General features: G+C 53.0%; 7 protein-coding genes and 1 non-coding gene across 17 annotated transcripts; 2 read left to right on the top strand and 6 right to left on the bottom strand.

Moving 5' to 3' along the window:
* Positions 1 to 8,298: 8,298 nt before the first annotated feature.
* On the top strand, positions 8,299 to 17,745 carry CALM3 (calmodulin 3). Of its 3 annotated transcripts, none has more exons than XM_038528500.1 (6): positions 8,299 to 8,523; positions 12,908 to 12,938; positions 15,161 to 15,304; positions 15,473 to 15,579; positions 15,798 to 15,933; positions 16,050 to 17,745. In XM_038528500.1, exons 1-6 carry the CDS (start codon positions 8,521 to 8,523, stop codon positions 16,076 to 16,078), a joined length of 450 nt encoding a protein of 149 aa, XP_038384428.1. In that variant the 5' UTR covers positions 8,299 to 8,520; the 3' UTR covers positions 16,079 to 17,745. The 3 variants fall into 3 exon arrangements, with proteins under 3 accessions (XP_038384428.1, XP_038384430.1, XP_038384429.1); XM_038528502.1 differs by lacking the exon at positions 8,299 to 8,523 and adding an exon at positions 8,644 to 8,748 and having other exon boundaries at positions 16,050 to 16,227; XM_038528501.1 differs by lacking the exon at positions 8,299 to 8,523 and adding an exon at positions 10,011 to 10,034 and having other exon boundaries at positions 16,050 to 16,227.
* A 5,277-nt stretch (positions 17,746 to 23,022) lies between these two features.
* On the bottom strand, positions 23,023 to 27,285 carry PTGIR (prostaglandin I2 receptor). The gene is made up of 2 exons (XM_038528499.1): positions 26,275 to 27,285; positions 23,023 to 25,274 (listed from the first exon to the last, which is right to left on the bottom strand). Exons 1-2 carry the CDS (start codon positions 27,040 to 27,042, stop codon positions 24,888 to 24,890), a joined length of 1,155 nt encoding a protein of 384 aa, XP_038384427.1. The 5' UTR covers positions 27,043 to 27,285; the 3' UTR covers positions 23,023 to 24,887.
* Positions 27,286 to 33,960: 6,675 nt separating this feature from the next.
* GNG8 (G protein subunit gamma 8) lies at positions 33,961 to 37,419 on the bottom strand. Of its 2 annotated transcripts, none has more exons than XM_038525651.1 (3): positions 35,942 to 37,419; positions 34,337 to 34,422; positions 33,961 to 34,151 (listed from the first exon to the last, which is right to left on the bottom strand). In XM_038525651.1, the coding sequence occupies exons 2-3, from the start codon at positions 34,418 to 34,420 to the stop codon at positions 34,023 to 34,025; spliced, it is 213 nt and encodes a 70-aa protein (XP_038381579.1). In that variant the 5' UTR covers positions 34,421 to 34,422; positions 35,942 to 37,419; the 3' UTR covers positions 33,961 to 34,022. The 2 variants fall into 2 exon arrangements, with proteins under 2 accessions (XP_038381579.1, XP_038381578.1); XM_038525650.1 differs by lacking the exon at positions 35,942 to 37,419 and adding an exon at positions 35,541 to 35,624 and having other exon boundaries at positions 34,337 to 34,439.
* Positions 37,420 to 44,005: 6,586 nt separating this feature from the next.
* Positions 44,006 to 54,777, bottom strand: DACT3 (dishevelled binding antagonist of beta catenin 3). Its single transcript, XM_038528498.1, is given in 5 exon segments — positions 44,006 to 45,427; positions 45,429 to 46,282; positions 47,448 to 47,600; positions 47,751 to 47,847; positions 53,229 to 54,777. Coding segments are annotated over 5 exon segments (2,061 nt in total). The 5' UTR covers positions 53,643 to 54,777; the 3' UTR covers positions 44,006 to 44,884.
* Positions 54,778 to 60,673: 5,896 nt separating this feature from the next.
* On the bottom strand, positions 60,674 to 95,600 carry PRKD2 (protein kinase D2). Of its 2 annotated transcripts, XM_038528489.1 has the most exons (18): positions 94,701 to 95,600; positions 92,241 to 92,379; positions 86,813 to 86,944; positions 83,693 to 83,847; positions 83,368 to 83,590; positions 81,923 to 82,000; positions 81,688 to 81,841; positions 78,291 to 78,408; positions 77,516 to 77,593; positions 75,826 to 76,084; positions 74,211 to 74,263; positions 74,009 to 74,081; positions 73,396 to 73,502; positions 72,408 to 72,569; positions 68,265 to 68,363; positions 63,891 to 64,158; positions 61,479 to 61,564; positions 60,674 to 61,141 (listed from the first exon to the last, which is right to left on the bottom strand). In XM_038528489.1, the coding sequence occupies exons 1-18, from the start codon at positions 94,938 to 94,940 to the stop codon at positions 60,929 to 60,931; spliced, it is 2,637 nt and encodes an 878-aa protein (XP_038384417.1). In that variant the 5' UTR covers positions 94,941 to 95,600; the 3' UTR covers positions 60,674 to 60,928. The 2 variants fall into 2 exon arrangements, with proteins under 2 accessions (XP_038384417.1, XP_038384418.1); XM_038528490.1 differs by lacking the exon at positions 83,693 to 83,847 and having other exon boundaries at positions 94,701 to 94,840.
* LOC119869963 lies at positions 89,445 to 89,551 on the bottom strand. Its single transcript, XR_005354843.1, has one exon. It is a non-coding gene; the product is annotated as a U6 spliceosomal RNA (small nuclear RNA).
* A 2,535-nt stretch (positions 95,601 to 98,135) lies between the features above and the next one.
* On the bottom strand, positions 98,136 to 125,031 carry STRN4 (striatin 4). 3 transcript variants are annotated; one of them, XM_038528491.1, is made up of 18 exons: positions 124,750 to 125,031; positions 116,640 to 116,743; positions 116,050 to 116,123; positions 114,913 to 114,991; positions 112,392 to 112,589; positions 110,169 to 110,310; positions 106,765 to 106,924; positions 106,075 to 106,188; positions 105,604 to 105,719; positions 103,914 to 104,089; positions 103,780 to 103,827; positions 103,322 to 103,443; positions 101,955 to 102,122; positions 101,653 to 101,793; positions 101,144 to 101,242; positions 100,884 to 100,970; positions 99,354 to 99,589; positions 98,136 to 99,108 (listed from the first exon to the last, which is right to left on the bottom strand). In XM_038528491.1, exons 1-17 carry the CDS (start codon positions 125,029 to 125,031, stop codon positions 99,420 to 99,422), a joined length of 2,280 nt encoding a protein of 759 aa, XP_038384419.1. In that variant the 3' UTR covers positions 98,136 to 99,108; positions 99,354 to 99,419. The 3 variants fall into 3 exon arrangements, with proteins under 3 accessions (XP_038384419.1, XP_038384420.1, XP_038384421.1); XM_038528492.1 differs by having other exon boundaries at positions 105,604 to 105,698; XM_038528493.1 differs by lacking the exon at positions 124,750 to 125,031 and adding an exon at positions 117,575 to 117,692.
* On the top strand, positions 124,659 to 135,620 carry FKRP (fukutin related protein). 4 transcript variants are annotated; one of them, XM_038528496.1, is made up of 4 exons: positions 124,662 to 124,696; positions 126,237 to 126,294; positions 131,029 to 131,061; positions 131,860 to 135,620. In XM_038528496.1, exon 4 carries the CDS (start codon positions 131,899 to 131,901, stop codon positions 133,384 to 133,386), a length of 1,488 nt encoding a protein of 495 aa, XP_038384424.1. In that variant the 5' UTR covers positions 124,662 to 124,696; positions 126,237 to 126,294; positions 131,029 to 131,061; positions 131,860 to 131,898; the 3' UTR covers positions 133,387 to 135,620. The 4 variants fall into 4 exon arrangements, with proteins under 4 accessions (XP_038384422.1, XP_038384424.1, XP_038384425.1 ...); XM_038528497.1 differs by lacking the exon at positions 124,662 to 124,696 and adding an exon at positions 125,205 to 125,460; XM_038528494.1 differs by lacking the exon at positions 131,029 to 131,061 and having other exon boundaries at positions 124,659 to 124,696.
* The last annotated feature ends 2,705 nt before the right edge of the window (positions 135,621 to 138,325 follow it).

Raw genomic sequence — 138,325 nt, 5'->3', positions numbered from 1 at the left:
GTGAACCTCATTCAAAAAAAGCCTGAAAATGGGGATCCCTGGGTGGCTCAGTGGTTTAGCATCTGCCTTCGGCCCAGGGTGTGGTCCTGGAGTCCTGGGATCGAGTCCCATATCAGGCTCCCTGCATGGAGTCTGCATCTCCCTCTGCCTGTGTCTCTGCCTCTCTCTCTCTGTGTGTCTCTCATGAATAAATAAATAAAATCTTAAAAAAAAAAAGCCTGAAAGTGACTGATCAAGATACATTTAAGAGTAGAATTACTAGGTTTTAGCAAATGTACATGTTTGGCTTCCCTGGAGAAATTGCCAAATGGTTCTGTGACCAAGACCATGGTATGGTCATCAAATTCTATTTCCTGTGCCTTCTTCTGGGGCACATGAGAAAATATACTTTCCTATCCCCCAACAGTGACATAGGAACATGTAGCTGGTTCTGGACAATGACATGTGAGCTGAAATGAGAGGTGTCACTTCCAGACCAAATGCATGAAAACTCCCTGGGAAATTCTTTGATCCCTTTCTTCCCCAACTGTGGCAACCTCAGAAACCTTGGGATGAGACAAAAGAGCCCATTCTACTGAGTCACCACATGGAGGACCCACAGTAGAGTGGGTGAGTGAAAAAGAAACTTTAATTGTGTTAACTGAGATTTTTGCAGTTCTTGCTGCACTGTAACCTGGTTACACTGTAACCTAGTCTAACCTATAGGTTAGAATCACTAAAGTGATTCTATCAACCTATACTCCCACCAACAGTGTAGGAGAGTTTCCATCTCCTCCTTTTTTATTTATTCAAAACATATTTCTTGAGCATCTAATACTTCCTGGCTTTAGTTTGGACACTGCAGATAACAAGAGTGAACACAAAAGACAGCAAGAGGGCAGACTGGGTGGCTCAGTGGTTTAGCGCCACCTTCAGCCAGGGCGTGATCCCAGGTCTCTGGGATCCAGTCCCATGTCGGGCTCCCTGCAGGGAGCCTGCTTCTCCCTCTGCCTGTGTCTCTACCTCTCTTTGTGTGTCTCTCAAGAATAAATAAATAAAATCTTAAAAAAAAAAAAGACAGGAAGATCTAACCTCATGGAGCTTATATTCCAGTGGAAGATTCAAACTATAAAAATAATAACATTATATCATATTTGAGAAGGTGGTCCCTCCTGTGTGAAGGCCATAAAGCCAGGTAAAAGGGATTGGGAGCATTGGGTTACAGTATTAAATGGGACTACCAGGAGCATGTCATTTGGAACACCTAGGTGGCTCAGTGGTTGAGTGTCTGCCTTGGCCTCGGGTCATGATCTCGGGGTCCTGGGATCTTGTCCCGCATTAGGCTTCCTGCACGGAGCCTGCTTCTCCCTCTGCCTATGTCTCTGCCTCTCTGTGTCATAAATAAATAAATAAATAAATAAATAAATAAATAAATAATTATTAAATAAATAAATAAATAAAATCTTTTTTAAAAAAGAACACGTCATTTACTAGAAAAAAAAAAATTTAAATAGTCTCCATGCCCGGGGCGTGGGGTTTGGACTCAAGATCCTGAGATTAAGTGTCACATGCTCTACTGATGGAGCCAGCCAGGAGCCCTGAGAATGTGTCAAAGACTTGAACAAAGGAAGACTTTGAACAAAGACTTGAAGCTAAGGAAGAGTTAATACCCTGTGGCTATTGTGAGATGAACAGCTGAAGAAGAGGAAATAATACAAAAGCCCTGAGGGAGAAGCCAGACACAAGTGTTCAAAGAACAGCAAAGAGGCTAGTGTGGCTAGAACTGAGAGAGTGAGGGGGAGAGCCCAGGGAGGTGAAGTCAAAGAAATCACAATCGCCAGCTTGTGGCGTGGGTCCACTGGACTCAGTGTGAAAATCATTTTTTTTTAAAGATTTTATTTATCCATTCATGGGAGACACAGAGAGAGATACAGAGAGAGAGAGAGAGAGAGGCAGAGACACAGGCAGAGGGAGAAGCAGGCTCCATGCAGGGATCCCGACGTGGAACTCCATCCCAGGTTTCCAGGATCAGGCCCCGGGCCGAAGGTGGCGCTAAATGGCTGAGCCACCCGGGCTGCCCCTCAGTGTGAAAATCATTAAAAGGAAACCACACTTGATAGGATGAGCACTGGGTGTAATGCTATATGTTGGCAAATTGAATTTAAATAAAATATTAAATAAATTAAAAATGAAATGAAATGAAATAAAAAATAAAATTAATAAAATAAAATAAAATAAAATAAAATAAAATAAAATAAAATAAAATAAAATGAGGTCCAGAGGCCAGAAGGGGGGAGATCCTACTCCCTACCACTCGAATTGGGGACCTCATCAGGAAGTGAGTACTTTGCATTCCCAGCAGCCAGAAAAGCTTGTCTCACAACAGCAACCAGGAGAGGAAGAAAGATTCTCTCCTGCCCAGCAACAGCCCAGCCAATGAGAGTGCTCACACTCAGCTCATGAATAGCCTCTACACTTCAAACTCCCAGATTACTCCAATGGACTTTGAGGTTATAACAACCCCCCTCCCTCTGTAAAAGAGTAGTCCTCTCTTTTGTTCACAGGATGTGCCAAAACTATTTTGCTGAAGCTCCTACCTGGTAGCAATGCTGTGTTATTCCCAAAGAAACCCATTTTTGCTGTTAAAATAGCTGACAGTTTTAAGGTTAACATGGCATTTGCCTAGATGATGGATGTGAACTGGTGTGTTTTGATTTTAATTTGACTTCCCCTGATAATAATGAGGTTGACCCTTGGTTTACTGATCATTACTTTTTTTTTTTATCATTACTTTTTTATTTTTTTTATTTATTTTTTTATTTTTTTACTTTTTATTTATTTATGATAGTCACACAGAGAGAGAGAGAGAGAGAGGCAGAGACATAGGCAGAGGGAGAAGCAGGCTCCATGCACTGGGAGCCCGACGTGGGATTCGATCCCGGGTCTCCAGGATCACGCCCTGGGCCAAAGGCAGGTGCTAAACCACTGCGCCACCCAGGGATCCCCTCATTACTTTTTTAAAAGATTTTATCCGTTTGTTTATATGAGAGAGTGAGAGGTGAGAGAGCACAAGCAGGGGGAGGGGCAGAGGGAGACTGAGAGGCAGGCTCTTCGCAGAGCAGGGAGCCCAATGCAGGCTTGATCCCAGGACTCCAGGACCATGACCTAAGCCAAAGGCAGATGCTTAACCACCTGAGCCACCAGGCACCCCTACTGATCATTCCTAAAGCTCAGAAGATTTGAAGCCATGACCCAGACAGTGTCTAGCCTGGCTGTAGCATAAGACAACCTGAGGCCTGGAAGCCAGGAAAATTCACTAAGATCATTTACCAAGCCTGGAAAGGAGATGCTTTGAGACTAGGACCACCAAACTTATCAAACAGAAATACAGGATCCTTGGATGGATTTGAATTTCAAGTAAATAATAAAAAATATGCATTTTAGCCTAAGTATCTCCCATGCAACTTTTTTTTTAAAGATTTTGTTTATTTATTCATGAGAGACACACATGGAGAGAGACAGAGACACAGGCAGAGGGAGAAGCAGGCTCCATGCAGGGAGCCTGAAATGGGACTCCATTCCAGGTCTCCAGGATCACACCCTGGGCTGAAGGTGGTGCTAAACCGCTGAGCCACCCGGGCTGCCCTCCCATGCAACTTTTGCTCGAAAACATTGCATTGAGCAAAAGAAGCCCAAGATTAATTTTTTTTTTAATTTTTATTTATATTTGTGATAGTCACAGAGAGAGAGAGAATGAGGCAGAGACACAGGCAGAGGAGAAGCAGGCTCCATGCACCGGGAGCCCGACGTGGGATTCGATCCCGGGTCTCCAGGATCGTGCCCTGGGCCAAAGGCAGGCGCCAGACCGCTGCGCCACCCAGGGATCCCGAAGCCCAAGATTAAAAAAAAAAAAAATTACATGCTATATGATTCCATTTCTATAAAACTCTAGAAAAGGCAAAATTAATCTGTAATGACAGGAGCCAGAACAGTGGTTGCTTGAAGGGGACAGGGATTGACTGGGAAGGTCCACAAGGGAGCTAACTTCTGGGGTGATGGAAATGTTCTATAGTTTGTCTTGAGTAGTGGTTACTCATGTGTATGCAATTGTCAGAACTCATTGAACTAGTTCTTAAGATCTGTGGCATTTTATTGAACATAAATTATGCCATATATGAAAAAAAAAAGGTCACACAATCAGAGCTATCTGATTGGTTCAGAGGCAGGACAGTAGGACCCCCTGAGTGGCTTATGCCTGAATCACACTGTGGGCTAAGAGTCAGCTTCCACCAAAGCAAGGACAGTCACCTGGTGGGGGCGGAGGGGGCGCTGTAAGCAAGGGAGCATGGAGATGTGAGGCAACTGTGTGTTTGGCTGCTGTAACAAAGTGACCCAAAATAACAGTGGTTTAAGTGATACAGAAGCTTATTTCTGGTTTTTTTTTTTTTAAGATTTATTTATTTATCTATTTTATGATAGACACAGAGAGAGAGAAAGAGGCAGAGACATAGGAGGAGGGAGAAGCAGGCTCCATGTCGGGACTCCAGGATCGCGCCCTGGGCGGAAGGCAGGTGCCAAACTGCTGAGCCACCCAGGGATCCCCTTATTTCTGTTTTAAATAAAAGTCTGGCAGTGGGAAAGGAAGGATGAGCTCTGTTCCAGGAAATTATCAAGATCCCAGCTCACCATTGGTCTTGAGTTAAGGACAAAAGGGCTAGGTAGGGAGAGATAGGTAGGGGGCCAGGAAATCAGGCTCACAAAGATCCCAGAAATGCTGAGGTGTAAGGAAACCAGAGATAAGGGGTCAAGCCAGACCACCCTGCCCTAGGTGTGGGCGGGGAGGGTGTCTTTTTTAGGATAGTCGTCTGTGACCAACAAAGAATAACCAGAATCCCAAAGAAGAAGTAAGCCATTGAAGGTGTTATCACTAGTCCTTACTCAATGGTGATATCAATAGATAATGTTAAAAGGATTTTGGTTCTCTGGCTAGCTTTCAATAAAAGACCAACCCTACAAGCCCCTAGTGGCAACCCTGTTCGGACCCCTCTACTCCTGAGAGCTTTCTCTGTATCTTTGCTTAATAAACTTCCATCACTTTACTCACTCTCCTTTGTCCCCGAGATTTTTTTTTTAATTTTTTTTTATTATTCATTTATGATAGGCACACAGTGAGAGAGAGAGGCAGAGACACAGGCAGAGGGAGAAGCAGGCTCCATGCACCGGGAGCCCGACGTGGGACTCGATCCTGGGTCCCCAGGATCGCGCCCTGGGCCAAAGGCAGGCGCCAAACCACTGCGCCACCCAGGGATCCCTGTCCCCAAGATTCATTCTTCGACTCTGTGAGACAAGAACCAAGCTGTCCCTTATCAGTATCTCATCTAACACCCACAATGGCTGCTCCACCAGAAGGCAAGAGAGAAGGAGGGCATGTGCCCTCCCTTTAAGAGTATACTCCAAAGTTGCATGCCTCATTTCTGCTCACAATCCTTTTTGGTCTTAATTCAATCAGATGACCGCCCCTAAACGCAAGGAAGATTGGGAAATGCAGTTTTTATTTGGGGTGACAATGTGCCCAGCTAAGCTTCTATTACTCTGGAAGAGAGGAAGCATGGATAATCGAAGACAAATACAATCTCTCCCACTGGTAGTGTAATAGTGTTTAAGAGTGTGGGCTTTTCAGCCAAATTGCTTGGGTTCAAATCCTGATTCTACATCCTCCTATGTGGCCACGGGCAAGCTACTTTAGTTCTGTTCTTGGTCAAGCCTTCATATTTCTCTGGCTTCTCATTTAATTTCTGTGGTAATAAAACAGTTTCATCAAGTCAAAAAATGGAAGTAACAAATCCATAGAGAGACTGAGAATTAAATGAGCTAATGCACACAAAGTGCTTGGAATGGTGCGTGGAACAGAGTTAAGTGCTCAAGGTGTTAGTAGTGGTTACTATATCATAACCCCAGGCAATTCAGGAGCTAAGATCTACCTGGTAGAAATCCAGCATCAAGAGAAAGAGAGTCAGAGAAAAGGAGGAGAGAGCATGAACCTGCTTTCATTTTGCTTATTTGTTCAGTAAATGTGGACTGAGGTCCTTGGCCTTCTGTTTCAGGGCCAGTGCTGATGACCAAGACAGAGTTTAGCCCAGCTCATATCCATCTGGAATTCTTTGGATGCGAGTGATAAAAATTGAACTCAAACTCATTTGGGATAAGGGGGAATTTTTAATAGCTCATGTACTCGAAATCCTGACATGATGGTGTGCAGCTGGCCTCAAGAGTACTGGAACCAGGGAAGTAAATGTCAGCAGGACTCTCACCCCATCCATCACTTATTTGCTTCTCCCTGGTGTCAGTTTTATTCTCTCCTCCAGGAATGGCAAAATAGCCACAGATAGCTCTGGACCTATTCCTTCAAAGCGTCACAACCTATAAAGAAAGACTTTTTTTTTTTAAGATTTTATTTTTTTAAGATCTTATTTATTTGAGAGAGAGAATATGAACTGGGAGGAGGCGCAGAGGGAGAGGAAGCAGACTTCCTGCTGAGCAGGGAGCTCTACATTGGGCTGGATCCCAGGACCCCAGGATCATGACCTGAGCCGAAGGCAAATGCTTAATCAACTGAGCCACCCAGGCACCCCTAAGATTTTGTTTTTAAGATTTTATTTATTTATTCATGAGAGACACAGAGAGAGAGAGAGAGAGAGACAGAGAGAGAGGCAGAGACACAGGCAAAGGGAAAAGCAGGCGCCATGCAGGGAGCCGGAGGTGGGACTCGATCCCGGGTCTCCAGGATCACGCCCTGGGCAGAAGGCGGCCTAAAGCTGCCCTAAAATTTTAATTTTAAGTAATCTCTACACACAACGTGGGGCTTGAACTCACAATCCCAAGATCAAGAGTCACATGCTCTCCCAACTGAACTAGCCAGATGCCCCCATAAGGAAAAGACTTCTTGCCCCAGACTCCAGATCCAAAAAACCCAGGGAAAGACTCTCATTGATTCAACCTACATTCTGTTCCAGATGGGACATAAGGACTGGCTCAGCTTGACTCACTTGCTCATTCCTCAGCGCACCGTAGCGGGATGAGGGGCCGGCACCTAAAGGAATGGCAGCTCCTATTCTTTTTATTTATTTATGATAGTCACACAGAGAGAGAGAGAGAGAGAGAGGCAGAGACAGAAGCAGGCTCCATGCACCGGGAACCCGACGTGGGATTCGATCCCGGGTCTCCAGGATCGCGCCCTGGGCCAAAGGCAGGTGCTAAACCACTGCGCCACCCAGGGTTCCCAGCAGCTCCTATTCTAAACAAAAGAAGCTTGTTTCTGAGCTCCAGTAAACAATTTTCACCTAACCTTCCTATTCTTTTTCTTCCCATGGCTGGAACCTGGGAACAAGAAGTGCAAGAATCAGGTGGGTCTAGGAGATACTAGGAGAATGGTTGGGAAGTATGGCCTCCGGAGCCCAGGCTAGTCCAGCCCAATACAGGTCCCTGCATACAGCAGGCGCCCCATTCATGCTTTTTGAATGAATGAGTGAATGAATGAATGAGTGCCCTGTTCCCAGAGGCTGTCCGGTGACGGCCACAATTGCACAGACTCTGAGCTGATCGAGAGTGAAGCGGGGACAGGGGTCCCGCACACCTGCGGAGTCTCTCAGGGCGCAGACACCCGCCTGGACAGGTGGAAACCTCCCTGGAGGAGCAGAACCTTGAAGACCCCGCCACCTCCTAGGGCCCAGTTGGGGGCGGGGCTTCCAGACCCCAGCATTTTGGATTGCACCATCTTCCATCTGTTAGAGGGGAGAGCCCGGATAGTCCTCCTGCATCTTCCGCCAGCCCTTTTACCACCCCCCGGCCGCCGAGACGATATATTTGCATCTCTAACAGCCACAAAGCGTCTCCCTTCGCCTCGTTACACCTCACGGCTTCTCGCAGCCACACACCTCGGACTTCCCCACCACCACCACGCAGTGGCTCGCCCCAGTTTGACGCATTGCAGGGAAGGCCGGACCAATCGGCGCCGCGCTCTCATTTCCTCCGCGGAGCGGACCCAATAGCGGCGCGGCTCACACAGGGACGCGTCACGAGGCCGCCGAGCGGTGCCCCTCCGCCGGGGAGGCGAGTGGAGGGGACGCAGGGGGCGGGGCGCGCGGCGACGGAAAGTAGTCCCGCGGCGGGGACGCGCGCGCGCGGGAGGGAGGGACGGAGTGGGGGAGGGAAGGGGGGGTGCGCGCGCGGCCGGAGGCAAAGCCCAGCCCCGCGTGGAGCGGGCGCGAGAGATCCGCAGGCCCGCCGGTGCGCAGCGGGGCGCGGAGGGATCCGCGGGACCGCAGTGCGGCGGCACGCGGGCAGGGCGGGGCGGGGCCGGGCGAGGCGGGGCGCGCGCGCGGCGGCCGTTGAAGGACCGTTGGGGCGGGCGGCGGCGGCGGCGGCGCGCGCTGCGGGTAGTGAGTGTGGAGGCGCGGACGCGCGGCGGAGCTCGAGCTGCTGCAGCTGCTGCCGCCGCCGGAGGAACCTTGATCCCCGCGCTCCGGACACCCCGGCCTCGCCATGGTGAGTGAGGCTGGGGGCCACCCAGGCTGGGGGCTCTGAGGCGGGCACGGCGGGGCAGGACTCCCGAGAGGGCGAGCGGACCCGGCGTGGGGGTGTCGCGGCCCCGGCGAGCGCCCCCGGACCCCTCGCGGCCCCCCAGTCGGAGGGCAAGGCGTTCGAACCCAGAGCGGGACGTTTGGATCCCAGAAGAGGGTTAGGGGCTTCAAAAGCGACTTTTACTACCAGGTGGGGTGTCCAGACCCCAAAATGGGCACGCGAGCTCTCAGAGGGGGCATCTGAAGCCAGGATGGGGCATCGGGACCCTCAGAAAGGGCTTTTGGACACAGGGTGGGGCGTTCGGTCTCTGAGGTGCGGTGTTTGCACCCCTTGAGAGGCGAGATTGGAAGCACTGGCCGGGGAAGGGGGTATTCGAGCCCTAATGAAGACTTTGGGTCCTAAAAGGATGCGGGGAATGGGGATCCGAGGGAGGCCAGGCTGCCGGGGAGCTCCCCAGAGGGCGCCGCGTGTAGCTGGACCTGGGTGGGGAGAGGGGCAGGGATGGGGGCGACTTCTGCAGATCAGACCCTGGAGAGGAGGGGGGGTGGTTCTCAGAAAGACCAGCATTGCAGAGGAAGGAGGAGGAGGGTGAGGTGCAAGCTCTGGGAGGAAAAGCCCGGGGTGGGTGGCAGTGGAGGTTAGAAGATGCTCTGGAAGCCTGCAGGGACTGAAAAGGATTGGGGTCGGGGAGGTGGTTAAGAGGGAAGGGCGAGACTGGTGTTCGCCAGTGGTGGGGGAACAGGAGGCCTCGTGGTTGATTTGGGGGGCAGCCAGAAAAGGTTCTGAGGTTACTAGTAGGGTTGAGGCTGTTGAACTAGGGAGGTTGGTTTTCGTGGGAGAGGGCTGGGACTGAGTGTGGTGTTGGGTCCTTGAGAAGGTAGGGGTAGGAGAGGACTCACTGGCTTGGGTGGTGGGAGGTGAAGTGGAAGGAGGGGGGGTGGTTGTTGGAGAAAATGAATGGCAGCCAAGGTGGGCCTACATTTGGAGGTGGATGTGGGCAGCTCCCTGGAAGTCTCCAGGGAAAGGCTAGGACAAAGACTGTTCAGTCTAGATGGGGAGTGGGCTGCAGAGGCCGAAGGGAGTGGCCATATGGTCCCCCTTCCCCATAGAATGGGGCTGGGCAGGAGGCACCCCAGCAGTGGGAGCAGGTGGGCGGAGTTGTCGAGGCCCCTATTGCGCACTGAAGCCGCATGAAATGGGGGGTGGGGGGATCAAAGTTTGGGATGCATCAAATGAGCCAGCCTTTTAAGCCTTGAATCTCACTCCCTTGCTGCCCCATTTCAGACCAAGAGAGCGGCTTTTTCCAAACAGGAGTGCTGCTTTTCTTGTGGTTTCCAGCCCCGTGCAGTGTTCTGCATCTCCTCACTTGTGCCAAATGACAGTGCAGTACAGTGTGGCGTCGGTGACAATCGGACGCCTGTTCCTGTGGCCTCAGGGTGGGGGCTGCAGAGCTTGAACAGAGAGGACCTCCAAAGGTACCCCTTCATCTGCCTGAGGGCCACTTGTTCTGTTCAGGGCCCTCACTGAGTGCTTCTGTTAATTCACACAGCTGGAGCTTTGAGAGAAAACCAGCAGCCTAGTTCTTTCCTGCTCCCTGCCACCCACAACACCCACAGCCCCCCCAGGCTCAGCTTCGGAACCGTGCGCAGCCATCCTCCCTGGCAAGGCTGGGGAGAACAAGCAGCCGCTGCTGTGTATCAGATCTCATACTTGCTGACACAGACCTGGTGGCTCCTCTTGCCGCTACCCCATTTTCCCCCAGCAGAATCTCACTCAGGGGGCCCTGAAGTCCTGGCAGGGGCCAGGTGACCCCCCCTCCCCCACTTCACAAATAGGACCTGAGCTTTGGCCCCAGTTAGTTTCTCTTCCCATTTGTAATCAGCAAGGTATGGGTGGGACAAGTCACTGCGAACCGGACTTGGACTTTGGCCCTGAGCTCTGTGGCTCCTCCTTGGCCCGGGTGAGGGGCCCTGGCCTTGGTTTCTGATCTCATCTAACACTGCTCTCTGGCATTGGCTGGGGGCTGGGTCAGGGCCGAGAAATAATACCCTCTTCCCTCCCCCACCCCAGGGTTTTTTTTTCTTGTCCGGCCCCTTGCTGGAGCCTAAGATGAGGGATAAGGAAGCAGTAGCCCAGCTGGGTTATTTTGGAGACAATTTTTATGAAAGCTGAAAAATCTTCAGATTTGGAAAGAGAAGAAATCCTGAGAAGGGGTCCCCAGTGATGGTAGTTCCTGGGGTGATCAGTTCTGTGAGCAGCAGCCATGCCTTGAGATCTGTAGCTTGGAGCTGGGACCTTTCCTGCACCACGCCAGGGGAGAGGGTCTCCTAACCGGCAGGGAGAGTGTCTGACGGGCTCCCTAGGCAGAGCCACGCCTATTTGCAGCAGCCCTGTAACTCAGCGTGGCAGACCGCATCTGTGCCTGTCGGCGGGGAATGGCAGACACAGACCTTCAGAGCCACTCCTGGACATGTGGGCCGGCTTGTCCAGCCCCTAACGTGCTGCCCAGAGGTGGGAAGCAGTGGGCTTCTTTCGGAGTGGTGTGGTAGGGGTGGGCAGGCCCCTGATTGGGCTAGCCTCTTCCATTCTAGGCCAGGGGAAGAGAATGAGAAAGAAGCAGATGGAATGGCAGCCCTTCTCCCCAGACCGTTACTCTGGGTCTCTCTTCCCTCTCCCCTGGCATGATGGCCTGGCCTTGGTAACCAGAAGCCCATCCCATCTTCTCACTTTCCCCCCAGCAGCTTCCTCGGGTGTCAGGAGCAGGCCGCCCTGTCCATGGGAGCCAAGGGAAGTGGCCAGAGCAGGGGGCTCCCCGGCTGAAGCCGACGGATTGGCATTTAGAACCCAGCAGCCCCAAGTCTTTTTTGAAGGCAGTGCAGAAGTGTCTTCATTTGGCCTCCTCACCTTCCCTTTAGACTTTGGACTTTTCCAGAATATGTGTGTGTGGTGTTTTTCCTTCTCTACTTTCCTTCTTCCCTCCTCCCTTATCCGTCTCTCTGTCATCATCACTGATTTCCCCTCCCATTCTGCCTTTCTGGGGCTTGGGCTCAAGTTCCTTTTTCCTTAGATTAAAAAAAGGGGGGGTAAAGGACATTTTATATCAGTTTTTATGTGACCAGTTCTTAGTATTTGGGATGGAGTGGGGGTGGGAGGGTCATTGCTAGCTTCCATGGAAGCTCTGGAACCACTATGCAGATAGTTTGCACTAGTTATGAGGGCTCCCAGCCTCAAGGCAAGAGCCTTTCCCCTGACTGTAGAAGGAAGTAAAGGAGGAGGCGGTCATCTGGGCACCAGGCAGGGTGGTGCCTTCTTGGCAGCATCCACCAAAACCTAGGAAAATTCATGTACTTGCTGCCTAATGCTAAACGTTGGGACTCAGCCCCCCCCCCCCCCCACCCAGCTCCTCCAAAGGATCCCTATACCTGGCTGATTCCCAGCACACCGGTGCAGAAAAAGCTAGTCTTTGCCTCTCCTCTACCCTACCCCCAAACCCCGCATGCAGCAACGGCTGCCTGCCACCGACTGGCCAGTCCCCGGAGTGGCCAGGGCTGTACAGGGTTAAAAACTGCAGCGGCACCCAGGGAACCTCACTTAAGTCCTACAGCCTTTGCAGCCACTGGGCCATGGGCCATTGCTGCTGCCTGCTGCAGCCCTCTCCCCAACATTGGCCCTTCCAGCCCAAAAGAAACAGAAGAGTACCCCATGGCTGCCTCTGGCCTGACCAGGGTTCTTTGAATTGGAGCATTCAGAGCTGCTGGTTAGGAGAATTTTTGCCAGTTGCATCCACTGTTGCCTGGACCTGGTGCCTCCAAATAGATGACACAGAAACTAGCAAAGAGCCCCAGACATCTTCCCTCTGTCCTACCCAAGGACTGGCCTGTTTCAGTTTGGAGCCTTCTAGAGCTGCTCGATTAGGCCTCTAGGGCAACTGCTCCCTTCACTCAGCCTCTGGGGCTCCTGGTGGCAGCGTTGACACTGAGACGCGAACCCGTGCTGTGCCAGCACAGCTGGTTTGGGACTGGAGCAGGATGTCTCCCCACCCACTGTGGCTCCAAAGTACTGGGTTGGGATTGGAAGCCCTTGGGTCTGGGCAACTGAATCACCCTCGTGTCAGGCAAGCCTGGGTTGCCAGCCCATTTTAGTTCCCAAGCTTCCTGAATCACCAGACTTTATCCCAGAACCTGGCTCTCCTTCAGACCCTGACTCTGGCCTGCACCTCCTTTGCCCAGGTGCATGGGATGCTATGTGAAACTGGCCTTACCAGCAGGGGGGCTGGGCTGAGCCTGCAGGATGTACTGACCACGGCTGGCTAGCCCAGTGACTGACTCTCTCCTTCTTGCTTTTCCAGGCTGACCAGCTGACTGAGGAGCAGATTGCAGGTGAGCCTGCCTATCCTACTCCTCTCCGCCCTGCTTGGGAAGGCCTCTGCATCCCCAGGCAAATCTTAACTCCGGCCGGGAGTAGCAGCTGACAGATGAGCACGTGTGCCCCCTCCACCACTTAATGCTGTGCCCTGTGCTTAGAATGTTGGGAACTGTGGATAAGAACACATTGCACCCCACTCACACCAAAAACCCCCATGGTCCTAAGACAGGCATTTCCCAGATGCCAGAACTCTGTTCCTCTCCTGGCCGTGGGTTATCTGGGGGCCTTTTATGAATCAGTGGCTGCAGGGTGAACGCAGCTCTGTCCCAGCTTCTGCCAGCTGGGCTCTGAAGGTGAGCCTCCCTGTGGGGCTGCTGAGCTCCTGTCCCACTTTCAGAGCCACCCAGGAGATGGCTTGTCACTACCACCTCTGCACTTGCCTGTGCTTTGCACTCCCCTTTGCACGTGCTTACAGTCACTTTTCTCTGCCAGCAGTGACTCTCCCCAGCTCCTCCTCATCCTCTGGGCCTCCAGTCAGATATCACCTTGAAGAGGCCTTTCCTGACTCCCAGGCTCTGTCCCGTCACTCTGTATCTCCTTTGTAGCCTTTCTCACTCTCTGGAATGATTTTGTGTCTTCACATGCTGTCTTGAGCTCCTTGAGTCAGGGCTTGGTTTTTGCTGGTCCCTGCTGTATCTTCAGTGCCCAGAATGTATAGTAGGCACCCTGTAAATTTTTGTTGGTCAAACACAGGAATTGTTCTGTATCCCCCAGTAAACTAAAAAAATCCTGAACTTGCACCTAGGTCATTTTTGTAGCCACCTGGCCCCTTAGCCCCAGAAAGGCCAACTGTGTGACTGAATGGGCTTTCTCGGTATTCCTCTCTCAAGATTTGGAGCTGCTGAGGATAGAACCCAGATCTTGGGGTATCTCCAGATCCACGGGCCAGCGTAAAACAAACAGGAGAGAGGACTCGCAGATGGGGCCCTGGGTCCTAGCAGCTACCCCAACCCCAGCTTTGCTGTCAGGTCTGACAGGCTCCACGATGAGTATCAAATGCCCCGTATCAGGGAGGAGGCAGGAGGGGACTTGCCTTCTCTCCTTTCCTCCACCGCCCCCCGCCCCCCGCCCCCCCCCCCCCAGTCACACTTTAAATTTCTAAACTTTGGCCCCCAGTGACTGTGGAAACCCACCAAGGAAAGCGGAGAACTGCCTCATTTTCAGTGATCATGAGCTCGGTATCCCTGTGACCCATGCCCTGCCCGCCACGAGAACAACAGGGCCTCAGCCCAGGGAGTTGCTAGCATCCCCAAGGAGACTTGTCTCCCCATCTCCCCATGGCCCAGAGGCTCGGGGACATAGCTTCTCGGCTGTGTGTGTGTCTCCTGCTGCACCTGCCACCCACGCCCCAACTCTGCCCTTATGTGACACAAACACACACTACGCTCTCCACCCCGTCCCCATTAGCAAACTGTCCACCACCTCACCCCCAGCCCACACTCTCTGGGAATAGGCTGCCAGGCATCTGTTCTCTGAGGGTTTTGGGGGGGAGGGAGCACCAGGTGCCAAAATGGGCCCAGTGGGAGGGCCACAGCCACGTGCTTCTCCTCCCCGCTCCTGATGCGTCCCCAGCTGTGGTCTGCCCACTCAGCGCCACTAGCTCTTCATCCTGGCCTGGCAGCCGTCCCCTCTCCCTCCATCCCCCCCACCTACCCCAGGCTCTGCTATCTCCCACCCCTACGCCCCACCACACACTGGCCGCTCAGCTCCTCTCTTCTGGAAGCCAGTGGCTTGGGCTCTCAGGGAACTGGGCTAGTAGTAGCAGCCAGGAGGGACATGGCCCCCGCCGAAGGCATTGTGCAGCCTCCTCTTAACCCTTCCCAGCCAGTTGACCTGGGCTAGCATACTGCAGGTAGAGATTTCTCTTGGCTGTTGTCCACATCGTGACATAAATGCCAGGGATCAACAAAAAATGTAGAATTATCTGAGGACAGCTGTCAGCCTGCTTCCCCTCGGTCCTCACCGAGCAAGGTTGGCTGAACAGGTAGCTTTACTTGACACAAAGTAGGTGCTTAATAAGTGTTGACAGAAGAAGGAGTCTGTCCCGAGCACCGATGTGAGGGGCTAGGACTGGGGAGTCTTGTTCTGGCTTCTTCAGGAAGGACTCTGTCTGCCTTCTTGCACAGGGCTTTCCCTGTGGCCCTTGACCTCTGCATCATTTTCTCTCTTACTCCAGAGTTCAAGGAGGCCTTCTCCCTCTTTGACAAGGACGGAGATGGCACTATCACCACCAAGGAGTTGGGGACAGTGATGAGATCCCTGGGACAGAACCCCACTGAAGCAGAGCTCCAGGACATGATCAATGAGGTGGATGCAGATGGTGAGCCCCACGGAGTGGGTGGGCAACCTCATTCTCCGTCGCTCCTCGCAGCCACTGGGAGCCCCCCTTGGGGCGATGGATGAGCCCAGATCTCCTGTGCCAGGGCTCCAGGGTGATCTCCCAGGGCCCAGGCTTCAAGCATTCCCAACTCCCTTCCCCGCCTTCTAGGAAATGGGACCATTGACTTCCCGGAGTTCCTGACCATGATGGCCAGAAAGATGAAGGATACAGACAGTGAGGAGGAGATCCGAGAGGCCTTCCGTGTCTTCGACAAGGTAAGCAGTCCTTTGCCAGACTGGCTCTGAGGCTCCAGCGAGGGATGGGACAGCTGCGGTCCCAGGTGCCCAGCATGACCAGAGCCGCTGAGTCACCACTTCCCACGAGGCCCAGGTCCCTGTGCCAGCTCCACTGCCAACTTGCCCCACAACCTCAGGAGGTCCCCTCCTCCGGACAGAGCCTCAGGCTCAGAGTCTTCCTCTGTCCCCGCACCCAGGATGGCAACGGCTACATCAGCGCTGCTGAACTGCGTCATGTAATGACGAACCTGGGTGAGAAGCTGACCGATGAGGAGGTGGATGAGATGATCAGAGAGGCTGACATCGATGGAGACGGCCAGGTCAATTATGAAGGTGAGCAGCCCCCAGGCCCCGTCTCCGGTGAGAGCCCCAGGTCCCTCGTGTCAGGGGCGCTGCTGGCTCGGCCTGCCTGCCCCGCTGACCTGCTCTTCTCTCGTTTCGCTTCACAGAGTTTGTACAGATGATGACTGCCAAGTGAAGGCCCCTGGGCAGCTGGTGATGCCCATTCTCGTGATCTCTCTTCTCGCGCGCGCGCTCTCTCTTCAACACTCCCCTGCGTTCCCCGGTTCTAGCAAACACCAGTTGATTGACTGAGAATCTGATAAAGCAACAAAAGATTTGTCCCAAGCTGCATGATTGCTCTTTCTCCCTCCTAAGTCTCCTCCCATGCCCCTCATCTCTTCCTTTTGCCCTCGCCCCTTCCATTCACATCTTCCAAGGCCTGATGCATTCATAAGATGAAGCCCCATTCCCCTTAGGGGAGCCTCTGCCCTCCTCCAGCCCGGGTGGCTCTCCTGTTTTGATTTGTTTCCTTTCGTGTGTCATCTTATTTTGGGTGCTGGGGTGGCTGCCAGCCCTGTCCCAGGACCTGCTAGGGAGGGGATGAGGCCTCGCCCAGGCAGAAGAGCATGCCTTCTGCTGTTGCATGCAACCAGCCCTGTGATTCTGTGTGCATATCCCAGCAGCCTCTTGGGGCAAGGGTGCCGAGAGAGGCATTCCAGAAGGACTGGGGGGTGGGGGGGATTGAGGAGTTGTGGTGTTGACTGGATATGGTCCAGGACTGGGTCGAGGGGCAAGGGAGTCTTAGAAGTTGGCATTCTTTCTACCACTTGAGGGGGCTGACTCACAGAAGGGGACAGATAGAGTGAACAACACTCCTATCCCATTGGCTGCTATTCTGAAACCATTCGATTGACTTCCTGAGGTTGGGCTGGGTGGGGGCTGCTCAGCTGGCCACTGCAAATTATACCTGCCCATGTTTCTAAAAGCGATTTCCAGCTGTTCTGTAAATACCTGGTGCTAACGTCCCATGCCGCTCCGCCGTGATGCACCTGCCCACCCGCACGAAGGTCCCCTGTTGGAACAGATGTGGGGATGTTGCTTTGTCATGTACAGGTTACCCTTTGGTTATTTTTTTCTTTATGCCCCTTGAAACTAATCCTGTCAAGAAACCATACCGGGCTAGCTGAAGGGTGGGGAGAGGGCAGATGAGCCCCACCATGCTCTGGAGAGAACATAACCTGCAATAAAACAGTCTAGAGGGCTAGCTGCCCGGGGGGTGGCGGCCAAGGACAGCTCTGCTCCCTGGTCAGCTGGCCCCTCCTGCTTCTCCGTGGTGATTTGGTTGGCTCCTTAACACCTGTGCTGTCTCTGTGCCCTCTCTCCCCGCGCCCACCTGCCTGCCCCCCACACTCCCCCAGCGGAGAGCATGATCCGTGACCTTGCTTCTGGTTTTCGCCTCTGGGACAAGTAAGTCAATGTGGGCAGTTCGGTCGTCTGGATTTTTCTTTTCCTTTTTCTGTTCATTTCATCTTGCCCTCCCCACCCCCGAACCCAGGTTGTGCAAGTGGCTTTTCCTGAGACTTGCCCAGCTTTGAGAATCTCCTCATCCGCCCTCTGGCACCCAGCCTATGGGGGAAGGGAGGGGAGGGACGGGCGTAGTGGGAGACCTAGCTAAGAGCTGAGGGTAAGGGCAGGTAGGTGTGAGGCTGTGGACATTATCGGAGTGTTTCGGTTTTGGTTTTGGTTTTTTGGTTTTTTGGTTTTCTTTTTTTTTTTTTTTAAACCGGGCAATATTGTGTTCAGTTCAAGCTGTGAAGAAAAATATATATCAATGTTTTCCAATAAAATACAGTGACTACCTGACATGGGTCTTCCCTCTTGTCTCTGTTTCTGGGCCTGCTCCCTGCATGGGCCCTTCAGCCCTGCCCTGGATGAGCCTGTCCTCCATGCTCACTCAAGAGCCTTTTCCTTGCCATGGCAGCCGAGAGGACTTGTGACCCCAGCCAGGTTTCATGGTCACTGAGGGCATGGTACTGATTGGCGATGCAGCCAATCAGTTTTGGTGCTTGCCGTAGTTAAGAGGGGGTGCCCCTGGAAGACCAGTCCCAGCCCAGGTGCCAGTCACTTGAATGAGTGCATAATGAGGACTGGCCAGGCCTGGGGCCAGTCCAGGGCCACGAGAGCAGCCCATTGTGCCAAGACCTGAAGGCCGAGCACTCCTATAGTTGAGGGGAGAAGGAGTCACCCAAGGGAACAGCAAAGAAGCAGCTCCTGGGGGTGAGACCAGGTGGGGGATTCTCAGGGTGCTCTGGGGAAGGGGTGACATTCACTGAATGAGTCAGTGTCAGTCAAGCGGCCCACACGCCAGACGGTCCCAAGCTCACAGAGCTTTAGTCAACTCCCTATGAGGGCACGAGACAAGGAGATTTGAAACAAAAAGCCCCTTAACTTCCTTGCCACAAGTGAGGTGGTGAAGAAGAAAGACCTGGGGTCCAGTGGTTCTGTAGTGGAGGCATTAAACAGAATCCTTAGGGGCTTTCCCCAAAATATAGGCGCCCTGCCCCCAACTGCACATCCCACCTGCTTGCTGTTCAGGGGTGCAGTGAACGAACAGTTAACGGACACCATCTAACTTGTGACCTGTACCCCGACCACCACAGGGGCTAGGCAGGAGGGAATCAGAGCCCAAATCCAGTGGAATAAAAATAACAACCTTGCTTTGACTCATCTTCACCTGGCCTTAGAAGGGCTGAGAAGCCCATCCCCAGGGCTCTTCCTTGAGGTGGAGACCTAGGCCCAGGCTGGATCTTCCTGGTGTGGGCCAGTTGCTGAGTCCAGTTCTGTGGGTGGGGAAGTCCGGAGCAGCAGACCATTTTTCCGGAACCCCAGCTCCTCTGTCCCCTTTTTCTGCCAGCTGATTGTGGCTCACCTCTCAGTTGGTATAGCAGAAGTAGAGCGTAGGGACGAGAGCTGTGGGCCTGGCATGCCTGGCTGCCTCCGTGACCTCAGGCAGATGACCCTGTCCATAAAATGGGAGTGGTAGCACCGGGGCTAGCTGAGGCCTGAGGGAGCCCACAGGAACTAGGCCTGGGGTCCAGCAAGTGCCGGCCATTTACTCCGCAGACTCTCTTCTCAGCTCTGCCTCCATCTGGGGGAATCCTGCAGGAAACCATTTGGGCTGGAGGCGTGAATCCAGACTAGGAAACAGAGGCCTGGAAGAGTGAAGAGATTATTCCAAGGCTATTGAGGCAAGCCTCAAATGGCAGAGCTGGAGTTTGAACCCAAGTAAACCCATGCTCTCAGCTTCCTGCCTTCAGAGTAGTTGTATTTTTTTTTTAAGATTTTATTTATTCATGAGAGACACGGAGAGAGAGGCGGAGACATAGGCAGAGAGAGAAGCAGGCTCCATGCAGGGAGTTTGATGCGGTACTCAATCCCAGAACCCTGGGATTATCACCTGAGCCAAAGGCAGACGCTCAACCACTGAGCCCCCCAGGTGCTCCTAAATAGTCCTTTTATTTTTTTATTTTATTTTATTTTTTAAATAGTAATTTTAAAACTGACTTCAGGCAAGCCAGAGCCAGCAGGAAGCCTAGGCTGAGTCTGGGGTCACAGTGGTAAAGTATAAGATGGGAGCTGCCCTCCTGGCTGCCAGGACACCTGTGGAAAATTCTAGTCTCACAGTTGAGAGAAACAAGTCTCGGTGACCCACAGAATTGGGCTCCAAGCCCAATGTGAGCACTTGCTCCAGCGAGTCTGTGCACTCCCTAAACTTCAAGGTCTGCTTCTGCCACTTCCTACTTTGACCTTGGGGTGGTGACTTTACTTCTTTGGGCCTCAGTTTGCCCGTCTGCAAAATGGGGAATAATAATGACACTGTTAGAGGAAGATCATAAAAATACCCACTTTGGAGGCTTGTGCCAACCACTTTCTAGACCTACTGCATTTGACTGGCACGCAGGCCAGATTGAATCCTAACAGGATGCAACCCCCATGGAGGGTGCTCATAGGCATGGAGTAATGATCAAGATCTGACACTAAAGAACTGGAAGCCCCGGGCAAATAAAGCCTCTTGCACCACACTTCTTGGAAGTGGCTGAGCTGAGTCTCAAAACCCCAGATCATTTGGATCCCAAACACCCATGCTTTCAACTGCTGCCTCACATTGCCTGCACTGCTCTACCACCTATCATTATTTCCCCCCCTTGGGCCCTATGTTTTGAAAGACTTTTACTCCCAGATAGGCTGCTTTATTAAATAATCATGACTTCTCTTTCCCGTTCTTTATTAATCAAAGATGCATAGATGGCACTCTGAGCTTTTAATGGACATGGGGCAGGCCCTGAGAGGGCTGACTCCAGCCCAGGGCAGGAGGCTGAGAGTGGGAATCACATCCAGTTCTGGCTCTCGGGTCCAATAGACCAGCTCACACCTCTCCTTAGCGGGTGACTAGCCCAGGGGCACAGCGGGAGGTGCACACCCAGGGCCCCTCACTTTCCCCAGAGTAGGGACCACTTCTAAATGCCACTCCCAGTGTGGCCAGCAGGTGGGGCAATGAGTACAGAAGGCCCGGAGAGCTGCCACTCCTGGGAATGCGCCAGAGACACAGAGAGAGTGTGTGTGTGTGTGTGTGTGTGTGTGTGTGTGCCCGTGCTGGAGTCCCATCTGTGGGCCAGGCCCAGTTCTAGGAAGTCCAAAATGAATAGAATGAAGTTATAAATGAACAGGGGCTTCCTGATGCTCCGCCACACCGGGCAGGCCCCCTGGGCTATGCTCTCTCAGCGCTCATCCTGGCTCACAAATCTGTCTTTTTTTCTGCTTACTGGAATATTTAGTTCTGTGATTATTAAGTTGTCATCCCGTTGGAATGTGAGTGAGATAGGGCCAAGGCAGTGTCAATCACCGCTGTATCCCCAGCAGGCACAGAGCAGCCCAGGGCCCCGAGCAGATTCCAGGGACTCTGTGGAGTTAATGAAATGAACAAGAGGCTAAGAGGCCGGAGGCAGAACTGTGAGCACACAGGAGCACCCCTCCGTCCTCAGGTCCAGCTCAGCCATCCCCTTCTCCAAGAAGCTCTCCCCTTTCAGGTGTCCCCTCTCAGCTCTGCCCATTCTGGACTGTGAAACCCAGGAGAGCAGGGCCAGGGCTGTGTGTGTCACCGCCATGTCCCCAGCGTCAATAAGAGCCTGCTGAGTGAGCAAATGTCTGTGCCAGGGCAGGCTGCAGGGAGCACCACCATGGAGCTCCAAAGTGCCTGAGATAAGTGAATAAGTCTTTAAGGAGAAGGAATAGGGGCACCCAGCTGGCTCAATCAGTGGGTCAGGCGCCTTGATCTCAGGGTTGTGAGTTCGAGCCCCACGTTGGGCATAGCAATTACCTAAAAATATAATCTTTAAAGGAAAACTAGGGATCCCTGGGTGGCGCAGCGGTTTGGCGCCTGCCTTTGGCCCGGGGCGCGGTCCTGGAGACCCGGGATCGAATCCCACGTCGGGCTCCCGGTGCATGGAGCCTGCTTCTCCCTCTGCCTACTATCATAAATAACAAATAAATAAATAAATTTAAAAAAAGGAAAACTAAAGGAGAAGGAATAGTTTAAGTGGGACCTGAAAAGCTAGGGCACGCTTTTGACAAAAGAAGGGGAAACACTGCTCCAAGAGGGATGGGCTCAATGACCAAAGAGGTGGAAGCCCGACAGGTCATGCACAGGCCCTGAGAGAGCCCTCGGCTGTCTGCTGTGGCTGAGCAGAGAGCGAGGGAGCTGGCCTCGGCCTCCAGGCGGTGGGGCAGCTCCCAGTTTGGCAAGCAGGGGAGTGACCACTTGGATCAGGCTCCGGAAGCGAGCAGGGAAGACAGTCAGGGGTCAGGACACCAGCTAGGAGAGGAGTTTCTAAATCCTCCCGGAGGGGCTGCAGGCAGATAGATGGGGCAGGAAACGCTTGAGAGCCTCTGACCTGGAAGATAGTGTACACATCCAGGCCAGAGGTGGTGAGAGTCTGCGATGATACAGCGGGATGCAGAGGGTGGACGGATTCTTGAGATGTCAGGCCTGGTGGGTCACAGCCAGCGGAAAACCAGCTTGTGGGGCGCCTCTGAGTGGCTCAGTGGGTTAAGCATCTGCCTTCGACCCAGGTCATGATCCCAGGGTCCTGGGATCCAGCCCCACATCGGGCTCCCTGCTCAGTGGAGAGTCAGCTTCTTCCTCTCCCTCTGTACTTGCTTGCTCTCTCTCCCTCAAATAAATAAATAAAAATCTTGAAGGAAGGAAAGAAAAAGAAGAAAGAAAGAAGAAAGAAAAAAAAAAAGAAAGAAGAAAGAAAGAAAGAAAGAAAAAAGAAAGAAAGAAAGAAAGAAAGAAGGAAAGAAAGAAAAGAAAGAAAGAAAGAAAAAAGAAAAAGGGCAGCCCCAGTGGCGCAGCGGTTTAGCACCTCCTTCAGCCCAGGGCGTGATCCTGGAGGCCCTGGATCGAGTCCCACATCAGGCTCCCTGCATGGAGCCTGCTTCTCCCTCTGCCTGTGTCTCTGCCTCTCCCTCCCTCTCTCTCTCTCTCTCTCTCTCTCTCTGTCTCTATGAATAAATAAAATAAAAATTTTAAAAAGAAAGAAAGAAAGAAGGAAAGAAAAGAAAGAAAGGAAGAAAGAGCAAGCTTCCATACTGAATCCTCACTTCCCCTTCATCCAAATCTGCAAAATGGGAATGATAATAGCACCCACCCCAGGCTTGGATGGGGTGGGCTGGAATGCCCAGCCCTGTGCTGCCATAATTTAGCGAGCCCTAAGAGGCGAGATAGACAGACTGACCCACTTGCTGGGACAGCACAAACGGCGGAGGAGAGCGCCCCCTTGGGGGTCCTGCCTGGACAGGCAGGCAGGCTCCCTTTCTCATGCCTCCCACCCAAAAGGTCCCTCTGGGATCCCTCCGCCCACCCATCCTTTTCCACTACCCTTGGGGCTGGGGGAGAGTCCCTCTGGATGGATTCCCACTGAGGCCGGACCAGGTTTGCTGACAAAGGCCAGACTCCACTTGCCCTGTTTGTTTTTTGTACAGGTCAGCTTATTTTTTATTACTAAATTCAACCAATATGTCACCCTGGCAAGAGTCATAAATGTCAAAAATGTCAAAAAAATTCTAAACACCCTTAAATTTTTTTAGGGTTACATATTTTTTTATTGTGGCAAAATACCCATAACATAAAATTAACCATTTAAACGTGTATAATTCAGAGATATTTAGTATATCCATAATGTGATACAACACTGAGCACTATCGAGTTCCAGAACATTTGCATTACCCCAAAAGGAAACCAGTACCAACTAACTCAATCATCTTGACTATTTTTGACTCTCCCAGACACCCTCTTGTGCTGTAATATGATTTGATCATAGTGGTTGAAAAAACAAGGTAGCAAAATGTCGCTTTTTTTTCTCCAGCCCACCTTCGCCCAGCTAGCCACAGATAACAATAGCAAAGACAGGATGGCAGTAACAGTAACATTTCTTGTGATATTTATTCCAGGCAGGCCCTCTACTCAGCTGCTTATCAGAGGGAATCAGTTAATAACCCCACACAACCCTATAAACTGAATTCTAGATTATGATCGCCACTCTGCACAAAAGGAAGCCAAGGCACAAAGAGCCAAAGCCACTAGCCAAACAAGTGAGCAGGCTTCTGGAGACAGAACGTTCAGCTTCACCTACAGACTGCTGTGTGACTGAGGGCTGGCGATTACCCTCTCTGGACCTTGATTCTAGTTTCTGTGGAAAGTCTCCATACGAGCAGGGCGGAGGACTCACTGATGTTAGCTGCTGTCATCTCTACAGAGGCCTCCCTACCCTGCCTGTTCCAGGGTGTACATTTACCCTTTTAACACTGGATCCCGTGCTTTTAACCCTAGAGCAAGTGTGAAGGGGAACTAGGTGGGGCTGGGGGTGGAGAGGATGGGCTTTCCCGTATCCCCTAAACACCACTTCCTTTCCTGCCAGTCAGCTCACTCTCAGAGCACTGCTAATCCTAGGCCTCTCTGAGGGCAGAGGATGGCACCCAGAGTCCCCAAGGCTGGAAATCACCTCTGCGGAGTCCAGGAGGGTGGGGCAGAGACTGGTCTGTGTCTCCAGCACCTGCAGAGTCAGTGCCTACCAGCTGTTGAATAAATAAATGAAATTTTTGTGAGGGCTCGGACAACATAGGTGGTTGAGGTCAGGCTTTGTAACCAAGCGACAGCTACTCATCCAGGGACAGGCTCAGGACTTAGGGCTGTGTTCCCAGGTGGTCCCTGGGATCCGTAACTCCCATGCCTTTGGGAGGCCTGGACGCGGCCACTCCATCTCCCCCCACACCTGGGTCCCCACGGTCCACATCTTGCCGCCCACCGAGCTATGCAGATTCCCCGGCACATGTCCAGCAGTGCCACCTACAACGTAGCAGTCTCTCCTTCATCTGCCCTCCCCCTGGGGGGCCAGGGCTTCCAAGTCTGATGGGAAATCAGAAGTGAAGGGAGTCAGGGAGCTTGTCCAAGAATCTCTGGCTCCCAGGAGGCCACTTTCGGAGTGGCCTGGGAGAGGTCAGGGCTGTCCCCTGGGGGCTTGGGGTAGGCAGCCAGGCACCCTGAATGAGTGCGGGTCAGAGCCAGAACCCGGACTAGAGCAGACCTGAGTGCACAGAAGCTTCTGGGAACTTTTCTGCCTTCTAAATATTTAGACAGTGAGATGGATGGGCAAGCGAGGGCCAGACTGGGCCGGCCGGGGCCCTGGTTATTTTGAGAGAACCGTTCTTTTTGGGATCCAGGATAAACGTTCCCTCTGTCCCGCCCTCTTCTCCCAGAGCCTGTCCTGAAAGAGGTGAAATAAGGAAATAGCAGCTGATCGCCCCCTGGCCCCTCATTCAGGGGGTAAAGATCCTGGCAGGCAAGGACTCCGGGACTCATCTCCGTTCGTCCTCCACCAGCCATGCCCCTGAGCATCTGGCTCCTGCACCCAGAAGACAGGACAGGAGATGATGGGCAGCCGATGTCAGCAGAGGGAGCAGGCTGCTGCAGACCCCACCTTGGATGATGCTCCCACAGTGCTGACCGATCGCTGTGCCTGGGGCAAGGGTGCCCCCTGCCCCTCGCCCCAGACTGACAAAGGTACCCAGCTCCCCTCCGTCCCCCCGAGAGCAGCGGGAGGCCTTGAGTCCTTCCTGCCCGAGGCAAGCCTGGAGAGGGTTGTCTGCGAGTCACCGAGGGTAGGCCTGGGGCCCAGGCAGCAGAGCCAGAGCCGGAGCTTCTGGAAGACAGCCTTGCGGAAGAGGATGAAGACCCAGGGGTCCAGGATGGGGTTGAAGGCGTTGAATCGGAAGGCAAGGAGGTCCCCCATCTCACTGCTGTCCGGGGAGATGGCCTGCGTGAAGCCTCGGATCTGGGGGCAGGGTGGGCATATCCAGGGGTTCCCTTGAGTCCTCTGCCCCCACCCCACATACACCCCAACCCTCGCTCCCCTCCTTGCACTTGATTACTGGCAGGAATGAGGGAGGGTGCCGTTCAAAAGGGGAAGGAAATAAAGATGAGATGAAAAGTAAGAGATGCGTCCGGGGAGCAGAGGGAGAGAAAGCCCCAGGAAACCACCAGCCTGGAGGGACGGAGCAGAGGTCATGTGGGTAAGTCCTGGGGCTACGGCTGGGTGTCTCTCCACATTTCCAGTCTGTGAGTCATCTCTAATGCCCCCCAAAGCTTTGAGGAGCAGCCCTTGCATTTTACAAAAAGAGAAGCTGAGGCCCAAAATACAGGGCGGGGGTTGGGGGTGGGGATGACCAGGTAGGTGCCACAGTACCGGGGACCAGGCGACCAACCCACTCCAGTTCCTGGGAGGCAGGCAGGAGCTCTGCAGGCAAGGGGCAAGGCCAGGCGAGTCCCAGGCAGAGGCGGGGTGGGGCTGGGGTGGGAAGTGATGGGGAAATCAGACTCTAGAGCCAGAGAAGCCTTTGGACCAGGCCTGGCTCAGTAAGACCCATCACCCTTCATCTGTGAAAATAGCGACAGGACAGGAACTTCGTTCCATTCCTTGCTGGTGCTTGCAGAATGGGTGCCTAAGGTCATTTAAAGATCACGTGAGAGAGAATTTGTAAAACCGCAGGGCAGAGGGTGGACACACAACAAGCGCTCAATGAATGGTGGATCTTATCATGGTTACAGGGGTAGGGGAAGGCTGGGGCGTGTTGCTGGGGTAGCGAGAGGTAGAAAAGGTGGGGAGACCCAGGGGTCAGGAGGAGTCAGATGGGCCAGAAGCAAATGGGGAGAGACTTGCCCAGAAAGTCGGGGGCTGTCTGATGGTGGACAGAGCCTCTGACCTCTTCAGGCCTCAGCGTCCCCATCCGGGAGATAGGCGCGGCCCCCACCCGCCGCAGCCGCAGGGGACTCACCGTGAGCGGCAGGGAGCACACGGCCATGATGCCCGTCATGAGGGCCAGCAGGATCAGATGGTCCACCTCGTCCTCTCCTGCCCGGGGGCCCGGGACCAGCGAACCCTGGTGGCGCCTCTGCTGGCGGTACATGCGGCAGAGGCTCAGGGTGACGGAGCTGTTGCACAGGACGATGGCGGCCACCAGCAGGGCCACGAGGCTGGCGTAGGCCAGCGAGAAGGCGCAGGCGGCCGGCTCGGCGGAGCGCATGCGGATGAAGCACCAGCTGCCCGGGCAGTACTGCTGGTGCTGGCCCAGGCCCAGCAGGGGCAGCGAGCAGAAGAGGGTGCAGAAGGCGTAGACGGCAGGCAGGGCCAGGCGGGCGCAGCGCGGCCCGTCCAGCTGGGCGTACAGGTAGGGGTGGCTGAGCGCCAGGCAGCGCTCCACGGCCATGGCAAAGAGGATGAGCGTGGAGGCCAGGCCGAAGAAGGTCATGGCGAAGGCGAAGGCGTCGCACAAGGCGGGCCGGCCCCGGGCCAGGCCCAGCAGCGAGCTGTTGCGGGCGTAGGCCACGAACACGGCCGGGCTCAGGAAGCAAGTGCCCAGCAGGTCGGTGACCGCCAGCCCGGTGACCAGCACGGCGAAGGCCGAGGGGCGTGACCGGCGCCGCGCCCCCAGGATGCCCAGTGCCAGCCCGTTGCCCACCACGCCCGCCACGAACATCAGGGTGCTGGTGGCCGGGCCTACCGAGTCCCGCACGTAGGTCAGGTTCCTGCAAGAGTCCGCCATCCGCACCCCCTGCCTCCGGGTGGGGTGCCCGCTGGACTAGAGGGGCCCCGGGGTGGGGGGGGCGAGCGGGGGGTGGGAGCCGGGAGCCGGGCTGCCCCTGAGGCCCACTCAGACGCCCACCGCCCTCCCCATGGTCACACCCCCTCCAGTTCTCCGGCCTGCTGTCCGGCTGTCTGTCTCCTCTCTCTCCCTCTCTCCCTCTCTCCTTCGTCCTTCCCTCGCCCTAGTTCCCTAGTTCTGCACTTCTCCCCTCCTTGTCCACCCCGTCTCCCCCTCTGCCTCGCCCTCTCACTCCCCAGCACCCCTCCACCCCCTCCTCACCGCACCTCTGCCTTCTGTCCCGTCCCCTGCTCTGTCCCCTGCTCTCCGCTCTGCTGGCCGAGCTGCTCTCCGCGCTGTGTCAGCCTCTCAGCCTCCTTCCCTCCCCCCGCCCTCCCTCCTTCTCATCTAGCCCGCTCGCCCCGGCTTTTTCATTTCCTCCGGCTGCCCCGCCTTCCCTCCCCCTGCCAGCTCCAGAGCTGCCCCCCTCCCCCGGGGCTCCCTCCCCACTTCCCTGGCCTGCTCACTCCCTCCAGCTCCCCAGCCCAGTGCAGCCCAGTCTCGCCTCTGCCTCCCCTCCCTGCTTCCTCTCACAGTCCCATCCCTGAGCCACCTGCCACTTCCCCACATGTAGGTCTCTCCCAGTGGCCCCACATGGGGATCACTGAGTCATCCCGCTCTGGAGCACACCAGGATGAGACCTGAGGGGCACGGCTGACCAGTCCGAGAAGCTGTCTGGGGATGGCCTGTGAGATCTATTCCGGGCTCCAGGCCCCGGGGTTAGGACATTGCCCAGGGATTGAGAAATGACCAGGAAATTCCTCCCGGATGGAGTGTTTTACAAGCACTACTGAGATTTCTGTTCCCCCCAACACAATTCAGTCCTTCCAGAAGGCTGGGGCAGGAGGTGGCCAAGCTAGAGGGAAAAAATGCCTGTCCTTGTGTGCAAGCCCATCCACCCAGTGGGAGTGTTGGGAGGAGAGATTCCAGGGAGGATGGACTTGGTGTCCAAGAGTCTGTTGGGGACAGGCCCCAGGACTTCCAAGAGCATCAAAGGGGACTGCCCTCCCACCCTCCTGCTTCTCACTCTGACAGTCCCAGGCCCCAGGCCAAGCTCTGAAGACCTTGACTTCCAGGAATAATATTTTGGCCACGGACAGCAGTTCAAGACTCTAAGATCGCTGTCACATCCATCTCTCCCACACCTCCCCAGACACACCCCCGGCCACCACCCTGGGGGCCAGTGCGGTCAGCCCACACGTCCCAGCTGCCGGCACAGCGGTCACCAGCCCTGGTTCCCACTGAGTCAGTGGCTTTCCATACAGCCTCCCTTCACCCATAAGGGCCAGATGCCCTCTCAGCCACCTCTTATTTTTGAGGGAGGCAGTTTAAGCAGAGAAATTACAAACTCCGGGGCTCGCTCATTTGACTCGAGTCCCTGTGCCCCCCCATCTTTGTGGCACGACAACCTGGGTGAGAATGAGAAGCTAGTGTGCCTCAGTTTCTTCATCTGTACAATGGGGTACTCCCGGCCTCCTGGGCCTGGTGGCCATCCATGGCAACATGTTGTATCATGTTCCCGGTCCCAAGGGCTGGACAACACTGGGTAGCTGCAGACTTCCCCTCTCTGGACCCATGCCCCTCGGTGACCACAACTCCCTCACCCCTTCCCCCCTCTCCCTATCACCCAAGCTCAGCTGGCATCCCCAGCTTCCGGCCTCAGCTCCAGCCATACCGGGAGCTTAGAGAGGTGCCTGCAGCCGCGTGGGTCTCAGGCCTCCTGGCTGAGTGGTTCCCCCACCGCCCTGCTCTGCAGTCCCCAGGCTGCAGAGGGAACTCAGGCCAGAGGGAACTCAGGAAGTTATATCATATTAATGAAGGATGATGCCTGGCGGGCTTATGTCCTGTGGCAGCATCAGGGGAGTTGTAGGGTGGGGTGGGTGGGTGGGATAGCTCTGGTTCCTGGAGCCTCCTTCCTCTTGCCAGCCCCCCCACTCAGGCTTCCTGTCCCCACCAGGGACTGACTGTTGAGCATTCAGGAAGTCCACTCTGCTCCCAGGCCCAGTGTGGCCTTAGGCATCCTGCCCCCCTTCCAGGCCTCAGTTTGCCCACCTATGCCACTGGGAGCCGGGAGCCCTTGCAACCCTGGCTTCAGCTGTAGGCTCCGCAGAAGGCACAATAATGGGAGGTCCCTGGAGCTGGGTCAGTGACCCACACCCTTCACCCCACTTTCTGAGAACCCTGTCATCCTGCCCAGCTGTGGCCACACCCACAGCCAGGGCCAGAAAGGGTTCCTCTTCCTTCAGGTGCCTTGGGTTGAGAGGTTGCCCCAGCTGGCCTATGAGGGGGTGGCCTCCAGGGTGGCAGAAGTTGGGAGAGGAATTGTTCCAGGTGGGGGCATCAGTCTTCCTCCTTTCCCACTGCTTGGACAGGACTCAGGTGTCCTCAGAAGGACCAGGGACTGGGGCAGAAGAGGGAGGACAGCTCAGAGATGATAGAAGCAGCCAGCCCATACCTGGGAGGAGAGGGACATGGGCTCCTGGGGGACTGGTGCGCAAGGCGCTGTGCTGACGTATGAACTTCATGTGTGGGTCTCTGTGATATTGTGGGACCTGTGTCACCGAAGAGAGCATTGTTTTTTATTTTTATTTATGTATTTGTTTATTCGAGGCAGGGGAGGCGCAGAGGGAGAGGAACAAGCAGACTCCCTGCTGAGGCTGACTGCAGACCCCGAGATCGTGACCCGAGTGAGCCAAAACCAAGATCAGATGCCCAACAGACTGAGCCACCCAGGCGCCCCAGAAGTAAGTGTGTTACCGTGAGGGGGTGCGTGCGCACTGTGGCAGCAGGTGGGCATTATTTGCTCTCCAGCCTGTTTGTACATCTGTGTCTATTCACGCATCTTGTGTGTCTGTGCATGTCTGTTTATTGTGGGCTCATGTGCTTCTTTATGGCTGTGTCTACCCGTGGGTGTCCACTCGCGGACAGGCTGCCCAGCGCCGTGGGAAGAGAGCGGAACCTCCCCTCCAGCCCCCTGCCAGTCGCTCACCCACTGTGTGACCCTAGAAAATGACTTCTCCTAGCTCAGCCTTGATATCCTTCATCAAGTGGCTGCCATGCCCGTACTGGGGTGTGGTGTGCGGATCAGACACAGAAGCCCCCCTGCCTGCCCTCCAGGAAGCCCTCAAATACTGTTGGCGTTATTATTCGTTCAACAAACTGTCACCCCCTTACTGTGTGCCGGGGGCGAGGGGCACAGAGGGGCTCGGAGGGCACCATCCGATGGAGGCATGTCCCCAAGTGGCATGTCACAGCGATGGGAGAGGAAGGTCAGGGCGGGAGCCTGGGCAGCCAGGTCGTCGGCTGAGTCATCCGCAGCGCTGGGTCTGTCCCACGCCCGCCGGCTGGCCTGCGTCTCCAGCTGCCTGCCCGGGCCTGCATCTGACATCTGACGTGCTGTTGAGTGAAGGCCTCACTTTGCCCGGGTCCCGACCCTCTCCTGACTCCCTGCTGTCCATCCTCCTGACCCTGCCCTGGGAAGAGGCTGGCCCCACCTTGTACACACACACTGGCCCCTCCCCATACACACACACACACACACACACACACACACTGGCACACACCCCATCAGCAGCTCATACCCGCTGAGCCTATCTGTCCACCCATGCCCTCCTGCTGCTGCAAGAAGTTGCTGTGTATCCATCCTGACCTGTCCCTCATTGGCAGGTGCCAATGCCTTCAATCAGGGGCCATTTTTGTGGTGCCTACCGCCCTTTCCTGAACCCCAAATGGGCTCTTGCCTACCTCCCTTTCTGCTTCTCTTCCCTGCTCACAAGGGCTTGGCCCTGCCATCCCTCCCCTGCCTTTGGGCCTGTGCTTGTCACCTAGGATACCCTCACTTCTGTCCTTCCAGCCCCCCCAACACCTCCAGCCCCCCACAACACTCATCCATTGGCCCACTCCAACCTCAAGCCCCAGCTGGCCAGGTGATGTCATTTCCCTGTACCTGATTCTTTTTTTTTTTTCCTGTACCTGATTCTATGTCTGTAAAATGGGGATAAACAGAGTCCTTTTGGGGGTTATCTGAAAATTAAGCGAGGTGGGGCTTCAGAAAGACTCCAATAAGTGATAGTCATAGCTGTGGCTGGGGGGGGGGGGCTGCCCCTCCCCCAGGCCCCCTGGGCAGAGCCAAGCACTGCTAGGAGCAGGTGGGGTCCAGAGGGAAGACAGAATGGGAGGGCCAGCTAACGGGCCCTCAGCATTTGGGGATGCTGTGAGGGGACTGCTAGCAGCAAACACTTCCTCAGGCGGTCACCCCTTTGCCTCTTGGCCTGGCTCTGACCCCAGAGCTGACCTCACAGCTGAGGCTGGCCGGAAGGAATAGCAGGTAACCAGAAGCTGGTGCACTACAGAGTCATACCCACTAACAAGATTATCCAGGTTTGCATGCATGGATGCTGGCCACCCAGGACCTGCCCTGTCTAGCTCATCTAGCACTGCCCTTCCCCACCTCCCTGCCCAACCTCCTCCAGGTGGACCTCCTTCCTGCCCACCCTCCCTTCCCCACACAGGGTCAGCCAGTCCCCTTCCTTCTCCTGACTTCCATCCCCCAAGACCAGGAATGTGAAGGAAGTTGGATCTACACTACACAGCCCAAAGATTTCAGGGCTAAAAGGACATCCCAACAATTGAGGCTCAAGAAATCCTTACACTCTCGAAGTGCAGAGCTCTGGATCCTCACCGGACAAAAGAACAGGATTCTGGCCCCACAAAGCTGAAAGACTCCAGAATTCCAGCCTTCTGAGGTCCTGCAATTCTAGATTGATGCCTATGCATTTCAGGTTCTAAGATGCAAGGATGCTGGGTCTGAGAATTCCAGAATCCTCTGGCAACTTCCCTCCCAGCATCCATCCTCCCCAGCCCCCCCAGCTCATCCTTGGCTCTCTCTGTCCCCAGTCTCCCCCGGGGCTCCCACAGACATGATGCAACTAGGCTGGAGCCGGCTGAGAGGGGTGGGAGGCAGGAGGGAGATGTAATTACAGCTGCTCCTGCCTCAACCCAACAGGAAGCTCAGAGTTGGGGCCCAGGGGACCCTAATCCAATGTGAATAATGGAGCACTCGCCAGAAGCACACATGGCCCGGTGAGCCGGCTCCATCCAGATCCAGGGGTCCAGCCCCTGCTAGCCCCAAGCTGGGGAGCACAGGTTTTAGTCTGGAGGAAAGAGGAATTTGGGGTGAGGAGATGGGAGGGGGGTCTCTAACTTGGTGGCCCTCCAGCCAACCAGGTAAGATGATTGACCAAACCCACAGCTCACCCAGTCTGCATCTCTCTCTCTCTCATTCCCTCTCTCTCTCTTTTTTTTTTTTTTTTTTTAGATTCTATTCATTCATTTATGAGAGACACAGCGAGGCAGAGATGTAGGCAGAGGGAGAAGCAGGCTCCATGCAGGGAGCCCGATGCGGGATTCGATCTCAGGACCCTGGGATCACTACACAAGCCAAAGGCAGACGCTCAACCACATAGCCACCCAGGCGTCCCTGCATCTCATTTTCAACAAACATTCAAGAACATTACACGTTCCACTGTAAGAAGCCCCTGACACAACCTCCATGATAAATAACAACTGGCACCCAGTCTTCTTAGCCAGGAGACAATAGGGCACGGTGGAGACTTTAGTGAGCTAGAAAGCCCAGATCCCATCTCCCAGCCTATGGTCACCCAGAGGGATAGATGGGCTTGAGGTCACCCAAACTTCCAATTTGGGAGAAGCTGCAAATAAAGACTTTTAAATGAAGTACTCCTGTTTTTCCATTTGGGAGCCAAGTCAAGAATATTTTTAAACATTATGTAGGCCAAAAGTAGAGAACCCAAAAAAATAAATAAATAAAAGACAAAATAAAATAAATAGAACTGCAGGCTATAAATGTCCTGCGGGGCACCAATGTGTGAAGTGAGAAACATAGGGCAGGAGCCAGAGCTGTCACAGTCACCCCTGTGTCCCCAGAACAAAGAAATTACTATTGAAGGAAAGAACGGTGCACATTAATCTGTCTCCTCTCTCTAGCCACATTTCTCTCTCCTCCTGGTCCCCAAATTTTATTACCATTCTGTCCCAGCTCAGATGTACCCTCCTCCAGGAAGCCCTCCCTGACCCCCTAGGCTGAGTCAAGAGCATCCTCTGAACTCCCACACCCCAGCCCAGCCCACTCTGTGTCATCATTATCTGGGGATAGGTCTGTCTCTCCTACTGGATACTGAGCCCCAAGAGGGCAAGGTCAGGGCTGTCTCCGTGACAATTATGTGCCCAGCTTCACTCAGCAGGGGGCTGGTCAAGAGCAACCAGAACAACAGAGATCAGTGCTAAGGACAGAGGTAAGCAAGCCTGTGGCAGGGCGTGGAGTCATTCAGGGGGTGAGAAAGGCAGGATGAGCACAGAGGCTCCTAAAAATCGACAACCCAAGGGAGGAGAGAGGCTAGTTCAGGGGTTTCGGGGTTCCAGTGCTGGATGCCAGTCTTCACCCCATTCCCTCCTAGCTGTGTGGCTTGGAGTAAGGGAACTCCTTTGGCTGTTTCCTCATTTGCAAAATGGATACTATACTAGCAGCCCAGCTGCGGAGCTACTGGAATAATTAAACAAATTCAAGATCGTGGAGGGCTCAGTGGAGGTCGGAGCCCAGAGGGCTCATTTCCCCTCCCTCGCCCCCTCTGCATCCACACCGCACACCCTACACACTCCTGCACACCCTCACCTCCCAGCACGCTCCACACACACACACACACACACACACACTCAGAAGGGATGAGAAGGGACACAGGTTCCCCCACGATGCCCCAAGCTCCGGGCGTGCCTCAGTTTCCCAGAAAGCACAGGCACTACCACAGTCACCACGTTTATTGGATTCATACTTTGGCCCCGGGAGGGTAAGCTGTCGGGAAGACTCAGAGCAGGACGCAAAAGAGGCGCTTGTCGCGGAAGGGGTTCTCCGCGGCCGGCACCGGCGTCACCAGCGGGTCGTCTTTGGCGTGCGTCTCGCAGAAGGCCAGGAGCTCGGCCGCCGCCTGCGACACCTGCGGGCGCCCGCGCGGAGTCCGTCCTCGCCCGAGGCCCCGCCCCGACCACGCCCCCACCGAGCCCCGCCCCCGGGTCCACCCCAGCGGGGAAAGGAATCATCCCGCGGGCCCCACCCCCAGCAGCGCGGGGTGCGGTCCCCCGCCCCGGAGCCCCCGCCTTCCACCCCAGCGCGTCCCCGCACCTTCATGCGGTCGAGGTTCACCTCCAGCTTCAGCTGTTCCACCGTCTTGCGGGCCTCCGCGATCTTGGCCATGTTGTTGGACATGGCTAAGGGTGGGAAGAGCCTAGAGGCCGGCGGGAGTGGGGGGCTGAGAGCGTTAGGCTCGGGCAAGCCTGGGGCCCCAGGTGAGGGTGGCTGCGGTAGTGGGGCCCGCGACGGGGTTGGGGATGCCAGAGCGTACGGAGGGGGTGCCCAGAGGTGGAGGGAGGGACAGGAAAACGGGGGGGGGGGCGGAGGAGGAATGAAGAGACACGCACAGACGGGGGTGGGGTGGCAGAGGCAGGCCAAAGCAGGACGTGTGGGAGGAGAGGGGTAAGAGCGGAGGGTGGAGGGTGCCTAGGATGGGGTACCCAGGGCCAGGTGCAGGGAGGGACAGGAGGGGCCAGGGGAGGCAGGAGGGAAGCACGGATGCGAGGCCGCCCCGCAGGTGGAGGGAGGGACCCAACGAGGCCACAGGTGCTGGATCAGGATCCAGGTGTCCTGGGCCCCCCGGGGACCGAGCAGGAGCCAGGAGGGGGGCCTCCCCAGGCCAATTAGCGGTGGCTCCGGGGAGAACAAGGAATTAAGATCGCGGCGGGAAAGGCGCAGAGGGGGCCTCATTAGGGCCTTGGCAGCAGCTGCCCCCTCCGGCCCCCTCGGGGCGCTCCCCCACCCCAGCCCTGGCCACCTCAAAGGCTCCTCTGCTCATTAGCAGCCGGAGAGAGGGCTGGGGGGTGGGGGGCGGGTAACCCAGCCAGGACCGGGGAGACGGGCAGGGAGGATGGATGGATGAAGCAATGGAAGGAGTAGAGGGAGGGGAGGACAAATTGAGGCATAAAGAAAGGGATGGAGTGATCCAGGGGGACGGAGGCACAGAGGGGACGGTGGGGGGACAGAGAAGGGGAGGTGGGGGGTCCGGGAGGGATGGAGTGAGGGGGTGGGAAAGGAGAGAGGGACGATCGGAGCGGCAGAGAGAGGCACCGCGGGGATAGGGGACAGAGGAGAGGAGGGCTGGGGGGACAGGGAGAGGGAGGTGGAGGGGCGGGGGCAGAGACTGGCTGATGGAGACGCGAAGTAGAAAGTCATTCATTCGCTCACTCATTCATTCATTCCCAGGCGGACAGACCATGGCTGCAATCTGGGGCAGAGGGATTAACTGCGCGGTGGGGAGACCCGAGCCTCCTACCTGTTGCAGCTCCGGCCGGGCTGGCGGGCAGGTGGCGGCTGGGAGACCGCGTCTGGGTGTCCCCCGCTCCCAGGCCCGCCCCGCCCCCTCCCCCGGGGCGCAGCCCCTGAGGCCCGCCTCCTCCCGCTGCCACCGCGCCGGTCCCGCACCCTGGCCCCCTCCCGATGTCCTTCCCCTTTGTCTTTCTGTGTCTCTGTCTCTCCCTTTCTCTCTTTGTCTCTGTCCCTCCGGAACACGCACGCACACTCACTCACAGGTGTGCCCCACACCCCACACTTACGCCAGGTCACACACACCCCTCCTGTGAGGCCCGTGCAGCTTGTCCCCCCCCATCACACGTGCTCTCCCACCCTGTCACAGCTGCCCCCCGGGGTCACCCCACCACAGACGGCCCCCCTCACATGCAGGTGCCCGCCACCTCACTGTCTCACAACACCCTGGTGTTCCCCACAGAGTGTCCTACAGTGCCACAGTCACGCGGCCCCTCAAAATGTCACGCAATGTCTCACAATGTGTCAGATGTCACGTCATCCCCAGTGCCACCTGGCACAAGCACAGATACACTATCTTAGAGTATCAAAGGTGCAAACGGAGGTTCGCCCCGTGTCACACACAGTCTCTCAATGTGTGTCCATCACACACATTCACTGTGTCAGGGTCTCACACTGGGACATGGAATTACACGACATCTTTGTTGAGCACTGTCACTCAACAGCACATGGTGTTACACGGTGACACGCAGTCCCACGTCCAGGGATCCCCACATACACACTCATGCTCACTTTTGCACAGTCTACTGGTGTCACACACAATCTTACACCATCCCTCACAGAGTGTCCCCCCACACACACCCCATCATGCAAACGAGCTCCTGCTGAGCCCCTCACAGTCCCCGTTACCCTCAGCTGTCACCACCCTCACCCAGCAGTCTCGTGTATTGCACACTTACACGGGCACAAGGTCTCTCACTCATGTTCTCATCTGCTTGTGCCCTGCACGGTCACACAACCCCTGGAGGGCTGTCACAACGCCTTGTGTGTCTCACTATCCCACATGATCTGTGTCACACAGAGTCACACGGCTTCTCACAGTTCACCAGTGTGGTTGACATATGCTGTCACACTCACACGGTCCCTCTGTCACACCTATTCCCCCTTGGGCCTGTCACACCGACTTCCCACGCCCCTTCTGGGTGTGTCATACTCATTCTGTCTCACCCTCTGTCACACACGTTTGCCCGCATGACACACACAGGCCCTCATGTCTCCCCACGTTGCACACTGTGCCACACAATCTCTCGTTCCTTCATAGTCTCAATGTCACCACCAGCCCCACGAATAGTGTCTCAGGCAGAGCCAGCCTCTCAGGGTCCCACGCAGTCACCTGCATGTGATCTTTCCCATCTCACAGGCACAGCCGCACACAACCTTTCGGCGTAACACGTGGTTTCACAGTCACACCCTGTGTCTGGTGGTCACAAAATCTCCCCAGGTCACACAGCCACACAACAACCTCTAGCGTCACGCACAATCCCAAGGTAGTACACGCTCATACTATCTCTCGGCGTCTCACGCCATTCCCCGGTGTCACCCAGGGACACTCAGTGTCTCTCCTTGCCCTCGCACACCCCTGTGGGCGCCCACACTCAACCCTCCGGGCCTTCTTGCGACAGCCCCCGGATGACCACACGGGGGCGCTCGCGGCCCGCCGCGCCAGAGCCGTAGGCGGAGGGATATTAGGGCGGGCGGGAGAAGCACCCCCGGGAGGGAGACCCGGACGCTGCAGGGCGCAGGGGGCTGGAGGCCAGGGCGAGAGACTGAAGCTGAGAAATTCAAAGAGAGGTGGGGAGAGGCAGAGAGAGTGGCAGAGAGAGACGCAGAGACAGAAATGTGGAGAGATTGAGACCTAGGGACTAGGTGAGAAAGAGACAGGGGGTTGCAGAGACAGAGACGTGCCGGGTATAGGAGAGACACAGGAACGTAGAGAGCCAGAGACAGCCAGAGACACCGAGGCGGACAGTCCGGCTCGCACACCGAGCAGCCCACAGGGGCTGGTGGCGGAGGCGGGGCCGGGGCGGCCGGGGGCGGGGCCTCGGGGCGGGGGCGGGGCGGCCGGGGCGGGGCCGCGGGGGCGGGGGCGGGGTTCCGAAGGGGCGCGTCCGGGGCGTACCATTGGGGGCGTGGGCCGGAGGAGGCGTGCCCCGAGGGGCGGGGTTGGGGAGAGCCGGAGGTGCTGCAAGGAGCGTCTCCACGCAGTCAGCCGGTCCCAATTCGCTTTTTATCGCCTAGACGGGGAAGCGAGAAGGGCGGGGAGGGGACAGCGGGCCGGGTGCCTGGTGGCGATTCCATCTGAGAGTATCGGACCCTGACTCCCCCGCCGCCAACCCCGCAGGAGACACGGGGCCAGGTGGGGGAAGGGAACCGGGCTCACATCTGGAAAGCATCAGGCGCGCCGGACGTGCCAGGGCCCCGGGCCCGGCTGCGGAAGGGGGGGAGGGGAGCTGGGGCGCCCTCGTCCCCCCCCTTAGCGGGGTCTGCCGGCGCCGGGGAGGGGCCTGGGCTTGCGCCGAGCCTCTGCGCCTCCCGCAGCTGGTTTCCATCAGCAGTTTTTTGGCCCGGGCCGCCCCCAAGGAGGAAACCCAGCTTAGAGTGGGGGAAGACAGGGTGACGACCCAGGCTCCTATTCCCCTCCCAGACGGCAGCCAGACGCTGGGGGACGGGGGAGACGGACCGACGGACGCTGCTTGAAGCGTACACAACCTGCATTTCTCGCCCGAGCTGCAGACCCCAGCCGTCTCTCCACCCCACGCATGACTTTAGTTTCCAGGTGTGCAGTGTGGTGTTGTGCTGCAAAGGAATCGCCCCAGCCTCGTGACAGCCTAGGATCAGTGGTATTATTGTGACCATTTTTTAGAGGGGGAGACTGGGACCCTGGATTCGGCTTCAGTTCTGGCTTGAATTATTCAAGAAATGTGCAGTGAACGCCAACAGTAGGGTCAACTACCCAATCGCCTGCTGTATATTCCCAACTGGAGGTCTGGTGGGTCTCACACGGCACTGACACTGAGCTCCATCGGTTGCACCCGCCAAACCCTCTTCTGCAGCCTCAGCCATCTGAGAGTAAATCTTTGGGGTCATTCTTGACTTCCCTCCCTCCCTGGCACCCCAACTGACATAGTAACAAATGCCATTAACTCCAGCTTGGGACTGTCCTGGGTGCCCAGTCACTTCTCACCTCCTCTGCTGCTCGCACTCTGGTCCAGCCACATTCCTCACTGGCTTCCCTCATCCTGGTCCCCACAAAGCAACCAGAGGGACCCTGCTTGAAATAATCTCCCCAGATAATAGCAAGTGTTAGCAAGGAGGTGAAGTTGGAACCCTCACATACCGATGGTGGGAAGTAAAATGGTGCAGCCACTGTGGCAAGCTGCCTGGCAGTTCCTCAAAAGGTTAAGCTCACCATGTGGCCCAGCAATTCCTTCCCAAGGTATCTACCTAAAAGAAACGAAAACATACGTCCACCCAAAAACTTGTACGTGAACGTTCATAGCAGCATTATTCATAACAGCTCCCAAGAGGAAAAAGCCCAAATATCTATCAACTAATGAGTGGAAAGATTAAATGTGGTCTGTCCAGACCATGGGATAGCTTTGGCAATAAAAAGAAACGAAGCACTGAGACGTGCTGCCTCAGAATAAACTTGGAAAACATCATGCTAAGTGAAAGAAGGCGGTCACAAAAGGCCACATATTGCATGATTCCATTGATATGAAATGTCCAGAATGGGCCAATATATAAGGACAGGGAGTCAGACTAGTGGTTTCCAGGGCCAGGGGATAGTGGAGGATTCATCATGGTGAGAGTTGCACAACTCTGTGAATCTACTAAAAGCCACTGAACTCTATATTTTTTAAAAAAAGATTTCATTTATTTATTCATGAAAGACAGAAAGAGAGGCAGAGACATAGGCAGAGGGAGAAGCAGGCTCCCTGTGGGGAGCCCAATGTGGGACTGGATCCCAGGACCCTGGGATCACCCCCTGAGCCAAAAGCAGATGCTCAATCACTGAGTCACCTGAAGCGTCCCCGAACTCTATATGGGTGAAGTCTGTGGTAGATGAATTATATCTCAGTAGAGCTGTTAACCTTTTCACCTCCCTCCCTGCCCACCCCCCAAACCTAAGTCCCTCTTGTGCTCAGCATTCTCCCTCAAAGTAAAAACCGAAATCCTCGCCAAGGCCCATGCGGCCCCACACAATGTGATGGACCCGACCATTCTCGGGCCCCCACTCTAGCTATTCCCACCACTGTTGTCCGACCCCCAAGACCTTCACAAGCTTCGTTCCCCACATCCTTCAGATCTCTTTTCAAATGACACTTTCTTAATTAGACCATCCCAATCACTCTATGTAAAATCACAGACTCCTCTGCTCCCCCATCCCACCCAATTCCCTCATATCTCTGCTCAGTATTTCCCCATAGTCCTTACCACCTTCAATAAATCATAGAATTTATGTATTTATGTCAACACCCCTACCCCCCTCCCCAGCTCCCATCCCTGTAAGCAGTTCCTTTTGCACCCTTCTAGGGATAATCCGTGTAGTGAATAGGCTATGCAGGTCAGTGCTTAAGAACATGGATGGACTCTTAGGCAGCCTGAACTTAAATCTGGCTTTGCTACTTACTGATTTACTTCAGGCAAGTTACCTACCACCTCTGTGCCTCAGTTTCTCCATCTGTAAAATGGGCATAATAGTATCTATATATCTATCTAATATGCTGTCCACGTTGTGAGGATTAAATGAGTCACTGAGATTAGACTCTGGCATGCAATAAATGCTCAATTTATTGGGACGCCAGGGTGGCTCAGTGGCTGAACATCTGCCTCTGGCTCAGGTCGTGATCCTGGGGTCCTGGGATGGAATCCCACATCGGGCTTCCTTCAGGGAGCCTGCTCCTCCCTCTGCCTCTGTCTCTACCTCTCTCTCTCTGTCTCTCATGAATAAATAAATAAAACCTTTTTTTTTAAATGCTCAGCTCAATTTATTGTTAGCTTTTTTGTTTTATTTATTTATTTATTTTTAAAGATTTATTTATTTATGATAGACACACAGAGAGAGAGAGAGAGAGGCAGAGACACAGGCAGAGGGAGAAGCAGGCTCCAGGCAAGGAGCCCGATGCGGGACTCGATCCCTGGACCCCAGGATCATGCCCTGGGCCAAAGGGAGGCACTCAACTGCTGAGGCACTCAGTCGTCCCTGTTTTATTATTTATTTTTTTAATTTATTTTAAGATTTTATTTATTTATTCAAGACAGACACAGAGAGAAAGAGAGACAGAGACACAGGCAGAGGGAGAAGCAGGCTCCATGCAGGGAGCCTAATGTAGGACTCGATCCCGGGTCTCCAGGATCACACCCTGGGTCGAAGGTGGCACCAAACCGCTGGGCCATCGTTGCTGCCCCAACTGTTTTATTTTGTTTTGTTTTGTTTTATTTTTAAAAGTAGGCTCCATGTCCAACGTAGGACTTGAACTCCCCACCCTGAGATTGAGTCACATGCTTTACCGACTGAGCCAGCCAGGTGTCCCGCTGCTACCTTTTTTTTTTTTTTTTTAATGAGTAAGCACTAAAATCTTAAAAGAGAAGGAAGATCATCCTTTTGTACTTCAACTATTTTGGCTACTGAGTGGTCCAGTAGCCTTACACAAGTCCCTCCCCCTTTCTGAGTACAGTTGCCTCCCTTATGGAACGGAGATGGGGCAAATATTCCCAAAGGCCTGACAAGCAATCACTTTTCCTGGCAAACGTTCAAAACTGACTTCTATTGATTGGTACTCTACAGGAACTTTTTTTTTTTTTTTCTGTTTTGTTCCTTGCTATTTCCCCACTGCCTCCGTGGGCACTAGACATGCAGGTGAGCATAGCAGGTCTGCTCTCTGTTCTCTGAGTTCAAAGCTACAGAGAGGTGGACCCACCCGTGTAGACACAAAAGTCAAAGAAGCACAAATACCATTCTTCAGACTGTAGTGTCAGGAGGAGTTTGGGTCCTAGCCTTAGCTCCCTCCTCCTTGCTGTATGATCAGGGTTCTAATGGACCCTCCCCAAACTTCTACTTACCCATCCATGAAATCGGCATGATTACTGAACTTATCCAATAGAAATATGGGCAAAGGGTGTGAACAGGCAATTCATAGAATTAAAAGTGGTTCAATAAACATACAAAAGTATGTGTTGCCTCAAGAAAACGGGGAGTGAAGGGCACCTGGGCGGCTCAGTGTTAAGTGTCTGCCTTTGGCTCAGGTCGGATCCTGGGATGGAGTCCCACATAGGGCTCCCCTCAAGGAGCCCACTTCTCCTTCTGCCTGTGTCTCTGCCTCTGTGTGTCTCTCATGAATAAATAAATAAAATCTTAAAAAAAAACAGAGGAGACATGCTAATTAAAACAACACAGTTTTCCCCCATAAGATTGGCACAAATGTTTGGTAAACAGGTGGGAAAATGGGCATCGCAGGGGCGCCTGGGTGGTTCAGTCTGATTAAGCGTCTGCCTTCAACTCAGGTCCTGATCTCAGGGTCCTGGGATTAAGCCCCACATTGGGCTCCCTGTTCAGTTGGGAGCCTGCTTCTCCTTCTCCCTTTCCTGCTCCCCCTGCTTATCCTTGTACTCTGTCAAATAAATAAAATCTTCAAAAGAAGAAAGAAAGAAAGAAAGAAAGAAAGAAAGAAAGAAAGAAAGAAAGAAAGAAGAAAGAAAGAAAATGGGCATTTCAGAAATTGCTGTTGTAAATGTCAATTGAGGGCACTCTTAGTGGAAGGAAGTGTGGCAGTGTCAATTAAATGTTCTTAAATAGGGGCACCTGGGTGGCTCAGTCAATTAAGCATCTGCCTTCAGCTCAGGTCATGATCCCAGGGTCCTAGGATCGAGTCCCACATCAAGCTGCCTGCTTCTTCCCCTCCCTCTGTTGCTCTTCTTGCTTGTGCTCTCTCTCTCTCTGTCAAATAAATAAACAAGATATTTTTAAAAAATAAAAGTTTTTAGGGGATCCCTGGGTGGCGCAGTGGTTTAGCGCCTGCCTTTGGCCCAGGACGCGATCCTGGAGACCCAGGATCGAATCCCACGTCGGGCTCCCGGTGCATGGAGCCTGTTTCTCCCTCTGCCTGTGTCTCTGCCTCTCTCTCTCTCTCTCTCTCTCTGGGCTCCCGGTGCATGGAGCCTGTTTCTCCCTCTGCCTGTGTCTCTGCCTCTCTCTCTCTCTCTCTCTCTCTCTCTCTCTCTGTGTGTGTGTGTGTGACTATCATAAATAAATAAAAAATTAAAAATTTAAAAAATAAATAAATAAAAGTTTTTAAATGAGCATACTCTAATGACCAAGCAATTCTATTTCTAGGAGTGGAGCCTCTGGAAATGCATACATGTATACACAGAAGTATGTACAAGGACATTATTGCAGCAAAATCCTTAACAGCAAAAGAATTGGGAGAGCTGACATTCTCACAGTGGATTCCTATGGAGCTATTGATAATACAGTGATGGGAGCACCTGGCTGGCTCTATTGGTAGAGTACATGACTCTTAATCTCAGAGTTATGAGTTTAGGCCCCACGATGGGGGCAGAGATTACTTAAAAATAAAATTTTTTAAAAAGTGGCAGGAAAATATGTCATCTAAATTTAGATGAAATGGACAAATTCCTAGACGAATATAACTTAGTAAAAACTGACACAGGAAGAAACAGAAAAGCTAAATAGTGCTATAACCATCAAAGAACTCCATTTTTTTTTCTTTTGAGAGAGAGAGAGAGATAGAACAGGAGTGGGGGTGGAGGGGAGGCAGAGGGAGAGAGAGAGAGAGAGAGAATCTTAAGCAGGCTCCATGCCCAGTGTGGAGCCCAACTCCAGGCTCAATCTCACAACACTGAGACCATGATCTGAGCTGAAATCAAGAGTCAGACAGTTAACCAACTGAGCCACCTAGGTGCCCCTAAAAAATCCAATTCTTAATCAAAATCCTTCCCATTAAGAAATCTCTGGACACAGATGACTTAATCCCACCAAAAACAGTGATAAACAATGTAAATATATAACTCAATTTATATAAATATATATGGTAGAACTATACACATAAGTATTTAATGGTTAAATATTCATAGAGTTATTCAGATTCATATATGTAGGCAAACAGATAAACATAATCAACCTGATGATGAGGACTTTGAGAGGAGTTTGGGGTTGTCCCTTCACCTATATTTTTATGAAACCATGTTTATACTCAAACACAACTGAATCAAAGGTCAGATTCATTGTAGTAAAATAGCCGGTGGTAGGAAAATGAGGTTGAGACCCACCCTGAGATTTCCCATCTGGTTTTGGACACTACTATATTCAAAGCAAACAGGAGTCACTCACTTAATGTTAGTCCAAAGGAAAACCACATCTCTCATTTTACCACAGAAGAAGAGCCCACCACATATGTAACACTGTGCATTTATTTACAAAGAGGTTAGAGAAACACACAGAGTCTGGCCCCCCTGTGCACTGGGGAGTCACCATCGTCATAATAAATACAGTAATTTTAAAAAAGAAAAAAAATACTGGATTGGAACAGCTGAGGGTCTTCCTGGGCTCCCCCACTCCCTCTCAGCAGGGGAGAAAGGGGGGGCACCGAGATAGAAGCCATCTTCCTTCCCCTCTCTTACCTCCTAATCCCCTACAACTGTCCAGGGATAGAGGTGAAAGAGTCTTTCTTTCCAGGTGTTACCACCTCCTAATTGACCCTCAAAACCCCAAAGTCAGTGCTCCTTCCTTTTCCAGGGCACTCTGCAGGCACCACCCGGGTCAGACACGGAGTCTCTGACCATGGTGCCAAGGGGATATCCCAAGAATCCAGGGACGTGGACGGGGGCACTTTGTGAATGGGGGGTTGGGGGGAGACACCGCATCTGGGCATGGAAAGGAGGAATAAGAGGGTTCAGTGACAGAAGTGAACGGGAACAAACGGACTAAGCGTCTAAACTAAAACGGGGAAATTCAAACTGAATTGCCCCTTCTGCATACCATAGTACACCCATTGTACAGATGAGGAAAGTGAGGCCCAGACAAAGGGAACTTTCTTGCCCAAGGGCTGCAGAGCCAGCAGCTGACTGTGTCAAACAGGGCTCCTCCCCCATTCCTCCCTATGGTGGAGGGGGAGCCTTTTCAACCAAGACTGCAGTGGATGGGGGGCAGTGAGGAAGGGTCTTTGGAAGCAGAGAAGATGGTGGTCTTTGGAAGGGAGGTATGGAAGGGCCAGTGACTGGGAGCGTGGTGGTGCAGAGGCCATGAAGGCGGAGCCCAAGCAATTCCCAAACTCACACCGTAGTCATGACCTTAAGAGAACCCGAACGGAAACGCAGTATCTTTTTCTTGAGTGCGTGAGAAGCCTTGATCTTCACGAAGACTTTGGCGGGGCCCGCGGGCGCCCCTCCACCTGCGCCACCCCCGGGCCCGGAGGCGGCGGTGGCCGCCACCAGCTGTTGCGGCCACACCAGGCCACCGCTGCCGTCCGAGTCGCTGGACGCGGAGCTGAAGGCCGGCGACTCCCCCTCGCTGGCGCTCGACTCGCTCTCCCCGTAGCCGCCGCCAACGCCGCCCGCGGGCCCCCGGCGTCCCAGGGGCCCCACGCGCCCCGCGGAGCACTCGGAGTCGCTGCCCGCGCAGCCGTAGAGGAGGCGGCGCGGAGGGGCTGACGGCGACGGGCCGGGCCCCGGGCCGCGGGCCGCGGGGGCTCGGGGCCGGCCGCGGCGCCCGTCCGCCGCGTCGATCTCGGCCGTGGAGCGCCAGCGGCGGCAGGACCCCGCGGCCTGAGCCGCGAGCGTGGGCGCGGGGCCGCGGCGGGGCCTCGGCGGCCGGGGGCTCTTCCCGTTCGGCCGTGGGGTACTTGGGGGGCCCCGGGGGCGCCGCGGCCGCGCGGCCCAGCAGACTGGTCTCGGACTGAGAGCGCGCGGCCTTGCGCGCCCTGGGCGAGCCCCTGCGGCCGGAGGCCTCCGTCACGCGTCCGCGGCGGCCGGCGGCCCGGGGACGCTCCCGGGGCGGGGACTGCTCCACGCTGCGGCCGCGGGTCAGTGGCGGCGCTTTGCGGCGCGCCGCGCGCCCGGGGAGGCCGCGGGTGGCGGCCTGCGCGCCCGGGATGTACTGCGCCTTCACCAGGCGACCCTCGGCCGGGCTGTCGGGGGGCGACGGAGCGGCGGGCGGCGCGGCGGGCTCGGGCGCCGGCTCCGACTCCCACGGCGGGGCCCAGCCGCGGCCCAGGGCGGCCGGGCTGGCGGGGCGGCCCCCCGCGCGCTCCACCGGGGGCTCGGGCGCGGGCCGCGCGCCTCCGGGGGGCGGGGACACGTCGGGCGGCCTCTGGCGCACGCTGTTCTGGCGCCGCGGGCCCCCGTCCGCGCCCCCGGGACTGGTCCGGGGCTGGCCCGCCCCCCGGCGGCGGCGCCTGCGCAGGAGCGCCGAGATGTAGCCGTCCAGGGGCCGCCCCGCGCCCGACGGGTCCGGAGAGTCCGCCGGGGGCCGGGCGCAGGGCCGCGGGCTGCGCAGCGCCACGGCGTGCAGGGGGCTGGGCGTCAGGAAGGGCCCCGCGCGGGCCCGCCGCTCCGCGGAGGAGCAGGCCTCGGGGCCCGCGGAGCCCGCTGCCGTCGGGTAGGGCGCCGAGTACGATCGCGGCACGGCGGCCCGAGCGCTCACCGCCTCCGGAGCGCTGGGGCTGGCGTCTCCTGGGGAAGGAGGCAAAAAAAAAAAAAAAAAAAAAAAAAAGAAGGAAGAGAGTGGAGGGACTCGAAGCCCTTGCTCCATGAGCCTAGGAGGGTCAAGTGGCCAACCCCCGTCCTCTTCTGCTGTCAACCAAACCTCTGCTCTCCCCCCGCCCCCTTATACCAGGTTCATGACAGAATCTTCCCGAGGCCCTGAGTGGTGTGTCCTGCCTCTGCCGCTTGCCCTCCATCTCTAACCCCTCTTTTCCATAATTATGGGCCTTCAGCTCCACTGACCTCCTGGAAGCACCTGCCAGTCACGTTCCAGCCTCACGGACCTTTGCACTTGCTGTGTCCGCTCCCTGAACACTCTTCCCCGAGGGTCTCTGTTTGGCCCCCTCCCTCACGTACTTTAGGGCGCCACTCAGGTGTCACACTCTCAGTGACGCCCTCGCTAGCCATGTCTCCTAAAATTGCATCTTCGTCCCCAGCTCAAAAGGGGACCCCCAGTTGCCTGGGAGGCTCAGCGGTTGAGCGTCTGCCTTCGGCTCAGGTCGTGATCCCAGGGTCGTGGGATCGAGTCCTCCATCAGGCTCCCCATGGGGAACCTGCTTCTCCCTTTGCCTGTGTCTGTATCTCTCATGAATAAATAAAATCTTTTTTTTTTTAATGAGGGGTGCCCTCCCTAGCCCCCTTCCCTAACTTTCCTCTCATCCTACACATCTATATCTTATTTATCTTGTAGATTATCTGTTTCTCCCACTGGGAAGTCAGGTTTATGAGGACAAGGGTGTTTTTTTTGTTTGTTTGTTTGTTTTCCTTTTCCACTGTCGTATCCCTCACGGTGCTAAGCTGGCACAGAGTGGGAACTCAGAAACTTACTTGCACACATGAACAACAGCAGTTTCTGCTTACCGAGGGGCTACCATGTGCCAAGTCCAATGGCAATAAGGGCTGAGGCTCCCTGAATATGTAAAACTTCCCTCTGAGGTAGGTGCTGTTATTAATCCCATTTTAACAGATGGAGAAACAGAGGCCCAGAAAGATGCAACATGCTCAAAATCACACGGAGAGGGAATGTCACAGCCAGAATTTGAATCCAGGTCAGCCTGACTCAGAAGCGTGTGCTCAGAACCATTCTCTTACTGTCCATTCCCTGGCTCTCGGGGCCCAACCCCACCCACCTTACCTAGGGACTTGGGCCTCTCGCTGGCATAGATGCCCCGGGGTTCAGAGGGACCCAGGCGTCCATAGGAGCCAGATCCAGAGAAGCCACTGTCCCCACAGAAGGTTGAGGGTGGTGAGTCTGGACCTCCTGTGGAGCTGGGGTCTTCATAGAAGCCTGGATTCCAAGGAGAGGAGGAGAGAGAATCAGGGGCCTGGGTGGGGAAGCCAGTGGTGTAGAAAGAGGCAGAGACAGGAGCCTAGGTCCGGGACAGTAGGAAGGGTGGGGGTGTCCCAGGCAGACCCTGCTCCCTCTGCACCTGCTCACCTGAGCTGCGCCCGCTCTCCTGTTCCAGTCCCCCAGACTCCAGGCTCAGGTCTCCAAGCTGCTGGCCCAGGTCCCAGATGAGCCCGGGCAAGGCCTCCTGAGGGCACGAGGAGAGCAGGATGATCACAATGCCCCCCATCCTCTGCCGACTGGTCCCCCACATCTCCCCACCTATGGGCAGAGCTTCACTTTGACAAATGAGGCTCTGATTTCCAAAGTGTAAAAGGAACACTACCCGAGTCCCAGGACCCCCTCAAGATCTCTGTCCCTTCATCCCGTAAGAAGTCCTTCTGACTGTCTAACTCGAGCCCTTCGTGCTGCAGCAGCTACATCCTCCTTTCTTAGGCGTGATAAGCTTCCGAAGGCCCCACCCCTTGCCCCCTCTCTGTCAGGTGTTCCCTCTATGGCCCCTTAACTCCTATGAGCCTAAGTTCCAAAGGTCTTGCAGTAAGGGCTTTTTGCTGCTAAAAGTCGGTATCCAGGACCTAGCAGATCCCTTAGCCATTGGCCTGCGTCCTCCCAGTCCTTGGCCTTCTCCTCTCAGATGTTCCCATCTTCTCCCACTGCCCCTTATCATCAGCAAGTCCTTCTGCAAGTCTTCCTTGAGTCCTTCCTGCTGCAGACCGATCCTTTCCCTCACGAGGATATAGTAGGCTGACCACGACTCATATTAACTCTTTGCTCCTGCCCTCAGGAAGAAACCACTGCCCCCTCCCATGCCTATTGGAAAGTCCTACTGCGAGTCTAGCCTGTCTTGGTACTACACCAACGAGCACAGCAGGTTGTTTTGCCCCAGGAACCACATCTTCCTCTTGCCTTTGCTTCTTTCCCACCCCGAGGCCCCCAGCGTCTGCCCTCTGCATCCCCATGAGAAATTTCTATTGAGTCTATCCTGGATCCTTCTTGCTGCAGGGAATGACCATTTCTTATCAAGTGAGAATAAATGAAGGTGAAAACCCTTTGAGGGGAGCAGCAGTGACTAGGGATGGGGGGTGGTGCGGCTAGGAGCTAGAATAACACCGGTGGGGCCTCCCAGACCCTAGGATTTGGAAAACCCCGTTTTGGAAAACAGGGCCAGATCCAGGAAGAGTCTCACATGGGTCTGGGTGAGGCCAGAGGTGGCAGCAGCCACAGGCTGACGGTTGACCCTCAGACAAAAGCGGTTTGTCTGGACGGCAGGAGGGAGGAGGGAGGGAGGGAGGAGGGGCTGAGGGGCCAGGCGCCCAGCCCTGCCTATTTAGGGCAGAAAGACTGGCCGGCTCCCCCGCAGACGCCCCCCCTCCCCCGGCTTCCTACTCTGTGGCTGCTCTGCCCATGCTCACCCCTCCCCCCCCAGAACAGAAGCCCCCATCTGGGCTTGTTTATGGGAGGAAAGTCAACAAATCATTCCACTTTGGGCTCCTGCCCTGGGTGTGCAGAGATGCTCAGGGTCGCGTCATCTTTGAGCAGAACCCAGGAAAGCTGGAGAAATGTGCAGTCTCGGGGTGGCCAAAAAAATTCACAGACCGCCCATATGCCCCGTGTCAGGTTCCCCACTAATTCGTCCCCTGGCCCACTCTGCTCTAGCCCCGCTGGGCTCCGTGCTGTTCCCCGGAACACTGCCTGGCCTGCTCCTGGCCCAGTCTGGACGAGCCGCCCCTGCATTTCTTCCTGGCTCACTCCCTGGCTTCATTCAGATCTTTGCTTACCCGAGCCCTCCTCTGACCAGACTTTCCAAAATAGCTCCCCTGTCACTTGGCACCCGTTGACCTGCTTTGTCTCCGCCTCTGCCACACAGCGGTAATGACCTCCCAGCTCAAAACGATGCATCAGGTTGTCATTTGGTTATGGTCTGTCTCACTAAATGTCATCCCTGGAAGGCTGAGATTTTTGTCTGCTTTGTTCACTGCAGTTTCCTTCTCTCAACCCCACCCCACCCCACTCCCAGGGTGCATAGCACAGTGCCTGGCACAAGGCAGGTGCTCATGCAAAGTTTGATGAAAATGAATGTAGACGGCAGAATACTATACAGTTGTCAAAAAGGAAGGAGGCAATTTCTATCATCACTAAGAGGGACACCTGGGTGGCTCAGTGGTTGAGCATCTGCCTTTGGTTCAGGTGTGATCCTGGGATCCTGGGATCGAGTCCCGCATCAGGTTCCCTGTAGGGAGTCCTGCTTCTCCCTCTGCCTACGTCTCTCCCTCTCTGTGTGTCTCTCATGAATAAATAAATAAAGAAAAATCTTAAAAAAAAAAGAATCATCACTAAGATACAGCATTGAGCAGAAAAAGAAAAAAGTGCATAGTTCGAGCAGGAGTCAGAATTACCTGAAGGGCCTGGGGTCCACCTCCAGAGCTTCCGATTCCTGTCTGAAGCTCATGTTTTATAAATTCTCATGTGATGCTGCTTAGTCCAGCAGCTGCATTTGGAGAAACCACTGGCATTATCGCTGAGATCTCACCCAAGCAACTGGAATTTGCAAAAAGCAAAGCCAAACTCTACATTTCTTGGTATGTAAACTGCATTGGTAGAGGTAGATGCATCGGTAGAGGTCTGGAAGGATTTACACCAAGGTGACGGCGGCAGTGATCTCTGACGAGACCCCTGTCCCTGTGTGACCTTGAGCAGGTTACCCCAGCTCTCTGGGCCCTGGTTTCCTCATCTGTAACATGGCATCATTCAACTCTCTCTCTTACAGGGCGTTGTGAGGATTCTATGATTTAAAACAGCAGATCCTTTTAAGCTCTTAATAAATGCTAGGTTCTATCATTACATGAAAACTATGACTTTCTAACAAGGAAAATATAAAGTCATGTTTCACTTGTGTAAATAAAAATAAATATAAAAGGATAGATGGGGGTTCCGGTGTCTCAGCGGTTAGGGTCTCCCTCTGGCTCAAGGCCTGACTGATCCTGATCAGTCCCCGGATCGATTCTCACATCAGGCTTCCTGCATGGAGCCTGCTTCTCCCTCTGCCTGTGTCTCTGCCTCTCTCTCTCTGTGTCTCTCATGAATAAATAAATAAATAAAATCTTTAAAAAAGGGGAGGGGATAGATTGTGGGGGGTAAGTTCTGCAGGTCTAATTTCAGTCCTTGTTCTGTAAGGGAAGAGCAAGGGTGAAAGGAACAAACAGAAGAGGCCTCCTCTTCCCCCATGCCTGGACCATCCAACACGGCCCCAGTCTACACACTCCCATTGTGTGTAAGTTTGACCCCGTCCCTTCCAGGTGCAAAGCAATGACTCTTCAAAAGACCAGAAGGACCTTGGCCTGAATCTGGCTCCCTGTGTACCCACAATGCCCCTCATCCCTTTCTTTTCTTTCCTTTCCTTTTCTTTTTTTCTTTTCTTTTCTCTCTTTCTCTCTCTTTCTTTCGCAAGCCCTTCTGCTGGTGGCCACCCAGTTCAGGCAGGTTTAACATCCATGTGGTCAGGACCCCTGGAGACCCCTTTGCCCAAACTTTTCCAGACCTCTCTTCCTCCCCTGCTCACATGCCCCTAGTCTGTGTCCAATTCCCTTTATCTCTATTAGGAAGTCCTTCTGCCAGTCTAACTGAAGTCCTTCTTGCTGGAAGGGGACTCTTTTCCTTGGTGAGAGAGAAAAGAACTCCTACCCCTAACCAGGATTCTTACCTCATTTCTCTGAGATATCCCTGGTCTTTCCCTGCCTCTCCACCATTCCTATTAGAAACTAATCAAGTCTGGCTTCAATCTTTCTTGCTTCAAAGGGAGTGTATTCCTGGGCAGGGTCTTTGGGGTGGGAGGGGTAAGCACCGTAAGACAGAGGCTCAGGGATCCAAGGAGGTGCCCGCACCCTCTTCAGAAGGACCCAGGAACCCCCCAACAGCAGTGGAGTTTATATTTAGCGCTTCTCTATTCCTCCTTCGGTATCGCTGTCTCCCTCCCGCTGCCTGCCACCGCCTCCTCCCTGACGCTGGGACGGAGCTTTGCCTGGAGAGTGTGGGGGGAAGAGGCCTCTCCACTACCACCTCCTGGGGGGTGGGGTAGACAGAGGGGCATATATGGGGGGGAGACTCAGCAGCAGGGATGAGGAAGCTGAAGGGCAGAGAGGGGAAACTGAGGCAGACAGAGGGAGAGCCTGAGGGACAGAAGGAAGGACACAGCTCGCCCATCCCCATGCTCTCTCCCTCTCCTCGTGCGTAGGGTGGGAGGTGCCTTCCCAAGCCCGGCAAGCCTGGGGTGGGGTGGGGTGGGGTGGGGGAGCTGGTGAAGGCCCCCACATCGCGTCTCTAACTTTGGGAGGGGGTGGGGCCTCCCACAGCTGTTTCTGTTTCCCGAGAAGAATGTGCAGGGTCCCACTCCCGGTCGGGGGAGGGGCTGTGCGTGCAGCCCCGGAGTCTGGCGGCAGCCCCCCCTCCCCATTCCCCATGTGGGGAGGGGGCAGTGGAGGTCAGCAGCAGGGAGAGCCCCCTCCCCCGCCGCCCGGGGTCAGGTTTCCCCAAACGGGAAGCTCTGACCACACACAGGCTTGGGGATGGGATCTGCAAGGGGAGCCAGGGTCTGGGGCCTGGCAGGCTGGGGGGAGGGGAAGAGAGAGATAGGGACAGGGACGTGGGGCGGGAAGAGGGAGAGAGATGCCGAAATGCCAAAGGAGGCCAGGGAGACCGAGATGGAGAGACAGAGAGAGAGATTAAGAAACAGGCACTGAAAGTCACAGAGATGTGGCAGTAGGGAGAGAGTGAGAGAAATCCAGGAAGAGCCGGGGAGAAGCAGAGAATGACAGAGGAGAGAGGGGTGGTGCTCTTGAAGTCGTTCTGGAGACCTCTGCCTCCTTCTCTACCATTAGAGCACTCGGGGAGTTGAGAAGCCAGCCCCCCACGCCGCCTCGACCTGCCTCATCTTGGGTTAACCGAGGCCGGGACCCGCTAGGGAAGGAGGGAAAGTGTCACTGGGGAGTAAAGATCACCGCGGGGTCCTCAAGGACTGCAAGCTTCCTCTCAGCAGGGATCCCTCCCTCCGGAGGCCCGAGGATCCCCTCCCCCCACCCCGCCCCCTCCAGAGATCTCCAAGCACACCGGGACTTAGGGAAGATGGAGCCCTGCTGGCGGGGCCGGAGGGGGGCATGTTTGGATCCCGGCTGTGTGACCTTGGGTGAGTCGCTTGCCGTCTCTGAGCCTCAGCTTCTTTCTCTGTAAAATGGGGACTATCACCCCCCCCCCTTTCCTCCAGGCTGCAAGAAGACAACGCATGCCGAATCCTCGGCCCAGGCTTGACACACACTTAGCACCCAGAGGAATTTTCTTTGGGGAAGGGGCCTGTGCATTTCACGAGGCTCCGGCGGAGGCGATGCAGTCCCCCTTCCCCAGTTTGGGGGCGAGGAGGCCAGATCCCGCCCGCCCGCCGCCCGTACTCCTGGGTCTCCAGCCCCACCCCCTGTCCTCTCCCCCTCCCCCACCGGAACGGGTGTCTGAGCATCCGACCGAGACAGACAGACAGATAGACACAGACGGGGGCGGAGGGATGGACGGACAGCCCCTCACCAGCTGCTCCTCCAGGGCCGCTGCGGCCCGGCGCGCCGCCGCCGCATCTTCGTCCTCCTCGGCGTCCTCCTCGTCCTCGGCCTCGGCGCCCCCCATTCCGGGCTGGGCCAGCCGCAGCGCCTGCTGCACGCGGTACTCCTGCCTCTCCCGGAGCCAGTGCAACTCGCAGAGCCCGGCCAGGCTGCCCTCCAGCCAGCCCCGCAGCCGGCCCCGCTCGGGGCTCACCGGGAACGAGAAGGCCCGGATCATGGCTGCGGCCCCCCACCCCAGCCCGGCCGGGCCCCACGGCCACCCCTCTCCGGGTCCCACCTCCCCGCCCCAACAGCCCGCCTGCCCGCCCGCTGGCCCGGCTGTCACCGTCTCATCTGCATAGGCGCCCGCCCATTGGGCCGCCCACCCGCGCCTTATCTGCATGGCCACGCCCCCGGCGACAGAGCAACCGTCGCCTATTGGCTGCTACCTCCCTGACGAAGATGCCCGGCGGTGCATCCGCGCCCCCCAGCGCGACGCATGCTCGCAGCTTCCTACTCGCTCCGCTTGGGGCGGCCTCGCCACGCCCCACCGCTTGCCTGCCTTTGGGGCCTAGTCACGCCCCCTCTCGCGTCACAATGAAACAAGTCCGCCCTTGCTCCAATGTCATTGGTTCGCGCCCCGCCGGTCCCGCGGCTGGTTCCGCCCCCTTGCGGGCGAGCTCCGGCTACCATTGGACTGTCCGGCGAAAGGGGCAGGGGTGATCTATAAATAGAGAATGGGTCCACGTGACAGGTTGGCAGCCTTTCCTCTCCCCCCACCCCTAGCGACGCTAAGCCGCTGAGGCTGAGCAGGGGGCGGAACGGGTTATTGAGTCGAGCCCTGATTTTGCCTCCTCTTCCACGAAGCCTTCCCAGACACTCCGCTGTAAAACTAGAGGCCAGCTGAGACCGACATCCTCCCCTAAAAAAATGCTTCTAAACGGGACCGGCTTCACCGGCATGTGACCAGCTTAGGAGGGCCCCGCGCCTGGTTTAATATTCTTCTGTCACCGTCTTGAAATTCTTATTTTTTTGAACAAGGGGCCTCGCATATTCATTTTGCACCAGGCTTCACAAATTCTGCAGCCAGTCTTGCTTCTAAGAGTCGGAGATCGGTTATATCCCAAATTCTGGAATTATGAGACCTTCCTGGGTTGAAGATTCTCCGATTCGACCAAAACAGAATCTAAGCGTCTTTTGTCTCCCAGATCGTGTGGGGCATAGCGTCCATCATTCGACGATTCCAGGAGCCTTTGTTCGACGTTCTAAGAGGCTTTGTTCTCAGCGTTCTAAGATGCTCTGTTCTCAACGTTCTGTGGTCCTAAGAGTCTGAGCCTGACTTTGGTTTCCAAGGTTCCCTTCTGGCTCCCCTGGCTCCGCAAGCCGGGCTGGCGCCCCCTCAGGTGGCCAGCCCGTGTCACTACGCCGAGTGTGTGTCCCTACAACCTTCAAGATCTAGCTCCGACATTCATACCCATTTCTCAGACAGATCTTGACTCCCTACAAGCCAGGGCTCACAGAAGATCATGTGAGAACTTCCCTCTTTTATGATCTCCTCTTTTATGGCACCAGAGACATTCTGGTGGTAAGCTGGAGAAACAGGGATAGCCCTTGAGAACAAACACTGGACTAGACTACCTGGGGGTGGGGGGCTGGGGGGTGAGCCCCAGCTCTGCCACTTTCTACCTGTGTGACCTTGGAAAACTTGCTTAACCTCTGTGCCTCAGTTTCCTTATCTGTATGATGGGAGTCAATGCTGTCTACCTTCTGCAGTCATTCTTAGGACTGAGATACTTGTCCAGCACCTTCCGTGTATAAAGAGCCACAGAAGGGTCTGATAAATAAGTACACAATAATCCTAAGCCCCCTCTTGTTTAAGACAGACCAGTGGCTCAGTGGTTGAGCGTCTGCCCTCAGCTCAGGGCGTGATCCTGGGGTCCCAGGATTGAGTCTCACATCAGGCTCTTCACAGGGAGCCTGCTTCTCCCTCTGCCTCTCTATGTCTCTCGTGAATAAATAAAATATTAAAAAAAAGACACACCTAGACTGTCCTTAAATAGCCTTAATTTTCCAACAGTGGGTAGATGATCGGGATTTATGATAGGTGGATTTGGGGAGCTTGCTCTCAAACGAGATTTTCTCAGTAGTTAGTGTCTGGGATGATGTCAGGGTTGGTTTTTCATCTCTGTTCTTTGTGCAAAGCCAGTTGAACCATTTCTTGCGTGGAATGTTGGATCTGGAACGGACTTAGGTTCTGATCACTGGACATTCGAAGACAAGTATTCCTAGGAAGATAAATTAAAAGATTATTATTAATGGTTGAATAAGGGAGTAAAACCAAGATTTGAGACCCGAGCGCAGCCAGTTGAGAGGGTTCCCAGAAGGAGGTACAGAGAGATCCTTGGTTGATGGAGTAAGAACAGCAGTCACAGTTCTGCAGATTTCCTCGGTGGCCTCTTGTTCTTACCGATGACAATGACATATGAGGGGTCCCTGGAAATGAACCAGCAGTAGCTTCCAACCTTAACACACAAGTCCTTCCCTTGGAAGTCCCTAACCAGGGTATAAAAGTTGCCTAAACATTGGGCACCTGCATCGCTCAGTGGTTGATCATCTGCCTTCAACTCAGGTCATGATCCCCGGGGCCTTGGGATCGAGTCCCGCATCTGGCTCCTTGCAGGGAGGCTGCTTCTCCCTCTGCCTGTGTCTTTGCCTCTCTCTCTGTGTTTCTCATGAGTAAATAAATAAAATCTTTTTTAAAAAGTTGTTCAAACATGGTTGGAAGCCATATGAAATCCTCAGAGCTTACTGCTAAGCATTTGGCTTCCTGTTCCAAGCCTCCTTTGGATGCTAATGAAGGAGGAGGTCACAGTCATCCTGGATCTTGCGTCTGCACGGCGACTTTCAGCCTTTACAGAATGTGGCAGATGTCTTATATTTGTGGGGGATTTGGTGGAGGTTTGGAAGAAGATAGAGTGAAGTTTAGACATCCATAGAATGAAGGGGAATCAAAACTGATAAAGGACTTACAGGATTGGCAAGATACCAGAAGCCAGTCCAGCCTCTGACAGGTGGATACTAGTCTGCAAAATCTTTACACATAGAATACACATCACTGGGCAGCCCAGGTGGCTCAGCGGTTTAGCGCCACCTTCAGCCCAGGGCGTGATCCTGGAGTCCCGGGATGGAGTCCTGCATCGGGCTCCCTGCATGGAGCCTGCTTCTCCTTCTGCCTGTGTCTCTGCCTCTCTCTCTCTCTTTGTCTCTCATAAATAAATAAATGAATTCTTAAAAAAATACACGTCACTGGGGGCAATCCCAAGACTCATGTGAATAATTGCCTTATTTATTTGAGGGGTCAGAAAATAAACATTGTGGGGTTTTTTTCTTGTTGTTGTTTTTAAAAATATTGATTAAAGTAGAAAACCAAGGAGAAGATGCAGGGACAGGACTGGGACCATAAAATGAGTCATCAGAGGGGTGATACAATTGATACCAAGAGAAATTGTGAGCGGCACCAGTTGACTTGAGATCAGCAATATTTTGATAGCTGGAAAATCTGGGTGAATTCAGTGAGGAGGTGGTTCTTGCCATTAGGGTTGTTACTGTGTCATCTACCACGTGAAAGGTTCAGTGATTCTAGAGACTGAGTCCCCTGAAGGGGCTGTTGGGGAAGTTGGGGAAGCAGCGCAGAAATCCTGACTCATAGATGTCAGGGAGAGGGCAAGTTTTGCTGTGACAGGCATTGAGGGGCGCCTGGGCAGCAGCTCATTCAGTTAAGCATCTGTCTTTAGCTCAGATCATGATCCCAAGATCCTGGGATGGAGTCCTGGATTGAGCTTCCTGCTCAGTGGAGAGCCTACTTCTCCCTCTCCCTCTGCTGCTCCCCCTGCTTGTGCTTTTTCTCTCTCAGTCAAATAAATAAATTATTTTGAAAATCAAGCGGTGAGTTGGGAGGGGTCTTTGAGGGGTATGTGAGATAATGCTCAATCCATTCGTAACCATCCTATTTCCAAATCAGATCACATGCTAAGGTATTGGGCAATAAGACTTCAACATATCTTTTGGGGATGTGGGGGGACATAATTCAACCCCTAACAGGCCTAGAAATCACTGGAGTTGCATTTTAGTCTTCGGGAAAGATGATATTAACAATGAGATATTAAAAAACAACAACAATGAGATAAATTCATTCTGTGGATGGGGCACCTGGGTGGCTCAGTGGTTGAGCATCTGCCTTTGGCTCAGATCATGATCTTAAGGCCCTGGGATTGAGTCCTGCATTGGCTCCCCACAGGGAGCCCGCTTCTCCCTCTGCCTGTGTCTCTGCTTCTCTTTCTGTGTCTCTCATAAATAAATAAAATCTTTAAAAAATTCATTTTGTGGATAAGGATAGCCTTTGGGGGTGATGTCATGTCCTAGATGGTGTACCTGTGACTCACATGGCTGGAATCTGTCCCTAGATACCTTGTGTCCCTGTGAGCAAGGGCCTGGGGTAGGTATTGTCAGTGAGTGAGCTGAGTGAGGGATCATCCACATGTGGGATTCCAGGGGTATTGCAAGGGAAAACCACATGGGGCAAATCAGCCTTCAGAGTCCCCGAAAAGTAAGGAGGGGCTTTAGTGAACTCTTGAGGCCCACCCATCCCCAGGTATTGTTGACTTTCCCAGGTGAAAAGAAAAAGATTGTGAATCAGGCACAGAGGGACATGAAAGAATGTGTAGAGGAGGTGATAATACAGTAAAATGGGGGAGAGTTTGCTGGGCTTGTTTGTGGCAGGGGGCTGGGGAGTGAGGAAGGATAGTGGGCTGAGATGGACAGGAGCACTCCAGGACTGTGAGACATAAACATGAAATCATAACATTCCGGATGGAAGGAAAATCCCTTCCCGAAAGATTTCTTAGAATCGTTTGGGAATAAACCGTCCTGGGTAGTCAGGGGGCCTAATGAGTCACAGAGTGACTTAGACAAACATAAACACATGGCGGACTGTGGGATTCATCGTAATCATTGACTGTGTACGGAGGGAGGGGGAGAGGGGAGCCGGGAGATATTTAAGAGGAGGGCGTGGCCCCTGTGTCCCAAACCGGGTAGGATACCCACTAATGGGGATAGTCATTTCCCCTGTGGCTTGAGGGGTTATTTATAGACACAGAGGAGAAAGCCTGCCAGGAGAGAATCCCTGGGGAGATGAAATTTTACCCCTCAACTTTAGTGTCCCATTTTCTTTACAGTCCCTGCAAGTTTGGGGTTGGTGGTATCCGATGGCTCTGATAGGATGGGGTTTCTCATCTCTGATTGTTTAAGTTGTGGGGCCTTACATGACATCATGTGGCTTTGATTTGAACTGCCGTGGCCTCCTCATGATGTTACACGGCCTCATGGAATTCTGTGATCAAGGCATTTTCCCAGCTAACATTATGGGTTTTTAATTTTTTAATTTCTATTTTTTAAAGATTTATGTGAGAGAGAGCGAGAGAGAGAGAGAGAGAGAGAGAGCAGGAGCACGAGCAGGGATGGGGGGGGAAGGGAAGAGGGAGAGGGAGAAGCAGACTCCAGGATCATGACGTGAGCCGAAGGCAGGTGCTCAATTGACCGAGCCACCCAGGCGTCCCACATTGTGAGTTTTTTAAAAAGTTTTTATTTATTTATTAATTTAAGTCATCTCTGTACCCAATGTGGGACTTGAACTCACAACCCAGAGATCAAGAGCCCCTCGCTTTTCTGACAGAGACAGCCAGGTGCCCCTAACATTATATTTATGATCATATTTCTAATTTCAGATCTCAGGGCGTTAACAAAACTGGTGGCTAAGATAGGAGCAATGTGGGGGCACCTGGGTGGTTCAGTTAAGTGCCTTCGGCTCAGGCCATGATCTCAGGGTCCTGGGATCCAGCCCCACACACCCAGCTCCCTGCTGAGAGGGGAGTCTGCTTCTCCCTCTGCCTCTGCCCCTCCCCCTACTTGTGCACTCTCCCTCTCTCTCAAATAAATAAATAAATAAATTAGGGGGGAAAAAAAACAGAAGCAGTAAGATCATTCAGGATGAGGCCTGAGTGCATTCCATGCATTTGCTAGCATGGCTCTATCATGAGATGGAGTTGCCTTTCTTGGATCTTAGACCAATCAGTTTTAGAGGGAGAGCCATTCAGGATGGAGTCCAAGAGACTCCAGTATTTCCCAGTTATTATTAGCTCGAATTATGCCTCAAAGGCATTCTTGTTCATTTGGAGATCCTCACTGACTGAGGTTCATCTGGCCTTCTTCAAATCGGAGCTGTAGCTCTGAAACTAGCCAGCAGATGGACTAGACGACATACACCAGGAAGCCTCAGAGAGTGAGCTCTCAGTATTAGCCTGTTTTTCCAGGGTTCGGGAAAGTCTTTATGGCACGAAAATCTGAATGTTTAGAGATAACTTGTTTAGGTGCCTGTTTCAATCGTTTGCCCTCAGCTGTAGAGTCAAAAGTCTGGGTGAGGGATGCCTGGATGGCTCAGTGGTTGAGTGTCTGCCTTTGGCTCAGGGCATCCCTGTGTCCTGGGATCGAGTCCTGCATCGGGCTCCCCCCAGGGAGCCTGCTTCTCCCTCGGCCCAGGTCTCTGCCTCTCTCATGAAGAAATAAAATATTTTTTTTAAAAGTCTGGGTGACAATGAGGAGCTGGGGGACCAGAGGGCGGGGGTTAAAGGTGCAGTGATGTTCCCTCTGCCTACAACCTCCGGGCTGAGATGAAGCTTGAGAAGTCGTCTCAGAAGACTGGTCTGGACCCTCAGGGTCGCTCAAGGCTGCCCCACCCTCCTGGACTCCCCCAGCCCGGCCCTGCTCATTCTGGTCATTACTATCCCCAGACAGGTCTGTCTCTCCACTGGATGGTGAACCCACTGAGGGTAGGACCTGGGATGCCTCAGTCACTACTGTGTCCCCAGCATCACCCAGCACCCAGTGTATGAACACATTCAGTGTGTCGAGAAGTCATTGCATCAATTTAAAAGAAAATACTAAATATTGTGGATCAAGTTTCCACCATGGACCAGACCTGTGCTAATTGCATTGTAGTTATTAGTAGTTATGATTAGCAGTAACACCACTGACCACAAAAGTGCCTCAAACAAGCCATTGGATGCCTTGGCTCTAAACCCTCTATCCCTCTAGCCACGTTCCTCCATCCATCCTCCCCTTCTGGCATATTCCCTCCAACTAGAACTCTTCTTTTTTCTTCCCTGCCCTCCTTATGCTACCCTCTGTACCTTCCCCCTTGTAGTCTTCCATCCTGGCAGTCCTCCCTCCAGATTGCCTAACCCAGTTAGTCCTTCCAAAACTCCTCCACCTTCAGTCCCCTCTCCCCCACCCTCATCCTCCCCTCCCTCCAGCCTCCTTTTCAGACAGTCCTCTTTCCAGGTGAACTCCATCTCGGTTAGCAACAGATTCATGATAGAGTGCGGTGTGGCCAGAGACCGAAGCCATGGGGCCAGAGATGAGTCCTTTTTAATTGCTGGGGAATTCGGGTTGGAAATAACTATCGCTGACCCGCCACTGACCCCCGCCCTGCTCCTCTCCCGGGGCGTGTCCCATCCATTCGGGGCAGGAAGCCCCTTCTGTGTAGAACAGTTCCTTGCTGAGATGGTGTGGAGGGCCGCTCTCCGGGGACCAGAGGACAGCATCACCGGGCAGCCGAGGCGGGAGGACGGGGCCTCAGAGGACGCTGATGCGCTCGGCCAGCCCCTGCATCTCATGGTCCTGCGGCGGGAGGGCCCCACCCAAGTCCCCATCGGCGGGCAGCCCAGGTCCGGGCAGCGGGTGTTCTGCCACGAACTGCTCCCAGCGCGCGTCGTCACTCTCGTGGGTGATGTACCTCTCGCCCATCTTCCCCTCCAGCTCTCGGAGGTCCAACCACGTCTGGTACTCCTGGGCCCGGGAGAACAGGTGTTAGCAGGAAGAGCACAGCCCATAGCGGCTGAGCGGCGCCCGCGCATCACCTGCCCTGCGGGTGACAGGCCGGGTACCGACGAAAGTGAAGCCACACCCTTCGCAGCCTGCCCAGCCAATAGAAATTCATTCAGCTCCGCCTCCTCCTGCCTCCCAGCCAAATGGGAAGCTCAGCCACGTTCCGGATCCACGGAAAATGCACCTGCATCCTTCACCACCTACACAGCCAATAAGCCGTCGGGCTCCACCCCTTCTCCCAACCCAGCCAATGGGACCTCTCCTCCCCCTTCGCTCTCAGCCCCGCCCCCCGCATCACCTGTAACCAGGGGTGGCTGAGAGACTTGTCCACACTGTAGCGCTTGCGCATCTTCACCTGCAGCAGGTTGTTGATGAGGTCAATGGCTGCATGGGAAGGAGACAGACAGTTCAAGGCCTGAGCGGTCAGGGGCCGCCCCTCCTCCAACAGGCCACTCCAGCCGACCTGCTACCATCCCGGCCTGCCTTCTGCACTGGCCCAGGTGGCTTGGAATCGCACCAATCGCTCACTCACCTATGTCCACATTAAATTACCATTTTGTCAAATAAATAAATAAATAAATAAATAAATAAATAAATAAATAAAATACCATTTTGTCCACCCCTCCCCCCACATTGCACACACACTAGCTCCCACATCTTTTCACCAAGCCTCTCCCTCAGTTTTCCCATTCCTATGTCACCTTCATTAAGTTTTGTCATACACATGACTGGACTATTCTTCACTGAACATTTTTCTTTAAGCCAGGGGAGCCTATGTGGCTCAGTCAGTTGGGCAACGGACTCTTGATTTCGGCTCAGGTCATAATCTTGGGGTCGTGGGGTGGAGCCCCAAGTGGGGATCTGCAGTCAGCGCAAAGTCTGTTTGAAATTCTCTCTCCCTCAACCTCTCCCTCCACACCCACCCACCCATGCACCCGCTCTCTCTAAAATAGAGAAATAAAATCTTTAAAAATATTTTTTTTCTTGAAGCTAAACCATTTGCCCTAGATGTACTGTGAAGAGGACAATGCAAGTTGAAAAGCAGCATGTATAGTACTCTGCCACCTGTATAAAAGGGGGAACTAAAAGAATACATGTCTACATATTTGCTCATACATATTTGTAAGACTTGTAATAGCCATTGCCTTTGGGAAGAATGGCAGACAAAGGACTGAGAGAGTATTTTAACTGTAGGCCCTTCTGTATATTTAAAAGTCTGAGCCACGTCAGTATTTGATCAAAGAAAAAATCGATAACATTTGGCTTTAAATCATTTCGCTTTTTAAAAATTCATTTTCCCCTTGAAGGACTTTCAAGGGGAAAGTGAATTTATTTATAACAGAAATATTCTATCAATGAAATGAAAACCCAAAGTTTATTGGCCATGCCCACAAAAATAAAATGAACAGAAAACAATATTATTAGATGATAGTCAGTGGTTTCCTGCAGAAGGCTCAAAGAGAGGCCCGTTCTTTAAGAAAAGGAGAATTAGCAAGTGTCAGGCATTCGAGACAAGCTGGCACTTGTCCGAGGCTGTCTCCTTGATCAGAAGCTTTGAAGGACAAGGCCTCACTGTGTGAACCCCTGTGAGTCTAGGCCTTGTTCACACGGCCTCCCTCACACATATCCATCCACACCAAATTCACTTTCGCATACCTGATGCGCTTTTACAAAGATTTCTGAGTGGGTCCCAAAACACAATGTTGAGGACCTCCAGTATTACCCCAGTACTCATGAAAAGTACCCACCTTTTTTTTTTTAAGATTTTATTTATTCATTAGAGAGAGAAAGAGAGAGCACAAGCGGGGGGAGGAGCAGAGGGAGAGAGAGAAGCAGGCTCTCCGCTGAGCAGGGAGCCCGATGTGGGACTCCATCCCAGGACCCTGAGATCATAACCTGAGCTGAAGGCAGATGCTTAACGGACTGAGCCACCCAGGTGTCCCTCCTGAATCCATTCTTATCACTTACTATTTTATTTACCTCTCTCAAGCCCACTGCTGCCACCTTTTCCTGTACTAAGCCCCATGTCACCCCCTCTCTGCCTGCTCCATGAGGCTATATCCCTCTAGAGCCCTTCCGTCCTCGACAACCTTCTCCCTACATGACCTCTTCTTTCCAACTCATCTCAGAATTCCCAGCACCTAGGACAGTCAGTGCCCGGCACACAGTAGACACGCACATGCTTGTTGAATAAACTGTTCCGAATAGTGATTGTCTTAACCTCCCTCCCATCCTGTGTTTTCCTGAGCTCCCTGACTCCAAGACCTGCCCCTCCATCTTGGGCTTTCTAACATTCCTCAGGATCTTAGCACCGCTGTAAGCCCACCCTCCACATTTGGCTCAGGCTCCATTGTTACAGGTCTTCCCAGAGAACTTTCAGGGGCTCAACTCACAGGCCCCAATGCCACTACCTGGCCACAGGCCAAAGCCCCTGGATCTCAGTGTCCCCCTAGGGCCTGGCTCCCCTCTCCTTGCACCCCTCACTTGCACCTGGAGCACTTTGTTTCCTGTGAACTAAGAACTAGGCCTGACTAGCTCCACACACACCCTTTAGCCCCTGCCACAAGGTTCCAGGTCCTGGGTACTTCCCCATAGCCCCACCCACCTCCAGGCTCCACCCCCACAGGACCAGATGTTCCAGGGCCCACCTCTCCTATGGCCCCGCCCACTCCCCCACTTCCGGTTGCCCCCCTTGCCCGCCTCCACCCACCTCCGGAGGAGATGCGGCTCCAGGGGCAGGCTGGGTACATGAAGGCAGCGTTCTGGATCTGGTCTTTGATGTCCTCGTCCTCGTTGAAAGGGAACGTGCCACTGAGGCTGACGTACATGATCACGCCCACCGACCACATGTCCAGCGAGCGGTTGTAGCCCTGGTTGAGCAGCACCTCGGGCGCCAGGTAGGCAGGCGTGCCCACCACCGAACGCCGGAAGGACTTCTCGCCGATGATGCGCGCGAATCCGAAGTCACACAGCTTCACCTGCGGAGGGCGTGGGGTGGAGGGTCCGAAGGAGCGTTAAGGCTGCACCCTGCCCAGTGACCCACCACCACGCCCACCACTGCGTTCCAGACAAAACTGCATGCTGGTTGGAATCCAAGCTTTTCCTCTCACTGGTCAAGCGACCTTGGCCAAGTGACTCCCTATGCCTCAGTTTCCTCATCTGTACGGGGAGGAGAATGGAAACAGCGCCTACCTCAAAGAGTCCATCATGAAGATCACATGAGTTAATCCATCTAAGGCACATAGGACAAGAAATGCCATCTGCCCCTATACTTCCGCCACATCGGACAGGTGTCTTAACCACCCCGTGCCTCTATTTCCTCTTTTGCACAACGGAGATCCTAAAAATCCCTACCTTAAAAAAAAAAAAAAAAAAAAAAAAAATCCCTACCTTAAAGGGTGGTTGTATGGAGTGAAAGAACAAATAAAGTGGTGGGCACAGTGTCTGGCTCACAGTGAGGACCCCTGATCTCAGGGGCAGGCCTTAACTTCTGCTAGCCCCAGCGTCATCTGTATCAGGGATGTTGAAGCAGCTTCCTCTCAGCCTTCCCTGGGGATTAAGTGTGACCCTGCATGTAAACTGCTGACCGCGATGGCCAGCAGTCAGTAACAGGTGTTCGCCCACATTTCCCTTGATGGTGGAGCAGCCGAGGGTCATGGACAAGCTTTGGAACCAGCAACACTCAGGCTCAAGGTCCTGCTCTCCTTCCTACCAAGTCCATAGGTGGCACCACCTCTGTGCTGCCATCTCTGTTCGTGTATCGTTCGTCCCCTGTTCAAAACCCTTCTGTGGCTCACGAAGACTCTCCAGAGTCCAAAACCCTTGAAGCCCCAAGCCTCTGTTGCCTACCCTCAAAAAGAGCCACAGCCCAAACTCTTGACTCCATGTGACAGCCACACCACCCTGTCCTAAGATCCTTTACCTTTTCAAAGATTCACCCTTTTCTACAGATGTTACAAGGGAATACAACTTAGCTGTTAAGAAATGGAAGTACTGATCCATGCTACAACATAAATGAATTCTTAAAACATGAACTGAGTGAAAGAAGCCAGTCACAAAGGGCCACATATTCTATTACTGAATGTTCTGTTTATTATTTTTTTTAATGTTCTGTTTAAACGAAACACCCAGAATAGGCAAATCTACAGAAAGTAGATTCATGGTTGAGATGAGGGGTGGTGGGATTGCAGGATGTCTGGGGGGTCAAGGATTTGGTTGGGGGGCCTCTCTCTAAATGTTCTAAAATTGATTGTGGTGATGGTTGCACAATTCTGAATACACTAAAAACCACTGAGTTGTATACTTTTTTTTTTTTTTAAGTAGGCACCATGCCCAGCATGGAGCACAGTGTGGAGCCCAACATGGGACTTGAACTCAGGACCCTGAGATCAAGACCTGAGTTTAGATCAAGAGTCAGACACTTAATCAACAGAGTCACCCAGGTGTCTCTGAATTGTATACTTTGAATCAGTGAATTATATAGTATGTGAATTATATCTCAATAAAGCTGTTAAAAAAAAATACAGGGTCTTTTCCCAGGCTGTTCCTACTGCCTAGAATACTTGTCCATCCAAAAAATGGACTTACTCTTTCTACAGAGCGGCTTTTTTCTCTTACCCTCTAAATGGGCTATACAGTTATGTGAGCTCAGAGAACCATATCACAGAACTCATTAGAGATATACTAGTATTTTTGTGACAACATGATTGACATTTGCTCTTCCCTCTGTGATCTGTACTGACCAATATGGTGGCCTTTGGCCACTTGTGACTACTGAGCACTCAAATGTGGCAAAAGCAACTGACAAACTAGTTTTTATTTTATTTAATTTTCATTAATTTAAATAACTGATCCTATGTTATATCCAAGAGTGCCACTAACAACTGAACGATTTCCAGAAGTGGAAAGAAACCATGAGGTTGATGTGATCTGTTTCCACTGGGAGTCAAAATCTTTTACCCTTCCACAATAAATGTTAATGAGAATAATATATTTTACTATTAAAAACAACAACAACAACGACCACGACGACAACGAAAACAGAGGCACCTGCATGGCTCAGTCGGTTAAGTGTCTGCCTTCAGCTCAGGTCATGATCTTTGAGTTCTGGGATCAAGCCCTGTGTCAAGCTTCCCACTCAGCAGAGAGTCTGCTTCTTTCTCTCTCCCCCCGTCCCTCCCCACCCTGCTCATTCTCTCTCTCTCTCCCAAATAAATTAAATCTTTAAAAAACAAAAACCCATCTTAGACTTAGTTATTGGAGAACTTTTTAAAATATGCTTGGAACAACTTGGATATGTTAATCTACTTTTCCAACTGCTAATTTTATGAAATCTAAGCAAAAAATCAAGTATTTCTGATAAAAATTTCACATCTGAATGGAGATGTTCCCTAGGTGTTAAATACATATCAGATTCTGAAGGCTTGGTATAGGAATAAAGAATGTTTCATTAATAACTAATATGTTGATTACATATTGAAATAACACTTCCATATACTGGGGTAAAGTATATTATTAAAGCTAATATCATTAGAGGCTCCTGGCTGGCTCAGTCGATAGAGCCTACAACTTTTTTTTTTTAATTTTTTTTTTATTATTTATTTATGATAGTCACACAGAGAGGTAGAGAGAGAAGCAGGCTCCATGCACCGGGAGCCCGACGTGGGATTCGATCCCGGGTCTCCAGGATCGCGCCCTGGGCCAAAGGCAGGCGCTAAATCACTGTGCCACCCAGGGATCCCCAAGCCTACAACTCTTGATCTCAAAGTTGTGGGTCTGAGTCCCACACTGGGGGTAGAGATTACTTAGAAACAAATTTTTAAAAATCCAGTTAATGTCACCAGTTTCTTTTGACTTTTTAAAGTGTGGCTACTAAACTGTAGTATATGGTATCTCTAGATACCAGCAGCACCCATCCTCACCCCACCTGCCCAACAGCTGTGACAACCCAAAATGTCTCCAACATTGTCACATGTCCCCTAGGGGGCAAAACTGCCCTAGCTGTAAACCACTGCTAGAGATGGACATTCGTTGGCCTTAGAGAGGAGATATCTTTGCTCACCACAGTTTCTGATGCCCCTACATGGAGCTGGGCACATAGTAAGCACACAGCAATTCCTAGTTGACTAAAATGAACCTCTGGCTTTTGAAGTGAAATGAACTCAAAGTTTGCGAAACACAGATCATAAAGCAAAAAAAATACACAGGATGTGGAAGGGCTACATGAGAATCTGTAACTAAGGCCCTTAAACATAGTAGGCACTCAAAAAACTCCCATCTGTTAATAATCATCACCCCTATACAATCTGGCTCTGCCCCTGAGGGGCATTCTCACCGCCCAGTCCAAGGTTCCTTAGGGCTGTTTTCCTAGCAGACCCACAGAAGAAATTGCCCTCCGCTTCCCCCATTAATAATAAAAACTTGAGGGCAGCCCCCGTGGCGGAGCGGTTTAGCGCCTCCTGCAGCCCAGGGCGTGATCCTGGAGACACGGGATGGAGTCCCACATCGGGCTCCCTGCATGGTGCCTGCTTCTCCCTCTGCCTGTGTCTCTGCCCCTCTCTGTAACTGTGTCTCTATGAATAAATAAATAAAATCTTTAAAAATAATAATAATAAAAACTCGAATGGGCCACAGGGCCATGGAGAATAAAGACTACATTTCCCAGCCCCCCTTGCGGCCAGCCAGGACCACGTGAGCTACTCGTGGCCAATGGGATGCTGGAAGAGGTGCCTTGTAAACCTCCACACCGCCGTTCTGGAGGAAGGAGGTGTGTTCATTCCCTCCACCTTGTTTCTTTCCTCTTCTCCCTCCTATTATGTCACATGATGGAGACCATCATGAACCACGGAGATGAGGCAACATCATAGAGAGCTGAAAACAAGACAGCCGGAGCCGAGTACCTAAGAAACCGCTTTTTCAGCCTCAAAATGCTTATGCTGGACCCTACATGAGTGCGAAATAAGCCTCTATTTTATTTAAGCCGTTGTTATCCCGAGTCTCTGTCTCCAGTTATCCTGATTCATTCAATCCCCACCCACCTCCAATATTTGCTGGGCTCCCCAAATCAAGCTGGGACATAACTGACCTGAGGAAACGGGTCAGCTGACGCCAGCAACACGTTCTCCGGTTTCAAGTCACAGTGGACGATGTTCTTGAAGTGAAGGTGTCTCAGAGCCACCAGGATCTGAGGGGAGGGGGTGGGGTGGGTAAGAAAGTCAGAAAGGTATTAGTCCCACACTCCGCCTGCAGCTGCCAGCCCTCCAAACCCCATCCACGCCCCTCTCGGCACCCCTAAAAATACCCCCCCAGGGGCAAGGGAGGCATTGGAGCCCCAAATAAGAATCTCAGGACCCCAAAACCATGACACCTGGGTTAAGAGTTGAAGACTCCAGAAAGGCTCGACTGTAGCACTGGGGTTTGGGAAGAGTCTGAGGTCCTCTAGCACGTGGTAAGCTCTTGACAAAAAAGAACTATTAGTAAAGCTGGCTCGTCTGCAGAGCTGGCAACTTGTGATCTCCTGGAACGTGAGTTCGAGCCCTACCTTGAGCCTAGGGTTTATTTTAAAAAGAGGGTGGAGGGCAGGATGCCTGGGTGGCTCAGTGGTTGAGCGTCTGCCTTTGGTTCAGGGTGTGATCCCTGGGGTCCTGGGATTGAGTCCCATGTAGGGCTCCCCGAGGGAGCCTGCTTCTCCCTCTACCTATGTCTCTGCCTCTCTCTCATGAATAAATAAAATCTTTTAAAAAGGGGCAGCTATTAGTAAAGTAGTGGCCTTTAAGATGGTACTACTCTGTGACTCCATTTTCTAGGAAGTATTTTTCATCCATTAAAAAACTTTAATATGAAATAGTCCAAATACCAAAATGATCTACATTATATATCAAATGCAACATTCTAAAGAGGCGGGGCGAGGGGTGGATTCTTGAGCCAGCCTCCGCAGGTGGAAAACCCGGCTCTACACTTCATAACTAGCTTGTAGCCTTCGGCAAGCCATTTTAACCCTCCGGGTCTCAGTGTTCTCGCCTGTAAAATGCGGGTAATAAAAGTACCCAACCTCAGGGTTTGCTATGAGGTTTATTTTTTTTTTAAGATTTATTTATTTATTCATGATAGACATAGAGAGGGAGAGAGAGAGGCAGAGACACAGGCAGAGGGAGAAGCAAGCTCCATGCGGGGAGCCCTGATGTGGGACTCGATCCCCGGTCTCCAGGATCGCGCCCTGAGCGGAAGGCAGACGCTTAACCGCTGAGCTACTACCCAGGCATCCCTGCTGTGAGGTTTAAATGAGTAGAGGCATAGAGAGTGCCTAGGACAGCGTCTGGCACAGAGCAAGCACTACGTTAACTACTACTATCATTGGTACTGGCTACTCTTTTTGTGATGGCCTGCGGGTGAACATATTTCTGTGTGTGTTTCAAATAGACCTTTTCCTACTCTATCTGCTAATTCAAAAATATCTTATGATGGCGAGGTGAGCTGATTTACAAAACAAAATGCAAAAAACAGATACAGGGATGCCTGGGTGGTTCAGCAGTTGGGCCACTTGGCCACTTTCTCTGTCTCTCATGAATAAATAAATAAAATCTTAAAAAAAAAAAAAAAGAGAGAGAAACCATACAATTTACAACCACTTTATCTGCGGACACTATGACCATCTTGATTCTGTGTAATCCTTGTACTACAGCCAGGGAGATTGAGATCCCCAGTGTGTATGTACCTCTTTTCCAGATTTCCTGTTTGTTGACCACCTCCTCCCTTACTAGTAAATGAGGAGAACAAAGAGGGCAGGTTGGAAGCTGACAGATCCAGGTTCTAATCTCGGCCACCTAGCTGTGTGACCTTGGGCAGGACAAAGACCCTCCCTCCACCTCAGTCTCCTCATCTGTAAAATGGGGGTGATAGTAATACCTACCTCAGAGGGCAGTTGTGAAGCATAAACAAGCCCATGAGATAAAGGGCCTAGCACAGGACTTGGGGTAGGGCAGAGAAGAGGCGGAAGACAGAAATCTGCAGGGAGACAGAAAGGAGCACAGGCCAAAAAGAGAGGGAGAGATGGAAGACTAGAAAGAGAAACTAACCAGTTGCTGAAGGCAGGCAGTTCCCTCTCCCCACCCGAAGTCTGGATGAGCCTGCCTAAGTGGGCTTCTCTCCCCACCCCACAAGCCAACCTGATGAAGGCATAGAGCTGGGGAGAATGAGGGTGCTGGGCCTGCATAAAGGAAGCATAGCACAAGGGACTTTGCAACCAAAAGAACAAGTCCCAAATCAGGTGAGGGGCCAGCCAGATGGGAAGGCCTTTCCAGGAAAGCTGTAAAACCCAGAAGCCACAAAAGGCAATGTTTAACATAAAAACTTTTTTGCCATAAAAAGTTAAACTCTTTATGGCAAACAAAAGCCATGAATGAAATGAAAAAGAAAAGAAATACTGGGATAGAAAAAAATTGGGCAGCCAGGATGGGTCAGCGGTTTAGTGCTGCCTTCAGCCCAGGGCGTGATCCTAGAGACCCTCTTTGGGAATCAGGTCCCACGTTGGGTTCCCTGCCTGGAGCCTGCTTCTCCCTCTGCCTGTGTCTCTGCCTCTCTCTCTCTCTCTCTGTCTCTCATGAATAAATAAATAAAATCTTAGAAAAAAAAATTGAACACAATTGACAAGGATCCAGGGTCCCTCATATACAAAGAGCTCTCAAAATTCAATTATAATAATCCAATTGAAAAATGGGCAAAGGGTATAAAAAAGCACAAGCTAATAAACATAGGAAAATATGGCTCAACCTTACCCATAATTTTTAAACTGCCAAATAGAGCCACATGAAGTATTATTTTTCCACCTATAAGACTGGTGATTGGGGATCCCTGGGTGGCGCAGTGGTTTGGCGCCTGCCTTTGGCCCAGGGCGCGATCCTGGAGACCCAGGATCGAATCCCACGTCAGGCTCCCGGTGCATGGAGCCTGCTTCTCCCTCTGCCTGTGTCTCTGCCTCTCTCTCTCTCTCTCTCTCTCTCTCTCTCTCTCTCTCTGTATGACTATCATAAATAAAAAATAAAAAAAAAAAAAAAAAAAAAAGACTGGTGATTATTTTATCCAGAGTTAGTAAGGAGTGAGGAAGTAGATAGCCTCAACCTGTTGTTGAGAGCAAAGACTGAAAGGGATTTTAGAGAATAACTTGGCAGCATGTTTAAAAAATTTCTAAAGCACATTCCTCTGGACTCAGGAGTCTATTAATCTGAAACATGTTCTACAGAAATTCTCCCACCAGAACCCAGCAATATGTGTAGACAGATATTCACAGGATGTTGTTTGTAATGGTGGAGAAATGAAAACAACCTCCATACTCAGCAATTACAGGATTTGATGATATCCATCATGGGATACAATTCGGAAAAAGAGGCAGCTCTACTAACTACATACCAAAATAGAATAGCCTTCCAGAAGTACTATTAAAGTGAAGAAAGTAAGAGGCAGGGCGACATATGGATGACACCAATTAGTTTGATATTACTAGTTAAAAGCATGGATCCTAGGTTCAAATCCCACTAGCTGTGTGACTCTGGGCAAGTTACTTAAAGTCTCTGAGCCTTGGTTTCTTTCCTCTCAAAAAATGGGAGCAATCGTGGCCACTACCACATAGGTTGCTTTGCAGAAAAAATGAGTTAAAATGGTGCCTGGCACACAGTATGTAAAAATGAGTGGCTGAATTACTTATCACATTAGCATTCCCCATCCCTGCCCTGCCCACTCTGGGTGATTGCTGTCCAGGGCTGGGGCTATCTTGGTCACAGCTGTGTCCCCTGCACTCTCTGGCATGGGGCCAGGAACAAAGCACGGGTACAGGGAGAGCTTGGTGAACCATCTAATACATGGCTGAATGAGCTCCCTACAGAAAGGCCTCTCTCCCCTTCCCTTTTCCTACACGAATATAGTCAGGCCTAGGGAATCTCATTATCTTAAGTAATAAAAATATAAAATAATAATTTCTTATTTTTCTATACTAATAACTATGATTTTTCACTACTGCTCTATTATTTGTATTGTTCTATTGTTATTATTCTCTTATTATTCTCCAGTCTGTTCTATTATTACTCTACTATTTTGAAATTACCATTCTATTATTCTTTCTATTATTATTATTACTATTTTTTATTGTCCACTACTAGGACTCCCACCAGTGTCTGCCTGACCTGGGCATAGGGCAGGTGGTGAGCCAGGCAGAGGGGGGCAGGGACAGGTGTACCTGGGTGATGAGGAACTTGGTGAGGCGTTCGGGCAGCCGGCCCTTCTCGCTGGAGAGGATCATCTCCAGCATGTCCCCATGCAGCTTCTCCATCACCACAAACACCTTCTCCGGTGTCTCAAACATGCAGTCCAGGTTCACGATCCCTGGGTGCCGCAGACTCTGGGGTGGGTAGGGTGGCAGTCAGGGTCCAGGTTGCGCATGAACTTGGGACCCCCGAGGCAAGCCATGGGACCAGATGGACAACAAATAAGAAGGATGGCCCCGGGGGGTCGGCAGATCCTTCCCTGGGGGTAGCACTGGGGGAAGGGGGAGGGGCTTCCCACAGGCCAGACAGAATCACATCCCCACACCACTGTATCTAGAAGGATCTTTATGGTATGAAGCTCTGCTGAAGGCCCAGGATTGTAGGAGGGAAGGGGGGAGGGAGAGAACAGAAGTATGGAACAATGGGAACGACCTCTGTGCATCTCTGTTTTAAATCCTCTTCCCTCCCCCCAGCCGTGCCTGGCCTAACCCCATTTCTCCCACCCAGGTCCCCACCCAGCCTCCTCCCTGGGGTCCAGGCTCCAGTCCCACCACTCTCCACCCACCTACCAGGGCAGCCTGAGATCTTCCTAAAGTACACACACTCAACCCTGTCCCTTCATTGCTCAAAATCTTTCCATGGCTCCCCAGTACCCTGAGGAGAAAATCAATGGGGTGTCCTCACCTCCCACCACCTCCCCACACATAAACCATCTGGTATCTTTGAATTTCAAATTCCTAGAGGACTTCATGTCCCTCTCACCTCTAGATCTTTGCACAGGCTGGTCCCTCTGTTCAGAATACCTTTCCACCCCTCAGTCCCAACATGCATATTCCCTCCTCCAGGAAGCCTTCCCTGACCACCCTCAGCCTGGGTCAGTTGGCCCCTGAAAGGAGGAAGTGGGAAGGGAAGATCCTTCCTAGGTGGGAACTGAGCTGGGCTCCAGAGCCTGATGTTCACCTGCAGAATGGCCACTTCATTCCGGAGCTGGCTTTCCTGCTTGGTGGGGAAACGTAGCTTGTCAATGACCTTTACTGCCACGTCCCGGCCTGTCTTCCGGTGCTTTCCTGGGCAGAGGATAGGGGAGGTAGGGGATGAAGGGAGCAAGACCTTCCAGTTCTGGCAAGAGGCACATCCCTCCCACCACCACCACCACCACAGAGACACAGGCATAGTTGAACAAATATGGGCAGAAGGCCATTAAGGTGGCTCTGAGGGGTCTCCAGGAGAGATGTAACAAGTGTGGGGCCTTGGGAATAAAGGTGGAATGAAGAAGGTGGAAAACAGCTCTGAGAAGGGAAATCTATAACATGGTAAACTAGATTTATAACCAATTGGAATCTAGGAACTAGCTCTGTGGCCAATCAGAGTGCAGAATTCGTTCTCCTATTAATGGGTGAAAGTCCATTGGCTTTTCCCAGAGAGAAAAGAAGCGCCTGCAACCATCTGGCTGGAGGATCTAGCTTTCTAAGTCACCCAGAATAGGAAGTGAGCATGTAGCCAATCAGATTGGAAGATCTGGAGCCCAGAAACCCCCAGGATCCCCTCTGGATTAGCTCAGAAGCATTCATACCTCCATAGACCACTCCAAACTGTCCGGAGCCCAACACCTCATCCGGGAAGATCTGGTAGACAGTGGCGATGTCCTGCATGGCAGGGAGGGGAGGGTCAAGGGTGCAAATGGAGATGGGGCGTTGAGGAGACTAGGGAGGGTGGGAGGCTGTGTGGGAGGTAGAGGACATCCTTGGGACCATGGGTTGTGGGCAGGGTCTCACCACATTCTCTTGGATCTGGCTGTTGGACACGGAGATGCTCAGAGAAGCTTGTCCTGGAGAGAGGGGAGAGGTGGAGGTGAGGGGACCCCAGGCTCAGGATTATCTTCACCCATAGCTTCAGAGGCAGCCTCTGAAGCCACACCACCCAGGTTCAAATCCAAGGGATCCAGTGCAGCTCCGGGCCACTGACTTGTCCATTATGAATCTGTTTCCACATCTAAAGAATAGGGGTAATAAGAAGAGCTCCCTCATAGGGCCAGGGGAAAAGTAAATGAGATAGGCTGAGGGGGCTCAAGAAACGATATCATGAATGATTTCACTGACCATTGCACCCCAAGTAGTGCCGAGGGAAGCCATGCTGATCCCATTTTATAGAGGAGGACACTGAAGCTCAATGGGAAAGTCCACACTGAGTCCAACATCTCCCCCTTGAACTTACCACCCTACCACCCAACCAGAGCCAGAGTTCTGATCCTTCTGCCATTTGAACATCTGCCCCCTCGCCATTCTGGGTCTGGCCCCTCCTCTTCCTCCCTGGTCTCTCTTCCCCTGTTCTGCTCTTATTCACCATCCATGGGGAAGCACAAACCTGAGCCTGTCCTTCCTCTGCTCCAAACCTGCCGTGGCTCCCCAGCACCCTCAGGAGGAAGCCTAAGCCCCTTCAATGACCTCACAGGCATTGGTCCCTCATTTACCTCTTTGACTTCAACCCCCATCAAGCAACATGTTGGGTCCTCCTGACACCCTGGCCTCCTTGCTGGGCCTCAGATACAGCAAGTCCCTTCCTATCTCCTGCCTTTGCACTTGCTGTTCCCTCTGCCATGAATGTGCTTCCCTAACTCTGGACTTAGTTAAATCATCCTCATCACTCAGTCTCAGCTCAAATGTCACTCCTGGGGCCACGTCATGTTACCCATGCACACGTTCTGTAGTGTACACTTGTTCATACAGGATGATCTGATAAGTGTCTGTCACTCACACTAGATTACGAGCTCCAGAAGGCAGGAACCTGGGACTTTCTGATCATCTTCTGCCTCTGCTTGAAATATTTCCCATTTGCTTTCCCCTCTCTCCACCCTCCTCAGCTTCAAGGTCTCAGCACAGATGTTGCCATGTCCTGGAAGCCCTTCTGGATACCCAGGCTGGATCAGTTATCCCTTCTGAGCTCCCACAGTCCTCTGGCTCCCCTGTCCCGCCCTGCCAACTCTGGGTCATCACTGTTGGAGACAGGTCAGTTTCCTTTACTGGACTGTGAGCCCTGTGAGGGCAGCTCCTAGGCTATCTTGGTCATTGCTATGTCTCCAGAACTCTCTAACACAGGATGAGCACAGAGAAGACACTCAGTAAATACCTGAATGAAACAGACTGAGCTCACAATCTGGAGGAATTGTCAAAACCTGGGACAAGACTCAGAAAAGGGAAGTGACAGGCCCAAGGCTACACAGCAGGTCTGGGACTTAATAGAGATTTGAACCCAGGCCAGCTGAGTCCAGAAGCCACATTCTAAACTGTGCTATTCCCTGCCTTCTCCCTGGCTCTTCCCTTCCCTGGGACCCTCCCCACCACCACAAGCCCTCCCAGACCCATCCTCTCAGGGCCCAGGGTGGGGACTTACTGTGGGGTGTGTGGCCTGGTGTGCTGGGTGCGTCCTGGAGGATGACTGGCATCAGGGCCTGGCGGATGGCGGTTTCCCAGCCCCGGGCAGCCTCAGCTCCCTGCCCACTGGGCCCCCCTGGGGCCCCCCCAGGCGTCTCGCCCACAAAGTAGGTGACATTAGCAGTGACAATCTCAAAGCAGTGGGGGTTGGTGCCTGGTGGCACAAGGCTGAAGTTCTGGGCGGGCTCCACGGTGAGGATTTCTGACAGTGGAATTTCCTGGCAGGAAAAGAACCAGCACCAATGAAGATGCCAGGCAGACCCTGGGGCTTCCCACTTACTCAGAAGTGCATATAGAATCCAGTATCAGTGGGAAAGGGCCTGCTTTGCATAGAGTAGTCAGAAAAGGCCTCCTGGAAGAAAGTATGTGAAGCAAGAGATCAGAAAGGTAAAAAGAGGCCAGCTGGTGGAGGATGGTGGAAACAGCATGTGCCAAAGCCCTGAGGTGGGAAAGGCTTCTGTTCAACCTGTTCTCTTCCCATTACATGGATGGTGCCTAGCACACAGGAGGTATGCCAGGTTTGGTGAACAAATAAAGTTAGGTCATGAGAGGGGGCCACGGGCTTTTCTTCAGGGCCCTGGGAGCCATGGAAGGGTTTTTTGTTTTTTAAAAAAAGATGTTATTTATTTATTCATGAGAGACACACAGAGAGAGGCAGAGACACAGGCAGAAGGAGAAGCAGGCTCCCTACGGGGAGCCCGATGCGGGACTCAATCCCAGGACTCCAGGATCACACCCTGGGCTGAAGGCAGGCACCAAAACACTGAGCCAACCCAGGCATCCCATGGAAGGGTTTAGAACAAGGCAGGGGGAGGTTTCTGGCTGTATGCAGAGGGTGGATGGGAAAGGATGGGACTAAGATAGGAGATCAGGAAGGAGGCTGAGGGGGCCAGATGGAGGGGAGGGGACAGAAAAGAAGGTGCAGGGTAGGTAGGTGCAGAGGGAAAGAGCATGTTTTGAAAAGTTTTGGAAGAGAAAGCGGGGGTGGGGGAGTGTTGCATTAGGGGGAGAAAAGAATTTTAAAAACAAAAAAATGAAACAGGGACAGACACAGCTAATAAAAACAAGAGATAGAGACGTGGTGGGGATGGCATCTCAGTGTGGCAGAGCATACAGGAAAGATGAGAAGGCACCCCCCACCCCCATCCCCGTGGGAAGCCGCTCCAGAGCAGGTAACCCCGAGGCATCCAAGTTTTATTTTAAGAGCAACGGGAGGGTTCTGGCGGTTTTATCGGCTCTTCTGGCTGCTATGTGGGACAAGAGTGTGGGGCAGTGCAGAACCAAGGACCCAGGAGGAAACTGCCCGGCGCACAGGCTACCAGGGCAGGTGGTGGGGAAGACTGAAAAATGACCCAATACTTCATTATAAAGTGAAAACGGGACAGGGAGCTCCGCACGTTAGCTTCACGGAGGTTAACTTGGAATGAGGGCAGCAGCCCCACGGCGACGACTAGTCTATGAGGCCTTTTACAGGTGCCAGACTTGAGGTGCGGGCAGGTGAGGTAAGCCGCCCGGGTTCCCCAGCTGGGAAGTGGCGGAGCCAGGTGGGGCCATGTGGGCCCTTTTGCTGGTGACAGGCAAGCAGGGCAAGCAACTGGAAGAGGAGTGGGAGGAGGCGGTCTGGGGGAGCCAGGGGCCAGAAGGCCCACCTTGTAGTATCTGTTGGTCGTGTTGTTCTGGAAGAGCGTGATGCACTTGCAGTCCAGGCGCCAATAGTGCCGCTTCCTCTGTAGGGAAAGGTGCCCCAGGTGAGATGGTCTGCCCTTGGCGCGCTTCGCAGAGCCAAACCCCGCCCCCAGACCTAGCCCCGCCCCCAGAAGGCCCCACCCTTTCGTCTCTTATCTCCCACCCCTCTACCCTAGCTCCGCCCCGCAGTGGGCCCCGCCCTTTCCTAACTCCAGCCCCACCTCCATCTCGTCCCCTTCTCGAGTTGATCACGCCCCTCCCGCCTTAGCCCCGGCTCCACCCCACCTTGCCCCGTCCCATGACCTCTCTCCAACTTTAGGTCAGCCTCCACCAGGCTCCTCCGCCCCTATCTCCTGCCCCACCCCTATCTCCTGCCTGCCCAGAACTGGCCCCGCCACTATAAACCCTCCCCACCCCACCCTCCCGACTTGACCCTACTTGCCTGGCCCCACCCTATATCACACCCCTACTTAATTACCTCCAGTTATACCTCTAGCCCGCCCCAGCACCCGCTGATCCCATCCCCTATAACCTAACCTCAGGTCCTTCTCGCCCCTGCCCCTAACTCTAGCTTCCTAGTTGCGGGTCCCACTCCTCCCCTGACCCTGTCCTTAGTTCCGCCCCCTTAAGAGCCCACCCCTCTATTTGTAGCTCCGCCTCCAGCTCGGCCCCGCCCATCCAGCCTCCTCAGGCGGACCTTGCCCCGCCCCTAACTCTGGCCCCGCCCCGCCCACTCACCAGCGTGTCCTTGTTGCTGTAATGAACCACCCAACCCTCGCGCAGGGTGGTGCTAGATTTCCGTGTCGTGTGTCGCACCGACTGCACCACCCTCATTAGGGGGATGTACCCCAAGGAGCTGAGGGAGAGGGGGAGGGGAAGAGGATAGAGGTTACAAGTGGAAAATACGCATAAGCACCTGGGGCCGCAGGGCACATCTCTGGGCAGCGAGGAGTGGGGTTTTTTTGGCCACACTTCTGTGGTTTCCACATTTCCCATAATGGGGAAGGGGACTCTTGAGAGGGGCACATTACAAGACTGGATTGTGAAGTCAGGCAAATCACCTAACCTCTATATACCTCAGTTTCTCCACCCAAAGGGGTAGCTGTGAGGAGTGAAATCTTTCTGAGGAGTTTACCACAATGCTCGGTACCCAGTGGTCCTCTGATAAGTGCTAATCTGTACTGAGCCCAGTGATTGTGCGGCCAGCTGTGTGATACTGGGCAAGTGACTCAACCTCTCTGCCTCATTGCCCTTATCTGGCCACATGCTATTGTTACAGAGAGGAAATGAAGCCTGAGAGAGTCACAGACTTGCTCAACTCCAGAACCAGCCACCTCTTGATCCCTGCACTAAACCAGGACTCAGGTGGCCTTGGCACTTCTCTTTGCCTCTCTGAGATTTGGTTTCCTCATTGGTGAAATAGGCTGCCTTTCCCAATACCCCCACCCAAGTCCATCAAGATCCAACTCTGACAGCTTCTTACTCCGTTACTAAACACTCCAGGAAAGACCTGGCAGAAAGGGAATTTGAACCTCCAGGCAGCTTGGTCAGGTAACACCAATAAGAAACTCTCTGACATCATCATGACCTGCATATTCATCTCCCCTCTGGCCTGGTCTCCCATCCCCTTCCCCTTGCCCTCCTTGCTCCAGTCACACCAAGCTCTGTGCTGTTCCTGGAACAAGCTTGGCCCTACCACAGGGCCTTTTCACTTGCTGTTCTTTTTGCTTGGTAGGCTCTTCCACTCACTATCTTTCACATGTTTCCTTTCCTCTCCTCCTTCAGATCTCTTCAAATGTCACCTCCTCAGAGAGGCCCCCTTTAATGACCCTAACTAAAATAGCATATCTTCATTCTCTGTCTGCTCTCATTGCTTTATTTCTATTTATTTTGATAGCAATTATCAATACCTGATGCTATGGATGCATCTGTTTACTACCTGTCTCCCCAACTACAGTGTTTGCTTTATGAGGCCAGAGAGTTTCCCAACAGCTGTGTGGTTGGGGTCCTAGAACCCAGTAGGTGGTCATTAAGTGTCTACTGATGCACTGTGGAAGTGGCTCACCCTTCTCCCCACGTTTATGCCTCCCTCACCCTGTGAGGTGAAGTTTTAGCTCCCTTTCTCTTAGTAATTATTGGCTGAAGCCCCTGAGCCTCAATCTTCTAACGGAGGAATGGGGACAGCAATCCTTATGTTCCTTCTGAGAAGGATTTAGTTCAAGAAAAAATAATTAGGGGTGCTGGGTGGCTCAGTGGTTGCCTTTGGGTTGGGTCGTGATCCCGGAGTCCTGGAATCAAGTCCCACATTGGCCTCCCCGCAGGGATCCTGCTTCTCTTGCTGCTTGTGTCTCTACCTCTCTCTCTGTGTCTCTCATGAATAAATAAATAAATCTTAAAAAAATACTTATACATTGATGATGGTTTCAATGCACAGGTTACCCTCATTTACATATGTATTACTGTATTAATACAATGTACTAATTGTGTATTAATATTATTCTAAAACATATTTAAAAAGTAAAAAAATTTAAAAGATGAGAGTAAAAGTAAAGAGAAATGAAGATGCAAACATTTTTTCCCCATACCCCGGAATGGATCACCTCCCAACCTCCACACTTTGGGGATTCAAGAACAGAGTACCAGGGAGGATTCTCTTTCCATCTCCTCAGTGTTTACAACCCAGCAAGCACTTGATCCACATGATGTAATGGAATTTGAAAATTGCCCTGTGAGACAGGTGCCATTACTGCCCCAGGAGGAAACCGAGGCACAGGGAGACGCGACCAGCAGTTTAAGTGGTAGAGCTGGGAGCTAGCCTTGATGCTCTTAACCTTTAGCGCCCCGTGCTCCCAAAACCCTGCTGCCTTCCTGCCTCCTGGACACACAGGCATTCCACACCCATGCCTGAAACCAGGCTCTGTCCTAGGCACCTGGAGAATGGACCTGACCTGACATCTACCCACCAGCTCCTTGCCCCCAAGCACTTGAGCGTATGGGCTAGAAGAACTGAATAAATATGAATCCCATTTATAATGTAAACACATATAATTAAGCCAGTTATTTTTCAGAACTTCCATGCCAGAAGAAAGCCACTGCCTGTCGGGTCCTTGGGGATGGTTTTCCCCTTCCCCTCATTTAACAGATGAGAAGACTAAGGCATCTAAGGGAAGGGACTTGCTTAGGCCATACAAGTCAATCTGAGGCCAAAATGGTTATAAGAAAGTGGGTAGTTTCCCTTCCTTTCTCAGATTTAAGTATACTGCGAGAAGAGCTAACACTATGGAATGCTTACTGTGTGCCAGGCACTATTTTAGGTATTTCATTTCTATTCATTCACTTTGCCCTTACAACAATCCTTAAAGGTAGATCTTCCTGAATCCCCATTTTACTGATGAAGAAAACTGAGGGCCCAGAGAGATTAATCTCCTGCCTGAGGCGATATAGCAGTCCTGTTCTTACTCTCTGCACTGTCACTTTGCAACACAGACTTTCTGGAAGGGCCTGCCAGCAGCTCATCCCAGTGGCATCTTCAGAGAGAGGAGCTAAGCAGCTAGGAGACAGGGAAGTAGGAGGGTTTGACTAGCTACTAACTTTGTGTGTGTGTGGAGAGGGGGGGTTGGTGCAAAAAAGTGGTTTGATTAAAGCACGAGGACAGGGGCACCTGGGTGGCTCAGCAGTTGAGTGTCTGCCTCTGGGTCACATTGTGATCCCGGGGTCCTGGGATCGAGTTCTGCATCAAACTCCCTGCAGGGAGCCTGCTTCTCCCTCTGCCTATGTCTCTGCCTCTCTCTGTGTGTCTCTCAAGAACAAATAAATGAAACCTTAACAACAACAACAATAACAAAATGCATGGTAACAGGACCCTTGGGCAGAAAGAGTTGTAACTATCTACCTCTTGAATGATTGTATTAACAGTTCCCCCCAAAGAATTACTATATATATTTATTTTATTTTTTTTAAGAATTACAATATAAATTAACATCTGCTTCTATGAAAACTTTCTAGCCATGTGCATTTTTCAGGAAAAAGGGAAAATTAAAAAACAAAGTGTGGGTGTCTGGGAGTTTTAGAGGGGGGGTGCTGTCAACCCACTGTAGAGATAGGAAGGGTCTTCCCTGAAGGATGCCCTGGGTACCTCTCGGCCTTGCCTCCCTCGCCTTCCTCCTCCTCACTGGCGTGGAGGGCATTTTCCGAGTGGGAGCCTGGGATGACCCCGGAGTCGTCAGATTCATCCATGAGGGAGCTCTTGTCAGCCTCGCTGAAATCGGTGGCCTCCTCCATCGGCACATCTAGGGGGACAAAGGTGTTAGAAGGGCCTCTGCCCAGTCCCACCCCACGCCCCCCTTCCCACTCAGCCCACAGCCTCTCACCTCCGTTGATGAGTGCTTCCCCTAAGCAGTCGTTAGGGACACGGGTGGCACAGCGCTTGTGACAGTTAAACTTGCAGTCTGGTATGAGGACAGGGAACAAGCGGACAGGTGGGAGGGGAGAGACAGGTCACCTGTAAGGGTTGAACCTTGACTCCTAAACCCCAGGCCCAAAAGATTCTGCTTTTGCTGTTTGGGGCAGGAAACCTAGCTGAACCTTCTCTGGTTGTCCCTCTTTGAGTCTAGAATATCTGGGACTGGGTAATTCTTTGTTGCAGGGGCTGTTCTGTGCATCATAGGTGTTTAGCAGCATCCCTGACCTCTACCCACTAGAGGCCAATAGCACATCCTCATATGATTTTAATTTTTTTTTATTCTGCATTTCTAAGACTCCAGATTTCAATGTCCAAGTTTCTAGAACTTGACGTATCTATGATTTTAGACTGATAAGGCTCCTTGATGTCCAAGGTTTTAGGGTTTTCAATATCTAAACTCTAGAAATCAGTGACTCTATAGTTCTACAATTTCTGGACTAGAAATCAGTGACTCTAGAGTACTACAACTTCTGGACTGTGAAGACTCCAGAATCTGATGATTCCAAGGTTCTAGGATTCCATACACCCGAGATTCTATAATTTCATGCTCCTATTGTTCTTTAGCTCTGCACATCTAAGATTCTAGAATTTGACAGTTTTGACGAATTCTAGAATTGGGTGAGATTCTAGAATTTTAAGTTTTTATATATCTAGATGTCTGGTTTTCTAGAAATTTGATAATCCAGAGTTATGTGTCCTAGATTTATGGGACTCTAGGATCTCATTTAATGCTTCTAGGCTTTTATTATTCTCAAATCCCATGGTTCTAAAGTTCCAATATTTCAAGAATCTATAATTTGGTAGTTCTAGGATCTATGAGTCTGAAGTTCTGTGGTTCTTTTTGCTGAATCCTAGGATCCAGAATTCCTGAAGCCTAGGATTCCAGTTCTGTAGTTCTAGAATTCTCAAGTTCCGCAGTTTTAGAATGCCACAATAAGTGGCTTATAGATCTAAATTCCTAAGGTTCTAGAATTCTAAGTTTCAACTGACTGAGGTTCTAGGATTCCAGAATTCCAAAGTTTCTAAAACACCAGGATTCAGGGCACTCTTCTGAGGCCCTGTGCTCCTAAGGATCAGAATCCTGGGATTTTTTTTTTTTTTTTTTAAGATTTTATTTTTAAGTTATCTCCACACCCAACATGAGGCTGGAACTCACAACCCTGAGATCAAGAGTCACAGGCCCCACCAACTGAACCAGACAGGTGATCCCACAGTACTGGGAGTCTTACATCCTGCCAGCAGCCCAGGTGAGAGAGGTCCCAAACTTCTAAGTGTGTGTGTGTGTGTGTGTGTGTGTGTGTGTGTGTCAGGACCTTCTGACCCCCTCCATCACCCCATGGGGGCCCCGCTGACCTTTGCACTGCAGGCCCTGGCGAAAGAGGCCCTTGAGGAGTTTCTTGCAAGCCTGGCAGACGGTGGGCCGTGTGTAGCTGTGGATGAGGAATGTGTGCGGAACTTTCACCTTGGAGAGCAGCATCTTGTCCAACTCGATGGGGCGGCCCGTGTAGGAGGAAGCAGACGATGAAGAGGAGGAGGATGGGGGGCGACGAGGCAGGAGCTCCATGGTACTACGGCTCTGGGGTCAGCAAGATGGGAGGGGACACATTAGTGGGTGACCCCGTGCCTGGGCCCTGTTGCCCGCCCCCAACCCCGGCCTGCCCACTTCCCAGCCCCTCACCAGCTCATCAGCCATGCAGGGCAGGGACTCAGAGGTGCTGAGACGCACAGAATGGCCACTGGCCAAAGATGTGGACGATAGGCGCCTCTTGCGGGCGCCACTGCAGTTGTTGGGGATGCTGAAGGCACAGCGCTTGTGGTAGTTCAGTCCGCAGCCTGCGGGGGGCGCCAGATGATCAGAGACTTATTCTCGCCAGTCCTGAGCTCTAAAGCTCCGCCCCACCCTCTTTGCCTTCTCAGTAGATTAGGAATACCGCAGCTGTCTCAGGAGGGCCCCCTAGTAGTGCCATTAAAGTCAATGAAAAACTATAAAAACCCAAATCAGGTAGAAGTGCTACTGGCCTAGAAGGTTCTGGGCCAGTCACCAGGCAAAGAACCATGAGCAGGTGAGGTGCTTGCTAAGGGCCCCAGGAATGTGGACTGGGTAGTGGCAGAAGGAAGCCACAACCACCGTACCAGTTGCACAAAGGAGGAGCGTACTAGCAATGACTACTTCTTCCTTATTCTGATATATGTGCACCAAATATTTTTATCTTCTTCCTTCTCTCCCCTCATCATCTAACACAATACTTATTATTTTTTTAATATGGTATTGGTCCAATTTTAGTTTACGTGCCGCCGAAGGGAGCACCATATAACATTTAAATTACAGGGTATTGAAGGAAAAGTGTGAACACACATTGTCTTCTGGGGAAAGGGTTAGCACATTTTCAATTGTACTCGGGACGATTCTATTATATCAGAAATAAGTATGACTTTATGGTCATTTCTTTCCTAATTTATCTTTTTTTTTCTTTTTCTTTTTTTAAATCCTTGTCCATGAAAGAATCAGGCTCAGCTTATTTTCTTGGTGGGCTTCCTGAGCACTTGCTCCAGCACATCTCCAGTGATTCCAAATCATTCCAGGATGGCTCCCTGTTCTGCAGTGAAGAATGCTCCTCCCACCTTTGGAAGCTTCTTTGGGGCCACCTTATGAAGCCTGTCTTCTGGTAGCCCGGCTATCATAGGCTTTCCTGAAGGTGGTGCTTCGGGAAGAGCTTCAGGTTGACAAATGACCTTTGCCTACAGGAAATACTTCCCAGTGTTGGTTTTTACTCACTCCTGTGCTTCATAGCACTTCAAAATCTCATCCCTGACTCCCTGTGTATCAAGGTAGAGTCAGACTCCCATCAGAAGGTGTTAACGGCATTAGGAACAGTCATTTGTGATTCCTTTGGAACCACACAAACGAAGACCATCATCTATGATGTTGAGCCAATGAAGTCTGTGCTAAGGATGTCCATTGGAATGGATGACATGAGGGGCACCTGGGTGGTTCAATCAGTTGGGTGTCTGGATCTTGGTTTTGGCTCAGCTCATCTCAGGGTCTTGAGATTGGGTCCTGTGTTGGGCTCCTTGCTAAGCATGGAGCCTGCTTAAAATTATTTCTCTCCCTCTCCCTCTGCTTATCCCTCTTCCCCCTTTATCATGTGCATATGTGCATCCTCCCTCTTTAAAAAAAAAATTAATGACATTGCACAGTGATGGTTACATATGCCAAGACATTAAGAGTTGGATATGGTTTGTGCATGATGGCAGTACTGACAGCAGCTCTGAATGCACTGAATCGGTTTTCTACAGGTCTGATGTGGCTGTCATCCCTAGAGCCCTTAAATGCCATAGGTATATTTAGGGCTGCCTGATAACAATCCCAGTCAATGCTCATCTGCAACACAGGGCACTGAAGACTCAAGATTTCCATATAAGCGTGACCACCACGAAGCTGGAGATCCTCAGATGATGGAACATAAGAGAACACTGAACAGTCAATGCAGGTGCAGATAGTCCTCATGGAATGGATGGTCTTCAACTGCTGTGTGTATAGTCAAGGCAGCTTTGTGGCTTTCATCTGCAGGCAAGGTGAGATCTCAATGTTCTTGCTCAGAAGTGTCAAAGATGGGAAGAGTGGACCTGTGGAACCTTGAGACATTTTGGTTATGTGTTCACCCCTTTATTTTTATTTTTAAAGTATGGTTTAAGGACAGGTGTATGAGTGCTTGTAGACAGAACATGTGGTCATCCCCTCAAATCCATATGTTGATGCCCTAACCTGCAATGTGAATGTATTTGAAAATGATCTTTTAAGGAGGTAATTAAGGTTAAATGAGGCCATAAAGGTGGGGTACTGATCCCATGCTACTGGGGTCTTTGTAAAAGGGAGACACTTGAGAAACTGTTGTGTCTCCGCACACCATGTGAGCTACCCAGAGAGATGGCAGCCATCTGCAAGCCAGATGGCTTGGTTCCCACCAGGAACCAAGGTTCCCTGTCTGAACCTAGATCTTAAACTTCCGGCCTCCGGAACTGTGAGTTATAAATATGTGGTGTTTAAGCCACTTGGCCTGCGGTATTTGGTTATGGCAGCCCTGGCACACTAAGGTGCCTGGTCAATAGGGAGCGGACTCTGATGGTCAGCTTTATGTGTCAACCTGGCTAGGCTGGCAGCCCCAGTAATTCAGACACGAATGCAAGGGTTGCTGTAAAGATATTTCGTAGGTGGGATTTAAGTGCACCATCAGATGACTTGAAGTGAGGGAGAGTATCCTAGTTAACCTGGGTGGGCCCGTTTCAGTTGACAGGTTTAAAAAGCAGAGTTGAGATTTCCCAGATGAAGAAATTCTGCCTGGAGATAGCAGCTTCTGCTTCTGCCGGGTAATCCAGGCTGCCCTTTCTGACCGGCTGCCCTTTTTGACCGGATTTCAGAGTAGTTTAGCCAGCCCCCATCATCCTGTAAGCCAATTCGTTTCAAATACCCTTTAATATACACCTCCTATTGACTGTTTCTCTGGTTGTTCCCTGTTACATAGGCTCCACCTTCTTCCCTGGGCACATTCCCCTTCTCCAAACTCGGTGCCTTACCCTTCCCTCCTAACCCTTCCCTCGGAGCTCCACCTCAGGCTCCACCTCCAGAGCGGAGCCCCGCCCCGTCCCAAGCCCCGCCCCCAACACCTCCCCCAAGCGGCGCCTCTGGGCCTTACCTCTCCCTCGAAGCCCCGCCTCCTATATAGGAGCTCCACCCCCCGCCGCACCCTGGGCCCCGCCCCCTGCCCCTGGGCCCCGCCTCCAGTCCCTCTACCCTCACCATCACACTTGAGGCCCTGGCGCACCAGGCCGAAGAGCATCTCCCCGCAGTGATCGCAGAAGGCAGGCGCTCGGTAGGAGTGCACCGTGAGGGCGTGCGGGCGGATCTGGAAGTCCTCGAAGGTGGCCGAAGCTGCAGGCAGCAGGGAGGGGGTGGATGGGTGAGCCGGGGCAGCGGGGTATGTCCCCGGGGCTCTCACCAGCTTCCAGGCGGCAAGGTTTCATCTTGCCTTCCTTCATTTGCTCGCATGCTATACTCTAGAGGGTTCCAATCCCAGCGTCACCACTGGGCAAGACACCTAAGCCAGGGACTGGGGAGTTATTTAGTGGGTACGGATTTTCGGTTCTGCAAGATAAAAGCACTCCTGGAGATAGTTGCATGACAGTGTGAATGTAATTAACACTACCTAACAAGAGACTTAAAAATGGTTAAGATGGTAAATTTTATGTATATTTCACAATTAAGTATTTTACTTTACTTTTTTAAAGATTTTATTTATTTGGCAGAGAGAGAGAGAGCATAAGCAGGGGGAGCTGCAGGCAGAGGGAGAGGCAGAAGCAGGCTCCCCCCTGAGCAGGATGCCTGGATCCTGACCTGAGCTGAAGGCAGACACTTAACTGACTGAGCCACCCAGGTGCCCCACAATTAAACACTTAAAAATAAAATTTAAAAATACGCATGCCTGGGTCCTACCCTCAAAGTTGCTGATTACTTGGTCTAGGATGGAGCTTGAGCATCTAGAGAAAAGACCAAATACCTATGTATCTCAGTTGTCTCATCTTCAAAATGGAAATCCAATAAACATTTACTGAGCATTGTTCTAGATGCTAGGGACACCACACAGAACCAAAAGACAAATTCCCTGCCTGGCCTCTAGTAAGGGAGGCAGACAACCAAAACAAAGAAAATAAATATTCTTTTTTTTAAAATATTTTATTCATTTATTCGAGACACACAGAGAGAGAGAGGCAGAGACACAGGCAGAGGGAGAAGCAGGCTCCATGCAGGGACTCAATCTCGGGTCTCCAAGATCAGGCCCTGGACTGAAGGCGGCGCTAAACTGCTGAGCCACCAGGGCTGCCCGAAAATAAATATTCTTATTTAACAATCACCCAGGGGTGCCTGGATGGCTCAGTCGATTAAGTTTCTGCCTTCAGCTCAGGTCATGATCCCAGGGTCCTGGGATCAAGTCCCTGCATCGGACTCTCTGCTCAGTCTGCTTCTCCCTCTCTGCTCCTCTCACCTGCTCATGTACTCTCTCTCTCTCAAATAAATAAAATGTTGTTTTTGGTTTTTTTTTAAAAGGGGCCACCTGGCTGGCTCAATTGGTTAAGCATCTGCCTTCGCCTCAGGACATGATCCCCAGAGTCCTGGGATAGAGTCCCACATGGGGCTCCCTGCTCAGCCCAGACTCTGCTTCTCGCTTTCCCTCTGCCCCTCCCCCTGATTGTGCTCTCTCGCTCACCTCCTCTCTCTCTCTCTGTCAAATAAATATATTTTAAAAATCTGGGATGCCTGGGTGGCTCAGTGGTTGAACATGTGCCTTCGGCTCAGGGCGTGATCCTGGAATTCCAAGATCGAGTCTCAAACCAGGCTCCCTGCATGGAGCCTGCTTCTCCCTCTGCCTGTGTCTCTGCCTCTCTCTCTCTCTGTCTCTCATGAATAAACAAATAAAATCTTAAAAAAAAGAAAAACCCCAGCCAGTGTAGGTCCAAAGTTCACGATTTTAGTACTGTACTTACTGCCTCTTGGAAATGTTTAAGTAATAAAATATACAGTAAGTGTCCACTATACTCAAGTAATTATTTAAAAAAAAAGCCTCTCAAGCAATTCGTCTCAGTAATGGGACAAATATTTATTGAAAACCAACATAAACTGGATACCCTGGAAGACACAAGTCAGCCGAAACAGACACTTGCATGCTCTCATTTGATGTTCTTTATCTCTATACGTATAACTTGGCACTTTTCCCCAGGGTAAAATTATTTATATATATATATAAATATATATATAAAAATATATATATAAATATATATAAATATATATATAAATATAATTTGCACATTATGTATATTTATATACTTAGATTACACATAATGTAAAATGTATATAAATATATATCATATATGTATTATGTATGCTTATACATAATTTATTAAAATATATAATGTAATTTATATGTATATTTGTATATTATATATATAAGTATATGCAATATATATATATTTATATTCCAGAAATAAATAACAACTACAAAAAATTTATGTACAACAAGCTAGAAGTCAATAAGTGCTTAGGAGAAAAATTAAGGGAGAGAGAGAAAGTACAGGATGTCCAATTTTAAATAGATGGTTGAAGAGGGCCTCCTTCAGGTGTCATTAGGGCAAAAGCCTAAAGGAGGTAAGGGTATGAGGCATGCAGGTATCTAGGAAAGAACATGCCCACTATCACAATAGTATTCTTTATAGATTCTTTTTTTAAAGGCTAAATGAATCAACATATGGAAAACTCACAGTGCTCTTTTTTTTTTAAGTTTTTATTTTTAAGTCATCCTTACACCCAATGTGGGGCTCGACCCACAACTGTGAGATCCAGAGTTGCACACTCAGAGTCAGCAAGGTGCCCTGTATTTTTTTGTTTTTATGTTAAAACATTTTTGCGTGTCATCCTTGTGCAGGGGCCGTGCTAATCTTCTCTGTATCGTTCCAATTTTAGTATATGTGCTGCCAAACCAAGCACAAATTTAAAAAAAAAAAATTTAACCTGAGCTATTTAAACAGAGAACATAGAAAGTACTCAATAAATGTTAGTTTTTAAAATTTTTCTAAAGATTTTATTTATTTATTTCAGAGAGACAGAGCACCAGCAGGGGGTGAAGGTAGGGGCAGAGGGAGAGGGTGAAGCAGCAGGGAGCTCCATGTGGAGATTGATCCCAGGACCCTAGGATCATGACCTGAACTGAAGGCAGACGCTTAACCGACTGGCCACCCAGGTGATCCTGTTAGCTTTTAAAATTTCATTTTTGGACTAATTCTCTTTTCTACCCCGAACCTCACCCCTGAATTTCAGTCTAATATTGAGCTTTTTTCCTTGTTATTGTGTAACAGAAAGGGGACTCTCTTCTATGTGCCAAGCACTGTTTATACACTCTGGGTAAAGTTATGAACAAGACAGATTTATACCCCACTCTCAAGGAGCTGACATGTTTGGGAGAGACAGACAGGGAACGCAAACATACAAATAAGGAAATTTCAGACACTGGAAGAAATAGCATTCAAGTTCAACTCCAAATAACATGAAGAAGCTAGCTATGAGAAAAAGAGGTGGGGAAGGAGGCACTGAGAGCCAGTGCAAAGACTTGGAGATGAGAGGAAGGCTTGGTTTGTTCAAGGGACAGAGAACAGGCAAGCATGGCAAGAACAAAAAAATGTAAGCGGGACAGTGTAGCAGGTGAATTCTGGGAACTGGCAGGGGCCAGATCATGGACAGCCTTAAGGCCATATTGAGGAGTTTCATTTTGTTCCAAGGGTAGTGGGGAGCCATGGGAGAATTCTGAGCAGTGAAGTGTCATGATCTGATTTACGAGCTGCTGTAACACTCTAAGCAGGGGGACCAGAGGAGGTAGTAAGAAATAGATTCAGGATGTATGCTAAAGGTACGACCACTTGTTTTGATGACAGATCAAGCAATGGGTGAGAGGAAAGGAGGAGTCATGGATGCCCCCAAGATTTGGGGCATGAGCACCTGAGTGAATGGTGATGACCTTCACCAAGATGCAGAACACTGCTGGAAGAAAGGATGACAAAAATCAAGATTTCTTTCTTGGACAGGCCATATCTGAGATGCCTAGAGCTGCCAAGTAAAAGTCAGGGAGACAAGCTATATGACCAAGATTTGGATTTAGCAGAGGGAGACCTGGATGAATACAAATCCAAGAGTTGGCAGCCTCCACGAGGGTATTTTTTTTTTTTTTTTTTTTTTATTTATGATAGTCACGGAGAGAGAGAGAGAGGCAGAGACATAGGCAGAGGGAGAAGCAGGCTCCATGCACCAGGAGCCCAATGTGGGATTCAATCCCGGGTCTCCAGGATCGCGCCCTGGGCCAAAGGCAGGCGCCAAACCGCTGCGCCACCCAGGGATCCCCACGAGGGTATTTAAAACCTGAAAAAGATCACCAGGGCCATACATCCAAACTTCTGCTAATTGCCATCCATTCATTCAACCCATTCTACTGAGCATTGCACTATGCAAGGGCTGGGGGTGGAAATGCAGACAAGAATAAGGCAGGTACCCCCCTATCCCCCGTGCTCCTAGAAGAACCTTGAGCTGTCCACTCCTTTGAGGTGCTGAGTTTGCTCATCTCTCAGATGCAAACAGCCAGTGGGTGACTAGGTTCTGGCTGAAAATAGTGAGGTACAGACTTCATCTAACCCTTCAGAGTGTGATTTCTTTAAAAAAATATACTTTATTTATTTATTCATGAGAGACACACAGAGGGAAAGGCAGAGACATAGAGGGAGAAGCAGGCTCCCTGCGGGGAGCCCAATGCTGGCCTTGATCACCAGGCACTGCAGTGGAAGGCAGATGCTCAACTGCTGAGCCACCAAGGCGTCTAAGTCTGATTTCATCTAGCATTTCAGTGGGATGGAGGCATGGGCATCAGAATATTTAACATTCTGTATTCGGGTGCCCAGGTAGCTCAGTGGGTTAAGCATCTGCCTTCAGCTCAGGTCATGATTTCAGGGTCCTGAGATCGAGCCCCTCATTGGGCTGCCTGCTCCTTAGGGAGCCTGTTTCACCCTCTCCCTGCTGCTCTACTGTCTGTCTGTCTCTCTCAAATAAATAAAATCTTAAAAAACAAACAACAACTCTATCAAAGTAGAACAAACATCTAGAAAAAGACACATCTCAAGTGCATGGCTCACCGAACTGTCAAACTGCACACACTGTGTCACCAACATCCTGATAAATAAATGGAAGTTTAAATCAATCCCCAGAGATCTCCCTCCTGCCCCGCAGGTGATGGTAGCGATGCCCCTTGCGGAGGTGGAGAACAGGGCACCTTCTCAAAGGGCATTGGCCACCCTCACTCCTAACTGTATCCATCTCTGTGCTTCATAAATGGAATTTTACAATACGGAGTCTGACGTAGCATCTGCCTTTTGGCATTAAGTTTGTGAGATTCACCCATGGTGCTGGACATCGCCTACATTCTGTGCTGAGCAAATTCCACTGTGTGCACAAGCTATATATTCACCCATTCCGGGGCGGTAGCACATAGGGGACTAACTTGCAACCAGGGCTTTGAACCACTGGCCCTGACTTTAAAAACGTGTTTCTGGGCCCACCTCTCCTCTCCCTCCGCCAGATGTCCTGCCCCCGCTAGAGGCTGCGCCCCCAGGCCCCCCGGCCGGCCTCCGACGCTCACCAGATAGCACCACCTCCACCAGGTCGCCCTCCTGGATGTCTCCAACCGAGCGCACCAGCTGCAAGAGGTTGGCCGACGTGGGGTCATGTTTGAAGAGAAGGATCTTGTCGTAAAGACCGTAGAAGCCACACTCCGGGAACTGAGGGGCGGGAGAGAGACGGAGGTGGTGACGGAAAGGCTCAAAGGCTCGGCGCTTGCCTTCAGCAGCCGTCTAGAACACTCCAAGGGCAGGGCCCGCAGTTTCCCCCGGAAACAGAGACCCTGCAGCCCTGCGCTTCCTGCCTGCTGCCTCCCAAGCGCAGCGCAGCTCACAGCTCCCGCGGGCAGGGTGCCAGGGCCCCAGGTGTGCGGGGAGAGGGCGCCTGCGGAGTTTGGTGGCTGGACTGGGAAGCTGAGGTGGGAGGGAGTGTGGCTCTGGGAGCAAGAGCACTTATTAGAATTTGCAGGGGGTGGGGGGAAGGAGGGGTGCTAAGTGAACACCCCCTCCTTTATGCCCCCACCCCACCCCAGCTTCCTTCCTGGATCTATTGTCCCTGTTACCTGGCTCCAGGCCCAGCACTGGGGTGGGGCCAGCTGGAAGAAGGGGACTTAGGACTCAGGGAGGGGGTGGAAGAGGAGGGGTGACAGGAAAGCTAGGCTCAAGGGAGCTGGAGGTAGGGAGGGTGCCCCCCACCCAATGTCCAAAAGACCCAGGTGTCCCTAGCAGGGGTTGGGGGGGGCGGAAATGAAACCTGGTAGAACAGAAAGTGAAACTGCCCAGGTGGAGCAGCTGGAAGGAAGAAATGGGGCCCAGCCACACCTGGACAGAAAGGATAGAAAACCAAACTGGGGTGAGGCCTGAGGGAGGAGGCTGAAGATTTGGGCAGTAGACAAATTACACCCAGGGGACAATCTGCCCTCTACCCCACCCCCACCCCATATGTTTGCCCCAAGAGCAGGCTGAGTTGGGTGTGAAAACTGGACCTGTGGGTTTGGGGGTTTTGGTGGAAGGGCCAAGGAAGCCCCATATTCCTGTCTGCTGGGAGAGGGTCCACAGGTGACAGGGACTCCCTGGGCCTTGACTGCTTGTGTATGTGTGTGTCGGGGGGGGGGTGTCTGTCTCTAGGCTGTAAAATGGGGGAGTACGCCTAGCTCCCAATGTTCCTCTGAAGACCCCCAATTCATTTCTGGGGGTCTGAGAAGATTCTGGAATTTGGACATTTGGGGATTCCAACATGCTCACATGATATGATTATACATATATAAAATCTTAGGTTCCAATGTATTATCATGATATATTTTAGGATTTCAATAATCTGGATCAGCAGCAGTTTGATATTTTAATGTTCTGGGCATTTGAGTATCTTACCATTAAAGGATTTCAACAACCCAGCATTCCAAAATTCTAACATTTTAACATCTAGGATTCCAACAACCCAGGAATCTGATATTCTACCATTTTAATGTTTTAGTATCCCAACAAGCTAAGATTCTAATGTTTAAACACTTAAACTTTTTTTTTTTTTTTTTTTTAAGTAAGCTTTATGCCCAATGTGGGACTCATGGCCCTGAGATCAGGAGTTGCATGTTCTACTGACAGCCAGCCTGGTGCCCCTGAACACTTTAATGTCAGACGTGTTCAATTACCTAGCAGTTGTGTATTTGGACAATCTAGAATTCTAATATTCTAACATTTTTACAATCTAGAATTCCAACAACTGAGAAGCCCACTAACCTAACTTTTAACATTCTAGAATTCACACATTGAGTTCTACCTGAATCCCTCTTGCCAGGATTCCCAGCTTCCCGCCATGATGACCCTGGTATCCAAAACTAAGAATAGGGTGGGGTTGTGAAGGCCCGTTTTAATAGGCTGGAATCAGACCTCAGGGGGTGGGGACACTGTGATTAGGAGAGGGGACAGAGTCCCCAGAGCCTCTAGGGGATCCAAAGAGGTGCCAGCCCCTCTACATACAGCTCAGGCCTGGGGCGGGGTCAGAGATTGGGCTCTGAGACCTCACTTGCCCTTGGCAGCTAGCGCAGGCACCCACACCCACACATGTCACCCGATAGCCATGGCCAGCTCAGCTTCAATTTCTACTGTTTCCACAAAATGGGAGGTAGGGGATGGGCTTGATTGGGGAGGTTCCCCATCTGCTGCCCCACCTGCCCCTTCCTCCCCACTTCTACATCTATCTGGCCCCTCCTTTACTCCCTGCTAGCTGCAGAAAACAACTACATGCAGGGACATGCAATTTGGGGAGGCCTTTGGAGCACCCCACCCCTGCTCAGGCCTCCCTCAAAGGCTTAGTGGGGTGAAGAGGCAACGGGGGACTAAATGCCCCATCCACACACCCCCAGTCACCCAAGGCTTAATGTTCCTTCTTCCCCTTCCCCTGTGCCAGGCTCCAGGCCACCCCTGCCATCGCCCCCCACCCCAGACCTCTCCCCAAGCTGGATGGGAAGAACCCTTCCCCTCACCTTCTGGTCCACGATGGAGCAAGCCAGCTGCTTCACATGGGCCAGCTCAGAGGCGGTGGGCAGCAGCACAAACTCGCGGGTCAGCCCGATCTGGATGTGGAAGGAGACCCCGGAGCTCGGAGCTGGTACCTGGGCCAGTAGCGGTGGCGGCGACTGCAACTCCAAGCCGCAGGGGGGCGGAGGGGACCCCGGCCCGGGAGAGCCTGGGAGCCCGGCGAGATGGGAGGGGGAGGCGGCCATAGGTGGGGGGAGTCCCGGGACCGGCCGCCCGGCGCCGGCCGCCCGGCGCCCACCCGGGATCCGGCTGAGGGAGCCCGAGCCCGGGAGCCCCGGGCCACTGGATTCGAGAGCGCTCGGAAGCTGGTGGTGGGAGCGCGGTAATCCCGGGGATACGAGAAAAGAAATCTAGCAGGTTGAGGGCACTTGCGGATGGCGGGACCCTGGGAAGTTAAAGAAATGTAATCTAGTGATCAGACACCCGGGAGTCATGAAGGAGAGATCTAATGGCTTGAGGGGATCCAGTTATTGAAAAAGTCCAAGAAATCAAGAAAATCTAGTAGGTCGGGATCTCAGGGATCAGGAGAGCTCAGGATCAAAAAGCCCCTTGGAGAGAGAAAGGCTTGAAAAGGGAGCAGGGGGGATCCCAGAATCCACTGGCTCTAAGACGAGGATCCAATGAAGAAGGGAGCTCGAGGGATTCACCAGGCCTCGGGGGTGAGGATAGGAAGTCGGGGATCGAGTAGATCCCAAGGATACGACGGTCCCGGGGATGGGCAAAGGGATCCCGAGGGCCGGGGTGCTAAGGAGGGAATCTCACGGGTCTCAGAAGTTGGAGAAAAGTTCGGTCGTGGGCCGCGGAGAAGGGGGCGTTACCGGCGGCGGTTGGGGGTGGGGAGGGAGGGTCGCCCGGCGCCAGGAGCCGGTGGCTCTTTTTCCCCCTCCAAAGTTTAACTCTGCGGCTGCGGCCCAGGAGGAAGTGTCGGGAGCGATGGCGCAGTCGGCCAATCCACGCGGGCCTCGGTGACGTCAGAGAGGGGCGGAGCCTGTCGGGGGGGGGCCGGGGGCGGAAGAGGAGGGCAGGTCCGGCACCTCCGAAGTGGGGGCGTCACCTGCCCCGCCCCCGGCCCAGGCGTCTCGGGTGCGAGACGCGGGCAGGGATCCCGGACTGATGCCGACCCCCAACACACCCGAGTCTGGAAAGTTAACTCTTCCCTGAGCTAGAGAGGAGGGGCGAGCCACTCACCCCCATCAGCGGTCGGGGAGGCCGGGGCTGCGGAGGCGTCTGGCCCTTTAAGGAAGGGGGCCGTCTAGCCGGGCTTGCATCCGGCGCCCACCGCAGGGGAAAGGGTGGGAAACTGGTGTCGGGTCCAGCCCGCTCAGGGTTCTCTGGGCTCGGCCTACCTCTTCTCTGAGCGTCGTCCACCCCACCCCCATGCCCGCTCGGTGGAGGGGGTGCAGTAGAGATCCCGCAGCCCATCACACGGTTAGGAAGACAGCGGCTTCCAGATGGGCGGAAGGACCTCCTTGCCTCATGTCTGTCTCTGGCAACCCCAACCTCGATGAAGTGCATGGACTGGAGGGACCGGGGCTGGGTTGTCTGAGCCGGGACAGTCAGACACGGGTGGAGAAGGGGTGTAGTTTCCTTCAATTGGCGCCCCACTCTGCCCCAGCCCTCAGGAGAGCCAAGAGCCTCAGACCCGGGGGTGCCTCAAAGGGCCATAGCAACCAGGGAAGACACCCTCCCCATCCCCTAGATGAACTGGTTGTTCTGGGACAGCGTGCATGTGTCTGTGTGGCTTTAGGTAGGTGGCTTCCCCTCTCTGAGCCTGTTTCTCCATCAGCTCCTGACCCCAGAAGGTCTTTGTGGGGAGATTGCAGAATAGTGCCTGGCACACAGCTGAGATTCAGTAGGTGGTGGCTATTGCTGTACTTGGCAGAGATAAAGGGGTGGGCTCCTCAAGCCCTCAGATGTTTAGTAGGAGTATGTTCATTAATCAGTCATCCAGCAAGCATTGAATGCTGGCCTACTACGCGCCAGGCTTGTCCTAAAACAGCTCTTCCAGCCTGGTTAGGAACAACTCAGACTTGATTTCTCCTCCCCAACTAATAATAAGAGTGGTTGCCATTTAGTTTACACTCAGGAAACTGAACCCCGAGGGGCAAAGTGACTCCTCCAAATCATCAAAGATCACCACTCAAGTTGCTGCTACCACCCCACCCCAGTCACTGAGGGTTCAAAGCCTGGCTTTGAGTTCCAAAGGCATCCCAGGGGAGATGGTCCAGACCAGGAGGGCGGGATGAGGGCCTCAAGACAAGCCCCCCTTCCCCATAAAGGGCTGCTGGGGGCAGCTGAGGTCGGTACAGTAGTGACTCTGCCACCACATCCGGGGGCTGGCTGGGGCTGGGGAAGGAAGTCTGAGGCTGGAGTGAAAACCCAAACCACCACCTGGGGAAGTTGCTCAGAGCCCAGAGGGATGAGGGGGGAGCAAGGCCACGTGGAGCTCGTAGCTAGGTTTTGGACAGTGTCACCTGATGGCCATCTGGCCACCTGCATCCTTCTTCAACTGTTCCTGGGGTCCTGACAAGGGCTGGGTCCTATTCTGGGTACTGGGGCACAGCCTTTGTTAATCCAGAGGGTGGTCATTAGCATCAGGCCTGTTGTACAGAAGATGCTGAGGCCCAGACACATGCAGAGGGAGCCCACAGGACTGGATACAAATGCTGATGGCCCGCTGGAGGCCCTAAGCAGCCCCCCCATTTCACTTTCTGTAACTTAACACTGATGATTCCCGCTTCCTAAGCTTGTTGTGAGGACCCAGTGAACTAGTATGTGAGGAATTTAGTGTGGGTTCTGGCTCCTGCTAAGTGTGTGACTGACCACTGCAATTCAACTGTCCTGGGGAAGGGAAGGGACTCATGGGGCGCCAGCAGTGAGGGACCAGGTGCCTCCACCACCTGCAACCTCCCAGCATGGCGGAGGCATTCTACAGGGCAGGTCCCAGGCTCTCCCTTCCCCACTCCATGTTGGCTGAGGCTCCTTGTAAGCCCAGGCTCACGTGGGGAGGGAAGGGAAAGTGGGGGGGTTAAGTACTCAGGGCAAGCCCTTTAATCAGCCATCATGTGGGGGGCGCTGGGAGTGGAGGGGGAAGGTCTTAATCTGTCACATCACATCATCTGCTTGTCAGGACTCTGCCCCCAGGCCACTGCTGAGGCCCCTGGGGAGGGAGTACTTAGGAGGCACGGGGAGATTCGGTCCTGTGCCCCCATTTCCGGGCCTCCACCCACACTCCGCCCAAACTCTGGGCCCTCTCTTCCCGCCCCCCACCCTACCACAAAACCCCAACCCATCATATCCCCTCTCTGAGCTCCACCCAGCCCAGGCAGAGCCCATTATTCGGCTCCCCAGGTCCCCTCGACAGTCAGCACCGCCACCCATCTTACTCCAAAGGGTTTATTGAGACAAGTTTCACATCCAAGTCCAGGGCAAAGGGGAGGGGGCTTATAAACAGGAACCTGGAAGGGGGCCTGAGGACTCAGGGCGGGACCCAAAAAAAGAGAGTGAAATAAATAGAGGAAGAGAGTGGAGGACCAGGAAAGGAGACACAGACTATCACACAGTGATAACGACATGGGGGTGGGGGGGCAGGGCTCCATTAACATCCCATTTATTTATACAGATATACAGGGAGTTGTGGGGGACCCCCTCCAGCCTCCATGCCCCAGAGAGAGGCAAACGAGGGGCATCTCTCCCCATGGGTGACCCCGTGGGGGCTGGGGGGCTGCCCCTGGAAGGAGTGCTGGGAGCGGTGGGGGAGGTAGGGGTGGGCACCTCCCCTGAGGGCATCACCTGCTCCCCGGGGGGTTACTGGCCCTGGAGGTGCTGGGTAGTGTCTGGAAAGCTGTGTTGAGGGAACTGGAGGGGAGGGTGGTGGGAGTGCTTCTGGGGTGGGCCAGGCCGGGCACTCTGCCTGAGGACAGCCCGGGGTCCAGCTGGCTCCACAGCTTCCCAGGGGGTCAACCACAGAGCAGGGGCGCCTGGAGCTCCTCCCAGCACAGCTGCCACTCAGGTTTGGGAAGATGGGAGAAGGGGGGTTGGGGGTTCAAAGAGAGAACCTGGCACCTTCTGGCGTCTTGGAAAAGCTGATCCCCAAGGACATCCAGCCCTGGCTGTGCTGCACCCAAGAAGGCAGCTCAGAAAGCAGGACTGGGCGTCAGGGCACAGAGAGGAAGCTCCCCGAGGCCATCCCGGAGGGTGATTCCTGAAGGAGGCTGCTCCCCAGGCGGATGCTTGGGGAAGGGACGGCCATGGGGGATGGCCTCCTGGGGAAAGGGCCGTTAGCACCACCAGGTTCCCAGGCAGGCGGGAAGAGCCAGGCCTCCGGGCCTCCAGACTGAGGCTGGGAGTCACCTGAGGTAGACAGAAGGGAAGGAAGACTGGAGCAGGACACCCCAGGTACAAGAGGGAAGGCTACCTCGGCCCCCTCTCTTGATGCCCAGGAGCTACCTTGATGATTCTCACAAGGTAACCCCGGCTACCAGGATGTGGTACCCTCTAGGAGTGCCAGGTGAAGAGATGTGTCTGAGGTCTCACTAGGGGTGAGGATGCAAGGAGTTTCTGCCCTCCCAGACCAAGCCTCCTGCCCAGCCTCTCACCTCAGTCCCACCTGCCCGGCCCCACTCCCCAGCCGGTGTGGCGGCCAGGGTGGGGCCAGGTGGGCATCATACGAAGACCTTGGCCAGGGCATCGGCGCCCGCACTGGCGATGAGGGCCTTGCTGGGGTGGCACGCGACAGCGTGAATAGCCTCTTCATGCTTCTTGCGGTGGGCCGTGATCTCCTGCACGCATGTTTTATTGTCCAGGCTCCACAGACGCAGGGAACAGTCGTGACCTACGCAGGTGTGGGAGCTGAAAGGGCTGTCCCCCAGGACAAACCCCAGCTCCTCCAAACCTCACCCTCTGGATGAGCTGGCCTTGGCACTGGATAAAGGGCCCATCTTCTTCTCCATGCACCTCTCAACACCCAGGCTGAGGGAGAATCCTTTTGGCCTAGCCTGCTATCCATCATCTAGTTACCAAGTATTCACTGGGGACCTGTGTACTAGGCTAACCTCCTCCAGCCCAGGGCTGTTGACGTTCTGATGTGGCAGACGGTAAATAAAACAGAATGAATGATGCCAGATGGTCAGCAGCACTGTGGATACAGGCTGGTCAGGGTGAGGACAGAAGGGCTAAGGGGGAACCAGGAGGAAGAGTCTTGCAGGCAGCAAGGCCAAGGGAAGGTTTGGAGATCCTGGCAGGAGGTGGATATGGCAGTAGCAGCCTGAGCAGGGGTGTGGGGAGGAGGAAGAGGTGGTCAGAGAGCGAGGAGCAGACAGGACTGGGTCTTGGGGCATGAGCCACCTCTGGAGATGACCTGATTTACATGTTAGAAGGAACAGGCTGGCTGTGGCAGAGGCTGGCTCTATTTGTCCTTTACAGTGGGGGGCCCCAGGCCCTGTCCCAAACCCTCTCTCCCCTGGACTTGATGCTACTGACCACTCCCTCTACCATCATCCTTAGAGACAGCTGCTGCCGTCACACGGCAGATGGAGAACAGGCTTGTGGGTGCCCGAGCCCGTCCACCTGCTCTATCATCCCATGCACTTGCTGGCTCATGAGCTTCCACAAGCTCGGTCGGTAGGGAGCAGAAGTGAGTGGAAGGAGGCCCCTTGCCCATGGCCTCTCTGATGGCCCATGCATACCCTCCACCTCCCTGGGGAGCAACGGACCCTTTTCCACCTGCCCACGTCCCACCCCGTCCTGAGGCACAGCTCCACAGGAGCTGGGCTTCAGTGCTCTTATCCACAGAAAGCACGTGGTGGAAAATGCTAAAGATCCCATGGGGACTGAGAGACCCCAACTTCATTCCTGCAACCAACCCACTGGGCTGAGACCAAAGCATGTAACTTCTCTGAGCCTGTCCACATCTGCACGGCGGGTACAACACACCCACCCAAGAGGATTTATCTGGATGAAAGGAGATGGAGGCAAATGCCTCCAGGGGGCTCTATCCAGAGGCTCCCTGCCGGTTCCCCTGCCTCAGGGAGCCCCAGAGCACTCCCTTGTGACCAGTGCCCACATCTCTTCCTCTTCTGCTCCCACATACCCTTGCTCTTTAGGGAGTCAGGAGGGTCCGGACTTACTTCCCGACATCAGGAACACGCCGTTGGGGTCCACGGCAAGGCAGGTGACCGCGTCCAGGTGGGCAACCATGGAGTGCACAGATTTCCCTGAGAGGAGAAAGGGTAGGTGGCAGGTTACTTCCTCTCAGCGCCTTGCCTGGGAAGGTGATGGCCCAGACAAGATGCTGAGAGCCTACAGCGTGGGCACCAGGAGCTCTGCTATCTGGGCAGGCCCTGCCATGAGCATGAGTGAATGGTGGAGGGAGAAGGTGGGGCCTCACCTGTCCGGCTGTCCAGGAAGCGGATGCCTCTGTCGTCGTGGGCAGTGATGGTGAGGGGCTGGTTTGGGTGACTCACCACCTGGTTGATCTGGGTTGGGCCTGGAAGGCAAGGAGGAGGGAAGGACGAGAGGAGAACCACGGCCCTACAGCCCTGCCCTATGCCTAGCTGTCCAGGAGGACTGGGCCCCCAGGGCTCTCCTGCTCAGGGTCATAGTACTTCCTCTGTAACCTGGGCACCGTGCCCCACCTGGGGTGGCACAGCCACCCACATGGAGCATCTGCTCTGCCAAGAGGCCTGATGATCTCTGTTCCCTCAGCCTTCCCAAGAGCCCCTCGCTGGCCACAACAGTGGCAGCTGGGACTTTACCTCCATCTGACACAGAGCCCCCCACAAGGGGGTAGGGAAAATGTCTTCTGTTCACTGGACATCGGGTCACCAAAGCCATAGGAGGGACTGGGGCCTGGGAAGCACTCAGATACCAGCCCCCGGCCCTGGGGCCCCCTCTTACCGCTGCTCCCCCGGGATTCCAGCGAGAGGAGGGCACTGCCAGCCTCCAGGTCATATAAGACAGTGTCGCCAGAGCGGAAGGAGGCCACAATGTGGGCAGGCTCGGTGCTGGTGAAGGCCACTGAGGTGGGGATCCCATGATCTGAGGGTAGAGGAGAAGAAAGGCTGCCTCACAAACCTGGTCCTGCCCCAGGGCTGTGGGACAGGACTTGGGAAAGCTGGGCCCTTGTCAGGAGTAACACTCCTGCAGGGGCCTCCAACTCTATACAGCTCCTCTATGAGGTGTCGGCAGCCCTCACTCACCGCTGGCTGTGAGGAAGGTACAGAGGCAGGCTGGGCTGCTGCTGGGATCCCAGATACGGATGGTGCCATCGGCAGAGCAGGAGGCCAGGCGCTGGGAGGCAGAACTGAAGGCTAGGCCCCATACAGCATCCCCGTGGCCCTCCAGGACATGGCTCAGCACGCTCGGGTCTGGACGTACCAAAGGGAGACAACAGGCTACGTCAGGGCTGCCAGCTCCAACCTAGACAGCTGAGAGCCAGGCAGCTGGGCTGGGTCCACCCATTCACCCAGCTACATACCTAGAGTCCTCATGGGCTCAGAGCTGTTACCCCTGGAACCTGCCCCTGCTAGCCACTCACACTCTGCCCACTAACACTTCTGGGAAGATTTTAGGACTCTGAAGGCAATCCAGAATGGAAGCTCCAGAGGGCAGGGATTATTCCCCCCTGTTCACTGCCATCCCCACAGGACCCATGGATAGTGCCTGGCACAAAGTAGGTGCTTGGGACACGATTTTTAGGACTTAGTGAAGGGGAGAAAGAACAATGGTGGCTTTGAGGCCCGAAGAACCTTTGCAGCCTGGGCCCTATTGGTTGGCCCCACCCATGCTCCCTGTAGTCTTTTCTGACCAGAACACAAGCCCTGCCCACTCTCTCCAAAGCTCCCTAGCCCTTCTCACCCCTGCCTCCCTGGTCACTGAAGTCCACACGGGGTGCTCAGTCAGGCCCTGCTGACGTCACCCCCATGTGTGGCTGCTTGCATGGCCCTGAGCATATACTACCTGGGACTGACCCTTGACCTTTCACAGGGTGGGACTATTCTTAGGAAAACTGTGTTTTCTTCAAGGGAAGACACATAGCTCTGAATTCTGTCTGCCATAACAACTGCTACACAGAGCCATGCATGTCATCAGAGTTATCAAAAGAGATGTCAAAAAAAAAAAAAAAAAAGAGATGTCAGAGGATAGGCGACACACTTAACAGAAGTGACAGTGTAATCACTTCTCCACTTAACTTTTAAAGGTGCACCAAGGATCAAGGGCGGACTCCCTACAACCTGGCCCAACTAACCTCTCCCCCTCCCCTGCTCTACTGTTCCTCACTCCTGCACTCAGCCACCAGAAGGCTTTGCACATGTTGGGGCCCGGGCCCAGTGCTGACTCAGAGTCAGCTCACCCACCAGCCCCTCTGGGAAACCGTTCCCCAAAGCCATCTCTTTCTTGCCTCAGCCTGTCTGACCCGTCACATGCTGAACACACTGCTCTATGCTCCCTCCCCTGGGCTGGGGGTGTACAGTTAGGCACAGGTGGATGCTGAGGGAATGCAGAAGCTCCTGTGGACATGGGGGCAGGAGGGGAGGTGCAGACAGGAGGAGGGAGCTGTCCTCACCATAACCGTCATAGGGGTCCATGTTGAGGTCCGGAATCTTCCAGCTGTGGATGCGGGCATCTGCCCCACCACTGTAACAGCATTCGCTATTGCTGCCCATGGCTACTGCCAATACAGGACCCCTGCAGGATGCAGAGGTGGTGAAGGGGAGATGAAAAACTCCATCTCACTCCTTTCCAGGCTCCCCACGATGGGACCTTAAAGTCCAATGCTAGATTTTTCAAGGATGGTCAAAAGAATTCAGCATCTGGGGCTCTGGTTGTGCCACCCAGGCCCGCCTTCCCCCAACTCCCCATGCCTATTTCCTTCTCTTGAAGGGTGAGCTGAGAACCAGCTCTGGGACACTTGGTCTGCAGAGCACAAGGATCAAGGGGGTGCGTGTGCAGAGGGCATTTGGCCCCCTGGGGTAGCAGTGAGTGGGCCAGGAGCTAGACTGCCTTTGGGGGGCACTTCCCTACCTGTGAGCCCGGAAGGCATGGATAGGTTCCACATCTAGTGCAGCATTCCTGTGGGGAGGCAGAGGAACCAGATGTCACTGAGAGCCCCTCATCACTCAGAACTCTACCTCCCCCTCTGGGGTTGTCTCCCTTACTTCTTGGCTGTGACAGCCTTCTGTAGGTTCCAGAGCTTCAGTGTGCCATCTTCAGAGGCGGTGAGCAAGGCAGACTGGCTGTGGTGGAAAGCCAGGGAGCGCACGCCGTCGTAGTGTGATCGGAGAGTGAACTTGGGGTTCCATGTCTTCTTAAAGGCATCTTTGCTGTCAGAGAGCTAGAGTGGGGGGAGCTCAGTGTCCCAGCAGTCCTGTGGATGCCGATTGGCATCCAGGATATCAAGGGTCTGCCCCTTCCCTACCCAGACCCACGTGGAGCATCCTCACACACTGGGCTCCAGCCCCAAGCACCCTGTGTGCAGCACCCCTCTGAACACTCAGTTCAGAGGGGGCCTGGGGAAGACAGACAGATCACCCCACAGTGCACAGGAACTGTGAACTCCAAGCAGTGCTAAGAATTAAAAATGAACTGGGAAGAGACACCCAAGCAGCCTGACTGCCTCTGTGGCAGTCAGTAAGGCATTCCTGAGGGGACACCAAAGGAACAGGACTTAACCAGATCCAGGGAGGGGAATGAAGGAGGACACTGCATGTGCAAAAGTCCCTGTGGCTGCCGGAGTAGATCTAGAGCCTGAGAGGAGGCCCTGGTTACAAAGCAAGGGACAAAGTGACAGAAGCTGAGACCAGAGCCACGTTTGGGAACTGACATGGACTGGAAAGATGTGAATGGCTGCAGAGAAGCTAAGGGGTCGCAAGAGAAGCCTCTCAGGGCAACAGGAGGCCACAGAGACCACACGTTAGGGGTATTCTAGAGTCACTATACATGCCCTGGGAGGTGGTGGTGTTGCTCTGTGCATGGGGGATTCAGGGGCAGCCAACTGGGAAAGATGATGAGCAGACTGTCAGGCAAGACTCAGTGCCCTGTCCCAACATAAGGTTCACACCACCTAACCAACCCCCTTTCACGTGGGCTCTCTCCCCCATGGTCCCCACCTGCACCATCACCACTGCCCTAGCTCTTTAGGGCCAAAGGCTCTGCCGCTACACGGTTACCCCCTCACGGGCACATCCTCTGCTCAAAGCCTCCATCTTGGCCCCACTTCCTGGCATCCTACAGCAGTGCCTCCAACCCTGCTGGCGTCACCAACCACTTGAAATTCTGCTACAAGCCATGGTGGTGTTCTGCTTCAGGGAAATGCACACACACCCCCGATTCAGAAACTATCAGCGAGCCAGAGGCCCCTCTGTGGGTACTGGGCTCAGAACACTGGCCCTGATGTCTCCTTTCCTCTGGCCCATTGGCCACCAGCCCCACTTGTACTTCGTTTTGGGGTTTCTGGCCACAAAGGTCAGTTCAATGCCCATCTCCTGTCCAGACCATCTTCCCTGCACTGTGCTGACCTTGGGCCCCCTTCCTTGCTGCCAGCCTGCGGGAGGCCAGGACTTGAGATGCACGTAAGCCACAGGTGGAAGGGAGTGTGGCCTGAAGGATGAGTGCCAGCTACACCCCAGTGTCTTCCAGGCCCTGCACCTCAGTAACCTCCCCAAGCCCCCTCAGCCCTGTCTGCACCCCTCCGTAAACCAGGGTGAACTGTTGAATGACCTCACAGCATCCTCTCACTAGTGGACTGAGCGCAGCAGGCAAGGCACCCAGTCACAGCTCAGCAAGAGCAGGCACAGCGTAGGATGCCCAAGGAGGCCCTTCGGGGGAACAGGCAGCCCAAGAACTTACATCACAGCTGAGGTCGTTGTCGTTGGTGACGGTGAGATCTGCCAAGTCCCCCAGGCTCACCTCCCCGCCCCCGATAGTGTCCATGATGAAAACGTCTGAGGAGAAGCCAAAGGAACCTGGTAGGGGGAGGGGAGGGGGGGGCAGAGAGGGGTGGGGGGAGAGAGAGAGAGAGAGAGAAAGAGAGAGAGAGAGAGAAGCAGAGAAGGAGGTAAGGAGTCAGAGAGCCAGGGAGAGGACAAGATCAAGAATCACAGCTGGAAAGAGAGAGACAGGGAGAGACAGACAGACAGACAGGGCAGGACAGACAAAAAGAGAGGGAGACAGACAGACAGACGAACTTTTGCGACAGGGAGGCTGCAGACTAGAGGCCAGGCTTTGACCCTGAGGACACAGAAGCCCCGGGCTTAGCTCTGCAGCCCCCCTATGCCATGGTGCCCCAGGGGACCGGGCCAGGGTGCAGGGGCCTCTTACCTTCGTGTGGCCGGGGCTGGGGTGTGCCAGGAGGGGGACCAGTCACTTTAGGGGGCAGCCCATCTACATCCCGAAGGTCGGCCAAAATGCCTTGGAGTTTGACCCGCCGGCTTTCTGCAGGGACAAAAGCCCGGGGCTGGAGTTGCCCACCAGTTCCACCCAGCTGCTAGAAGCCCCTCCTGTAAATGTGAGGCAGTCAGGAAGCCCCGGTCCCAGAGAGTACTGGGGCTCCAGGTGGGAGTGGGGGACAGGCAGAGGGGACACAGTGAGCTGAGACCCTCTGTGGTCCCAGCCATCCTACATAACCGCTAAGGGCCTTGTGGCTCAGAGTCACGGAACGGGAGGAAGATGCAGCACTGCCCTCTCAGCCTCTCCCCACCAGGTCCTCATCCGGTTCCTCCCTGAGGGCCACTGAGACCTAGACTCTCAGGGAGGGCTGGAGACCCCCCTCAGGGAGGGCTGGAGACCCCACTCCGGGAAGCACTGGGCTTTCTGCAACCCCGCAGGGATTTTCCAGGGAAGGGGTGAGGGCCTGGCCACCACAGTGTCGGCCTCCTGCTCTCCTTGGCCACCCTCCTTTCAGGAAGCGTATCCGTCCGGTGGAGACCCTGGGGCAGGAAGCAGCTGCAGGCGGCTGTGTGTGCCTCTACCTCGCCTGGTAAGGAAAGCTGGCCAGGAAATTCCGCTTACCCAGCTCATGGTGGGTCCCCTCTCCCGTGCATCGTCGAGGGTCTGGGGAGCCCTCCCCCTCCTCTCCTGAGCCCAAGAAATCGAACTCATTGATGGCATCCTCAGAGTCATCCTCCTCGTCCTCGTCCTCCATCTCAGGCACTAGGGCTTTGGAGGGAAGCTGGGCATGGAAAAAGCCAGACAGGTCAGAAGGCTCTGGCCCAGAGCCCAAGCCCACCCAGTCTCCAGGGCAGAGAAGCCAGGGTTCCTGGCCTCCACCTCACCCTGCGCCCTGCTTAGAAGCGTCCTGCGTGCCAGCCACCAGCTCCCCTTCCCTTCCTTCAGTGTCCTTCCCCCTGCAGGACTCCCACACACACACTTTGGCAGCTGTGCTCCCCCTGCTGGAAGCCTTCAAAGGCTGCTCCTTACTAGGGCCAGGGAACTGGCAGTCCCCTACCAGGGCTTTGCCCACCTCTTCCCCATCACTACTACCTCCTCTCCAGATTCCTCCCAGGACTCTCCTCCTGACTCCTGCCCTCTCCCCACTCCTTCCCCTGCTACAACCCCCACCCCCTCAGCACAGTACTTCTCAGGAAAAAAAAGTCAAGTGAGATAGTCTGTTTTAGGACAGCAGAGAAAGATACGTGTGCCTACATGCACAAGTGTGTGTATGGAGGTGCACAATTCAAGTGGGAACAGATGCCTGGGTAGAGCAGTCGCGCCAGCTTCTGTGCCTTATTCAGCGCACTAGGCAAGCATCCCACGTGACTTCACCAGCTTGTGAACAGTTACCATTGCTGCACTTAACGTGAGCAAACAGGCTGAGCAGGGAAACCCTGCACCTCAGGTCCCCCCGGTCCAAGATACACTAACACAGCTCCAGACCGTGAGCCTCCCAAGAGTTCTGAGTCTTCCTTAAAACTTTCTTGGGTGCCTCAAGCTTTGTTTTCTCACATGACAAGCGCATGCTACTTTTTTTTTTTTTACTGCATGCTACTTTTGGGACTAGAGAAGACAGCACTGCTCTTCCATCCTGAGATGTAGGACTCCAGGGCAGGTGAGTGCCAGCGTTCCACCCCGTCAGTCTTAAAGCAATGCTAGGAACCAATCCTCTTGTGTTCCTTGATTCGTGCACCTCAACCTAGCCCAGACTTGGGACTTCAGGGCAGCATGGCATCTGCATTTCCCCACATGGATGCCTTTCACACACAGCCTTCTACAATGATATCTTGTATATGACCCTTTACCCTCTCATGATGCAATTATCACTATATTGTGCACAAAGTGCCATCCAGGGCCTGTATGCTCAGAACCTCAAAGACCATAGAAAATGGCTTTAGGGAGCCCCAGAATTTTCACAAACAGTTCTGATCGCTGACTTTTGCTTTAAGTGCTGGCTTAAGAACGCACCCTACTCTAGCATTGGGGTCTGACCACCACTAGCCTCAAATACTGCCTCTTCCAGGGAAGCTTCTCCCTCTAAAGTGTTCCCTGACTAGATCAAGTTCTGGGCACCCCCAAGGGCCTGCCTCAGTCAGACTGCAAGCCCCCCGAAGGTGTGGTCGATCTGCCCACAGGCTCAGCACTCCAAGCTGGGACTGGAGTCAAAACTGCTCAGGCATCTGGGAGGGGCCAGCCTCTGGCCTGTATGGGAGGGCCATAGGGACAGGTCAGGGTGACCTCCTCTTCCTTCTCTATGGAAGACCTGGGGTCCAGGTTTAGGCAGCACACCAGGAGAGGCAAGGGGGGGGTGCACTGGGGCTCCACAGGAGCATGGCCACATTAACAGGCATTCTCAGGGTCTCGAAAGAGAGGGTGCCTGTCTATTTCTGTTCTGCCCTCTGGGCACAGCAGTGCTCATACTGCCACCACTGATCACTTGGTACGACAGCCAGCCATGGGGGAGTCAAGGGCTTTGTGTTCGTGAGTTCATGTTAATTAAATCCTCAACAACCCAGAGCCAGGGACTCTGGCATCATGGCTAAGACAGAATCACATGCCCAAAGGCACAGAGCCAGGCCAGCGGCCACTCCTGGAGTCTCGGAGGTCTTTGGAGTCAGTCTGGTCACCGCAGGTGCGTGGAGGGAGAGTGCAGGCTGTGGATGCATGAGACCCCTGCATAATAAGCCACCCCAGAGGGTCTGTGGGACAAGCGTGGTGACAGGCACGAAGTCCTAAGGGAGTACAGTCAGCAATGATCTCTGCTAAGAGGAGCAGAGAGGGGTGGGCAGGCTTCCCAGAGGAAGATGCGGTAAGAGCTGAGAGGGGAGTGAAAATCCCAATAGGGTCTCAGGGCCATCCCTATTTCCTGTAACACAGCTCTAGTGTGCTGGCTCTATGCACTCCCTGAGAGCCCACGCCAGGCGGGACCCTGGGCTGAGCCAAACAGGAACACTGGAGACAGAGCGGCAGCCAAGACAGAGCTAGTCCTGTACAGCCATGGGGACAGCAGGCAGGGAGGGCCTGGGGCGGTCAGGGTCCAGATGGCTCCAACTCTGCCAGGGGAAGGGGAGGAAGGGTGGGCAAGAGGTCAGAAAGGGCTGCCTGGAGGAGGGGTGCTACCTGTAGGAGGCAGGGAGGGGTTCTGATGGGAAGCCCACACAGAGGCCCCCCTGCATGGGCACGCCGCTGGCCACACATTCACCCACACCAGGGACCGGACCTCTGTCTCCGCATCGTTGCTGTTGGCACAGAGCAACACCCACAAATGCCCAAACTGGCGTTTATCAGATAGGGGAGTCCAGGCCCTGCCTGAGGTTAGGGCTGCTAAAATGGCAGGAGCACAGTGGCTCGGAAAATTGAGGAGCAAGGGTTAATTAAATGGGGTGGGAGCCATTACCATGAAGCCAAGTTGAGACCTGGACTCTACCCTGCAGGCAGTGCCCTGGGCTTAGGCCCTGACACAAGAGCAGACTGGAAACTTGCACCTACAAAGTCTCCCATGGGACCCCAACCTGGCCCCAGGCTGGGGCCAGGGCCCTGCCACATCCACTCTAGGTGCTGGGGAGAGAAGATCAAGGAAACCCCTGCAGTCCCTGCCTGACAGAGCTCACAATCTACTGAAGGAGAAGACAGAGAGCCACAACCATGCCAAAAATATCTCTGTGCGACCACGATGAGGCTAGGCCAAGAGAGAGGGCTGTGAGAGGGCAGTGCATGGCTGGCCCAGTCTGGAGTTCAGGTCTCTCCAGAAAGAATGTGAAAGCTGAAGGGAAGATGGAAGAAGACAGGAGGAGTGTAGGTGACACAGTACTGAGGCAGGGCTTGGCTGGAGTGGGGATGAGGACCCTGGGAAAGGACAGGGTCAGGCCACACACAAACCATGCCACAAAGGGAGCCCCAAGAGCACCCATAGGTGATCCACTATTTGCAGCTGATCCACAAAGCAGGTGGCCCCCTGGAGGCGGGAGGGGAGGGAAGCGCACCTTTACACGCTGCTTCTTGTGCTGTACGCTGTCCAGGTCATCGTCCTCGTCACTGTCCTCGTCCTCACAATTCTGCAGGAAGGGGATCTGCTCCAGCACCGAACCACTCAGGCGTTCTTTGCCATCTTTGCCTGCCGCATTCCTGCCCATGACAGGGGGACAAAGGGGGCATTAGTCCTGCCAGGTGACAGAGCTCGGATAGGAAGGTGCCAAATCACCATGGCCAGAGCCTGGACCCAGCCCTCAAGGGGATTGAGCCCACTGTGACCTCAGAGAACCTGGACTCTGATCACATACAGGGCTCCAATCCCGGCCTCCACCTGACCCTCATTCACCTAGACCTGACCACCCTCACTTGGACCACGCACTGGGTCCAACTACTGAGCTCTGAGCTGCCACCCCACCACACATCTGCCTGCACATACGGAGTCAGGAGAGTTGGATGGAGTATGCACCACTGACTGAGCAGCCCCCTTTCCCACAGCCCGGGCAAACCACAGGCACAGGTCAGGCAAGTGGCAGACATACCCAGCAGGAAAGAGGAACCAGTCACTGTGCAAATGATTGTGTCCCTATGGCCAGCCTTGCCGCCAATAAGCCTGTACCCTCGGACTGACAGATGGCCTCCTGTTTCCACTCCTGGCCGACTACCTAACGACTCTGGATAATATGTTTTAACAAAGGAGATATCTGCCAAACCTGAGTCCAGGGTAGAAAAGTGGGTGGAATTCAGAGTTTAGATAAATGCAAACATCCTCCTTTCTTGCTGCTAGGTCGATGCCCTAGAGTTCTTGTCAACTGCCCAGGTATGTGGTTACTGCCTGGAGGACACATCTCTCCTCCAGGTTGCCAGATACAGCACTCCCTTCCCAGCCACCATGCGCACAGCCTCTGGCTACGAAGCAGGTCTGTACTCTGCTGTTGGACACCACTCAGGTTTCCTCCTCAATACTGGCTGCACGAGCTCAGCCTCCTTTGCTGTCGCTTCTAGCTTTCAAATCCCACCTGCATGCTGGTGACCTAGAGGTGAGTTTGGAGTCCAGCCCCACCCAGCTCGCTCCAGGCTGGCTCCTATCACGTGTCCTGGGGGCGACCCAGCACAACAAACTCCACCTGCCCTTTGCAGCCCCCTGATGTCCCTTCCACTCCTTGTCCTTCCCACTGCAGTTGATGATGCTCCCATCACTTGGACCAAGCCCCATAGCCACCCCCTCATTTCCTTCCTCTCCCCTATGTTCATTTCTTTAAAAAGAAAACCCACGGAGAGAGAGGCTGGCCACTTCTCACCCCTGCCGCTCACAGTCCCCACCTCTTGCCTGGATGGCACAGGAGGCTCCTCACTGCTCTCCTGCTCCCAACGCTGCCCTACAGCTTCTCCTCGAAGCCGACCAGCTCACTGGATTGTGTCATACCCCTGCTCGAAACCACGGGCTTCCCACAACCCAGAGAGTAGAATCCGAATTCCCTATCGTGGCCACTACGGCCCATTTGATCTGACTCCTGAGATTTCAGCCTCACCACAGACCACAAGCCCCATGTGCTCACTTGCTACAGCCGCACTGGCCTTGCTACAGGTTCCTGAACATGCCCAGCGGAACCCTGATCATCGCCATTCCCTCTGCCTAGAACATGCTCCTTCTGGTACTTGTGTAGCTCACCGTCCCATTTCCTGCAGTTTTCTGTCACCTGCAGTTTCTGCAGATGTCACCTCCATGAAGAGTGCCCCTCCCCCAACCGTGCCATTTTCCCCATCTCTTTTTTCCCCCCTTTCTCTGCATGCTGAACATCAGCACCTGTCAAGTTATTTATGTTGACCAGTAACCACAGAGGAGACAAGGAACCTGGAAAAAGGAAAAGCTCCATGGGGGGTGGAGGCCATTTCACACCCTGCCAGGCCCCAGTTTGCCACCCAGGGTCAGCCTCTAGTAGCTAAGCAGCATGAGGCCTGAGCCTCTGGAAGGCATCTGGGCTGGGCATGAGCTGTGGCACAGATCGGCTAGAACACGAGGCCACAGAGGGTACACACAGGGGGACCCAGAACAGGATCCAGGGATCTCATGAAGGGCCCGAGAGGGCTCTGGAGCAAACCAGCCCACAATACACTCCAGGAAGGAAGTAGCCACCAGGGCAACCCAGCAGCACTGCTGGCTTTTCTGACACTGGCCTTCACCAGGAGGAGGGGATGCAGAGGAACGAACCTGTCAGGGCTCACCAAGGGCTCACCTCTTGATCTGCTCTTCAATCTGTTTCACCAGCAGGGATTCACCGCCACTGAGGCCCCCGGGGCCTGGTGTGGCCCTGGGGCCCCCTTCACTGGGCTCCACAGCCCCGTTGAGCTCCAATGAGCGGCCCAGCAGGGAGCGCACGCGTTTGGACCGCATATCCAGGATGGTGTCCGTGTAGCCCACCTCTTCCAGATACCTACAGGGAGACAGACCAGTGCGGGTCAGGCCTCCCCAGCTTCTTTATATTCAATGGGGGCGGATGCAAACAGGGACAGGCTTTTTGGAGAAGCAGCTTAAGACTACATGCCAGTGTTTTAAATAAGCATAAACCTGACCTTACTGCTCCACTTTCGAGTCTATTTCTGGGGGAAGCCTTTATGTACCAGCACAGTGCAGTCACACAGATGCTAGAGGGGATGCTGTATGGACAGCCAGACCGCAGGGGCCATGCTACATGCCCACCATGGGGGACTGTAGCCGCAAATGACTGATGGGGCCACAGAGGCACAAAATAAAGGAGGGACAGAGGGCCAAGATGGCCATAATAAATGGCTTAACAAAAATCATAAGTTATGTGATCCACACAATTCATGTGTTGGTTAAAATAAAAAAAAAGCACTAACATGTGTACAAGTACAGGACACACGCAAACATATATTTGAAGTGTGCCCCCACGAGGCCTGGAAAGATACATACTCACTGCACTCGCAGAAACCTTCGACCTTCAACCTTCGGAATAGGGATTAGAGATCTAAAAGCAACCTTTGCAATTTACTCCACTCGCTTCTACAAATGAGCGTTTATTACTTCCACAATTTAAAATAATGGAAGCTAGCTGGCACTGGTCTGAAAGTTACAAATAGAGAAAAAAATCAATTGTGCATATCTGTGGGTATCTGGTCCTCTGGAGGCTCCTTCAGAAGCCTTTTATGTTTACCATGCCCTGGTCCCTTTGGGACCCCTGGGCCTGTGCCTCACATGTTGGAGCATACCTGCCTTCACCTGCTGTCTCGTCCCAAGTGCCTGCCCTTGGCCAAGGCCTCCTCCTCCTCACCAGAGGAGACACAGAGAAGCATGGTGGTGAAGACGCTGGGCTCTGGGTACAGACTGCCTGAGGTCACAAGACCCTCCATTTAACAGTTACCCTCATCTTATGACAACACATGGCCTCCCTGCACTTCTGTTGTTAGGGGAATACTAGTAGTTTGCCACATGGGAATGCAAAACACTCAGCACAGGGCCAGGCACATAACAGGCACCTCGCAAGTGCTGCCTATTACAACTGTTGTCATTGCTGCTGGCACACACTGCAAGCTAGCAGGGCGCTTCCAGACATTCAGCTTGAGGAAATTGGGGATACGGACAAGTAACTTCCTGATGTTTGTCATACTACAGAACCATCTTTGATGAAATGCACAAGAAATGATTGGCTATGGGAAGTGATGGTTATCCCTGTGGCTGGCAATTTTATGGTTCTTAAAATGATGCAACCTATCTAACTTATATGGAAGTCCATAACACTTAGCAAACATGATGCAGTATAAAACACCAAGAAGGGGAGTGCTTGCTTTTATGAAACACAGACTGGGCCCCACCAGAGACACCAAAATGCTTACAGGTGCGTGAGACTCCCTGGGTAGTGGTGGAATTATGAATGATTTTTATGTGTGTGTGTTTCCCTATGTTTCTCGAGTTTTCTAAAACACACAAATCTCTTTAATACTAAAAAATAATTTGACATAACTTGTTTTTGTTTTGTTTTGGTTTTTGGTGGGCAACAAAGTTTACTGAGCTCCTGAAGGGAGGGGGGGACCAAGAGGGTTGCCCTACCCTTTTTTTAAGTAAGAGACTTCTAGGCACCTGGGTGGTTTTTGTTTTTGTTTTCTAGATTTTATTTATTTATTCATGAGAGACACACAGAGAGAGGGAGAGGCGGGGCGGGGGCACGGGGAGACAAGGACACAGGCAGAGGGAGAAGCAGGCTCCATGCAGGGAGCCTGACGTGGGACTCGATCCTGAGTTTCCAGGATCAGGCCCTGGGCTGAAGGCGGCGCTAAACTGCTGAGCCACCAGGGCTGCCCCACCTGGGTGGTTTAGTAGGTCAAGCATCTGCTCTCAGCTCAAGTCATGATCCGAGGGTTCTAAGATCAAGTCCTGCATCAGGCTCTTTGTTCAATGAGGAGTCTGCTTCTCCCTCTGCCCCTCCCCACCACTCATGCCTGCTCTAGCTCTCTCCCTCCCTCTCTCTCAAATAAATCTTTAAAAAAAAAAAAAAGTGAGAGATATCTGGGGTCACTTCCCAGGAGTAGGGCCCCCCTACATCTGCCTTCTTAGCAAGTCTTCCCCCCCCTCTCCAGGCTGGGCTCCATCCACAGAAGACAGGCCAAGAGAAACCCTGACAGTTCAGCATCCCACCCCCAGGGGGGTCAGGAAGGACTGTGGAGTCTTCAGACTTATCTCCCGAGCCAAACGTGTCCTTCTCCCCAACACAGCCCAGCCCCCCTGTCCTGCAAACTCACTGTCGGAGAAGCTGCCGCCCCTCCTTCCACACCAGCGGGCTGTTCTCCAGGGTGACCGACTCCACAGGGCCATTGGAGACTGGAGAATGGAGATAAAGGAGGCAGGCCGTCTTAGGGCAGCACCATGTACCTATCACCTCCTCCACCCTCCTCACCCTCCAACCCTCTTCAGTCACTATCAGTCACTGTCACAGATCCTACCAAGTCCCTTCCTGAGGGCACCCCTCCACACCCTCTACCTAGACTCCTGAGATTCTTTAAACCACCTCCCAGACTACCTTCAGACTCCCATCTACTTATGTCAGTTTCCCACACAGGAAGCTGGCACCGTTCTGAGAAAGTCTGCAAAGCACACTCTATACTTCGAGTACAACTCTGCCACTCACCAGCTGTGTGAACTGGAGCAAGTTGGTTTACCTCTCTAAGCCTCAGCTTCCTCTTCTGAGAATACTAGTTAATACTAACAGCACTTAGCTCTTGGGATTGTGAAGATTAAATGAGATTGTGTTTATTTTGTTCATCAACTACTTATCAGGCATCGTATCTACTAAGCACCCAGCTAGGTATCCAGGCTACAATAGTAACAAAGACCCCTGCCTTTGTGGGACTCCTGTTGGTGGGAGGGGTCTGACGTAAAGAACATTACTGTTAACTGGCCCTGAAAGGCCTTGACGGGTCGCCCAGCCCCTCACTTCCACTGCACCACCCACCTGTTCCAGTCACACGCAGTAACTCCTCCGTCTCCTAACATACCACCCTCTTTCATGTCGCCATGCTTCTGTACACGTGTCCCTCTACCTGGAACACCTGCCCTACCAACCTGGTGGTGAACAGAGCCCTCTTCCGAGGAGCTTAGAACATTAAGGACAGTGTCCATCTATTTCACAGAGGGAGAGCAGGCAGGACTGGCCTACTTCACGCTATCTAGCTCCCTTCCCAGTCAGGGCCCCACAGAGTAGCCCCTGAAGAGGGGAACTGAGAGTGAAGCTCAAATCCTCCCCAGCACCCCCTCCAGCCAAGTCAGCTTACTGCGGAGCAAAGTAAAAAAGAGGTGGCCCAACTCTGCACAACTCCATCACACTGACTTCTGTTGTGGGGGATGGAGGGCCCAAGTTGGGCAGATATGAGGGTGGGTACCTTGTTCTGCCAATTCTGGTTTCTTCTCCCCTTGGTTCAGGTCTGTTCCAAACTTCAATTTATGATATTTGGCCCTAAAAGAGCAAATTATTAATAGGTGACAGACGCAGAGGAGTATACAGGGCCAGCACTCACCTCAGGGATCCCAGATCCCAGAGCCTCCCCGAGTCCCGATGAAGCAGTCACCTCCCCCCCTGCTGTGAAGAAGCAGTTCTGGTGGAAAAGGCACCACACATGGCATTATAAGGAATCCACTCTTTGGAGTCAGGCAGCCTGGGGTGCTATCCCAGCTCCAGGGCTCCCTGAAGACATCCTCACCCTCTGGAAGCCTCACCTGTACCCAGGAGGTGGCTCAACAGGGTCAATGAGGCAATGTGCATACAGTGAGAGCCACCATCATGATAAATATTGTCCTTAGCCTTTATCCTGAATTCCACCTACTGTGTGTTGTTCTGTCCCTCTCTGCTACGATCAGACAGTGATGGGCAATGGGGAAGAGAACATTGGATTGCAAACCTCCCAAGGCTGGAAGGCACTGCAGCCAGCCTCCAAACCCTGCCACTCAGGCCTGCCTTCTCAAAAGGACTCACCTCTCCTGTTTCAGTGCATATTCCAACATCTTGATCCGCCGTACCAGGTCTGTCTTGAGATTCTCTTGCCCTTTCCTTTCTCCCTGGAGGAAGGCCACCTGAGCCTGGGGGGACAGAAGGGAACAGGAGGACAGCCGGGCTCAGGTTCACTTAGGTGTGTCCCTCACTCACATAAGGACAATCAGCTCCAGCCCCTATTCCCACAATGACATGCAGCAGCCACTTCTTCAGGCGTGAAGACCCTGAGCCAGGGTTCAATGGAGCAGTGACAGGGCATGCTGGATCTGTTTCCAGAGTCCCCTGCCATGTGACCCACCATGAAAGAGCTGAGGAGGAGTCCTTAAGCCTTGAAATTAAAAGGGGTGACTTGGCCCCTGCCTTTTGGGGGAGAAGTCGGATAGGGGATGAAGGTGGAGAGGTAGGCGTGAAGAGCCTAGGCTCCTTCTCCCCCACCCTAAGGCAGGTGCTGTCCTCTAGGTTGCTGCTGGAGGTGGTGTCTCACTATTTCTACCAGAGCATCTGTCTCTGGGAGGCGTAGGAAGCTACTTCGGGAGCTTAGGGACAAGAGTGGGCGGCTCAGCTCAGCTCCCGCTCCAATGCAAAAGCTTTACCACCCAACCCCCACCATGGGGACCAAGTGTCCCACTGGAGTCTGCCCAGGGTGAGCAAGACATGCTACAGACATGACCCAGGGCCCCTGCCAACCACTTCACACCGTCTGCTGGCATGGGCTGCCCCAGTCTGCTCTGGTCTGTCAACAGGTCTTTTGGAGACACTGGGCCAACGGCCTTCGAGGCAGGATCCTGGCCCCTGACCATGTTCCAGAAGTCCTGTGCCAAAGCCCTAAGAGCAGGGCTCAACCCTGGCTTCTCCCCAAGTGCTCCACTGTTACAGGCTGGGACAGCCTGTGCTCCAGGCCGGGCTCGGCCACTTACTTGCTGCATGATCTTAGGCAGGTCATCAGCCTTCTCTGAGCCTCCATTTCCCCTTCTAGAAAATGGGGCTCACGAGAGTGCCTGCCCCTCATGTGTTAAGTTCTTCTCAGTCCGAGGCCTAGCACAGAAGAAGGGCTAATAAATGCCAGCTCCTACCTCTTATTATTTTTATTCTCCCTGTCTCTTCTTCCACAACGATGAAATGGGCCCAGTTCTTTAAGACCCAAGACCCATCAAGCAGAGATGTCTGTGGCTTACAGGCCTCCTGCCCCACAGGCAGCTGCATCTTCCTGGAGCCAATCCCCAAATATCACATGCTAGTTGGGGAACTTCAATGCTCCACTGGAAGCCCCGGGTCTGACCACAGACACCTTTTCCAGGCCGTGCCCATTCTCAAAGCCCAGCTCCAGGACTGTAAGTTCTCGGCAGTCTCTCAGATGCCCACCCACACTGCTCTCCCTCTCCCTGAGGCTCGAGGGGCCCGGGGGACCTACCTGCCCCGTGCATTTGGGATTACAGCACAGCTCTGTCCACACGCCTACTAACACCTTGGTCCTCTTCCAGGGACCAGGTGTCTCCCTTAGGTTAGCTGAGAACTGAGCATGTGCTAATTAATGCCTGGCACTGGCCAAGGACTAGGGAAACGGGCATGCTCATATACCACTGATGGGGTCATAAATCAACACATCCTTCCCGGAGGGCAATTTGGCCACATCTATGAAAATGTTAAATGCACATTCCCTTTGTCCTGACAGGTCCACTTCCGAGGATGTAGCCTACAGGTATAACTGCAATGTAGGCTGCCTTTCAAAAAAATAAAAAGGAATAAATGTGCATTGATATAAGACAAAAGTATCATGCACTCATTTGTTTACTGCGCTGATTTTTTACTGAGCCCCAACTGTGTATCAGGTACAGCTGCAGAAAGAGGAATATAGCACTAAATAAGACAAGGTACATGTTCCAGAGGAGAGGGTGGGATAAAGAATGAACAGATCACCATATGTCACCAGGTATGGCGTGGGTGGAAAAAAAAAACCCATCTGTCTGTTGAGGGAATGGGACCTTCGCCCCCTTCTGAACACTTTTTTCTCTATACACTTTAAATCAACACATATATCTATAAACACCTAAGACCAGACAGGTGGACTCACACGTGGTCATCATCTTGGAAGTCTGAATCTCTGTCCTTTGTGTATCTTCTCAGCCACCCAAATCTGCCCTGTCCAGTCACTTTAGAAGGCGAGGAGAGGGATGCCTGGGTGGCTCAGTGGTTGAGCGTCTGCCTTTGGCTCATGGCGTGATCCCGGAGTCCCAGGACTGAGTTCCACGTCGGGATCCTTGCATAGAGCCTGCTTCTCCCTCTGCCTATGTCTCTGCCTCTCTCCCTGTCTCTCATGAATAAATAAATAAAATCTTAAAAAAAAAAAAAAATAGGGGCAGCCCCGGTGGCTCAGCGTTTAGTGCCACCTTCATCCCAGAGTCTGATCCTGGAGACCCGGGATTGAGTCCCATGTCAGGCTCCCTATATGGAGCCTGCTTCTCCCTCTGCCCGTGTCTCTGCCTCTCTCTCTCTCTCCTTCTCTGTGTCTTTCATGAATAAATAAATAAAATCTTTTAAAAAAATAGAAGGTGGGGAGAGAGGTGGGGAAGAAAAAGCCAACCACCAAACCTAAGCCCCAAGTCACCTCCTCACTGTTCTCGCTATCCTCTGGGGCTTCCATAGTGAGCCTTCTACTTGCCAGCACAGGTACATCCTGCTGAACGCCTACGTTCATTCAGTATCCAGCACAAGTGACTGCCTGTGACAGCCAGGTCCTGCATGAGGCACTGGCAGCGTAATGGAGAAGATGAATGGTTCCTGCTCCCCACCCCCCCCAAGCTCTCAGTACATCAAGGGACAGGCAGGGACATCAACAACCAACACATGGTGTGATGAGGCACGGTGAGGGAACAAAGGATGTTATGGGAGGAGGGACAACCAGCCCACTCCTGGAGGTAAGAAGCACAGTTCAGCCAAGACCTGAAGGCTGTTAGAAGTTGGCCAGGGGAGTGGAGTGTGCTGCTGGCAGAGGACAGAGACAAGAGCTGTGTGGCAGGCTTAAGGAACGCTAAAAAGGCCAGAACAGTGGCATGAGAACGTGTAACAGGGTTAGTGAGGAAAGGCAGAGAGGCTTGTAGGCCCGAGAAAGGACCGCAGGTCAGGTTAGAGTTTGAGAATTGTCCTAAGAGCAAAGGGGAAGCCACAGAAGGGTTTTAAGCAAAGGAGAGACGTAATCGGTGCCTGCTACAAAGACAATTCCAGTTATATTGTGGAGAACTGATGGCTGGGGTGTCAGGGGGACACCGCATGCCCAAAAAGCTAAAGACCTGTCAGTCACAGGAGGCGGTCCCAGAAATCCTGAGAAGAAATGACAGTGGCCCAGACTAGGAAGGAGTAATGGGTTGGTGGATCTGAGGTAATAAGGAAGCAGGACTGATAACACTGGTGACTCCGTCTGCGTGGAGAAGAAAGGGAAGTCAAGAACATACCAGGCCCTCACACTTGTTCAGCCTGGCCCTTTTATCTCCTTGCTATCACCACGCAAGACCCGATCTCCCTTCTCCTAATAATTGTGGTGTAAGAACCTGGCTCAGCATACTCTGCTCTGTTGTCCCCTTTCCAGCTCCCCTGGCAAAGAAGGGAAAAGAGAGAACCAGAAACATGTGGTTGAAGTGAACCAACTTGGTGGAATCCCACTGGAAGGGGAAGTGTTGGCGGCCAGTTCCTCCTACCTCCAAAAATGCCAGCAGCCCCACTGCCTGATCTAGGAGTGCCATGGTGGGCTGGCAGGTAAGCCCAGAATCTGGAAGTTCTCTACCCACCATATCCACCCATCGCCACTCCCTCTGGCCAGACTGTTAGAACACACACACCCCCAGAACTGTGCACAGACACGGCTGCCGCCTCTCCTACGGCTGTTCCATCTCCCCGGCCAGGCAGCACCGCAAAGCCTTTCCAAGAAGCCTTAGCATCTCAGTCCTCCCAGGAGTGGATGCTTCTCTGCATCCTGCTGCTGACCTTTCTGTGCCAGCCCCTAGTCCTGTCTGTTTCCCTTCTGGACCCACCTAGCCCTATAACTCCTACACTCTTCCTGCCCCAGGGCCAGAGGCTCCTGGCAGGGATGACTCCCCACTGGATCCCTCAGAGCCCCTAGTGAGGCTGGCAGTGGGGGAGGGGCCAGTTCCACACCTTCTCTGCCCCCATCATGCTCACCACATCTCCCTATCGCTGCTCCTATATGAATGTCCAGTTGAGATTCCCCTGAGACATTCCTCCTGTCCTCAGGGAGCTTCCCTCCCCAGAAGCACCAGAGATCTATAAACTCTATAGGGTTTGTACGTGATCTTTTGTGCTTGTCCTGTGTTCATTTACCTTAAATTTGTAACATACATATCTATAAAATCGGAAATATTTATGACTTTAACTTATATTTCTGTTTTAAAAAATCTTATTCTTTCTTTTTTTTTTTTTAAGATTGATTTATTTATTCATGAGAGACACAGAGGCAGAGACACAAGCAGAGGGAGAAGCAGGCCCCCTGCAGGGAGCCCGACATGGGACTCGATCCTGGATCTCAGGATCACATCCTGAGCCAAAGGCAGATAGACGGTCAACCGCTGAGCCACCCAGGCATCCCTTATGCTTTCTTAAAGTGATCACTGTGCTTCGAGCAGAGCCACACAGCCAAATAACCCCATTTGCGGGTGAGCGTGCACAGTTCTCTGCAGCCTCTGGTGCAAACTAGCCTCCTCTGTTAGCCTGGAGGTCTCTGAAGGGCAGAAACCACACTGCGGGCTTCTCAGGATCCGGCACCTGACAAAAGTCCTGCTGTTAGACGGCATCTATACCACCTCCCTGCTCCGATCTCTGGGTACCTCTTGGCAGAACCTCACAAGAAGCTGCCTTTTCTACCATCCCCCCGACACACACACTCACTGGGAGCATTGACTGCACAGCTGGTCCTGTGCCAAGAAGAGCTATACTCAGCTATTTGGAGAAAAGGTATTCAGGGTTCCTCACAAAAGTCTGACACAGACCCGGCCTTCAAGGGTCTCACAAGAGAAGTCACACCTCTGTAAGTATTAAGTGTTCGGGCAAAGGTGTGTAAAAAGAGGTGCCGCTGATGGGAGTGTGTGGAACTGTGGGGCAACGTGGCAGAACCAATCACCATTTTATAACATAGCTTTCTACCATTCCACCCACCTATTCTGCTTTATACCCACATGGGAATATAAAGATATTCACTGCAGCCATTTCTGATGGGGGAAAAGCTGGAAAGAAGCTGAAAGCCGATCAGCAAGGGTCAACTAAAAGAGCTATGGTACAAACAGCAGGTGAAACATAGTGATCAAGAACAGTAAGAAAGCTCTCTGTGCTGATAGGAAAGGAATACCAAGACATGAGAAACAAGTATGTGACACGAGAAACAAGTATGTCAAAAAGTCACAAAATGATATGTATGTGACCTCATATTTTACACATAGAGCTGAACTACTTTTCTAGCAGTAACAGTTACAGAGAAGAGCAGGAAGGTGGGGGGGCTGGGGGGCTGATCTGTTAAGCATCTGCCTTCAGCTCAAATCATGATCCCAGGCTGGGATCTCCAGCCTCCCCCCTCCCCCCACCTATGCTCTCCGTCAAACAAATAAATAAAATCTTAGGGGAAAAAAAGGGCAGGAAAGGGACAAAGTGAGAGAGAGAGCTTTCTCTTTTCATACACACATATATATGTACATATGCACATACTTCTGAGACCTTTGCATTTCCACTAATGGGACAGAACAAAAGGAAAACAAAAGTATAAAACACGTGATGTGGCAGCCTAGACATGGGACAGCCTAACTGGGTGCTATCTACAAGTTCCTCTCACACTCCAAGAAGGGCCGCTGGATAAACATACAACTTTTCTTTAAAAAAAAAAAAAAAAAAAAAAAAAAGATTTTATTTATTTACTCACAGATGCAGAGAGAGAGAGAGGCAGAAGGAGAAGCAGGCTCCATGCAGGGAGCCCAAGGCAGGACTTGATCCTGGGTCTCCAGGATGACACCCTGGGCCAAAGGCAGGCGCCAAATCACTGAGCCACCTGGGCTGCCCCACAGCTTTTCTTTCATTAGTCTCAAACATGAGAAGGTGGTACGGTGGGTGCTGCAGTGTACACTGGCATAAAGTCCCAGAGACCAAGATTCAATCCCAGGTCTAGTTATGACTGTTGTCTAGGATGACTCTCAAGAGGCCACTGGGCTTCTGTGGAACATTTTCCTCATCTGTATTGGGCAGCAGAGAGGTATGGAGAATGGGCTAGCAGCCCTGCCACCCACGGGCTGTGATCGTAGAGCAATCACAGACTGTCTCTCTCTCTCAGAGCCTCCCTTTCTCTTCTGATTCTTTTCTCAAAAAGCAAGGGTGGGGGAATAGGATCACTCACCATCCTAGAAGGATTAAATGATACCATGTATCTAAAGTGCTTCATACAGTTCCTGGCACTGCATATGTGCTCAATAAACAGCTGCTGTCATTACTGCTGAGTGAGGACTATGATACCTGCCCGGTCTCCATAATGAGGTACTGAGATCTAGCTGGATGTATGCTGGGAAAGAGCTCTGGGAACAGAGTTGAACACAAAAGTAAGGGGTACTTACATAAGGATTCCTCTCCTACCTCAATGCTAAGCCTCAGCTATCACACAGCTAAGATCCCTGGTGGGGGAGGGAGGGGGAGAATTATGGAATGTCTCTTCATTCATCCTCTGGACAAAATTTTTAAGTTATTTATTTGGTGCCCCCATATCAACTAGACAGGAAGCTGTGAACCAGAAGGAGAAAACTGAGTTGCTAGAAGTTGATACCGGTTTCTGCTAATTATACCCCAGCCCAGGAACCCTCAGAGTCCTCAGGGCCCATTCTTGGATCCCTTTAAATCCTCACAACTCTGATGCCCCATCCTCCCGAAACTCTGCAAGCAGACCCATTCTGCAAGCAGACCCACACTTCTCAAGGTCGTGAAATCCAGCCCAACTCCTCAGCCTCTAATAAACTTCATCTCAGGGCACACTCCTCTCCCAAGCTACTCCACAAACCATGGGAACCTTCTGCAGACACATCCTCTCTCAGAGTCCTGAGATGCTTCTTCAACACTGCCTGCCTGCTCTGCAAAATGCTGCCCTGCCATCCTCCAGGTATCCCCCACTGTGAGTCCTGTTCTCCAGCCCGGGGCCCCTTATCTCCACGTTGGCCAGCACCGCACTCCAGTCCAGAGTTCTCCACCAGGCATCCTACACACAGCTCCATCTCAAGGCCTTCCCCCCCACCCCGCACTCCTCCACACCCCTCAGACTGGAGTTTCAGCTCTGCAGCCCTTCCATACAGGCTCCTGGAGCAAGTCCTGGCCCTATCTACGCTTCCTCGCCCGGTACCCCTCCCGCCTGCACTCCATAGCCACACATGCCAGGGCTCCCCAAAGTTTCCTCCTTCCTTAGAGGGGAGGACACACATCTTCCTGCCGGGACCCCTCGAGGCCCTTCTCTCATCCCAAGTGCTCATACAGCCATCTTCCAGTTCCCCCCAACCCCGGACAAGTGCTCCTAAACGCACCCCGTCCCAGGCTCCCTGACTTCCTCTCCCCACTCGACTCACTGTCGCCCTCGGCGGCTCCCAAGTCCCCCCGACGCCCCCTTTCTCTCACCCAAAGCCCATCAGGTTCCACCTCTAACCCCTCACCTGCTCGGGGACGGGGTGGGAGCCCCGCGGCACCTTTCGGGCTTTTGCTCGCTCCCAACAAGGCCCCCCGAGTCCTCCCACCACCCTCCGCTGAGTCCTGGGCTCCTCTCCAGGGAGCGTCTGCCGGTCCGCTCACTCCCACTCCCGCTCAGCCGGCTCGGGTCCCCTGCGCCCCTCCTCTCGGCCGGTCCCGGTCGGATCCTCCCGCCTGTGGGGCCCCGCTCCCGCCTCGAGCCGCCGGGCGCCCTCAGGACCCCCCTCGGACGGCCCCTCACTCAGTCTCCGGGCCGGTCGCGGTCCCCTCCCGCCCCCCCGGCCGTCCCGGCGGCCATTGCTCCAAGATGGCGGCGGCGGCGGCGGCGGGTGAGGCCGGGCCGGGCCGGGCGGGGGGTCGGGGGTCCCGGGGCGGCGCTCACCTGCAGCTCGGCGCGCTCGGCCTCCCAGCGGGCCTTCTCCGCTTCGAAGCGCGCCCACTCGTGCTGTATAAAGTGCAGGATGCCGGGCAGGCTCAGGGGCTCGGGGCCCGCCGTAGGTCCGGGGCTGCCTCCGCCGCCGCCTCCCTTACCAGCCGGGCCGGGCCCCGGGGCAGGGGCAGAGGCCGGGGCCGCCCCGGTCGGGCCGGGGCCCGCGCCAGAGCCGAGCGGGCGGCAGGAGGAGGCGGCGGCGGCGACCGCGGCGGCCGCTCGCTCCTCCATCATGGAGGCCCCGGGGCCGGCCCGCGCGCCCGCTGTGCCTCGCGCGCCTGCGCGGCCGTACCACCCCCCCCCCCCCGCCCGCGCGCGCGCTCGGCGGGGGCCGGTCGGGGGGGCGGTGATGGGAACGTGGCCGGGCACGCGCCTCGCCCACCCGGGTCGACCCCGAAGCGCGCGCGCGGGGGCGGGGGGAAGGGGCGGGGCGGAGGCGCGGGCCGCGAGGAGGGCTAACGAGACCCAGGCCCAGAGCGAGGGTCGCGCCGGGGGGAGAGCAGGACTTTGGGAAGAGCCGCTTTCCGCCCCCTCTCCTCCGGCTTCGTTCCAACCCCCTCCAGACCCAAATGTCACTCTCCTTGCCACTGTCCCCCTGAAAGAAAGGACGACCACCAGGGGTGGTTTCAGCAATGGCCCCATCCTCTCTGGTTCCTGGCTCAGGTCGGTAGTCATGGTAACCCTCCCCCTTTGTGGCAATGGAGCGCCAAACCTCTCCCGTCCCTGCACCAGGAGGAGGTTGCTAAGGTAACCTAAGTCCCTGGTGGTCCTTCCCCCCTACCGGCTCTTTGGTTACTATGGCAACCTCACCTAGCGCTCAGGTAGAGAGGACCCTAGCCCCAGGGACGCTGACTTGCTGAGAGAACACCTCTTTCCCAACCCCTCCCCCTAGCCACCCAGCTGGCATTACCATGGTAACCATCCCCCTCCTTCTCATCGTGAGAGCCAGGACCAAACCAACCAGGTGTTTTTATTTAGAGGAGTAGATGCTCTGCTGAGGAGTGGTTGCTATGGTTACAGGGCCTGGACCAGGAGGTGGAAATGGGGAAAAGCTAACCCCTAGTTACTATGGTAACATGGGCAGTCCTCCCCTTCCAGAGACCCTAAGAGCAAAGCTCACCAAGGTATGGGACCTTTTAGGATTGTGTCTCAGGATGGAGTATGTCTAGGGAAGGGGTTGTGGTTGTCATGGTAACAGCTTTGGTTACTTCTAGCCCCACCTTTCTGGACACATTCATAAGAAGGGGATGGTTATAGGTCGTTATGATAACTGACATCCTTCCCACCCATTCCCTAGACACTCCAGATGGTAGGTGAGCTTATGGAACAAGAGAAAAGATTCTCTGATCTTCTCATTGCCACTTTTGTAGGTAAGGTGAAATCATACTCTCCTGTGCAAAATTGGCTGATTTGGGGTTTTCTGGTTCTTGTTCCCTCAGCAATGCAGCTGAGCTGGGCTGGAACCACCCACCCGGAGCTCCCACAGCAGCCTCAGAGGTAAGAAGTTCCTCAGTGTCACCAGCACTCGTGTAGAAACTGCCCTCCCCACGTCTCTCATTTTCTCTGCCTGTCGTGTTCCCATGCCACAGATGGAGCAGCCAAGGCTCAGTCTAGAGCAGCACTCGGGCCAGGTGAACCTAGGCCTCAAGTGAATCTGGATCCTTTTATATTGTTTTGTGGAGAACAGAGACAAAGTCTCAGCTTAACTGTCCTCTCCTCCCCGGACCACCTTTTCTCTCTCACACCCCTCTCTGGTTTCCTGACCTATCTGTAAGGTGTGTGTTTGTGGTTTTTGTCTCCCTCTCTGTGGAGGGCCTGCCCAATGACTGCCTCGCTCTCTCCCTGTCCCCAGAACACAGGGTCTGGCCCAGAGGGTACTTAGGAAATATCTGTCTGTTGGTTGAGTTGATGAAAAGCACCTATCGGGTTAGGGCTGCAGAATACTCACTGAAGGTAGACAGTGAGCTGGGCTGTCTGAGTGGACCCAAGAAAGACAGCAGAGTTTATTGGTTGAAAACATGACTGGGGGCCAGCTTTGTGGGTCAAATCCTGAGTCCACCGTTTCCCAGCTATGTGACTTTGAATGAGTGACTTCACTTGTCTGTGCTGGTTTTTCCCCATCTTTAAATGTGATCAGGGGTAGCCCTGGTGGCTCAGGGGTTTAGTGCCGCCTTCAGCCCAGGGTGTGATCCTGGAGGCCCCGGGATTGAGTCCCATGTCAGGTTCCCTACATGGAGCCTGCTTCTCCCTCTGCCTGTGTCTCTGCCTCTCTCTCTGTATCTCTCATGAATAAATAAATAAAATCTTTAAAAAAATAAATAATAAAAAATAAATAAGTGATCAGAACTTGAAGATTAGAGATGCCTAATTAGGTGGCTCAGTGGTTGACCCTCTACCTTCGGCTCAGGTCGTGATCCCAGGGTCCTGGGATCAAGTCCTGCATCAGGCTCCCCACGGGGAGCCTACTTCTCCCTCTGCCTATGTCTCTGCCTCTCTCTCTGTGTCTCTCATGAATTAAAAAAATAAATAAATAACTTAATAACTTGAAGATTAAAGGGATCTGGCATGTTATGAGCAACTAGAATTGTTGCTATTACCATCCTATTGTGGTGCAGAAACACATAGAATATTTGGACCTTCAAAATCATCATTTCATCCACTTTTCCTCAATAAAGGCATTTTGAGCCCTTGTGGTTGAGGAAGCCAAGTTCAACATTGTCAGGGTACTAGATGATTCCTTTCTTTTTCTTATGTGGAAACTGCCCTCATCTGTTGGTCTGGCTATCATACCCTCTGGTCTCTGAGGACCCAGTTTCTGTCCTCTGTTCTGCTGGGCACCTCGTGGCCCAGAAGCAGCCAGACAGAACATGCTGAGAGCCAGAACGTGGGAGATAGAGACCTGGGTTTTCCCTGCATCCTTTGTCTCTGAGCCACAGGTTCCCCATCTGAACAACTGGATTCAGTCATTCGTGCCATACAAATTGATTGAGCATCTGCTATGTGCCAGGCACTGAGGTGTACTCTGAGTATATAGCAGGGAACAAAACAGTAAAATTTGCACAGTAAAGACTTGGAGAGAAAAATGCAGGGATGGGGCACAGGAAATATGTGAGTGATAGGGAGATGCATTTTGAAAAAGACTGGCCAGAGGTACCTGGGTGGCTCAGTGGTTGAGTGTCTGCCTTTGGCTCAGGTCATGATGCTGGGGACCTGGGATTGAGTCCTGCATCGGGCTCCCTGCAGGGAGCCTGTTTCTCCCTCTGCCTATGTCTCTGCCTCTCTCTATGTGTCTCTCATGAATAAATAAATAAAATCTTTAGAAAAAAAAATGTGGGCAAAGAAAGGGCTCACTGGACAGGTGATACTTGAATAGAGACCTGAAGGCCATGAGGGAGGAGACTTGCAGATACAGAAGGGGCGGGGGGGGGGGGGGGGGGGTTGGCATCCAGGCAGAGGGAACAGCCAGCGCTTTGGCCATAGTGTCCTGGGAGTATTTGAAGACTGCGGTTTGGTGGCCAGTGTGGCAGAAGCTAAGTCAGCAGGAGAGGGTGGGGGATCATGCAGGGCCTTATGGGCCCTGGTGAAGACTTTGGCTTTTCCTTTGTGTTATGAGCTACAGAAGGGTTTCAGCAGATGCAGGACAGGATCTAATTTGAATTTTAACAGGATCTCTCTGGGCGCTGAGTGGGGAACAGTCTAGGGGGAGGGGGGATGAGGGCAGAGCAGGAAAATGGTGTCTTTAGAATCTTTTTTTTTTAAGGATTTTTATCTATTTATTTGAGAGAGAGCACAAGCAGGAGAGGGGCAGAGAAAGAAGCAGCCCCCCCCCCCCCCCTGCCGCTGAGCAGGGAGCCTGACACAGGACTCCATCCCAGGACCCTCGGATCATGACCTGAGCTGAAGGCAGATGTCAAACCAACTGAGCCATCCAGGCACCTGGTTTATTTAGAATCTTTAGAAGATTCTAGAATCATCAGTGGTCTCCTATGTTTCTGTATACATAAGCTCTAAGATTCTAAAATTTTTAAGGCCCTGAAGATTCTATGGTTCCAAAGATCCCTCCCCCCACAGTAATAGGAGGTCAGGGTTGCTGTCTGTCTCTGCGTGCTATGTGTCCACGGTTGAGTCCCCAGAGCCAAGAACAGTGCCTGGCATGTCATAAACATTCCACAGAGAGGGAAGAAGTGAAGGAAGGAAGAATCAATCTAAGGTCCAGAAGGTGATTCCAAAGATTAAGAAGTTGCTTTTAAAGTGCAACTCAGATTCTTGAGTGTCAGCCAAGCTGGGTCAGAGAAGGGCAAGCAGGCCTGGGATGGGTGAAGAGAGGTAGGAGGGCATTCCTGGTAAAGGGCAGCGGAAAGAGGAGGCAGGAAGATCCGGGGCCCAGAGTTGTAGTACAGTTTGACTTCAGGAACCTGAGGCCCTGTAGACTCTGAGAACCCTGATCTTGGGGATCAGTTTTTCACCAGGTGCACTTTGAGTGCCCACCCATGTGCTAGGAACATAGAGGTGATCCAGGAACCCTGGCTTTACCCTCCCAGGTCTCACCGCCTAGTGAAGCCAACCGACCCATCCCCAGATGATGCCCAGTCAGAATGGGCAGGGCTGGGACTGGGAGCCCAGGGGCTTCAAGATCCCACAGAGGACTTCTGACCCAGCCTTGGGTTCTGGAAGGGCTTCCTGGGGGAGGAGGCACCAGAACTGAGTGGTAAAGCATAAGTAGTTCTCCAGGAGAAAAAAGACATGGGGAGAAGCGGTGTTTGGGCAAAGATTCTTCTAAGCAGAAGGAACAGAATATACAAAGGCCTAGAAATAACATCTGAGGAAGAGTCCAAGGTGGTTTAGGCAGAGTTTGACAGGTCGCAGGAGATGGAGCTGGACTGGGGGGCCAACAGGAGACAGGTCACCCAAGGCCTTGTGGGAGGTTGTAAGAAATTTAACTTTTGCCTCAGGGTACTGGGTAGCCATGTCAGGTTCCAAGCAGGGAGGGAGAGGTCAGGTTTGTGCTTTATGAAGACCCTCTGGCTACCATGAGGAGCAGACTTGATCAGGAAACCAGGGGAGGCAGAGTGGGGATCTGGGTGGACCAGGATGGAAGGTGGTGCTGTGGTCAGAAGTATTTAGGAGGTACGAAGATTAGCTGGGTCTCTATTGTCCCCCTTTCTGGGAGGAGTAGAAACCTATGGAAATCCTTCATGGGGAAAATTTTTTTTAAGTATCTGCTCAGAGCTGGGGAGTGTTAGTCATACCTCCCATGCTAGAGGCCAGCCAGAGCTTCAAGTTGTGATGGGGACAGGGAGACAGCGCCATCTAGGGGTTGCTCAGGAGTGCTGCTGATGAAGGAAGGGTGAGTATGCCCTGTGGCCCGAAGCCCCTTCGCAAAAGAGGCTGCCAACACCTCTTAAAAAATTTTTTATTATAAAAAAAAAAATTGTTTATTATTTGATAGGACTTAGCATTCAAAGTACATTTTTATTTCAAGTTTTTATTTAAATTCTAGTTAGTTAACACATGGTAAAATTGGTTTCCAGTGTAGAATTTAGTGATTCCTCATTTACATATAACACCCAGTACTCATCACAGTAATAAAAAAAAAAACAAAACAATTTAGGGGTGTCTGGGTGGCTCAGTCAGTTAAGCATCCGACTCTTGATTTCAGCTCAGGTGGTGATCTCAGGGTCATGGGCTCGAGCCCCAAAGGGGCTCCAAGGTAGGGAGGTAGGGCTCTATGCTCCTCAGGGAGACTACTTGAGATTCTCTCTCCCTCTGCCCCTCCCCTTGCTTTCACTTGCTCACTCTCTCAAATAAATAAATCTTTAAAAAATAAATAAATAAATAAATAAATAAATCTTTAAAAAAAAAAATAAATAAAGAGGGCAGCCCGGGTGGCTCAGCGGTTTAAGCGACACCTTCGGCCCAGGGCCTGATCCTGGAGACCCAGGATCGAGTCCCGCATCGGGCTCCCTGTGTGGAGCCTGCTTCTCCCTCTGCCTGTGTCTCTGCCTCTCTCTCTCTCTCATGAATAAAAAAATAAATCTTTAAAAGGAAAAAAAAAGAAAAAAATTTTTTTAGTTGTGATAAAATACACAAACCAAAACTTATCTTAATTTTTAAGTATATAGTTCAATAGTGTTATGTGTATTCAACATTATCGTGCAAAAAACAGTCTTTCATCTTACAAAACTGGAAATCTATATCCATTAAACAACTCCTATTTTCCCCTCCCCACAGCCCCTGGCAACCACCATTCCATTTTCTGTTTCTGTAAGTTTGACCCATTCCATGTTTTGTTTTGTTTTGTTTTGTTTTAATTAGTGGCCAATATTTAAAATTGCGATAATTGTGATTTAAGAAAACATTTCTAGCCTGTCCTGAAAAATCAAAACTATCTGGCTGACCATCAGGAAAGAGATGGCCAGATGGCACAGGATTTGAGGAAATGAGAAGGGGACAGTGGGGGGGAGGGGCTTGGTGGCTATGCTGAGGCTGCAGCCTGACCCTGGAGCAAGGGCCAAGGTGTGAGAGGGACAGGAGAGAGAGATGGGGGTAGGGAGGCTTCCTGGAGGAGGAGGGAGAGCAGAAGGCGCAAACTGAGACCTGGGAATGGAGTGGGGCGTTTATAACTGAACCCAAACATGAATGAGAAGTTGACAAAGAAAAGGATAAAGATTAGGAGCAATTGAACAAGAAAGAAGATTTGACAAAACCTTGCCAAGCACCAGGCTCTGTGCTCGGTGAAACTAGGGACCCAGGGGTGATTGAGAAAAGCTCAGGACCTGCCCAGTGGGAGGATACAGACTTGTCCCCGTGAAGAAATGGCTATGGGTGGGACAACCCAAGGAGCTGAAGGGGGCCCAGAGGAAGTGGATGGATGGGAGGTCAGAGAGGGCTTCCTGGAGGAGGGGAAATCAGAGCTGAAACCAAATAGAGAAAGGGCTGGGAGAGAAGGGCCAGGGCCGTGCTGAGGATGGGAAGGGGGGCGGGGGGGGGGGGTGTGTGTGTGGTTAGGAGGCTTCTGACAACCAGCTCCAGCCCCTCCTTTCGTTCTCCCCTCCTCCCCAGGATGCCCTGGAAGCCCAGCTAGGGCCGGTCTTTGGCCTCATGCGTCTTACCCGCTGCCAGGCTGCCCTGGCAGCCGCCATCACACTCAACCTCCTGGTCCTCTTCTATGTCTCGTGGCTGCAGCACCAGCCCAGGAACTCCCGGGCCCGGGGTCCCCGCCGTGGAACTGCTGGCGGCCCCCGTGTCACCGTCCTGGTGCGGGAGTTCGAGGCCTTTGACAACGCGGTGCCTGAGCTGGTGGACTCCTTCCTGCAGCAGGACGCAGCCCAGCCGGTGGTGGTGGCCGCGGACACGCTCCCCTACCCGCCCCTGGCGCTGCCCCGCGTTCCCAACGTCCGCCTGGCGCTGCTCCAGCCCGCCCTGGACCGGCCCGTCGCGGCCTCGCGCCCCGAGACCTACGTGGCCACTGAGTTCGTGGCTCTGGTGCCCGACGGGGCGAGAGCCGACACACCGGGCCAGCTGGAGCGCATGGTGGAGGTGCTCCGGGCGGGAGGGGCACGCCTGGTGGCCGCCCCCGTCGCCTCGGCCAACCCTGCCCGGTGCCTGGCCCTGAACGTCAGCCTGCGGGAGTGGACGGCCCGCTACGGCCCGGCCCCCTCCGCGCTCCGCTGCGATGCCCTGGACGGAGACGCCGTGGTGCTCCTGCGCGCCCGCGACCTCTTCAACCTGTCGGCGCCCCTAGCCCGGCCCATGGGCACCGGCCTCTTCCTGCAGACGGCCCTGCGCGGCTGGGCGGTGCAGCTGCTGGACCTGCCCTTCGGCGCGGCGCGCCAGCCCCCCCTGGCCACGGCCCACGCGCGCTGGAAGGCAGAGCGCGAGGGGCGCGCGCGGCGGGCGGCACTGCTGCGCGCGCTGGGCATCCGCCTGGTGAGCGGGGAAGGCGGGCGCCTCGAGTGGTTCGGGTGCAACAAGGAGACCCCGCGCTGCTTCGGGACGGTGGTGGGCGACACGCCGGCCTACCTCTACGAGGAGCGCTGGACGCCCCCGTGCTGCCTGCGCGCGCTGCGCGAGACCGCCCGCTACGTGGTGGGCGTGCTGGAGGCGGCGGGCGTGCGCTACTGGCTGGAGGGCGGCTCGCTGCTCGGGGCCGCCCGCCACGGGGACATCATCCCATGGGACTACGACGTGGACCTGGGGATCTACCTGGAGGACGTGGGCAACTGCGAGCAGCTGCGGGGCGCCGAGGCCGGCTCGGTGGTGGACGAGCGCGGCTTCGTGTGGGAGAAGGCCGTGGAGGGCGACTTCTTCCGCGTGCAGTACAGCGAGAGCAACCATCTGCACGTGGACCTGTGGCCTTTCTACCCCCGCAACGGGGTCATGACCAAGGACACGTGGCTGGACCACCGGCAGGATGTCGAGTTCCCCGAGCACTTCTTGCAGCCTCTCGTGCCCTTGTCCTTTGCTGGCTTCGTGGCGCAGGCGCCTAACAACTACCGTCGCTTCCTGGAGCTCAAGTTCGGCCCCGGGGTCATCGAGAACCCCGAGTACCCCAACCCGTCGCTCCTGAGTTTGGCAGGAAGTGGCTGAGGCTCCAGGGCCCCGCTCCTGGGGTCTGGAAAACACTCATGCTCGGGGAGCGGTCCTTTGCTTTGGTGCCGCTGGCATTCGATGGGCGGGCCGGGGATGCCAAGCTGCCCTGCGAGGCCCAGCAAGGTCCTGGACGTCGAAGACGTGCCATGCCCAAGATTCCCAAGAACTTGGGTTTGATTTAGAGCACGGACAGTTTTGTAAAGAGGAGAAGGTGTACGTGCTGCGGCCGGACTGCCGGATTAAAACCCCAGTTCTACCACTTACAGGTTACTCGGGCCTGAGGGAGAGCCCCAATTTCAAGGTGCGTGGGACCCCCCCCAGGAACCGCTGCTCGCCCTTGCAGTGTCAGATCACAAAGAGCCCACAGGACATTTGGTTGCTCGGGTTGCTTCCGCCACTAGAGGGCGCCTTCGTCCCGCTTTGGCGGGACCTCAGCGCCCATAGCTTTTCCTAACTCTTGAGCCTTTGGTTTCTCTAATCCCCTGTACCTGGCGGGACAGGATGACTATATCCCTTCTTCCAGAGTGCGACCTCCTTGCCTCCTGGGAGAGCCCTGTGAGGTGCATGCTGCTCTAAACTCCATCTTACAGAGGAGGAGAAAGAAGCTCAGCCCTGAGCTGCAGCTCTGGCTAGGAACCGGGTCCTGGATGCCCGACCCACTACTCCCTATAACTGTGTTACCTCATTGTTTTAGCTCTCTGCACCCAGTAGCCCACTTGCCAGGCGGGATAAATGGTAATCATAACGCACGTTACTCAGCACCATATGGTGTGCCAGGCACTTTCTCAGTGTTCCACACAGATTAACTGGTTGATCATATTTCCATTTTACAGATGAGCAAACTGAGACCAGAATGGTAGTCATTTGCCCAAGGCCAGACAGCTTAGGAAGTGACAGAGCAGGGACCTGAACCCAAGCAGTCTGGAGCCCACACTAAGTTGGATACTATACAGGTGTCTCAGAATGGTCTGTGAGACTGGGCCCCAGGAGGCCATACTACCTAGCAGATGAAGCCATGATGGCCTGTCTTTTGTGATCATGCACCTAAGGCTAAATGCTCTTTGGGCAAGTATCCTGAATATGTGTATTTACTTATAAATTATATACAGGTACTGCTATCATTCTATAGATTAGTAATGAGGCCTAAATTATTCCATTTTAAAATTTAAAATAAATATGGACATTTTTTACTTGGCTCATCTCAGTGACTTGTCCCACACACCCCCTGGTTGTGGACACCCTAGCTTTTGGAACCACAGGCTCTGAGGTGGGAGAGGCCTGGGGTCAAAACCCAGTGCTACCACTTTCTCTCAGTGAAAACTGAGAGGCAGTGACTCTGCCTCTCTGAACCTCAGCTTTGCACTGGGAAATGGGGATAATGAGCGTTTACCCCATAGGGATGCCGTGAGTCACTTGAGTGGTAAAAGGGTCAGGAATCAAGCCTGGGTTTGACTCCTGAAATGGCCACTTATTTTGTGTGATCTTAGGCAAGTCACTGCCTCTTCAAACCTATAGCTTGGGCTGGGGGGGTGGGTGATATTGCAGAAATGTGAAGCCCTTGGAGGAGGAGGCTTTCCAGACCAGCAGGAGAAGATGAATGCAAATTTGGCCCAAGCTCCTGAGGCTCACTTCCAAAGGCCAACTTCTTAGGACACAACCTCTGTTTTTAGCCACTGAACCCCGCAAATGGCTCCCAGGGACTGTTGGGTTTCCATGGAGCATTCTGGAAACATATGGAGATGATTTGGGTTATCACTGTGACCGGGAGATGCTTTTGGCTCTTGGGAGGCATAGCCCAGGGATGGAGATGTCCTAATAAGCAAGGCATCTCCACACACTAAAGCATTGTCCCTTGTCACATACAGTTTTAAAATGTCCCATTGGACATTCATGAAGGATGTTGATATTCAAAATATTTTGCAACTGGCACGGTGATAGAAATTAATATATACGTCAATATATGCATCAAAACGTTTAAATATGTCTTTTTTTATTCTCTAAAGAATGGAAACGATCTCTCTCTATATATATATTTCTTTAAATTGTTTGCCAAGAACATAAGCTGATGCTCAAATCATTCTGAAATCATGCGATCATTTTGTTTTATTTAGAAATTGTTGGTGTGGTTTCTTCATTGATATGCTATATATATATATATATATATATATATATACACACACATATATTCATTTAATTACTTTATTTATTATATAAAATATATATAAAAATAACCCCGTCTTAGCTGTGATTTTATAAGAGAACCACATCAGGTTCTTCTGGCAATTTCCCATTAAACTAAGTGCCATTTAGGTGACTTGGGGTCTCAGTAGATAAAGAATTTCTCTTAGCACCACCCATAGTGTTTTCTCTTCTCATCATTGTTCCTGAACTAACAACAATTACACTAGAAACTTGAATAGCCTTCATAATACTACCTGATAGCTTTGTGTGTTCAGTATCTTAATTGTGTTCAGTATCTTAATTATCAACTAGGTAATAATACAACAGAAAACCTATTGCAACAATTAACTTGAATTAATGAGTTTATATTAGGATATGTATTACTGAATTTTAGTGCTTTCTCAATTACTCTTGTGTGATGAGCCAGCCAGAACAGAAGTATTTTGATATTGTAAAAACGAGCACCTCCGGACTAGTGCATACTAACCAAATTTTAGCCTCACTTGGAAAAACCTGGTTAAGAATTATCTGAGCCGGGATGCCTGGGTGGCTCAGCAGTTGGGCGGCTGCCTTCGGCTCAGGTCGTGATCCTGGGATCCGGGATCGAGTTCTGCATCGGGCTCCTGCATGGAGCCTGCTTCTCCACCCTCTGCCTATGTCTCTGCCTCTTTCTGTGTGTCTCTAATAAATAAATAAAAATTAAAAAAAGAATTATCTGAGCCCAGGGGCACCTGGCTGGCTCAGTTGGAAGAGAACTCAACTCTTGATCTCAGGGTCGTGAGTTCGAGCCCCATGTTGGGTATAGAGATTACTTAAATAAATACAAAATAGATAAAATTTTAAAATTAAAAAAATAAATCTAAGCCCAGAACCTAATTCTGTCTTCATGCAAACACAAAGTCCTTTTTATAAGGTTTTAATAGGTCCTAAATTTTCCTGTAAGGGCAACTACTGAGTAAAATGAGGGAAGCTTATATTGTGTTTTGTATAAAACTCAGCCAGGGGTTGTCAATAATTTCCAAAAGTCATGTTCCACATGGCTTTGGATAATTAGACATCGGAAACCATGTGTTTCCAGCTGTGTTGGGAGCTGTCTACATTACCCGTGTAAACATCTGGCTATTTCCTTGGGTTTGGGGGAGGTGGCCCTACAGTTTACATATTGAAATTTATATTATAAGTTATCATTTTATTTCTCTTTTTTTGGTTACAGTTAGGGCAATATAGAGGTTTTTTTTTTTCTAAGATTTATTTATTTATCCATGAGAGACACACAGAGAGAGGCAGAGACACAGGCAGAGAGAAGCAGGCTCCTCGCAGGAGCCCAATGTGGGACTTGATCCCAGATTCCGGGATCACGACCTGAGTCAAAGGCAGCTGCCCAACCGCTGAGCCACCCAGGCGTCCCTAGAGATTGTTTTTAAAGTCATGTGCAGTGGCCTCCAGCTGGCTCAGTCAGAAGAATATGTGACTTTTGATCTCAGGGTCGTGAGTTCAAGCCCCACATTGGGTGTAGAGATTACTAAAAATAAATAAATAAATAAACTTTAAAAAAATAAAATCATGTGCAGATGGGCATCTGCATATTATCTGGGAACTTCATTTCAGCAGAGCCAAGAGGATGTTCCTCAAGCTGACATTCAAGCCAGCACATGCAGTGGTATGGAGTGATGATCATAAAACATGAAAATATTACATGATAGATAACTGATCTGTTGGTAAACAGTCATCACCATGAGCTCCCTATTATTTCCACCCTGGCTCTCCCCTCCCACCCCAGCAGCCAAAGGGTTAACACTGGGCATATCTGGAGGGAAGGGGGTTACTGTCTCAAATGCTGTTGGATGCACTGCTCCCTTTACCAATCAGTAAATATTGGTGTCTCCTCCCTGGGCACTACAAATATTTGCTGGATGTGGATGACAAGCAAAGAGCTGCATACCTATGCTCCTTTATATACAATAGCCCCAAACTGGAAATGCCCCAGTGTCCATTTCAGGTGAATGGATAAACAAACTGGTGCACCCAGACAGTGGAACACTTGTGATTAAAAACAAAAAGGAATTAATGGAGGACGCCTGAGTGGCTCAGCGGTTAAGCATCTGCCTTCCAGCTCAGGGCGCGAGTCCTGGAGTCCCTGGGTGGATTCTCACATCTGGCTCCCTGCATGGGGCCTGCTTCTCCCTCTGCCTATGTCTCTGCCTCTCTCTCTCTGTGTCTCTCATGAATAAATAAATCTTAAAAAAAAAAAAAAAAGGAATAAACGGATGTGTGCAAAAGCATGACTAAATCTCAAAGGCATGATGCTAAAAGAAGCAGGACGCAAAAGCTACCTGCTAGAGGATTCCACTAATGCGAAATTCTAGGAGCGACAAACTAATCCTCAATGACCAAAAGCAGGTCAGTGGTTGCCTGGGCCTGAGGGTGGAGAGAGGGATAGAATGCAAAGGAGCACCAGGATATTTGGGGATGGTTGGGAATATTGTGGATCTTAATTGTGGTGGTTTTCACTAATTATTCATCTGTTGATTTTATCCAATTGCCTGCTTTAAAGGATGCAGTTTATTATATGCAAATTATACCTTAATAAAGTTCACTGTCTCCCCCTTCCCCCCCTCAAATAAAGCAGATTGGGGGAGGGAGTCGAACAGGCCTAGAAATATTGTTGAGGAGAGACAAAGCTGTCATCACCCTGTGCCTGCCAGCCTCTGTCCTGTTACTGAGTCTAGAATGCAAGTCCAAGCCCAAGGCAGGG

This window comes from Canis lupus, chromosome 1, assembly GCF_011100685.1.
Source record: "Canis lupus familiaris isolate Mischka breed German Shepherd chromosome 1, alternate assembly UU_Cfam_GSD_1.0, whole genome shotgun sequence".
Lineage (NCBI taxonomy): Eukaryota > Metazoa > Chordata > Mammalia > Carnivora > Canidae > Canis > Canis lupus.
This window is presented reverse-complemented; position numbering and strand designations above follow the sequence as displayed.

Bases quoted from the DNA above. Each gene is read 5' to 3' on its own strand.
- CALM3 (XM_038528500.1), top strand. The intron at 15,580-15,797 runs GTAAGCAGTCCT...CCCCGCACCCAG, and splicing joins CCTTCCGTGTCTTCGACAAG to GATGGCAACGGCTACATCAG. The intron at 15,934-16,049 runs GTGAGCAGCCCC...TTCGCTTCACAG, and splicing joins CGGCCAGGTCAATTATGAAG to AGTTTGTACAGATGATGACT.
- PTGIR (XM_038528499.1), bottom strand. From the start codon at position 27,042: ATGGCGGACTCTTGCAGGAACCTGACCTACGTGCGGGACTCGGTAGGC. The intron at 25,275-26,274 runs GTGAGTCCCCTG...CCCTGCCCCCAG, and splicing joins TGTGCTCCCTGCCGCTCACG to ATCCGAGGCTTCACGCAGGC.
- GNG8 (XM_038525651.1), bottom strand. From the start codon at position 34,420: ATGTCCAACAACATGGCCAAGATCGCGGAGGCCCGCAAGACGGTGGAA. The intron at 34,152-34,336 runs GTGCGGGGACGC...GGGCGCCCGCAG, and splicing joins TGAACCTCGACCGCATGAAG to GTGTCGCAGGCGGCGGCCGA.
- PRKD2 (XM_038528489.1), bottom strand. From the start codon at position 94,940: ATGGCCGCCTCCCCCTCCCATCTCGCCGGGCTCCCAGGCTCTCCCGGG. The intron at 83,848-86,812 runs GTGAGGGTAGAG...CGCCCCCCGCAG, and splicing joins CCAGGGCCTCAAGTGTGATG to GCTGCGGACTGAACTACCAC. The intron at 61,565-63,890 runs GTGGGTGGAGGC...CTTCCCATGCAG, and splicing joins GAGCCGCATCTCCTCCGGAG to CCATTGACCTCATCAACAAC.
- STRN4 (XM_038528491.1), bottom strand. From the start codon at position 125,031: ATGATGGAGGAGCGAGCGGCCGCCGCGGTCGCCGCCGCCGCCTCCTCC. The intron at 110,311-112,391 runs GTGAGCCCTTGG...TGTCATGGGCAG, and splicing joins ATTGAAGAGCAGATCAAGAG to GAATGCGGCAGGCAAAGATG. The intron at 100,971-101,143 runs GTGAGGCCCCAC...TTCTCCTCTCAG, and splicing joins CTTCCTGGACAGCCGGACAG to GGAAATCTGTGCACTCCATG.
- FKRP (XM_038528494.1), top strand. From the start codon at position 131,899: ATGCGTCTTACCCGCTGCCAGGCTGCCCTGGCAGCCGCCATCACACTC.